The following is a 143,068-nucleotide window of genomic DNA, read 5'->3' as shown; positions in this document are numbered from 1 at the left end:
TGCTGGACGAAAACCTTCTCCAGAATGCTCAGGACCTCAGACTGGGCCGAAGATTCACCAAGACAATGACCCTAAGGACATAGCTAAAATAACGAATTAGTGGCTTCAGAACAACTCCGTGACTGTTCTTGAATGGCCCAGCCAGAGCCCTGACTTAAACCCAATTGAGCATCTCTGGAGAGACCTGAAAATGGCTGTCCACCAACCTAACAGAACTGGAGAGGTTCTGCAAAAAGGAATGGCAGAGGATCCCCAAATCCAAAACTTGTTGCATCATTCCCAAAAAGACTTATGGCTGTATTAGCTCAAAAGGGGGCTTCTACCAACTACTGAGCAAAGGGTCTGAATACTTATGGCTGTGTGATATTTAATTTTTCTTTTTTAATAAATCTGCAAAAATGTCAACAATTCAGTTTTTTTTCTGTCAATATGGGGTGCTGTGTGTACATTAATGAGGGGGGGAAATGAACTTAAATGATTTTAGCAAATGGCTGCAATATAACAATGAGTGAAAATTTTAAGGGGGTCTGAATATTTTCCGTACCCACTGTATCTAGAAACACAGGCTGTGATGATTAAAAAAAAAAATATATATATATATATATATATATATATATATTTAATTGTGGAACGGTTCGATATGATTCGGTTCAGTGTGGGAATGATATGATAAGATGCGGAAACAATGAGCTAGCTAACATTTGGTGATGTAGATGTTAATCATAAAGAACCTTGACTTGACTTAAAAGTGGAGTTTGCAGTTTAAAAAAAAAAAAAAAAAAAGTCTGTATGACCTGACAGTGGAATATTATTAAAATTATCTTTTGGAAAATTATCCATCTCTTGCCCCATTTTAAGCCTATAATTACTTATTATTTTGAAACCGACAAGAGCTAGCCAATCAGACTGTAGAGCTATAAGGTGTGACCAAAGAGATGTCAATCATTTGCCACACCCAGGCAAACAATGTAGCCCCCCCGCTTTTTCTTTGGCCGGGTTATTTACCTATGGTTAGCAACAAAAGTTAAATAGAAGGAATTGGACAGCTCTCGCAACAAAACGTTCGTACAATGTACGTCTCATTCACATTAGTGAGGCGCGTGGCTTTCATGAGAGACGCAAGGTGAGGGGGAATGAAGTGAGGCTACATTCAAAACTTCCAAGCAATTGGAAAACTCCAAACTCCACCTTCAACCCAATTCTATAGTGACATGCTTACAGTATTTTCAAATATGGAAAATAACATTTATCCCTGAGCATTGTTGCTTTATGGCACTGGACAAAAACAAAATATCGTATATAGTTTCAAATATCAAATGAATTATTGAATTAAACCACTATTTATTTTTGTAGAGAAACTAATCTGCACATTGCATTGTAAACCACTGCTTGCCGAGTACTGACTGACTTGTGTTCGCTTCGGGACATAACCTGGCTGTCCTTTTAATGGAAGCCTTGGACATTCACGGGAGTTTCTTTTTGCGGTCACACAGTACCAACACTGAAACGTATAAGTGGACTGTGAGGGCTCTATAAGAAGCATACATTTGCCGAAGTATAGCACATGGGAATTACTGAGATGTACACACTTCTGTCATTGTCTCCAGTTGTATGATTACACTCCGCTGTGTACAATTCGCAGGCCCTGGTGTTGACGACGGGCTTGAGAAAAAAAGCACAATGTGAGTCGCTAAACGTCTGAAAAGCTAATGTTGAAAACAGCGACACTACGGAGAAAGAGAGGTAAACTAGTCGTGTCGCCAATGTTAGTTAAAGCAAAACGTTATGTACGAAGCACAGCCTGAGAGAACTCGATCGGTCGTTTAAAGAGATAAAACTGTAAAGCAACCGATTCCTAGCCTTGCGACCGCCGCTCCACAAGTCTACCATCAATGCATCTATGAATTCACTTGCGGATTTTGTATTGATAGAGGAGTCTACTACAGATATGTCGTATCTCTTGCCTTTATGAACGGATAACCAGTCACAGTGGTTTCTTGTTTCCGACCTGCCATCTGGCTTCTCTGGATTTCTCTCCAAACCTTACAGTCTGTGCTCTCCCTCCGATTAGCTCATTTCTTGTCCCGTCTGTCTTCGTCACTCCCAAAGAGAATCTTAGCATCTTCACCTCTACCACCTTCAGCTCTGTTTCTTCTCTTCTGGTCATTGCTACCATCCCCAAAGCATACATTATAGCTTGGCTTGTCTCATTAAGTCCTGGAAACCATTTCCTCTTCACTCGAGGAAAACCCTTTACAAACTCTTCATAGGGGGTTATTGTATTGTTATTGTAAAGCGGTAACTAATAAAATCAAAGTTACATTTCCGTTTCCTTTTCTTACCTGTATCCCTTTCTTAAGAGAACTAGGTCGACAAACAAGCATTGGTCCAACCAGTCCAGAGTTGGTGTCTTTTACGGGGTCTACTCCTGAGTAGTACAGGTAGGTCAGACAGTCAGCCTCCCCTTGCACCGGTCCAGCACCAACAGGCACAAGCCACTCATATATGTGCGTCTTTCCAGGTGTGACCAGAGCAGTTGGAGGAGGTGTCACTGTCCCTGTTTATACACAAATGTAGTGTATCAATACGTTAGTTACAACTCCCAACAATGTAAACACGCAATGCCATTTTTAAGGGGAATACATCACTTACGTTGTTCATGTTTTAGTTCCCTTAGTTTTTTGGCAGTGTAGGACTCTAAATAAGAACAAATACCGTATAAACTAACATAAACAGAGGATGCTATTCATTTTCATTAAATAAAACGGATTGTCCACAATATAATAATAGTGTTTTAACCTTCTTGTTCATTGTAATAAAGCGTCCCATCTTGTTCGATACTGTACTGTACACCATGTGGCTGGAGAGAGTAAGGCCGACTGGCCTTGTTCTTGAAGACCACCTTGATGGTGTCTCTCTCTTCAGCTCGCAGCACGGGACCTGAAAGAGAATGTTTGATCTTTGTTTGAAATGGAATCAGGTCAAGGTGGTCTTTATTAAGGTGTATATTTACACACAGAAACAATTGTAACCTCAACAATGGACACAAAAGGAAATGCAGACACATGACAACTGGGAAAAGTAAAGTACAGCTTTAATAGTAGGTTTGTTTTCTTTGTTTGTAAAGTGCAAGGCCGAACAGTAGACATTCGCATCCAAACACTCTACGTATGTGACAATAAATGGCTCTTATTGTTTCATAATGTATTTAGGCAGTCAAGTTGTTTCTGGGCAGTCGAGATGATTCTATGAGTCTAGTGTCAAATTTGTTTGCTGTAGAAACTAATCATTTAGTTGGTATAAAACATGCATTCTTTGTTGTGGTCTGTCTGGTAATATTACAAACCAGCCAAGATTACCCAGAATTCCGAGGTGTCGCTCCTCTGTGCTGCGTAACATCTTGGTCAGAAAGGAGCTGTCAATGTATTCCACATAGCGAACCTTCTTGTAGCGACTTCCAATACGATTTGGACCTCTGGTCACGAACATGTCTGCCTCACTGCACAAAGACACACAAGCTTGAGCGCTCCCAACCATGTGCATGTGTGTATATAGTGATGAACCTGTCGGTTGGCAGTGTTGGAGCATAGTCCCAGACTTCTTCTTCCGCAGCAATGAAGAACTCTTTGAGCTGGCCATATGGCCGGGGCTTATGGACATTGGGAAAACACTTTCTGATCTCAAATATAGCCTGCATACCACCTTGATAAATGAAAACAACATGCAAAAGCAATAAAAGTGAGGTGAGTGGTATCATTTTCAAACTGATATAGTACAGTATATGTGAATGGATCTCCCAAACAATCAGGGGGAAAGATAGAGCCCACCCATCAGATGATCGTTAACAGTGCACGTCAGCAGCCAGTGTCCAGGGTTGTCTGCTACCATCTCAGCTGAGAGGCTCGAGCCAGGGAAAAGACTGACTGTGTCTGTGTGGTGATTTTCGCTCGTCAGGATCTGTCCGTGGAAATGAACTGAATGCATGTCCACCTGTCAGGGGGGCAAGGTGGGCATTTAAATATGTATTTGTTCCCGCTACAGTTGTAGGAGTATACTTAATACAGTTGCTCCTGATCCTGTGGGGAAATAATTGAATAGCATCATCATCTTACTTACTAAGCCATTATAAATACAAATTAACAGTGGTAACGTTTGTCATTTACAAGATTAACCTACAATAATCTGCCAGAAACCAAAGCGTAAATTAATTTCCGTGTAACACAAATTTGAATTTGTTTAAACATTTGCAGCAAGGTTTGCATGAGCACTGACCTCTGAACCATGATTAACACAGTACGAGATGTGTTTCGATCAGTCCACAAATACAGCAGCTCGGTAAGACAGGATATGAGACTCATTTTCCAATATATGTTGGAAGCCGTAATTTTAAGAATAGCTACAAGGTTGTTTCTCTAATTTTAAATCAACATTTTGACATATTTCGTCAACTCATCCTAAAACCACTGATGAGTTACCTCATTGCCTAAGCCGACCATATACCAGTGGATCTTGTTCCCTTGGCACATATTCAGTCCAGGTAGATTACCATACAGAAATCCGTTTATCCCTGTAACACAGTTAACAGTTAGTACCATTTATGAATATATACCGTAGGTGGAATCTGTAGAGAAATGAACCCTCTTTTCTCACCATGCATTTTGTTACTCTCGATGAAATCTTCATCCTCTTTCAGGCCTGCGGCAGGGTTTGTTATATGTGTCCTGATGTTGTCATCTAAATACCAGCTGAAGTTTTCATCTGACACCATGAATATCAGCGCATACGCGTAGTCTGCTGAACTGTCCCCATGTACGTCCAGAGTTCCTGCATGAGAGATGAATTAAATCATCTTTTCCCATGTTTTTTGCACATTGCACATTTGTGTTTTTGATCAACAATTGGGTTTCCAATTACACATACAATTGAAGTCTTAAAATACATGCAGGCTATGTCATCAGGATTTATTAGGGCACTCAGTGGGCACCGGTAGATTAGACAAATTACAATGTACAAAATGTGGAAAAATTTTGTATCTCACAAAACAGAGCAATTGGATATTTCACAGCTAGAGAGTTTCAAAAATTACAATTTGTAATGTGTGGTGAATCTCATTCGATGTACCACAACTTCAGTGAGATGCATATGTCACACTGCAATATTATAAAACACTATATAGTCTTGTTTGCAGCATATATTGGAATTTGTCTCTTATTTTTGTGAACACATTTTGCTATTTTGTAACTGTTTTTCTTGTTTGTTCGTTTGTTTTGTTCAGGGTTATACGAAAGCTGGAGCCCATCCCAGCTGACCTTTGACCTTGGAATGGTGACCTGTCAATCAGCAACTGGCACAGATACATACAACTGTTAAAGTAACAAAATTGAATACAGTATATTTAGATTATTCAGTTAAATATTTTACTAAATAAATTGGTACCGGGCGGCATGGTATACGACTGGTTAGCACATCTGCCTCACAGTTCTGGGGACCAGGGTTCAAATCCCGACCCCGCCTGTGTGGAGTTTGCATGTTCTCCCCGTGCCGTGTGGGTTTTCTCCGGGCACTCCGGTTTCCTCCCACATCCCAAAAACATGCGTGGTAGGTTGATTGACGACTCTAAGTGTGAGTGCGAATGGTTGTTTGTTTGTATGTGTCCTGCGATTGACTGGCGACCGGTTCGGGGTGTACCCCGCCTCTCGCCCGAAGATAGCTGGGATTGGCTCCAGCACGCCCGCAACCCTCCTCTGAGGATAAGCGGAAAGGGAGACGAATTAATAAATTAATGTTTGGACTTTGGCAGGAAACTAGTACCCAGGCAACTACTGAAAGAATCTGCAAATTCCACACAGAAAAGCCAGTTATTCAAAAAAATTAAAAAAAATAAAACATTTAATAAGGGTCCAGTACCTGTCTTACAGAGAATGAGAGGTCCTACCAATCCTGAGTTGATATCTTTTGGAGTCAACACATGGGAGTGGTAGAATCTGGTCAGACAGTTGCTTTCTGTTGGTTTTGGGCTCTGGGAATGCGGCAGGCTCCACTCGTAAGTTACTGTTGTACCAGGAGCCACTGAGTCATCTCCCTTCATGTCAGGTGAGGTACCATCTGGGTACAATGCCCCTAAGGAGAGAAAAACACAAAGACTAAAATATCTGACAGTCTCAACCAAGGGCGGGCTGGCGTACGGGGAGACCGGGGCTACACCTGCTTGGCCACAAGACGCAGAAGCAAATGAAACAGAAAGGGGGAGGAAAAACAGGGTGCGTACAGCTGCCCAGTCATTTGAGTCAGAAAAAAAAAAAAAAACATGATGAGGACTTGAAAGTAGACACACTCATCGTGGTCTCTAAACCAATCAGCCTCTGATTGGCCGTGTGCGTGTCCGTATGCGCATATGAAATGCGGGCGCTAGCGTACCCCAAGCTAAGTTTTCTGACACCGAGGTGGCACCTGCATTTACAGAAAATTGAGCGGCATAAATGGAATTAGTCCTGAAGCCTAACGCCACCGCGACAATGTGCGAACATTTTGGATTCAAGTCAGATGAACGCAGCCATCCCGCGAACACCAACGAGCTGGTTTGTCGAATCTGTATCAAGTCGCAACAAAGACAACACAACTTAAAACCTCAAAGTGACAAAATCCATTTTAAATCCAACCATCCCACCTAATTTCTTCAGCTGGGAACAGAAAACACAGTGGGACATTTGCCCTTTTCCCATCAGCTTCCAATTATGGAACCCTTTGCCCAACAATGCATATACAAACATGAATATGGTCATATTCTATACACTATAGCGTTAGTATTGTAAAGAGAACGCGGCGTTTCAAGAAAGGCTGCAAACCTTTCAAAAGTAGTACGCATCTTGAATCAGAACAGGTTGCTTTGATCTACTTGTGTTGTTATTAATGTTGATACTTGGCACTTTATTTAAAATGATATTTTATTTATTGTTCTAAATTACAATGTCAACGTTCAATATTCTTTGAGCAACAAAAGTGAATTGTTCTTAAAATGGATGTAATTGACTTATTATGCGAAGCAAGCACGTTGATATAGTGTAGGATTACTGTATCTGTATTCCGTGATGATAAATTGCAGTGACTTATCGTTCCCAGGTTGGGACTCATTGTTTCAATGAAATGTGCACCGGGACTCAGATACTGCAGTCTCAAGTGTAAAATGATCTATGGTTCTGACTGAGTTCCTTTTGTCTTTTTTTCAAGTTTTTGTTTTTTGAGGTTCTTAACTACTCCATAAATTATGGTCCAAAAGACAAGACAACAAGTCATTAATTCCTCACCCTCACTGCCTTTTCTGTAGTTCAATCCATGAGGATGGATGCTGTACGGTCTGGACGCCAAGTTCCTCAGGTGGACAATCAAAGTGTCTCCCTCCTCAGCCATCAACATGGGTCCCAGGTAGCCCAACCAGTCTTGTTTCATCACCTCTGTTCTATACGTTGCATCACTGTACTGCTTATAAACAGCCTTCTTGTAGATGGCGCCGATTCGCTGGGGGCCTTTCTTAAGAAAGACTGCAGCTTCTCTGACATTCAAGCACACAGAGAAAATTAGGTACATGCAATATGTTCAGTGTGCCCATTTCGTGGACTTGGCAGCAAAACGTGTAGTAACATGGCCTCCTTTAGCAGGTAAGAAAAATAATTTACAACATTGTAAACAAAAACAAATTTTTCTTATTAGGATTACTTATTATGACTAAATAGAGGTCATTGGTCTTTGTCAATTGCAAGTTAATTAGGTGCAGACTTTAGGATCCCTTCACCCATTTGCAATACCGCTTGGCTAATTAATGTTGTTGGTGAGCCGAATAGATTCCAGCTGACTTTGGTGGCCTACATTTTGGACTGGTTGCCAGCCAATCACAGGTCACACACAAACAATCTTCCACAAACATACATCTTTGCGGTATGTGGGAGCAAGCCTGAGTACTAAGAAAACCCACCCAAGCAGGGGAATACATACAAACTCCAAAGGGTAATGTTAACAAATCTTGTGGAAAGGCACAGGGCAGAGTGGCAGGTGCATTCATTAGACTGTATTTTGCACCTTCTGTTGTGTTGGTGGAGATTTGTGCTCGCCTTAGTACCATTCTACAACCCCAATTCCAATGAAGTTGAGACGTTGTGTTAAACATAAATAAAAACAGACAAATACAATGATTTGAAAATAATGTTCAACCTATATTTAATTGAATACACTAAAAAGACAAGATATTTACTGTTCAAACTGATAAACTTTATTGTTTTAGCAAATAATCATTAACTTAGAATTTTGTGGCTGCAACACGTTCCAAACAAGCTGGGACAGGGTCATGTTTACCATTGTGTTACATCACCTTTTCTTTTAACAACATTCAATAAACGTTTGGGAACTGAGGACGCTAATTGTTGAAGCTTTGTAGGTGGAATTCTTTCCCATTCTTGCTTGATGTACAGCTTCAGCTGTTCAACAGTCCGGGGTCTCCGTTGTCGTATTTTACGCTTCATAATGCGCCACACGTTTTCAATGGGAGACAGGTCTGGACTGCAGGCAGGCCAGTCTAGTACCCACACTCTTTTACTACAAAGCCACGCAGTTGTAACACGTGGAGAATGTGGTTTGGCATTGTCTTGCTGAAATAACCAGGGGCGACCATGGAAAAGACGTTGCTTGGATGACAGCATATGTTTCACCAAAACCTGTATGTACCTTTCAGTAATGGTGCCTTCACTGATGTGTAAGTTACCCATGCCATTGGCATTAACACAGCCCCATACTATCACAGATGCTGAACCTTGCGTCCATAATGGTTCTTTTCCTCTTTGGCCCGGAGGACACGACGTCCACAATTTCCAAAAACAATTTGAAATGTGGACTCGTCGAACCACAGAACACTTTTCCACTTTGCATCAGTCCATCTTAGATGAGCTCGGGCCCAGAGAAGCCGGCGGCGTTTCTGGGTGTTGTTCATAAATGGCTTTTGCTTTGCATAGTAGAGTTTCAAGTTGCACTTACGGATGTAGCGCCGAACTGTATTTACTGACATTGGTTTTCTGAAGCGTTCCTGAGCCCATGTGGTGATATCCTTTACACATTGATGTTGGTTTTTGATGCAGTGTCGCCCGAGGTATCGAAAGTCACGGGGATTCAATGTTGCTTTTCGGCCTTGCCGCTGACATGCAGTGATTTCTCCAGATTCTCTGAGCCTTTTGATGATATTACGGACCGTAGATGATGAAATGCCTAAATTCCTTGCAATTGTTCGTTGAGGAACATTGTCCATTGTTCGACTATTTTCTCACGCACTTGTCCACAAAGAGGTGAACCTCGTCCCATCTTTGCTTGTGAATGACTGAGAGATTCAGGGAAGCTCCTTTTATACACAATCATGGCACCCACCTGTTCCCAATTAGCCTGTTCACCTTTGGGATGTTCCAAACAAGTGTTTGATGAGCATTCCTCAACTTTCTCAGTCTTTTTTTGCCACCTGTCCCAGCTTATTTGGAAGGCGTTGCAGCCATAAAATTCTAAGTTAATGATTATTTGCTAAAAACAATCAAGTTTATCAGTTTGAACATTAAATATCTTGTCTTTTTATTCAATTAAATATAGGTTGAACATGATTTGCAAATCATTGTATTCTGTCTTTATTTGTTTAACACAACATCCCAACTTCGTTGGAATTGGGGTTGTAATCCAGTGTGGTAATATGCCTAGTGTACAGCTTTGCCAGTACATGTCAACAATCAGTATAGATACAGTGTATGCTCTTAAGGGAGAGATGAAAGAGTGCCATTCAATAATTTTCTGAAGGGCACATCGGCTGCCTTTTAGTGACAAGACGAATGCATTTTCTATCCGGTTCGCAATGGACATGGCTTCATCCATCCACACTGAGCTAGGTCCACAGTCAAAGCCCAGAAAGTTCAAAATGACTCAGCCACGACCACACCAGTGCTTACAGTTACAATAAATCATGCAAAAAGTGACTACTTACTCATCTTCCTGGATTGTGTTGTTCTGTATGAGGTTCATCCCACTTGGTGCATAGTTCCAATTAACTTCCTCTATCCTGAGGAAATATTCTCTCCTCATTCCAGAAATGCATACTGGTGCATAGCACAGCAGAAACAAAACCAACACTGACTGCAGCATTTGGACAGAATACTTCTGACTCTTTACAGTGTGTCTCAGCGACATTTGCTCCACTGTCTTTATACTTGCTCAACCGCTTGTCTGCTGGTAACAGTCAATAACGCTAAGAGGGTTCACTGACCAACCACCACCATGACCCGCTGCCCGACTTGCACAAGACCTGAGTAATGTTTAACGTGAAAATGTTGTTGTTTTTTTTCTTTGATTATACATAAAACGAATGTCATGATTTGTTTTTGCTGACCGTTGCATTGTTTTAATTAGGTTCAGTTTTGTTTCATGTTGTCTTGTTTTAATGCAACTCTTTTCTTCTCAGTAGGTTTTTGTCTCCACCTGTTCTTATCAGTCTTCTGTTCCTTGTGTCTACCAATCAGCTCCCTTCAGCCACTTGTCTTGTCCAGGTGTGCCCCAATGTCTCATCAATGTGTTTGTATTTAGTTACCTGGTTTCTTTCAACTTAATTTTGATTTCACAACAACTGCACCAAAGCACTGTCCACAAAACTTGAAATAATACAATCAATAATAACCAAACAAAATCTTCTTCTCCCTTCAAAATACACCATGGCTCCCTTTACATTGGCACTTTGTGTTCAAGAAGTGCAGTTTCATTCCCTCTTGTTGCACATCGCAGGCATCGGGCTGAAACCTCAAAATTTTGTCAATTTCATTTTACACAAATCAATACTATTGGTCAGTCCTCACGTGGTTATGTTTACAAAATCAGACCAAAATGGATTGCTTTCTTTCATGATACAATGTTAATGGGCGGCACGGTGCGCGACTGGTTAGAGCATGTGCCTTACAGGTCTGAGGACCGGGGTTCAATCCCCGGCCCCGCCTGTGTGGAGTTTGCATGTTCTCCCCGTGCCTGCGTGGGTTTTCTCCGGGCGCTCCGGTTTCCTCCCACATCCCAAAACATGCATGGTAGGTTAAATGACAACTCTAAATTGCCCGTAGGTGTGAATGTGAGTGCGAATGGTTGTTTGTTTGTATGTGCCCTGCGATTGGCTGGCGACCAGTTCAGGGTGTACCCCGCCTCCTGCCCGATGATAGCTGCGATAGGCTCCAGCACGCCCGCGACCCTAGTGAGGAGAAGCGGCTCAGAAAATGGATGGATGGATGTTTGAGATGAGAGGAAAAAGACTGAAATCTCCATAACACCATAACAGTATGAAGGTGCTTTCATCACAGAAAGAAGGGTGAAATCCACCATTTAGTCATTCTTACTTTTAATTTTGAATCTTTCTTTTTTTGGGCGAGCGGGGGACTTTGTTTTGGAGAAAGAACATTTTTTCTTTAGATTATTCCTTCTTCCTGCCTTGCCATTGCTGCTCCCCTTCATTTGGGACCACTCTTGCCTGTACATCACCTCCACCATGACAACCCCACATGCCTACTTTATCAGAAAGAACACACTCTCCAAGTACATTTAATAGAAGATGTGTGTCACTGTTATTTCTTTTTCAAGTAATGGTAATACTCGTGTTAATCTCTGCATATAGCATGACCCTCCTGTAAAAGGTTTACAAGGACAGTGAAAAGCAAATACTCTGCAGACAACAATGCTTAACGTCTCGCCTGCCACATCATTCTGTGACCCGCAGAAGCAAATCATGCACATCAACCGCATGTTTCTTGATAGAATATAGATATAGATATAGAAAAAACTGAAAATTGTCTTCACTGTTTAATTAATTAATGTTGAGGTATTGTTTTTTTTTTGGTGTGTTTTTACTAATCCCCTTTTAAAATTAACAAACCATTTTTTTACAGGCCTTCGAAAATTAATTGAATAATAGTTGAACAAACCATTTTTTTTTTTTTACTGGTCTCTGATTTCAAAACTAGTTGTCTATAAATTTGATGTTGTAAATTTGATGATGTGTATACTGTATGTAATAATATGTATAATAATATGAATCATACATTTATATGGGTTCACAGTCATAATAGCCCTCCAAGTGAAACCATCATCACAATGTGGCCTGCAACACAAATGAGTTTGACACCCCTGCTTAGATCACCTATCATTTGAAATTGTGGAAACCCCTCAACTCAAACTCTGACCCAGGGATTGATTACACAACACAGCTGTTGGTGCCCCACCACACATACACACTTGGAATAGAAATATTTTTTATTCAAGGCAGCAGAAACAAACATGATAAAAAATGTCACCAAAATATCGATATAAAACATATAGCATTGAACTATCATTTAAGAGCCAAACAGCCAAAGAAAAATGTACTGTACAACAAAATACTTAAAAAATAGGAGCAAATGTACACATAAACACATTTTGTAGTAGTGAACCAATGCTACAATACCAGATAGAACAAATACGTCCAAACACATCATAATAATCTTGTCACAAAAAAGGCATATTGACACTAAAAAATACACCATTACACACGCAAGAAAACATGTTGAAGGCATCTTAAGTTTATTTGTGAACTAGTAAGTGTTTAGTGATTGAATTGTGTCAATTTTCTCTCATCAGTTGCTACGAGTCTGTTCGAGTTAAGAGTTTATAAACAATGAATTCTACTATTATAATAACATAGAGAGAAGTAGCAGACCGAGTAGTCTCCTTAATCGAGGCCTTTGTGTTGCTACATTATTCACTAGATTTCACCAATCCTGTTTCATCACTTGGATTTCCTGGACTGCAAATATGTATTGTGTAATCTCAGTATTGATGCTGTGTGATTGTTTTTAAGCAAATACACTCATGGATCTGAACTGTGGACACCAGTGTTGACATGTGGCCTTCGGTATATAGTTGTTGCAAGACTGTATTTAGGCGTAAGTAAATGTTGGGTGCGAGTGTCTAAGCATTCAAACTATACTCCTGCTTATAGCAACAAGGCCGACAGACAGCGTTGACTAAACCGCTGCCCAGCTGTAAAAGGCACAGGATGAACTCTAGCGCAGCCAGGCCCAACAGAACACACAGAAGAGTCACGTTCCACTCGACAATGTGAAGTGGCTGGAGGCACACAGGCCACGTCTCCGATTGCAGCAGATACCTGAAAGGGAGAATTAGAAAAGAAAACCCATCAAAATGCAGAAACATAAACGGAAGATATACAATAGAGCGGCTCTATTTCAAATGGTAGAGGGTAAGTTAGCATTTTGTGACATGTTTTAAATGCGGGTAGCACCAGTGACCAGTGGCCAACACCTCTACCTCCCAGTTATGAGGTTCTGGATTCAAATATTGGCTCCTGCCTGCTTCATCAATTCATTTGATGCAATAACAATATATGAAACATCAAGAGATGAAATCCTACGCACAACTTCAACATTTATTGAGTAGATTTACTGAAAAATGTATCAATTTATTACAATGTTTCTTATTGTGGTTGCAATTTGTAATGCTATAGAAAACCACTGCAACTAACAAATATATGCTGCATTGTGATTATAATTATTGTAGTTATTAGTCCTGAGCGTCACATCAGTTAGATCTTATAGTAGTATCTTCCTACCGTCCTCCTTGATCTGCGAAGGGGTACGACCACCCAAGAGAAGTGAAGCACTGCGGACCCTGCATCAAGGCGAGGCCTGAAATAACGAAGCAGTAGCTTGCCCCGACCAGGCCCACCACCGCGGCCAACACTGACCCAGACATCTGGAGAGCAACATGAATACATCATTGCTTGAATACATTCAGTAAGTGCAGTATGGAAATATCAAACGTTACTTTAACGTTATGTTGTTCGCTTTCTAAACATCCATCCATCCATTTTCTGAGCCGCTTCTCCTCACTAGGGTCGCGGGCGTGCTGGAGCCAATCCCAGCTGTCATCGGGCAGGAGGCGGGGTACACCCTGAACCGGTCGCCAGCCAATCGCAGGGCACATAGACACAAACAACCATGTGCACTCACATTCACACCTACGGGCAATTTAGAGTCTCCAATTGATGCATGTTTTTGGGATGTGGGAGGAAACCGGAGTGCCCGGAGAAAACCCACGCAGGCACGGGGAGAACATGCAAACTCCACACAGGCGAGGCCGGGGATTGAACCCGGGTCCTCAGAACTGTGAGGCTAACGCTGTAACCAGTCGGTCACCGTGCCGCGCTTTCTAAACATGTGGGGGCTTAATATTGTTTCCTGAATATCTAATAAGATTTGTTCATTATGTTATAAAACAAGGAGAGGCAGCTGTCTTGACTCACTCCCACACACACACACACACACACACACACACACACACACACAGCAGCTGCGCATGTGGCTTCACTTGTGTGTGCCAAGCTTATTGTGTTGTGTGTAACCCAACAAAGGGACCCTTGTTTAATTATCATGGCTGGATTAGCATTAGCATACCACCTTCCAAAGGGCATAGTGTAATAGCTGAGACAACAGCATAACAGCACTCATTGTGTTTTGAGAAAAGAGGAACATGCAAAGCAAAACAAAACAAACAAAACATCAATTTCAACAATGCTGTGTAATAATAATTGTGATATGTTGTTTGGTGATTATCTTACCATCAAGCTCTCATTCCAGCAGCAACTACATTTTCCCAAAGTGATGAAGCTTATAGCAGGAACCAGCATCTAAAATATAATAAGAAAATAACATTGTCATACACCACAAATGCCATAGTAATTCCCTACTTTTATATATTTCAAATTACAGCACAAAATAAGGTGGGATACAGCGTTGATGAGGGAGACAGGTCGTGGTTATCTTCAATGACATTCCTCAATTGATGAGTAATTTCAAATTCCTTTTTAGTTTTTCCGTGCCCTCTCATCGCTCACAGGAAGTTCAATCACATCCTAAGAGAGGGAGGGAAGTTCCCAAGGTCTCTCTTTTCCCCCCAAGCACACGCGCGCGCACACGCGAGCACAATCACTTCACAGTCGCAGTTATAGAGAGTGAAAGAGAGCAGGGAAAAAAAGGATTGTAGGAGGAGAGAGGAAGAGTGCTAAAGATAGTTTCTCACAGAAAGATTCAGTTTTGTTCTTTGACTTTTAAGTGGGCTGAAATTTCCACAAAGAACATAAATACAATTAGAGGCTGATTAAATCTCTAACAAAGAGGGATAAAAAAAAAAATGGTACTGAATGAATACTGTAGATCAATGTACAGTATGATGGGACACAAACTATTGGCTGACTTTGTTTTGCTTGTTTCCTTGCCTTTAAAAACACCAACCAAACTTGGATTGACACATATTGATTAGGGAAGACCTAACTTTGCTTCGCCAGTCAACAATGTAAGTCTTGCGTGGGAAAATATCATCTCTCCTCTGTTTGTCCGTTTAAACCCAAACAAAGTGAACAGCTCCGTGGGAGCATAAACCCCACAGATCAGCCCCAAGGATTAACTGTTTATTCACACGGAGCATTTTGTTCTCAGGGGACAAAAGTAAACATGTGGACCAAAGATGGCAAAATAACTTTGCCATGTAAATAATATATTTTAATAAAGAAATACTGAAATTCAAAATTCTGCTTGGTTATGTATAGTCATTTTATGAACTAGTGTCTCTTCAAGTGGGTACAGAAAATGTACATGATGACTGCGTTGAACTAGTAAGTGAAATATGACTGATGAACATAAAGGATATTATTGTTCCCTCCCTGAAAATCCACATACAATAATGATCACATCATATACATTATGACTTAAGAAGAAGTCGAGTAAAAGTCTTTTTTTTACTTACCAGCAGTCCTCCACCACCTAAGCCACCAAAGTACCAGATGTAGCGGGCCAGGCGCCCCTCCTGGATGTATGTCATTTCTCCCATAGGAAACAAGAGGAGCATATTGGCCAGGATACAACAGAGGGCCAGAGGCAACAGAGCCAGGCCCAGAGACCTGGCGAAGCCCACTGAACAACACATCACTTGGACAAAAAAAAATAGAAGAAAAAAACAAAATCCCACAATTGCAAGGAGGACAGGACAAAATTGGAGTGGATGGGCAGGCCAGTGGAGAAAGACTGTGAGGAGTGGTCAGAGCAGCCGGCTGGGGAGCCAAGAAGCAAGCACGAGTGGTGAGAGCCTGTGTGTTGGACAGATAATCCTTCCCTTTAGAGGCACTTCTACTACTGAACAACACAGGCCAGGAAACACACACACAGGAAACAAGCTGACCAATGGCTGCATGGATTTTATAATCAGAAGTTTGAAAAACTCCATGAGACACAGAAACAGAGTGCAAGTGTGTGTTTGTGTGTATGTGGGCCTGTGTGTGTCTCCAGAACGTCCAATAATGGTCATCTGAAAACAGGTTAGCATAACTTAAAACAGAATAACTGGATGAGTTGGACAAAATTCCATTGCATTACATTAAACCTGTTTTGTGTTCTTATATCCCATCGAGTGCGTTATACCTGTCGCACACCGAGCCTCCATTCTAATGGAGTAAAAGTATCGTTCCTTCTTCACATAAGTACTCAAGTAAAAGTAAAAGGTACAGTGCATATCAAGTACTCTGACAAGGAGAGTTTATCGAAAGCGTTACTTGAGTAAATGTTCCGGAGTAAATGTTGCATGTTACTACCCACCTCTGGAGGTGCATCAGAATTAGTCATGCTTAATGTTAAACCTGAGTTTAATTAATGAACTAAAGATGACATTTCTACCAGATCTTTAGATAGGTTAATATTTTTCATTTTAAGTATCTTCTACGTGTATACTATTACTCTATCTGTGCCTTTCCCTCAAAGGCACCGTTACACAATTACTCAGTAGGTCTCTAGAGGGCAAAGGGGCACCCCATGACCTCTGCTATCACCATGTCAGAAAGCTGAAACACTCGTGAAGTGCAGTTGTGCTTTTCAGGGGTTGGAAGGGGCTGGTTACAGTTGCCTCATAATCCAAGTGGAATGCACCACATCCAGATAAACTCTGCATTGTAATATGGAACCCCTACAAGCTGCTGTAAGAAGCCCTGGTAATCAGGGTGATTATGGTGCAAAACACATGGCTCTTTATTAAAAACGTGCGTACCAACATGAGTTTGGAAATGCAAGTAGATCAACACAGAAGCAAAGTCCAAAGTCCAGATTTCTACATCAAGACATTTGATTGATGTGTCTGCAGAACAAGGAGCAGACAAACTGTTTCCCAATCACAAATGTTTTTTTCACACAACTGCAACTGCAGGTTGCATATAGGCAGATTTTGGAAACATGACACCTGTATGCATGTAGCCGATCATTTTTAACTGTGACAGTTTAAACATTTTGGGCCTGATTTCCTATGAGTTTGAGCTTGCACAAATAGACAAAAGCTTGATTGCTCAGGCAGACAAATGTCGAAGCTGAGCAACAAATCAGGCCCACCATGGATTGCGTTAACAAATTACTGCATGCTTCATTTTGCGCATTATGGGAAAAGTAGATGCAAAAAAATAAAGATTCATTAAGCACACGCAATTTATCAAAAGTGAACCTGAACAAGGAGTCATGCCATATCACCTATTGTATGATAAAACCCCTTGCAACTCTGCATTTCCTCATGTCTGGGTCATTTCGGTGCACAGTGGCAACTTGGTGCTGGCCTCCCCCAGAACAGTTTTTCTGGTGCGCTGTCCCAAGTTTTAAATGCCATGTTAAGCAGGATGGGCAGAAACATCCATCCATCCATCCATCCACCCATCCACCCATCCATCCATCCTCCGTACCGCTTATCCTCACTAGGGTCGCGGGCGTGCTGGAGCCTATCCCAGCTATCTTCGGGCGAGATGCGGGGTACACCCTGAACTGGTTGTCAGCCAATCGCAGGGCACATATAAACAAACAACCATTCACACTCACATTCACACCTACGGGCAATTTAGAGGCTTCACTCAACCTACCATGCATGTTCTTTGGATGTGGGAGGAAACCGGAGTACCCGGAGAAAACCCACGCAGTCATGGGGAGAACATGCAAACTTCCCACAGGCGGGGCCCGGATTTGAACCCCGGTCGTCAGAACTGTCAGGCAGATATGCTAACCAGTCGTCCACCGTGCCGCCTGGGCAGATACAGTACATCAAATTTCCATATATTCTGGGCAAGTTAAACAAACAAAACATGGCTTTTATGTGGTTGCTGGCTTCCCCAAAATTAGTAACACATTAGTATAAAAAAATAAAAAAATTCTGTAACTCAGTAATGTTTGTTTACCTCTTCCACTAACACTTCCAATTCCATCGCTATAAATTTAATTTTCACAAATCACAAATTTATTTGGGTGAAAACCACCAGAACTACCTTAAGTGGAAAAACCTTCTTTTGAATTAAGTGGTCTCCACCGCTTTTACACTTCTTGCCAAAAGCGTTAGACTGAGTGAACACACAATTTCGCAACCGGTATTTGGGATCTTATTAAATCCAGCCCTTAGGGTACAATGTGAGTAGATCAGGTGCAATACACCCACCAACAGTGCACGCAAACTGTTAGAGTGAACACACAATATTAGCACTTGGTATTTGGGATCTTAGTAAAGCAGGCCCTTTGTGTCAAAGATGGTCACTGTTGGTCCTATGTAACGCATTCAAATGTACTCTAAATTTCAGGCCTAATTCCCCATGCTAATCTCATAGTTTGAATGATAAAAAAAAAAATTCATGATGGTTGACAGAAACATCGTGAAAAAGAAAAATGTTACAGTAAATCATTTAAATGTGAACAAAGCTGGCGATTTGATCTGTCGGTGGTGCTACATTTTTAGGTTCTTTTCTGACCCTTTCAACACACCACAACCAGTCATAAAATCTGTCCACAACTACTGCACACATAAACATGAGATCAGATTAGTTTGAAACAAATGGACAACAGCATTACAACAAAGGTTTCCGCACGTCCGGGTGCTCACCTTTCACTTTAAATGGATTGCTTCTATTTCCTATTGCTTATCCAATGTAGAGTCAATGGAGCCCATCCCAGCTGACTAGCCAGTCAATCGCAGGGCATATACAGACAAACAACCATTCGCAACTGCATTAATGCCTATTTAGAGCCTTCAATTAACCTAACATGCATGTGTTCGGAATGTAAGAGGAAGCCAGGGACAACATGCAAACTCCACACAGGAAAGTCTGAGATGAGATTTGAACCCAGAACCTCTCGACTTTGAAGCACAAAGGCTAAACACATGCCGTCACAAACGCTCCAGATTAAATGTATGATTTATTATGTAGAGTCACTGATAATCACCAAGCCAGTCCAATCCAATCCACTTAATTTATATAGCACAATTTAAACAAACAAGGTTCTCAAAGTGTTCAATGCAATAAAAACATAGTAAAAATACAAAATAAGGATTAAAAACAATAAAAAAATAAAATAAAATGAGAGTAAAAACGGGCTCTGTTAGGAGCAGCTGGTCAGCTGACCTGAGAGAGCGGCTGGGAATGTAGGGGTGCAGCAGCTCAGAGAGGTACGATGGGGCAAGGCCAATCAATGCTTTAAAAGCAAATAAAAGAATTTTTAGATGAATCGTAAAACGAACAGGCCGCCAGTGGAGTGAAGCTAAAATAAGTGATATATGCTCATACTTTCTTGTACAAGTTAAAAGCCGAGCCGCAGCATTTTTAACCAGTTGCATACAAGCAATGGAGGACCCACTGACCCCCATATATATAGGGCATTGTAGTAATCCAGCACTGTGGTCACAAAGGCGTGGATTACTATTCCAAAGTGCTGTTTCTGAAGGACCGGTTTGAGTTTTGCTAGCTGCCTTAACTGGAAAAAGACAGATTTCACCATGCATCCAGGCCTGAATATCATGTAAGCACTCTAGCAATGGCTTAGCACAGTAAGAGTCTGACTTTTTAAGGGGGGCATAGATCTGACTGTCATCTGCATAGCAAGGAAAAGAAATAGGAGTATTGACCACAGGTATGAATGCGAGTGTGATGGGTTGTCTATGTCTATATGCTCTGTGATTGGAGACCAGGGTGTAGTCTGCTGTAGGTTTGAGATTTCCAGAGACGAGGATTAGCTCATGAATGGATGGTTTATTATCTCCACTGAACAAAATTCATTTACATGATGTGCACTAGTTCGCAATGAGAACTTTAATTTACAACAATACAACAGGTTTGGTGAAACATGTTAATGTTTATTGAATTGATTATTTCTGTACTACTTTTACATCACACACCGTAGCACTCAGTAGATGTACTCATCGGGGTACATGTATTTCTGAATATATTTTAAGACATAATTTTCTTTAAAAACAAATCTTTACTGCAATGTCGTCACACTGTGTGTAATCCTAAATTATCTGCATTCTGCCAATGGACATCATCAAATTGCACTTCATGGTTCCAATTCCCAGCTAGCAGCAAAGAGCATCTCTGATTTTTAATCAATATCCGCTTTTATACAGGCTATCTAAGAATTTTCACTGCTTTTTTCCATCTTGCTGTCTTGTAAGATACTGATGTGGGAAGTAGGGTTGAAGTAGACCTGGGAATTTGCTGGCTTTCAAAGTAGTATCAGAGGTGCACAGGGATGGAACAGGAAATGCAAAGTGATTAATACTGGCTCTCCTGTCAACTGCCTCTGATGCACCAGTTTACCCGGGATGCATGTGAAATTGGCATAAATTGAACTTAAATCTGAAAATCTAAATCTAAATTGAACTTAAATCTGTGGTTGAATGAATGAGGTCATTGTTTACTACAGTAACAAGTTACTTGAAGCAGTCTAGAATCCCATAGCACATCCATCTGATCGGGGGTCTGATCCTGCCCACAACACCCTGGTTGGTTGATCGCTGTGATTGGTAGATGGATTCCACCAATCCCCTATTGTGATGATCTGACCCCTCCCAAACTGAGACCTCTTGTGGCCTGGGTTAATGGACAAAAAAGATAGAGAAAACCAAAATTACGACAAAGCCCACCGCACACCAAGTTACGTGGCCAAATACGACTGAACTGTCAAGAAGTACAGTGTGCAGGATTCTGCAACTACTTTTCATGAGTGGCCGACTGTGAGCCGCTAGTTTTGCTGCGATTTGAAATTTGAATCGCAGGTAAATGGTGTCGCAAAGGAACGTTGTGTCCCTTGAGCTTTCACGACCAAAAATATGTTAATAATACATAAAGTAAGGAAAGTAAATAATACCTCACTATATTTATAGTTTCAGAAGCACCTTTGGCTAAAAAGCAAAGCGTGGAGTCTCTGTAGCCCATATACACAATTGCAGGCAATGAATGGCCGATCATTACCAAGAGCCTCTCAAATAGCCACACTCTAATTTACTGTATTTCCTGCCCGTTTCCTCTCTTTCTGTTATTATAATATACCGTAATTTCTCATGTATAATGTGCATTTCCCCCCCCCCAAAAAAAAATTGTCTAAAGTCAATAGTGCGCATTATACATAGGTATAGGGTTTAATGGCCCAAAAAAATCACATTTTATAAATGTATGCCACGATCTAGAGGTTATGAAAAAGCTGTACACTTTCATTCCAATATGCCATCGCCATCTAGAGGTTATGAGAAAGATGTAAACTTTCATTCCAATATGCCACCGCCACTTAGAGGTTATGAAAAAGGTACAGTCTACACGTTCATTCCAATATGACAGGAGTACGTATGACTGCATACATGTACAGTTGTGCTCATAAGTTTACATACCCTGGCAGAATTTGTGAAATATTGTTTTTTTTTTTTTTTTTTTTAAATACAACTGATGCCATCATTAATTTCTTTATGGTTATGTTTTGTTTAATGATAATGCTTTTCTGAAATGCTTGACAGTTTAATTTGAATCCATCCTTCCATCCATCTATTTTCTGAGCCGCCTATCCTTACAAGGGTCGCGGGAGGGCTGCAGCCTATCCCAGCTATCATCGGGCAGGAGGTGGGGTACACTCTGAACTGGTTGTCAGCCAATCGCAGGGCACATAGAAACAAACGACCATCCGCACTCACATTCACACCTACGGGCAATTTAGAGTCTTCAATTAACCTACCATGCATGTTTGTGGATGTGAGAGGAAACAAGAAACAAATAAGAGCAAGTAAATAGAAAGTATTACGGGTTCAAATAAAGTGTTTAACTTCAGAATAATTTGAAAAAAATAAAATACAGATAATACTTCATGTTTTGATCATATGGGTAGAAGCAAAATCATGCACTATAAAATTGCATTATACATAGGTAGTAGGGTTTTACAGATTTTTTAGGTCAACATTGGGGATGCGTATTATACATGGGTGTGCATTAAACACGAGAAATTACGGTAGCTACAGAGGCCAGGGCAATCCATTTTTTCCTTGACAAATCTTTCCATGCTGTTTGTGGCTCAATAAAATAATAATGATATGTGGTGTCTCATTGTTTTCTGACAAGAAAACCAGCAGTCACAGTTTTTTGGTTGCACCGAGCTGGTTATGAGTGTGAGGGTCAATCGCCTGGTGTGGGGGTGTGAGTCACCGACTGCATTTCCCCCCCGCAATTCTCCGGTTCAGTCACGTCCGTCCATGTTGCTCAGTCTGCAGCAGGCCTAAGCTTCAAGCTGAATTTGTAACTGTTTAAATTATTTTACCAACATACCGAGTTACTAAATTATACTCAACTAGCAATCAGTTGGATGTCTTTTCATTACAACAGCCTGCTAAGCAATTGTTTTTTTGACAGATCAACTGGACAATAATATTTCGTCGTACAGACCAAAAGAAGTGTTATTTTGCTGTCTGGGTTCCTGCCAAAAGGAGGAACATTTTGAGTGATGTACCAAACAAAATTATAATTAACATTTAGAAATTGTTTCACTTTCTCAGGTATTGTGAAAAATAGACTCATACTCTATTAGAAAACATACAGTTCAGTATTAAAAAAGAGACACAAAAGCAAAGTACATCATGAAAATCTTAATGACCATAATTCATTTGACCGCATTCCCTTACATGAAAAAACAGGAATCGAGGAAATTTTACCTGCACTGACCAGTGTGCAGATATTTTTTTTACTGTCACAATGGATGAACCTTTGGCTAAAAAGTTATTGAATCGATTTCCAGCCACTGAATCGTTTCGGATCATATCGTTTTAAATGAAGCAATATCGTCCTTGAATCGAAGCGGCAACCATGAATCGTGATACGAATTGAATCGTTACTAAAACGAATCGTTATATCCATAGAAAATACCCTACAATGTAACTTACCTTAAGATGGCAAATCAGCAGGAGCCACCCCACACAAAAATATGCACGCAACAAGATCAAGGTGAGGGTACTAAATTTTAAATGTATTACATGGGTACACCTCCTTCAAAAGAGATATTCTAAATTTTATCAAGCATTAAATGAAGAATAGCAGTTGTTCAGCCGATAGAGATTTATACCATCACCTGGGGTCCTTTTACTGCAGTTTCAAGTGGGTTTTATAAATGGATGGGGGGGAACCTAATATTAAATGGATCTGCAAAAATATACGAACACTATGTACACACAATAAATGACAAAAAGTACCTGTGACAGGCCAGTTGACTTTATGACCCCGACTTCTTAGATCCTCAGCCACCTCCTGCTCAATTCCCTCCTCCAAATTCACAGACCATTGATTTTCTGTGCAGAGAGACAACTAATGAGGGTATGAGCCAATAAATAATTAGAATGGGTGACAAAAAAGGTGTTCCAAACATTCAAATACTTAAGTATTACGATTAATGAGTGTGGGGACAGATGGTGCAGTGGTGCACTCGCCTGACTTTGGTGCGGGCAGCGTGGGATCAGTTCCCACTCAGTGACGATGTGAATGTGAGTGCGAATGGTGGTCCGTGTCTATATGTGCCCTGCGACTGACTGGCGACCAGTTTAGGGTGTAGTCCGCCTTTCGCCCGAAGTCAGCTGGGATAGGCTCCAGCGTCCCGGGACCCTAACCAGGATAAGCAGTGTTGACAATGGATGGATGGATGGAGTGTGGGGATGGTTCATCAGCGTGTAAAAATTAATCATATGGTTGCAGTTTATAGGATAGGCAGTTACTATTTGACGCAGAGGTGAGTTGAGACAGGAATTAGACCGACTGGAAGCCATGATAACTGATCTCACAGTGGTGAAATGCTTGTTGGTTTAGCAGTTATCCGCTTTACTTCATGAAAGGTGCCATTATTGTTATGGTAAATTTGGATTTATCCATGCATTCATTTTCTATATCCTGCTTGTCATTATGGGTAATGGGACACCTTGGAATGGTCCCCAGTGAATAACAGGACACATACAGACAACCATTAATCCTCACATTCACACCTATGGGCAATTTAGAGACCACCATACGGACTCTATGTGATTAATAATAAAAAAAAAAAAAAGTACTCCTGAATATATGACTATTTAAACAAAGCTAAGCTAGTGTTATCATATTTATAAAAGCAGGCAATACCTTTGAGGTCATATTCTACAAAGACCCTTGGTGAATCAAGAGCTTGCTGTGGATTCATCCCAAACTCCAACATGTTAAGCAACACCTAAACAGACAAAAACGTATGAGTTCTAAGTTTTGTTATACATTCCACTTCCACAATACTGAACCAATGTCCTAGTAGGATTTGCTAAAGTCGCACAATCAAATCGTCCTTTGCTTTAACACAAAAAAAATTGGAATTACAAAGAGTTATTGTTTTCAAATAATGTTACTGTTTAAGACAACCTCTCTCTTTGTCAATTTGGCTCTACTTATTGCAAGACCTTAATCGTATTCCACAAATCAACAGATTCTTTCCATGTATTCTTTCCATGACCATCAAGGTTTTTGTACATCTGATCTCAATAAGGAGTCATTACTCGTGATTTGGTGCTTTGATACTTTAATACCTGAACATGTCCTTGTGGTTGCATAAAAGCGCCCATTACCCCCAAGGACGCAAGGAGTTGCGGCTTTTGGGACTCAGTTGCACAGGTAGTAAGGAGTGCAGGTATTATGGTGTGGAAGGGCCGCTTCCCCCCAGCCACACAATTAACACTGTTGTGAAGAAGCGAGAAGCTGGCCCCACGATTCTGTGGAGGATGGGAGATTTCCCAAAATTATTAAACAAAAAAGAAATCAATACTTAATCATGAATTCAAGTTGATTATATGGACAAAAGCATTCAGACACCCTACAATAATCCTTACACCAATGTAAAATCGCGCAAAATTCTGAACAATTAGATTAACGTAATTTTTGGTCTATTGAGCGCACCAATGTGTAAGCCGTACTCACTAATTATTATTATTATTTTTTTAATCAGAACCATTTTCACACATAAGCCCCACATGTGACACATATTTTACGCTTCTGGTTTGCATGCCTTAGCCTGAGGGTGGCAATTGTGTGACACAGAAAGAATTTAGGTCAATCTCCAGCAGTTCTATTAGTTTACACAGAGCAGAGAGAAGTGCTGTGAGTATTGTTGGCTGTTGTACTTATATGAGTTACTGACAAATTTATGCTAAATTAACAGTTGTTTAATGGTTGAAAAAGACTGCAATAGCGATGCTCATTTTAGTTAGCTATTGTATGTTAGCTGGTGGAAGTGAAGCAAGAAATTTTCCAACTTTACTGTAAGAAATAAAGAAGTGGAAAGAGCATGCCCGCGACCCTACTGAGGATAAGTGCTACAGAAAATGGATGGACGGATGAAACAGCACAATGTAACACAGAAGAAAAAATATGGCTGGCTAAATATGAAAACAAAAATAAGTCATTTTAAACATAATGAGAGTATGCACTTTAGAAGCATACCAATTCTGAGTGTCAGTGTGTGCAGATTTAAAAATGTGACTATTTTGGTGAGAAAAGCTAAGAATAGATGTGAATGTGACACGCCTCAAATCGAGAAAATCCGCAAATAAGAGGCATCATTTTTCAAAAAGAAAGATTTAAAGAAAGATTTTAAAGATGGGTTGAAAATGTTGCGGTTTATAGTCCGAACTTCATAGTAGGTACTTTATAGTAGCTTTATGGTAGGTAGGTACAGTATGCCATCCATCCATCCATCCATCCATTTTCTACCGCTTATCCGAGGTCGGATCGCGGGGGCATTAGCTTTAGGAGGGACACCCAGACTTCCCTCTCCCCAGCAACTTCATCCAGCTTGTCCGGGGGGATCCTAAGGCGTTCCCAGGCCAGCCAAAAGATGTAGTCTCTCCAGCGTGTCCTGGGTCGTCCCCAGGGTCTCCTCCCGGTGGGACGTGCCCAGAACACCTAACCAGGAAGGCGTCCGGGAGGCATCCAAATCAGATATCCCAGCCACCTCATCTGGGTCCTCTCAATGTGGAGGAACAGCGACTCTGAGATCCTCCCGGATGACCGAGCTTCTCACCCTCTCTCTAAGGGAGAGCGCGGACACCCTGCGGAGGAAACCCATTTCAGCCACTTGTATCCGGGATCTCGTTTTGTATCGGGATCTCGCGGGTTCTGACCGGGGGGTCCGTTCCTCCCAATCACGCCCTCCCAGGTCTCACTGTCATTGCCCACGTGAGCATTGAAGTCCCACAGCAGAACGATTGCGTACCCAGCGCGAGCGCTCTCCAGGACCCTCTCTAAGGACTCCAAAAAGGGTAGGTACTCTGAACTGCTGTTTGGTGCATAGGCACAAACAACACTCAGGACCCATCACCCCACCCGAAGGCAGAGGGAGGCTACCCTCTCGTCCACCGGGGTGAAACCCAACGTACAGGCGCCAAGCCGGGGGGAAATAAGTATACCCACACCTACTCAGCGCCTCTCACCGTGGGCAACTCCAGAGTGGGAGAGAGTCCAACCCCTCTCAAGAGGAGTGGTACCAGAGCCCAAGCCCTGTGTGGAGACGAGCCCGACTATATCTAGTCGGAACTTCTCGACCTCACACACCAGCTCGAGCTCCTTCCTGCCAGAGAGGTGACATTCCACGTCCCTAGAACCAGCTTCTGTAGCTGGGGTTCGGATCACTAAGGTCCCTGCCTTCGGCCACCGCCCAACACGCACTGCATCCGACCCCTATGGCCCCTCCCACAAGTGGTGAGCCCATGGGAAGGGGGACCCACGTTACCCTTTCGGGCTGTGCCCGGCCGGGTCCCATGGGTGCAGGCCTGGCCACCAGGCGCTCGACTTCGAGCTCCACCTCCAAGCCTGGCTCCAGAGGGGGACCCTGGTGACCCGCGTCCAGGCAAGGGAAACCTCAATCCAGTTATATTTTTCATCATAGGAGTCTTTTAGCCGTGCTTTGTCTGGTCCCTCACCTAGGACCTGTTTGCCACGGGTGACCCTACCAGGGGGGTGAAGCCCCAGACAACTTAGCTCCTAGGGGACAGACAAACCCCTCCACCACGATAAGGTGTCGGCTTCCAGGAGGGGGGTACAGTATGTTGGTAGGTAAATTATAATTAAGTAGACGACTTTCAGTTGATGAAGAATCATCTTAGTTGCACACGTAACACACACAGAAACACAAACACACTATTGTGCTGCATCATCAGACCTGAAGAGAGAAACCACAGTCCTTTGGGACAAGCCCGGTCCCAAAGCCCATATACGTGCTGTTGACGAAAGAAGAGGCATTCCCCTGACTGTCAACCACACAGAAATAGACTGTGTCACTTTCTGTCATCAGGGCAGGCTCTACACTTTGCATGACCCTAGAACACACACAAACAAAAAACATAACTCTCGGGATAAAGTTATTTTTTCCACAACAACTGAGGTGAATGTGGTTATAATGTATGCTTTTTTACTGGCTACCTACTTCAATATACACAAAGAATCTCCTCACACATGAAACATCTGCTAGTGTTTGCCCACCTTTATTGAGCCAAGGCACATATTCAACATTTGAAAAATCTCACGGGACACCACCAAACAAAAATGCTACAAAAAGGATATACTGAAATAATGCTGATCTCGTCTCACTGTAGTCTACTCACAAATGTACTTACACAATTATGTGTTGAACACAATTAATAATTCTGATGGATGAATGTCAACAGGTGAATACACAGGTTAATTGTCCCTTCTACCATCTGGTGGAAGATTATTTAATTTATCGGCCTGTCCCTATACTGTACATTTCTGGCACAGGTATATGAACAGAGATACATTATTTCTAGTAACTAAATAATAATTTTTGAACCAAAAAGCAAAATTGGATCATTTACCGCTGCACACCGGATGATCTCAGGCTACATGTAATCAACAGAGGTTGGTAGTAACGCGCTACATTTACTCCGTTATATTTACTCAAGTAACATTTTAGATAAATTGTACTTGTCAGAGTAGTGTTAATGAAGCATACTTTTTACTTTTACTCGGGTATTTAAGTTAAGAAGAAACTGTACCTTTACTCCGTTACAGTAATCTACATGCCGCTCGCTACTTTCATCAATCAATAATTGTGTGCGCGATCTATTTTTAGACTTTCATTTTCGACTTCCGCATCGGCCGCCGTTGCTCCAATCGACCGTGATTACCACAGTGATGTTTGACTCAAGTTCACCAATTAAACAACACAAGAAAGTCATTTGTCCGCACACAAAGTCTTCTATTGGGCTTAGCGGACCAATCAAAATGAGTTGTGACAGCCACGCGCGATTCGTGTTTACATTCCAGACTATTAAAAAAAAAAAAAAAAAACAGCTTTAACACACAGCGTAGTTTTGTCACTGCCCAAACTTGGATATTTCAGCCCACTTCTAACTGAAGAAAACACCTTGCGGTAGGTTCCAGGTGTTTTTACTGCTGTGCATATGGCAACATTAGCACTATTTTATGGTCACAAGTCGGTCACTCTCTCTCTCGCTCTCTCTCTCTCTCTCACTCACACTCGCACACAAACACACTTTATCAATAAGTCTGATCAGCAAACAGCTTCATTCAGTTATTTTAGTGGATAAAGCAACACGTTTCTGTAAGGTTGTAATGTTTTTTTCCACGTAAAAATTTAAATGGTGGCAGGTGTGTGTGTGTGTGGACCCCCATTGAACATAAGTTTGACAGCCGCATGTCAGTTATAAGAGGGAGTGCATCCTTTTGCAACTAGATTTATTTATATTTATTTTATTTAAAATGTATTTAACCAGGTAAAAGACCAGTTAAAACAGAACATCTCTTTTGCAATGGTGACCTGTCCAAGAACGCAGCAAGTTAAACATCAAGTCCAAGTCAATCACATTCAAGTTTATTTCACTTGTTTAATTTCACCTCCCGTCTTAAAAAGAAAAATAAATCAGTTGAGTTGTACAAATTGTAGGTCACATTAATGGTGGAAAAAGTTTGAAAATGATTTATCTTCGTCAACATTTTTTTACAACACAAACACCTGGCATTATAACATGGGTGTTTATAATTTTGATATCCACTGTAGCCTTGTTCCTGTTTTTGTAATCTGCCTGGTGAGCCTACCATCTCTTGTAGCTGAATTTGCCTAAATTTGTTATTTTGTAAAGATTTTATGTTTTAGATTAAGTGATATTGTTCAGCAATATCTGAATTTGCACATTCATATGTTATTTAGTTATTTTTATTTTATTTGACATGCATGCTCATGTTATTCACTAGTTACTCAGTACCTCAGTAGTTTTTAACTGAATATGTTCTCACTCTTAAGTAATTATTTGGAGCATTACTTTTTAATTTTACTTGAGTCATATTATCTTAAAGTAACAGTACTCTTAATTGAGTACAATATGTGGCTATTCTACCCACCTCTGCTAATCACAGGGGTGTGACCCTAATCTGTGAATTTCGGTGTGATCTATTTAACAGGTTAATTATGTATCCTATCCGGGAACATGGGTGGCAGGGGTGATTTCAAGAATGCATGTGTGACTGTGTACATAGCCAAACAGTTGTTTAAAACTTATAGAGTCATCGTATGAATTTATATGATCATTTATTATGTCCATAAAAGTTGATGCACTGAAATCCAAAGTCTCCTGTAGTAAGCAGAAGTGCCCTTTCTAAAATACACACACACCAGACAGGCCAATAAAAAAGGCAGGGGGGGGTCAAAGCATCCCATGCACTCCAATCTAAAGTCAACAGAGTGTGACAGGCTCACACTGGTACGAACTAAAACAAACACTCGCACAAAGATGTACCTGTCCATGTTGATGAGGTGGGCTCGCTGGCTGCTGAACCTTTTGTCCAATAGGTTTCGTAGTGGAATGGTCACATGGTCTGGGTCGCCCACATAGCTTTTAGCATCTGTTAGTGCCAAGCGAAAAGCCTCCACCAAAATATGGATGTAGTCTGCACTATTATGACCTAAAGCTGGAAATAAAAATGGAGATGTAAATTCTCTACTTTCTTTCTTAAAATAAAACACATGATCCTGTCACAAACATTTTTCTTCTATCAACAGTATTGTAAAGTATATGTATATACTATATATCTATTTCATTTTCAGGGCAGTGAATCGATCGCAACTGGATACTATGTACAGTATACAGTATATCACGTCAGTTTGCATGGGCAGATATTAGTCACACTTTGTTAAATGTGGGGCTAGTTACGTTTTTGTAATATTTCAATATTATGTACTGTAAATTAGCTGCACTGTTACATCGCAGTCAGAACTGCTCGTTGGCAGATTTTGTGAAATAGGCAGCTCACTACAGATGTACTTGATTGTTTAATTTCACACTTGGTGGGTGGGCTTGGTGGGCACTTTGATGGTGTGAAGTAAAACTTGAAACCTACATTTACATTGTCAGACCAAGCTCTCAGTGCAGTGGGTTACCTTTGAGAGGGAAGTTGTCCAGGATGTTGAGCAACAGCAGGGCAGCCAACCCTTGACTGTTAGGAGGAGACTCCCATAGGCACACACCCTGGGCACACAATACAGTCATGTACTCTGCTGACCATGTTAGTCAGGAACCCAATAATCAAAATAAAGTTGAAAGTCACCTTGTATTTTGCGCTGATGGGAGTGACAACATCAGAGTCATGGCTGCTGAGGTCGTCCAAGGTCATGACTCCTCCATGTTGGATGATGATGTCAATGATGGCTTGGGCAACTCTGCCCTGGTAGAACGCTTCCTTTCCACGCTCCCCCAACTCCTACAGTATTTATACATCGGACCAAGTATGTGTGTCATAATCAGAAAACGGTTGGAGTCAACATTGTGGGAGGGAGCTGAATGTTGCTAAATGATTACATACAAAAGTAGTTTGGGTAAGGTTTAATCACTAGAAGTAATGAGATATGATCCCTAAAATGTCAGCTCCGACAAGAAACCTTAACAGATGCAACAAACTGGACCTGAATCCTTATATAAAGACACTTGTATACAAGTGTCATTTCATAAAGAGATGATTAACATTAACATTACAGGTTACTAATCATTTCCCTTCCCTGCCCATTTCCTTCTGACAGATTAAACATTGGGCCTTCCGGTCATTCATTCTTAACATTCTTAGCAACACCTCTATCAACTCGATCAATATATTTACCAGGATGGTGTGTGGGACTGGACAGTTACTACTTCAAAGAGCTAACACACACTCACCACTGAGGAATGGCCATAATGATACCATGGAAACTACCATCAATGAAAATTAGGTCACTGCTATTATTTCACTATGTTAGGCTGTGCTGAGCATGAGTGAGTGTATGTGCGTGCATGTAAATGGGTTGTCACAGGTCCCATATTATTACATGACTAATGACAGGCTTGTCTGATCTATAAATAAATTAATCATTACATGGCTCCTGCATACACCGGCAATTTCATACTTGAGAGGGAAACACACACACACCACAATAGCAATCACATCTCAGTCATGGAAACTGCAAAATAAGAGGTGACATATATTTAACAGTTCTCTCACATGCACACACAAAAGGGGGAGGCAACATGAAGTGGAAAGGGTAGTCTCAATGAAATACACTTCAAAATTATATGTAAACAGAATTACTTTTTTTCATTTTGTGCCATATATCAGATTTGCGGGTGTCAATCTGTTTTCAAAATAAAACAAACATGCTGTTGCAGATGTTTGGTTGTTGTTATTGTTGTTTCCAAATGTTATTTAGCCTGCTCTCAGTCTTATGGACAAACACATGCATGCCATTTTAGGTGCAGGTATAGACCTGCTACTTCATTAACATAACATCATGACGGCCATAAGCACTGCCATAAATCTTCCTCAAAGATGAACCTTAACAGGGATGTGCATGTGTCTTAGTATCCTGTAATTATTCTTAGATTTGTTTTTTAACTATAGTATTGTTTGTCATTAATTTTGGATGTCGAAAAAACAATTTTATATCCAGTATATCCAAGGTTTACCAACTGAAATATATAACGGTAAATTATCATTATCATTATCATTCATGTACGCCAGGGGTGTCCTTGGAGGACCACACATACGGGTGGCTGGCAGGGGCAAATGCGCTGCAAACGGCCATATGCTGCAAATGCAGTAATGACTCAAAACAAAAAACACACAAGCACATAAAACAACAGGAAAAGAAAAATGCTACAATTTAAAAATGCTGCGATCACAGAAAACAACAGCAAAAGTTGGGTGCCTTTGATACTAGATACGCCAGCCCCCTGTACCAGTCCAACTAACCAACGTGCCTACGTGGTGGCCATGTTGGGGAAGTCGTAGTCGCCATAGAAGGCAATGCTTGGACATTGAAATTAGTCGCAACTTGCTCATTTATCAACCGATTTTCATGAGGGTTGTTGTTTTCGTCAACACCAAAGCATTTGGTATCAATACGCAGCATTTGATTAAAAAAATAAATAAATAAATTACATGTGAAACAGACTCCCAGTTCCCTTGTCCTAATTGTACACCGTTCAACCGTATGCAGCACAATGTGCCGCCATCCTTGGGTCTTTTGGTTTTCTCGCCGTCCACACGTGGTTTGCGCTGACGACTTTGACCTCCCTAGTTTAGCGTCACCGTCAGCATGTAGCTCAAAATGGCCGTGTCGTATCTGCTAATACATACCTGTGGTGCCTCTGGTCTCACAGGACTGCTTGTCTGGGGATTTGTGTGTGTTTTGTGATGTTTGCATCATTTTTCTTTTGCAGTTGTTTTTGTGATTGCAGCATTTTTATCTTTCAGTATTTATTTTTTTTTGCAGTTTTAGTGATTGCAGCATTTTTATCTTTCAGTATTTTTCTTTTGCAGTTGTTTTCGTGATTGTAGCATTTTATATCCTGCAGCATTTTTCTTTTGCAGTTGTTTTATGTGCTTGTTTGTTTTTCTTCTTGCGTTATTCCTGTTATGCATCATATGGCTGTTCGCAGCGCATTTGCCCCTGTCGGCCATGGTACACATACAAAAAAAATTAAAGGATGCAAGGGCCACTTTGACATTTTTTGGCGATATTAAACACGCTAAAACTAATCTATCAAGCAATTATATATTATAGTTATTTTTGAGAAACTCCTACATCACATCTTTCTGTTTAAGGTAATAGGGCAAATAATTTGGGATTTTTCAAGATTTTGATTTGCTGTATCCCACTCGAACAGTTCCCCTGAGCAGACCTCCATATTAAGAACCAAAACAAGAGCAATCTGTAGTAAGATGACAATCTTTAAAGCACTGTTTATTCCCAAGGCATTATAAAGAGAAATGTTGTTACTATGTTAGTTGTAAATGTATCTACAAAAGCTCCATATAAAACCAATGTATTATTGTTAGGTGCAGTCGTTGTAGCAGTTGTCAGGTGCATCGCAGCCATGGGAGATGTGGGTGTGGCAACCCTTCACTTTTTCAACACCCACACCATTGTGGGTCGTGTCAAATGTTATTTTTTTGTATATGCTGCGCTCCACATAAAAATGGAGAGTGGGCCACAAATGGCCCCCGGGCCGTAGTTTGGACACCACTGATGTACGCATTTCAACAGTGAGAATTTATACAAACGTGATGGTGCTAACTTGCTATTTGTTGTTATTTTTTTTGGATATGACATTTGGTTTCATTGATGTACCGTCAGAGTTCGTGCTAGGGCCGGGTTACGGAATACTTGTCCATGTTTGGGAGGATGACCATCAATCAGCAGGTCTCCGCCAAGTTCCTTTCCAGCATCTCGCAGCTCAGACACCCAGTGTGACCAGAGGTGAGCTGTGACTTCGGCAACAGGAAACCCCACCTCAGCCAGTTGCACTGCCCCATTGAGCACCTCATGTAAGGACAGCTAGGGGAAGCAGCAGGCGGAAACACATGCATATTACCTCACTGGAAATGAAGCAGGAAGTATGAGTCATTGTTTTGAGAAGAAATATGGCATGGAGAGTTACAATGGAATCTTTTCAGCAGATAAGACTATTTTTGTGATATTCTTATAGTGTGTGAGTGGATTCCATGAGTCAAACTTTTGTGATTCATCACAAACATGGCACAACTTTGTTTGAATGGTCAAAGTGGACCCTAATCTACCCATGTGCCCCCCATATGCTTTCAGACTTTCCAAAAGAACTATATATCACTGTCATCCGAATTTGCAGCAAACCAAATAAAAGACAAAAAAAAAAAAAAACATACAACCATTTTGCTAAGATGTCTGTACAGAACATCAAGCGTCCTTGGTTGACACGCCTCTGCAACATCGCATGGACATCGGGGACAGTGCCTCTGGATTGGCAGACTGGGGTGGTGGTCCCCCTTTTTAAGAAGGGGGACCGGAGGGTGTGTTCCAACTACAGGGGGATCACACTGCTCAGCCTCCCTGGTAAGGTCTATTCAGGGGTGCTGGAGAGGAGGGTCCGTCGGGAAGTCGAATCTCAGATTCAGGAGGAGCAGTGTGGTTTTCGTCCTGGCCGTGGAACAGTGGACCAGCTCTACACCCTCAGCAGGGTCCTCGAGGGTGCATGGGAGTTCGCCCAACCAGTCTACATGTGTTTTGTGGACTTGGAGAAGGCGTTCGACCGTGTCCCTCGGGGAGTCCTGTGGAGGGTGCTTCGGGAGTATGGGGTACCAAACCCCCTGATACGGACTGTTCAGTCCCTGTACGACCGGAGTCAGAGTTTGGTCCGCATATCCGGCAGTAAGTTGAACTCGTTCCCGGTGCGGGTTGGACTCCGCCAAGGCTGCCCTTTGTCACCGATTCTGTTCATAACTTTTATGGACAGAATTTTTAGGCGCAGCCAAGGCGTAGAGGGGGTCCGGTTTGGTGGCCTCAGTATTGCATCTCTGCTTTTTGCTGATGATGTGGTTCTGTTGGCTTCATCAAGCCGTGAGCTCCAACTCTCACTGGAGCAGTTCGCAGCGGAGTGTGAAGCGGCTGGGATGAGAATCAGCACCTTCAAATCAGAGACCATGGTCCTCAGTCGGAAAAGGGTGGCATGCCCTCTCCAGGTCGGGGACGAGATCCTGCCCCAAGTGGAGGATTTCAACTATCTTGGGGTCTTGTTCACGAGTGAGGGAAGAATGGAACGGGGGATCAACAGGCAGATCGGTGCAGCGTCTGCAGTGATGCGGACTTTGTATCGGTCCGTTGTGGTAAAGAAGGAGCTAAGCCGAAAGGCGAAGCTCTCAATTTACCGGTCGATCTTTGTTCCTACCCTCACCTATGGTCATGAGCTGTGGGTCGTGACCGAAAGAACGCGATCCCGGATACAAGCGGCCGAAATGAGTTTCCTCCGCAGGATGTCCGGGCTCTCCCTTAGAGATAGGGTGAGAAGGTCGGTCATCCGGGAGGATCTCAGAGTAGAGCCGCTGCTCCTGCGCATTGAGAGGAGCCAGATGAGGTGGCTGGGGCATCTGATTCGGATGCCTCCCGGACACCTCCCTGGTGAGGTGTTCCGGGCACGTCCCACCGGGAGGAGACCGCGGGGACGACCCAGGACACGCTGGAGAGACTACGTCCTTCGGCTGGCCTGGGAACGCCTCGGGATCCCCCTGGAAGAGCTGGATGAAGTGGCTGGGGAGAGGGAAGTCTGGGCGTCCCTGCTAAAGCTACTGCCCCCGCGACCCGACCCGGATAAGCGGTAGAAGATGGATGGATGGATGGATGGATGGATGGAAATGGAGTGGATTCATGGCTCACTCACAGGCGATGCAATAGACAGACAGAAGCACACACAGTCAAACCTTGTGACTACCAAACATCTGTACGGTGTCGCACCAGCACGCAGGGGCCCCCGGCACAGTAACATTCAGGGCATCAAACACAGGAAGAGGGACCTCAGCGCTGTACTTGCGACCCATCAGGAATTCTAAAGTCAGACCTTTGGGAGAACGACCACTAGAAAACAAAAAAGAGGAGTGTAATACTTTCAGTCCATATGATGAAGAAAACGTAAAGCAAAGTGCCGACCTGCCGTTTATCGCGCTGATCTCGCCGGTGTTGCCGTTAAAGAACAGGCAGAAGGCATCGCCACCAACACCGGTACTGCATGGCTCTGTAACTGCCAGAGCTGCTGCTATGGCGACCGCAGCATCTGCAGCATTGCCACCACGCTTCAGAACATCTGGATAAATAGACAAGCCACTGCTTGGAGCTAAATTACTACACGCCTAGAAGTCTTTATCACTGGTATCATGTCAAATTCACAAACATAACTGTAAAGGTGACAATTAAGACAGATTTTTGTTTTTTTTGTGGAAGGTTGTAATTCAGGCCAGCCTTTACATAATACCCCTCAAATGAAATTAAAAATGAAAGCTGGCTCTTCAGTGGACATTTTGAAATAACAGTGGAAAACACAATTGTTTAGACAACCTTTCAAGTAAGATGACATTGTTTTTATTTTGTTTTGATTTGTTTGATGTGTTTCTTGTATTAACCATCAAGAAAAAGAAAAGAAAAATCAATCAAACTAAAAAATAGTAAGTACTTGCCTTCAACAAGTATTCTTACGCTCTTCGCCGTTCATAAGTCATAAAGTGTCCTAAGTTGCAACTGCCTTTAAAGGCTACATGCACTTTTTTTTTTTTTTTTTTTTTTACAGGAGAAGCAAACTGCCTTTCTATTCTGCGCCAATACAACATATACTGTACTAATTCCTAGGTATTTCTATCCTATTTTGATTTAAACCCAGCAGCACTATAATTTGAGAGATTACTTAATCATGATGTTTTGTTTTTTACTGTCCTTTTTAAATAAGATAGAAAAGAGTATAACCATAAAGTACTTTGTCGAAATGTAATATTTTAACAACAAAAGCACCCCTGTTTTAAACCAGGATATGTAAAGCAATGATTTACTTCTACCACTCAATACCAACACACTATTGTCATTTCTATGCCTCATTTTTGCTACATTTGATTGTAGGTCGCAGTGGTTAGGTAGGAGTCAGCTGGTGTTTTTAAAAAAGTGATATGCTTGGCTTTCATATATGTGGGAAAAAAAAAAAAAAAATGTCAATGTACAAAAAAAAGTGAAATTTCTCTGGCCTGCCGGGGAGCTCGGCACGTCGTCCGAAATTTTATGATCCTAATTCATGTTCTCATGGTTTTACTGTTTCTCGTGGTCTGTTGCTAGCCCTCTGTTGACAAATTCCCACTGCGATTCGTTTGCTAAATACTGAATTTTATTTTTTTCCAAAGTCAACTTTCCACACTCACCCAATCCTACAGCGGAAGCGAGGGGCTGGCTGGACGCCACGCAGCCGTGTAAACATAGCACAGGTGACCGACGAGAAGAGAAACTCAAGTCGGCGTCCATGCCTATTTGTCCTTTGACAACTTTGCACTAAAATCATGGCAAGCCGCAATGCAAAGGAACAGACACGACCGATCAATCGGTTTATCGGGGAGCGTTTGCTTTTTCCTCAGCCACAATGCAGTCGACTGTAGATCACATCGATTCAAGTTGGACACATCTAACCAATCACAATAGAGTAAAAAATGACGCCCGCCTTTGTGGTTTATTTCTGCCCAATTGTATTATTTGTTTAAATACTGTATATTTTTAATCGTAACCGTGCCTTTTGGGGGACTGATTTCAGAATGATAATTATACTCTACTCCAATCCTAATAGGAATACTGTATCATCAGAATCAGAATCAGAATCATAATCATCTTTATTTGCCAACTATGTCCAAAACACACAAGGAATTTGTCTCCGGTAGTTGGAGCCGCTCTAGTACAACAGTCAGTCAATTTACAGAACACTTTGGAGACAGAAAGACATTGACAAAAAACAATTGTGCAAAAAGATGCAGAGTCCTCCAGCACTTAGTATTATTTTATACAGTGATATTAATTACATCCAAGCGGCGCAGTGGGCTGCAAGTCGTTAGCATGTTCTCTCCTTGCTTGCTTGGGTTTTCTTCCAGGTTCTCCTGCCTCCTCCCACATTATCCTCCAGCTCCCTTGTGAAAATGTTGCTAGCTATAGAAAATTGATGAGTGACAATATGCTAACTGACAATATGCTAACTGTGTGGCTAATCCATAAAGACCAGAAAAAGTGACCAGAAGGCCATGGTTTGAGACTTGGTCTGAACTAAAGAGAAAGACCGATGGACAAGGCAAAATGATGACTGCTTGTATACTAATCAGCATACTAGCTTTTGAGAACCTAGTCAATAGCCTTGTCAATATTGGCAACCTTTGTATGCATGTATGTATGTACAGTATGTATGTATCCTTTGGTTAATATCACCATAAATTGGTTTTCTAAAAGGTGGGGGGGAGATTTGTTCAACATGACAAAATAAATAAATGTGGCCGCAGAGTTTCAGTTGTCCAACAGCCAAAAATATATATATATATATTTTTTTTTTACTTAGCATTTGAGTTGTGATCGCCACATAATCCGAACATGAAGGAATGTCTGTTATTCGGACTATAAATAGTTGCATAGAACTTTTGTTTGTGTTTTTGTGTTGTTTCTCATACACTGTGAGACATTACACCATGAGCCAGAATCCAATATAAAACAATTAATATAATTCTTGTTCATGGTTTACAGTCCTGATACTTTGCGTTAAAGTTCAATACAAGACCTGGACCTCTCACTTTAATCAATAGCTTTCAGATAATATTCATGCAGTATTAGATAAATAGGCATCACAGACCTCAAGTTGATCTACGGATTAGATCATTTCTAATAATGGATGTTTTTTTCTTTTGCTCACTATGCCTTTGGTAGACTCAGATCAACCATTAGAGCTGCGCTTTATCGAGCAAATGCCTTTCTCTTCCGAGCGTACACAAAACAAACGGCAGAACATTAACCACTGTATCGTCGCTTGGGTTTCTCTGTACACACCAATACGCCATCCAACATCAGGCTAGTGTGTGTTTGCATGAACCCACCACCAAGTGCATGTCTGTGTGTGTGTGATGGTGCATGTGTGACTCTACTTTATTGCGGTTTTAAAAGGGTGGCAGTGACATCACATGAAAAGTAAGGTGGGGGGGGCTATAAAGGCTGAAGTCCGGCATCAACCATCCTGTGTTGAAGTGGACAGGTGAGGAGGACAGGGTCACATGGTTGAGGAAATATTTGGTATGTGTTGATATTGTATTTAATTTGAAAAGCTACATGTTTAGATAATAGAGCAACTCTGCAATATATTACTAGCTTGTATTTTCTTTTCTTTTTTACCTTGTTCCTTGTTGCGCATAACATTGAACCTTTTCTTTTTTTTTAAGGTTCTTCCACCTAACAAATTTCAATTAGTGAGTTGTAAGACTACAACAATGTGCTCTGGGAGATTCGCTAAGTGTTTGGGGATCAGTCTGATGCCCCTGGCAATTGTGTGTGTGCTGTGCAACATCCTTCTCTTCTTTCCTGGTGGGAACACTGTGGAAAGTGAAAATATCACAGAGGAGGTGTGGTACGTTGGAGGAATTTTCGGCTCTGGAGTTTTGGTAAGTGTGTTTTATTTATGATGAATCACTGATGCCAATCTGCTTGCAATATTTATGTCAGAGGCATTACACTTCGAGGGGGGCGGGGGGTGGACAAACAAAAAACAGCCGCACCAGTGTGTTTACAGACAAACATCAGCTTTGTCATGCAGTTCTTAAATTATGACTGGCCAAACTTGGACATTTCAGCCCACTTCTAACTTGAGAAAACACCTTGCGGTAAGTTGCAGATGTTTCTTGTTGTTGTTTTGGCAGTGGATATGGCATCATTAGCACTATCCTTATAGTGTCGCAAATGCACACACAATCACTAAGTCTGATCAGCAAACAGCTTCTTCATGAAATCATTTAAGTGAATAAAGCAAATAATGTTTACGTCGGGCCCAATGCATGTGTTGTTGGTTTTTGGGCAGTTAAAGATTGAAATGGAGGCAGGTGTCGACTCCCATATATTATTATTTTTTCATTTTATTTGATACTCATGCTCTGGGTGGCACGTTGGCCGACTGGTTAGCACATCTGCTTCACAGTTCTGAGGACTGGGGATCAAATCCCAGCCCCACCTGTGTGGAGTTTGCATGTTCTCCCCGTGCCTGCGTGGGGTTTTTCCAGGTACTCCGGTTTCTTCCCACCAGTGACGTGCAGTGAGGTTCATGATTGGTGAGGCACTGACTACGTCACGTGACTGAAGCTCAACTCAACACTGCCACATCCTGGTTGTGGCACCGTACATACCAGATTCCACTGTGCACTTTTTGTGGCTTTTCTGGTCCATAAGAAAGACTAAATGTCACACAGTTTCATTAAATATATTCGACAGTCTGTTAAACGTCAGTAAGTGCAGTACATGTGTGATAAAACGTATATTATTGGCGATGTAATGAGGAAACACCAATGTCTCTTGTGTGAAGCCACAGACCAATCACAGCCTGTCTGAATGGATGTGTGCGTGGTCTCTTGAAGCATCATGCGAGCGGGGACTCAACATGACACATAGCTGCGCTTCCTATGGATTTGAACAGGAAATATGAAAATTCAGCTATTTTGATGATGAAATCATTGAAATTATTGGATTGAAAAAGAAAATCAATGTGAAGCACGAACCATAGAACTAAAATTGAACAATTTAATGTAATCATAAGGTTGGTTTTTTTTATATATTCACATGCAGTGGAAAGGAAAGACCACCAGGGGGCAGTGTAGCTCTGCCTCACTTGCCTACCCTGACAGCATGTCACTGCTTCCCACATCCCAAAAACATGCATGGTAGGTTGATTGAAGACTCTAAATTGCCCGTAGGTGCGAATGTGAGTGTGAATGGTTGTTTGTTTCTATGTGCCCTGCGATTGGCTGATGACCTTTTCAGGGTGTACCCTGCCTCTCGTCCGACGATAGCTGGGATAGGCTGCAGCATGCCCGCAATCCTAGTGAGGATAAGCAGTACAGAAAATGCATGGATGGATGGCATTACCCTTCTTGATAGCATTTTGTACCGATGGCTTTTTTCCCCCTTCAGCAGTCTTCATCACCAATAAACACATAATTGTCCATATTGCAGAGTTTTTCATTTTTATTTTTTTTTAAACTGGTGATCCAATTTTATTTTGACTTATGGAGTTGTACACCTGATGTATTATAACTTACTACTGTCTTTTGTGTGTGTTTAATTCTTTGATGTGTTTATCATGAAAATACATATTTCAGTCTTCTCTTTCAGTCATTACGGTTTATTTTATGCATTACTTGTGTATTGTACAAACACTCCGTTTATCATGGTGAATATACCTGTATGTTTGCTTGCGTGCGTGCGTGCGTGCGTGCGTGTGTGTGTGTGTGTTTATTAAGAATTCTATATCTAGAAGATTACTAACTACTAGTGAATTGTAAAAAAAAAAAAAAAAAATGTTTTTACTGATGGCAGATGATCTTCCCAGCCCTGGTCTTCCTGGGTCTGAAGAACAACGACTGTTGCGGTTGCTGTGGCAATGAAAGCTGCGGAAGGAGATTTGCGGTGAGGTGTTTCATGTTTCCGGTTCCATCCATAGAAATATTTGAAGAAGTGTCTCTGAAAAGACAACAGATTGTCTAAAAGACTGCAAAGCAGTGATTTTCAGAATTTCACGCAGGGCTTCACAAGGTTTTTTCCCCCATCTCATTAGACCCAAATTATACATTTCTCTCCTCTTCATAATCCACATCTACAACAATCACTGCCATATAAAAACAGCAGAAACTCTAAGATCGAATATAGTTCGCACAGGGATGTTGCACAACCTCAGATTTGTTCTTATTCTATTTGTATTATGTTACAGTATAATCAGACATACCACTGAAAATACTTTGATTAACTTTAAAGACAATACTTTAAGTGCTGTAACAGTTTAACATTATATGAAATAGAATAAAATCTAAACATCTATTTTCAACACTAGGTAATATGATAAGATGAACCAAAATTAAATAAAACTACTCCTACCTGCAGGTAGAAATGGGTGTCAAATTCTGAAAATACTGTATATAAGAAATATCCTTGCTTTTTACTTATTTGTTTTAGTATAGTTTTTATTCCATTTGAATGGATTTTCTTTGAACATATTTTTTACATTTCATTTAGGTCCTTTCCCCCCATCATTATTTTATTGATTGATTGATTGATTGATTTAGTTTAGTTTAATGACTGTAAAGAGATTCCAGTACGAGTAACTGCGCAATCCTTAATTTTCACTTCCCTCTCCTTTTAGATGCTGAGTTCCATACTGTTTGCAGCTGTGGGTCTTGTAGGAGCTGGTTACTCCGTCATAATTTCAGCTGTTGCCATAAACCACGGACCCCAATGTCTGGCTGAAGTAAACAGCACATTTGTGTGGACGTATCCCTTCACCAATGGGTACGAAGTTGCTATATGTAGGCCTATATGGCGATTAGTTATTTATCATGTACATATAGTTATTTAACCTCAGAATTCAGATATATAATATAATGAATGTTACAACGCATACTTGTTTGATCAATACATACTGTGAATTTCCAAGTTAATGTTCATTCACAGAAAGTTTTTATGCAGATGCTTCTACTTTGATCTGATGAGATTCTTCTATTCATTAACTACTTACCTCCACCACACCAGAAGAGATGTAATTTTATCCAAATTTAGCTTGTGCAAAAATGTGATGATCTGGATAAAAGTGCCTATAGCCAATCTATATTCTTGTACAGAAGAATTCTCAGCATTTGAGTCATGGTGGCAGCAACAAAATCATAACGGTATCGCTGCCTCTCTGTTTTACTAATATTTTGTCCCTGGCTGAGGTCTGTCCTCTAATGCGTGACATTCTCTTTCCATGTGGTCACAATCGCATTGACAAAACAAAACAAAACAAAACAAAACATTTAACACTGACTTAAGACTAACTGTATGTCAGGAAGTAGCATGTAAATCATTTCTTCTCTTTCATTCTCCCCATCTGCAGTGACTACCTGACTGACTCAACCATATGGTCAAAATGTATCGAGCCCACTGGTGTGGTGTCATGGCATCTCTCCCTGTTCTCTGTTCTGCTGGTCATGGGTTTATTGCAGATGGTGCTGTGTGCTGTGCAGGTGCTAAACGGGCTACTGGGAGCTCTGTGTGGGGACTGCTGTGGCTGTTGTGGCGGGGTTAGTATGTTTTCATAGACAGTTCATATCCATCCATCTGTAATTTATTCTAACGTATATTACTATTAAGGCCTTTGTATTGTATTAATATCCCTTATAGCCATAATTAAATGTGTTTTAATAATGGGTAACAGTTTGTGGATTTGGCTTTTAGGAAACATCTCTAGAGAACTTTAATCATGTTTCTCTTTCAGAATGATGGAGCTGTGTGAACAGGACTTGTGGCTGAGCTCAACGTTTGGCAGCATTTTCCTTTGTATTTATTTTACTTGTAGAGAGTAGGTTTTGGCAAAAGGAGCTACTTAATTACAGTGTAATGTATATGCTTCAACAACACTGTTGAAATGACAGCGCCCAGACTTAGACAATTTAAACAGCTGCAAATTCATTTTCTATATATTTTTTTAATTTTTAATTGCTTATTTGCAATGCATTGGTACAATTTCAATGTAATAAATATGTTTTTGAAACAATGGAAAATAAATAATATTTTCAGATGCATGAATCTCCCAGCCACAATCACAACCAGGCAGTGTACGTAGTATAGTAATTCTAAAGTTTATTGATTACTGGAGGAAACTTTGTAAGACTGTCCCCTTGTGTGCTCTTTTATTGTTGTTTCACTTGTGAGTGTTTTACATCCAATGGCAAACAATTAGTTGTGTCAAAGCACCTATAACTGCTTTCAATAAAATATTTTACCTCACGTTGGTTCATATTCAAATAAAAAAATATCAGTGATTCAGTGCAGTTACTCCCTTCTTTGTTTTTTAAATAAATACCTCTTTTGCATAGTCAATAAAAGTAATTAGCACGTTTATCAATGCAATTGGAAGAATAGTTTCATCCAGCTCTTATATTGAATCTAATTATATATATATTATGTTAATGGGATGTCAGTGCACATCGGCCTAGTATTGAATTGCTATTGTATAAACTGTTGCGAAACTATGTGACAGTTTAATTTTTTTTGTATTAGTTTAACTTGAGATGTGTTTTTGATGGGGGAAACGTTGTAGATCACACATTAAATATTTAAAATCAGTAAGCTGCCAAAGCTGTTTAATGGAAATAAAACTACTACTACTAAATAAGAATGTTTCTTTCCTTAAAAAAAAAATCTGGATACACCAACTAGTGTAGTGTCTCTTAGTTTTTACTTTGATTCCTACTTAGGTAAATATCGTAGTTGGCGTTCATTTTTGTTCGCTGTTGGTGGGAACATTGTTTTCGACAACTTGTTTGACACGGATGATTTTGACGTCGCAGCTATTTGTGTCCGCTACTGTGGGTCACCGAAAGCTGAGAAACTACACGATTAGTGGTTGTCATAATATGACGTTTTGGAGCTCATTCAGAGGTAATTTTCCATTTTCTAATTCATCAATACTGTCTAACTTTGCAATGACCAATATAAAACGGTTAAATCGTTTAGAAAACTCAGGGTATTTGATAATATCGAGTTGTTTATAATCTGTAAATGTTTTTATAAGCTATATATTTATATCCAATGAATAATTGGAAAATGCGAATATTTGAATATTTTTATTATGGATGTAAAATACTTGTCAGATGCATCCTACTTTTAATTTATTTGCTAACTTTTAATAAACGTCTTTATTTTTTTATTTGGAGATACCCAAAAAAGAAAAATGTTCATATGTGAGCTATATTGTGCATATTTGTGTGTATAACCTAATCGGTGATCCTTTTACATCTTTCTTTAGATGCTCTCTGTTGTATTTAAAAGAAAAAGCACCGTAGCTGCCCAGAAGGTAATACAACGTGTGGTGTCATATCTTTGTTTATTTTACTCATGAGTATAACACTCATGTAAGTAAAAATTTGACGTCCATATCTTTTCTCAGTTATTGCACTTGGCACGACACCCACCAAAATGTTGGCCATCGTCACTTCTCAGAGTAACTAATTGTGGATCAGACCCTCAACTGGTCAGCTGGGCCTCCTTGGCCAGGCCGTCAACAGAATGGCCTCAAGTTTCCTGGGAAAAGTATTCTCCTGTCGTCCTTGCTTGCATGGGGAGTGGCCTCTTTCCGAGGACCCCATTTAATTTGGCTTTTACAGCGAGGAATCAATATTTCCATTCTTCTGTCATAAGGCTAAAGAAGCGACTACAGCCCGAACCTCCTCCCAGAGAGCTGGACCTGCTACGCTATGACATGAAGGACTTGTGGAAGAGTCCCAAACCAGCTCTGTGGTTGGGGTTTGCCGGACTGATCCCCTTTGTTGCCCCCCCTCTCTTCATGGGCGTGACTGAAAGCTACCTTCCCGAGTTTGCCTACGCTCAGGTGGCCTACGCCGCCTCCATCGTTTCCTTCCTGGGCGGAGCTCGTTGGGGGTTCGCCCTCCCTGATAGCAGCCCGGCTAAACCTGACTGGATTAACCTGAGCAACAGTGTGATTCCTTCACTCTTAGCCTGGGTTACCATGCTAATGGCCGACAGCATTGTTCCTGCAGCAACCATGGTTATCATGGCATTGGGAATCTCACTTCACTATGATCTGTCACTGCTGCCCACTTACCCCAGCTGGTTTAAAGCCCTGCGTGCCATCTTGACCATGGTGGCATTTTTTTCCCTAGTTGGTACACTCATCGCACATGGAATTTACCCAGAGAAGAATTTGTTTTCAGAGTGAGAAAACATGCAGAGATTATAGACAGTCTTGTTGCATTCATGACAGCGTTCACGATAGATGTTTTGCAGAAAGGGGATAGCTGTCATTGTTTTATTTTGAGTGAACACAGAAATTACATTAAAAATGGTTTGAGATGGTTTTGGATGATGACAAATTAATTGCTCAGATATATGGTGGATTTGAAATTATTTATTCATTCATCTTCCGTTCCGCTTATCCTCACTAGGCTCACGGGCGAGCTGAGCCCATCCCAGCTAACATCGGGCGAGAGGCGGGGTACACCCTGAACTGGTTGCCAGCCAATCGCAGGGCACATTTGAAATTAAATCAATCCAATTAGTAAATCAACTATTATGATACAATATGAAACAAAATCACAGTGCTTGCAGAGTTTTCGATTAACATGTTTGAGGTCAGAGCAAATTGATATTGGACAGGTCCAACCATGTTTTTGTGGTCCACAGGGAAGAAAAGGGACCTTCCTTACACCATTCCCACAAAGTTGAATGCATAACATTGTCCAAAATGTCCTAATAAGATTTAAGATTCAGGGGGAACTTGGGAATCCAACCCAAATCCACACTTTAATTATATTGTGTATTTATCATATCCTCATACAGTTTACAACTTGGCAAATATAGTCAGTGTTACGTCTTCAAAGGCTGGATAAGACAACTTGGAAGCAGTGACACTGGTGAGGTAAAGTACATTATGTAAGGTGCCGTCTGAAGTAATCACTGCTTAAATTTAGCCTTTGGGCTCAAGTGCACCCAGTGACAAAAATCAGCTTGAGTGAAACCTTTTCAGTATTAATTCATAATCATGTTCAATTTATGGGTTCTGTGGTGACACAATGTCAATATTACAACATTTGGTACATCTGCGCAGGTTAATCAGATCCAGTAGAAGCGCAATGATCAATTCTGTCACTTGTATCGGTCAATTTTTATTAGATTGAACCAAACAGTCAGGTCCACAAGGTGTGTACATGAACAGAACGGAACATGGTGTGACTTTTTATGATTTTGATTTAACCACCCTAAAACTATATGCAATTGAAGTGTAGACTAGAAGTTTTGCTAAAATTTTACATTTTGGATTGACAGAATTTTTATGTAGAATAGATTACTGAGATGGCGGCACGGTGGACGACTGGTTAGAGCGTCAGCCTCACAGTTCTGAGGTGCAGGGTTCAATCCCCGTCCCCGCCTGTGTGGAGTTTGCATGTTCTCCCCGTGCCTGCGTGGGTTTTCTCCGGGCACTCCGGTTTCCTCCCACATCCCAAAAACAGGCATTAATTGGAGACTCTAAATTGCCCGAAGGCATGACTGTGAGTGCGAATGGTTGTTTGTTTCTATGTGCCCTGCGATTGGCTGGCAACCAGTTCAGGGTGTACCCCGCCTCCTGCCCGAAGATAGCTGGGATAGGCTCCAGCACGCCTGCGATCCCAGTGAGGAGAAGCGGCTCAGAAAATGGATGGATGGATTACTGAGACAACTCTGTCTCAAAATCATTTGTTGTACATATGACCCTAGTTTTTAATAGTTGGATGACACTCCCACGGATTTGATTTTCTACCCTGGTGATGCTTTGCTCAGCCTTCACAATTTTTTTTTTTTTTTTGTGGGATTATGTGAGCTTTGCACTTTCCTTTTTAGACTCGGTGCTCAACAAACAGCTCCGGCCCAAGTTGTTATGGTAACTAAAGCTTAACTTGCCGTTGGCCCCACAGTTGTGAGGGCAGGGGGAGGGGGGAGTGGCTTGTTTAAATGAGACTGACCCCTTTTGATGAAAGCATGTCACAGACATCTTATTAAGACAACTGGGTTCAGTTTCAAATTCTGGATAAAAATGCACAATGCAGTATTACTCCTTTAATTAAATCTAAAAGTACACTTCAATCACGATCATTTCAAATTGATATTAATGGATAAAAGGCAAAATGATAACTGTTACTGTCTAAATATTTCTGGACCTACTGTATAGGTCCATCTTTCCACTGTCTTGATGCACTGTGGTATAATGCAAAATACAACTACAATAATGGATATATCGTTAAATAAATCACTCTTCTCATCAAAATTAAGATCACTATCTTTGAAAAAGGCAACTTAGTTCTCCATAAATTGTGTGTATCTTATTAAATGTCAGCTAAGTATATAGACCTAAGTTATCCTGGTAGTACAGATCCCAATTTCCTTCTAAATGTTGACACACACCATCTGTACTTACTCAAGACAGGTAATTACAATACATTGAAATGACCACACGTTTGTACTGAAATGTTTTAATCAATGTAAACACAAACACCTAATTCATCAAATAATGGAGAGAGAGGCAAACGTGTAGAAAAAAAACCTAAGGCACATGGCTCAAGTATTTTCAAAGGAGCCCTCATAAAAGATGACAACACACAGTGAATAACAAATGTGTACAATTTAAAAAAAAAGAGGCTTGAATCTTAGGGTAAACAACATACTGTATATTTCAATTATTACATCTTAATGAAAGCTGACCTGTGCCTTGAGACTAATAATGGGCTAGAAATGTTTGCCAAAATGAATGGATTTCTTAAAGGGAACGTTGTTCATACTCATTCCAATTTTTGAAGGCCTATGCGTGAATAGGTTCTTGAAACCCACAGACTGTATAAAAAGAGGTGGGAATAGTTTTCAGAATGAAAGTGAAGTGCTCTAAGCCTGCATCGTTTTAGTAGCCATAGAGAAGCAGCGCTCTTTCAGTCAATTAATTCCAACGCCATCATTTGATTTACTCTTCAAATGGTTGTACATCTGTAATTAGAATATTGTCTCAAATGTTTCAAGTCAATGTAACAATGTTAATTTTGTAAAGGTCTGCCTCATTTAGTAGCCTCCATATGATGAATCAAACATTCAGACAACTGCTGAACTGCCTTGCTAAAAAAAACGTCCGTTTCTCAGCTAAATAATGTAACTTTCTGTGTTGAAGTGCAATCATTTATTAAAAACATTACATCATGGCTTTATTGTATATTAATTTTCACTTATGATTTAATTATGTATTGTATGTGTCCCCTTATTTTCTGAAGTTTCACGGTAAGCACACGTTCCTCTGGTGTTTGTGACGATTAATCAATTGAAAATACTGTATATGAATTTAGTGGATACAAAATCTTTGCGTTGGGATTAGCAAGTGTGCCTCACAGTTCTGAAGGGTTTGAATCTTGACTCCAGGCTTCCTGTGTGGAGTTTGCTTATACTCTTTTCAGAAACATGCACGTTACAGTGGATCCCCGCATCCTTGTGGTTCGGCAGCCGCGGATTCACCTGTTCGCTGTTTTGTTCCCCCGATTTCTTACCAATTTTTTTTTTTTCAAATCTTTCCCCCCAATTTAAACAAAAAACGTTTTTTTTTTTTTTGTTTTTTTTTTAGAGAGACCAACATCAAAACGCTTATGGACGGTTTATCCCTGCTTGTTAAAGAATTTTAAAAAACAAAAACGTTTTTTTTCTTTCAAGGCAATTATAATAAGCATCGCATCTCTTTGTTGTTGCTGTTCAATTTTAGTGAATATAAATCAAATGTTAATCAACTATGAATTTCGTAAATATAAAATGGCATTTTTAAACCAAAAGTGTACTGTCAGTAACAGCTGCACTATAGAAGGGATGCCATTTCAAGATTATATAGTGTTGGCTACGTCACCTCAGTTTACACAGTCTATTTTTGCATTTTATAGTTTCCCAATTTGTTGGAAGACAGACATGAAAATGACAGCAGGCTACATGTTTGTCCTACTTCTGTATACCCAAGCCTGACCGCATATATTCATACACCACATAGCTGATGCTGACGGCTGGCAGCACCTTCATGAAATTGGGCAAGATGCCACGGTAAAGTCCAAAGAATCCTTCTTTCTCTAGAATCTTCTTCACCATCTGCTTCATGTGCAATTGCTCCGCACCCTCGAGAGAAGCTGAGAGGAATAGACATCATCAGAATCAGAATCATCTACTTTTATCTCATGCAACCTACTTATTCTTTTAAGACCACTTTGAAATATATGCTTTATCATTTCTAATCTGACTGAATAGTGAATGGTATTTTGATGTTTGAACCTTGTGCCTGCATCCTGGTGCGGACCAGAGCCAAGGGGTAGCTGGCCAACTGGCCACAAGTACTAGAGATGGTACCACAGCCCAGCAGCACCAGCACACCCGGGTTGGCTGTGTCTTTGGCATAGCGGGACAACCACAAGTTCTTCAAGCTCTAGTGATGATTAAAAAGGTGCGTGTGAAAATAACGCAGACAAGCGTCATGATATTTAAAGAAAACACGGGCTGGTATGATGGCTCACCTCATAAACAGCCAGGTCTATCCCAGCATATGGAATGATTCCTAGAATATTAGGAACATAGCCCTTGTAGAATGCCTTAACGCCTTCCTTTTTCAGGATTTTCTTGGCACAGTCAAACATTCCCGAGTACTGCCCTGTCTTCCTCAGGGTTAGCCTGGTCTTCATCACCTATGTCGACAAAAGATTTCGTTAAAAGAAAGACACCTTTATGATCCGTGTATACATGATCTATACCAAATTCTTTTGTGACTGTGAGCAAACACAGCAAAGTAGAGACTGCGGAGTATAGCACGGCAGGATCCAGAGATAAGGCACAGAAACATGGCAAGCTAATTTTGGCATGGGTATTCATTTTTGTCAGTTATAGCTCTGTTGCCTCAAAAGTTACAACAATGAGGCAATGAGAGCAATTCTAGACCAGCAGTGGTTTATATCACTGGTATGAATATGTCATTGTTACATTTTTTATAAACTATTAAGAAACTAGTATTTTCTGTTCTGTTAGTCCAGCAGCAGCACATGCAAATAGATTGTTCCCATCACTAAGATGAACATGAAAGGAAGAAAGTCAGAAAAAAGAAAAAAAAAAAAAAAAAATCACTACTGTTTTGTTAGACCACTGTCAAATCCTGTTTTAACATCAAACAAAATCATACCTAGAGTATACCACTAACAATAGCCCATTTGTATTCAAATGCACAGACACATAATTGGTAGATTGGTATTATTATGAGAACATTGGAGAATAACTGGTACGTGTGTTTAAGAGCGCACCTCCATGGGGTAGATGGCTGTTTGCGCTGTTGCTCCAGCAAGCGATCCTGCAATGAACCTCTCATGTGTCTTGATCTTCCCTGGTTCGCTGGACAGCATCTTCTTATACTAGTGAGACAGAGAATTAGACAGTGAAAGGAAACTTCAACAAAATAAAAACCTGAAAAACAAAGAAAGTTGGAAAAAATAGACAAGCAGAGAGAGAAATAAATTCCACAAGAAATATTCATCCATCACAGAACAAGACATCATTAGTGCCCCAAATTCTAACAAAAAGGGTCTATGTTCTTTGTCCGACAGCCACGTGTCCAAGTTTGATACAGCCCCCACCTCTTTCATCTTGGTCTTGTGGATGGCCGGGTTTAAAATTTAGAATGAGAGGAGCTGCTTCCTAGGGAAAGTATCCACATTCCAGTAGCGGTAGCGGTGTCCTCCTTAAGAACATAACCCGTCTCCAGCACGAAGTGATCGAACAGTGTTTGTCCTGACAGAGCATCCAACTTGAGAAGGAACAAATATCGGTCGGAGACACCCTTAGCAGAACACAGCCGGTGTCCGTCCATGGCAGTCCCACGATGTGCAGAAGCTTCTGCTCCACTTGGAATCAGAAGGCTAAGAGGCGTGATGCGATGTCCATGAAATGAGACGCAGCTGCGACTGTGGGATGCAGTTTTTTAGCCAGAAGAAGTTAACAACCTCCTTCTGGATCCTCTTGATCAGGATGTTGACAATTAGGATGCTTCCCCTGTAGAAAGCTGAGGTAGCATCTATTTACCACTTGTGTAGACAATTTAGAATCTTCAGTTAATCTAAGAATTAGGTTTGTGGCAAAACTCATGTAGGCAAGGGAAGAACATCCAAACTCAGCTGCTGCTGAGATAATAAGTCTTTTCCGTTTGCTTTGCCTGGTGGAAACGGTTTCTGTGGCACCCTCCCAATATTTGTTTCAGTAATCTTTTGAACCAAAAAGGGGGGAGGGTGTCAAAAGGTGTCAACTGGTCAGTTCAGGAAGGAACTGTAGTCTGAAATGTCAACCATCAAGGAAATCTGATCATATACTACTTTTTGTAAAGTTGACACTTTTGAGAAATTCTTCAGTATCACTTTTTTTTTTTTCCCTTGCTACGGTCTGTACATCACAATTCTGCTTGTGTGGCAATGCCGAACAGAGAAAATTGCTCCAAGAACAACGATCACTACTCTTACAAACACTCAAACCCAATTGGAAAAACTATAAATTGATTAATTCATTACCTTCTCATAGGCCGTGAATTTAATGGCAGTCTCTGGGGCAATCTTCAGGACATTAATGCCATTTCCTCGCCACAAAGACGCCAAGCCTCCTTCTTTCAACATTTGCTTGAAACCACTGACCAAGTTGATTTGGTTGCTCTTGGAAGCGTGGACCTGTAAATTAAGAGTCACTTTGAATATTCATGCCGGGTGTGAAAAGATTACCTGAAAATAAAATGAATCCCAAGTTTGAACAACAAACGTGTAGGCACACCTGCATGAAGACCTTCATTCTGTCCAGTGGGGCAGTTCCTGTACGGGACACTGCCCCGGCCATGGCCCCCGCAGACAGCTGCTTCCACCACAAACCTGTGGTCTTCTCCTCTTCCGTAAACTCATCTGGGATGGTGAGGCTGTCACCAATGTCCAACACCTGGACACAATGCAATTGCATGTATAATTGAATTACAAAAACATATAATTTCCCTTTTTTAACGCAATAAGCAAACTTCATCATGGAAACTCAAGACAGTACATTTAAAGTGAAATATTTGATACACATTTCAGTTATAAGGGGACAAATTAACACGTTACTGTGGCGATAAAAATGTACTTACAACTACAAACTGGAATTCTCTTCATAAAGGTGCTCTTAAGACAGGCTTTCACTTTTTTTTTTTTTTTTTTTTTTTTTTAAATATACATTGAGCAACCACCACAATACAAACTCCAGGCCTGTCAATACAAGAGCTGTGTATGAATGACATCATTCTACAAAGAGAATAATGCTTGACATTGTCAGAGGGCCGTTCATTGAACAGTTTATTATTGTGGTTGGAGTTTACAGAGGCGTCGACTTTCCCAAGTTGTGCAGGTTTCTAATATGTTGACACCCTCATGTGGCAAAATGAGGGATCCAAAATAAGACAAGCATCTCTCAGTATGATGCAACACATACAACACTGCAAACTGTAACCACAATAAATCATAAAGATATTGTTAAATGAATGCACCTCTAACTTGCATCTTCCACATTTAATAAATATTAAATATCCCTTAAAGTCCGTAAGGATATATAAAATTAAAGCCGGAACACCTTCAATCGTCTTTAAGATGATCTATTTACTGACTCCTAATTGTTGATATTATTTTTATTATTACTGCGAGAGTCACTTTCCCTGGATGTTTGCAGTCTATGTTTTTAAAACAAGGGTGCATATTTTATGTATTTCACTTAATTGTAATGTTTCAAAACCCCTGTCACTAACAACTTCAACAGGACTAGCAAAATGTCTCCAAAAAGCCTTAACTTCATCTGAAAAAAGTTGCATAACTTTAAGAAAACTTCAGCTAAAGGACTCAACCTTTTTTCATTGTAATTAAGGAAATGACAAAGAATCCACATTCAGATTTCCGTCTGATCACACGGCAATGTGGTTTATGTTGTTAATGAACAAGTTTTTCTTGCACAAAGGACCTAAAACTCAAGGAAATGTGAATGAACACATTATTTATGCAATATTCAGTGAAAATTAGGAGTACCACCAACCACTTTAATAAATGGTATATACACATACCAGGAACACCAAACACCAAGACAAGTATGTCAAGTTCAAGAACCTACCATATCCACCTCCACCTCATAAACGGTCCCGTCATCATCAAAGTCTAGAAAAAAATGGTTCCTCTGTTGTGGCTGCTGCTGCTGGTGAGGCTGCAGCAGAGCCATTGTCATCCCAAATGTTATAATACACTACCGAGCCACAGTCCCTTCAAAAACTGGTCTGGATCCTTCACACTACTAAATTTAGGACCCTGGTCAGATAAAGTGCTTCCGAAAGAGAGGAATACCAATTCTCTTGCATGAATAGTGAAGGTGATTGCATGCTGTCGTGTCTGATGATGCCCCCAACTCTGCTTCAGTCTCAACACAATCACCCCTTGGCCTGTCCCGATCTAGACTCACTTCATCTCTGTTGTTCTGTCCCAATCCAACTGACAACCTAATCCCTCAGGTCAGATTTAAATTATCTTACCTCTGCCAAGTTTAGCAACCACGCTGTTATTTAAAGTTGTGCCATTGAGCAGTGGCAGCCAAACCGAGCGCTAAGCCATTGACAAGAATTGGCTACGTTTCAGGCATGCAACAGAGAAGTCAAGAGCTATTTATGAATATCCAAAAACCCAAATTATTTTTTCTGAGGGGTTTCAAATACTGTGTTCTTAATTTGAAAAGCGATTTTTGGGCCCTGTTGTTTTACTTATGAATGTTAGAACAATAACATACCCTAACCCCTGACTTGACCATTTTGAAATAATGCCAAATGTTTGCAATTCCACCATATTCATTGCATATCTGAGTATGTCTGCCATAATTTTGGAATGTGTTGCTGCGGGGCTCTTGTTTGACAATAATGTAGTCACAGTGCATAGTTTCCCATGTAATTCCCAACTAAATTTCTTGCGAGAACACCTCTCCTCTGAGAATGAGACTCTAGTCATATTCTGGTTATTGAAAAAAATTCAGCATTATACGACAATACATTAGATATTTAAGACTTTATATTATATTTCGCGATTTAAAGAGCACTGAATTAAGACGTGACTCTGTTTTACATTTTTTGGGCAAAATAAAATACATTACTAGTTCTTTGGGTGTGTAGACATCGTCATCAAGCTGGAATTGTGACTGGTGACAGGCTTCCGACATACCGTCGTGTGTTTCCAATATCGGACAATCTCCTCAAGGTTGGTAGCTGTGGTTAATAGGAAATGCTCCCTCCATTCATTCCAGTCCACAGTCATGGTGCCATCTCCATCAATACTGTACAAAAAGACAGAAACGATCGAGACTTATAGCTATAGTATGTAACTTTTGGCGACCCCCGCCCCCCCCCAAGCTCGAATTCCGCATGACAACAACAAAACAGAGCGTTTCGATATGATGTAGGCAATGCATGGTATGCCCCTTAAATGTGATTCTACAGCAATGTTACTATGTTTTGAAGGACATGCATCATTTGCAGAGCGCCACCAACTGGGCCAGCATGGGAAATGAATAGGGCATTCACTAGATATAAAAGATAAGATACCGACAAATACAGCAAGATATTAGAGGAGCTGAATGGCTTAATCACCATTGTGTCAACCTTCTCTAGTAGTGGCTTGGGTGAGAATGTCTTTTTTAAACAAAGAAAGTTGTGAATTATACCTTTTAACATTTGCGATTAAAATTAAATATGATGAATAGTAAAATGTGTTTAGTACCGCATGTGTAAAAGAAAAAAAGGTGGTCGTCAAACAATAGTGGTAAGTGATGTGGAAATCTCTTTTGTTCGTTTATATTAGTTAATATTGTGTGTGTGTGTGTTTCTTATTTGGTTCACTCGCCTGACTTGTGACAGTGTGAATGTGAGTGTGCATGGTTTGTCTCTATCAATATGGGATTGATTTGTTACCAGTCTGTACATAGTTTGTCTTTAGTCCAAAGTTACCTGGGATAGGCTACAGCTCCCTGCGACCCTGAACTGATAATTGGTACAAAGAAAATGAAGGGATTCATGTCTTTCATGTCTGGCTTTGAGGTTCCTTGTACGTCACGGCATGAGTGCCAGAACCTGTTTTCCATCAGCACTCATTATGGAAGGTAGGCATTCCAGGAAGTAGGTACTTACATGATCCAGTAGGAAAAGTTTGGAAAGTGATATCATACCATTAAACCAGACATGTCAAGCTCCCGGCCCGCGGGCCGCTTCCGGCCCACGCAGCAATTTCGTCCGGTCCGCAGGATAAATTTGAAGTCAGCATGACATTGACCCACACAACGGCATCAGCCAAACATTCCAACATTCCATGAGGAGCGTCTTCTTCTTTGTATGAACTACAGAGTACTCAGTGTTGGGGGTGTGATTTTACGAGAGTTGGTCAATCAGGTGTAACCAGTGACATTTTTCTGCTCGCTGTCAACCCCCCAAAGGGTGATCGATTCCACGCCGGCACTGTCTTGCATTGGGAGATGAGAACGCTGACCACTGAGCTAAAAGCTTCGTGAAGTTTCTTAATGGACTGTACATCCGCAAAGCCAAGCTTGTTCCCGTTATACGGATATCAGTTACAAAAGAGCCACATGGCTACTTATGCACCGTTCGTGCATTTTAAGTACTTCAGTACTAGCAATTGTTACTACTAATTTTAGAAGCTCTTTTTGTTGTCGATTGAATGAAGACGCCTTGCCAAAGAACTCGCGGTTGTGTCTATAATTGATATCGCCGGTTCTTCTTTGGCTTTTCTTCTTTCGTTTTTCTTTCTTCTTCGGGGTCAGCCAATTGTAGGCATTGATAGTGGGAACCATTTTTTTTTCAATTTGAACGATTCCAAGAGTACCGGAATTTTAGCCCCGGTTCCAATCAGTTCTCGATTCTCGATGCCCAAGTCTAACTGTACTTAACACTATCATGTTTTTGAAGTTGAAATGCTGTTTCTAACACCAACCAGATCTAAAACCATCTTTGTAGTCAGCTAATTTCCCAGTCAAATTAGTCATACCAGTCCCTTAGTTAAAAAGAGCCTCAGCATAAAAATCATTCATTAAAAGTAATTTATTTACACTGCAGGTCTCTGGAGCCCAATTCCAATATATATATATATATATATATATATATATATAAAAAATGTTGAATTTTTTTTATTGTCTATTTATGTCTACATTTCAAGTGGCACATATCTGATATGACTGCGTTTACATTCTCGGAACACATGGAACAACCTACATTTGCAGATGCCCAAATTGTATGTAACTAACTACACAAACATCAACACCAGGCTGTAACAACACGGAAGTAAACAATAAACAAAGATTGCAGCATATTTTTTTTCAATTTACACTTCCATGACACTATCTGAATTGTGCTACTTGAGAGCATAATTGTGACATTTGAACCATGCAATGTCCAGCATCACTGAGATTAATTGGGAACACTAAAAAATACCTCTGAAGGATCTTCTCTGCTTCCTTTTTGCCGATGTCCAGCCCAAGATCTGCAAGGGACTGCTTGATCTCCATGAAGTCTATTTGACCTGTTCAAAAGAAAAACAAACACAAATAATAAATATACAACCCCAATTCCAATGAAGTTGGGATGTTGTGTTAAACATAAATAAAAGCAGAATACAATAATTTGCAAATCATGTTCAACCTATATTTAATTGAATACACTACAAAGACAAGATATTTAATGTTCAAACTGATAAATTTATTGTTTTTAGCAAATAATCATTAACTTAGAAATGTATGGCTGCAACACGTTCCAAAAAACTGGGTTAATCCTCAATGTACAATTGCAAGGACTTTAGGGATTTCATCATCTACGGTCCATAATATTATCAAAAGGCTCAGAGAATCTGGAGAAATCACTGCATGTAAGCGGCAAGGCCGAAAACCAACATTGGATGCCCGTGACCTTCGATTCCCTCAGGTGGGACTGCATCAAAAACCGACATCAATGTGTAAAGGATATCGCCACATGGGCTCAGGAACACGTCAGAAAACCAACGTCAGTCAATACAGTTCGTCCGAACATCCGTAAGTGCCGCTTGAAACTCTACTATGCAAACCAAAAGCCATTTATCAACAACACCCAGAAACGCCGCCGGCTTCTCTGGGCCCGACCGAGCTCATCTAAGATGGACTGATGCAAAGTGGAAAAGTGTTCTGTGATCCGACGAGTCCACATTTCAAATTGTTTTTGGAAATTGTGGACGTCGTGTCCTCCGGGCCAAAGAGGAAAAGAACTATCCGGACTGTTATGGACGCAAAGTTCAAAATGCGGTATCTGTAATGGTATGGGGCTGTGTTAGTGGCAATGGCATGGGTAACTTACACATCAGTGATGGCACCATTACTGAAAAGTACATACAGGTTTTGGAGAAACATGTGCTGCCATCCAAGCAACGTCTTTTTCATGGACACTCCTATTTATTTCAGCAAGACAATGTCATACCACATTCTCCACGTGTTACAACTGCGTGACTTCGTAGTAAAAGAGTGCGGGTACTAGACTGGCCTGCCTGCAGTCCAGACCTGTCTCCCATTGAAAATGTGTGGCGCATTATGAAGCGTAAAATACGACAAGGGAAACCACGGATTTTTGAACAGCTGAAGCTGTACATCAAGCAAGTATGGGAAAGTATTCCACCTACAAAGCTTCAACAATTAGTGTCCTCAGTTCGCAAATGTTTATTGAATGTTGTTAAAAGAAAAGGTGATGTAACGCAGTGGTAAACATGACCCTGTCCCAGCTTTTTTGGAATGTGTTGCAGCCATAGAATTCTAAGTTAATGATTATTTGCTAAAAACAATAACGTTTATCAGTTTGAACATTAAATATCTTGTATATCTTGTAGTGTATTCAATTAAATATAGGTTTAACATGATTTGCACATCATTGTATTGTTTTAATTTATGTTTAACACAACGTCCCAACATCATTGGAATTGGGGTTGTAATTAAAAAAATAAATCCACCACCCAAATCATGGCATTTTTACTGATGCATGATAATCCTTGTTTGAAAACATTTACTTTACCATCATTGTTTTTGTCTAAGCTCTTGAAGGTCAGTTGTAACTTCTTCTCGTGTTCCTTCAGGTACTTGGAGAACTCGTTGAAGTCGAGCCCTTCATCTTGGTTCTGGTCTCCAGATGAAACAATTTTCTAAAGAAAACAGAAATTATTGTTGGAATAGGGCAGTACCGGTATTTATCGATTAGGTTTCAGTGTCATTGAACATGCTGACAAAACTTCAACTGCCAAAAAAATAACATCAAACACCGTTAAACTAAAAATAGATGATTTACTACAGCCTAAAATTGGAAATTACTCTAAATCTCAATCTCAAAGATACATCAACATATGATATCGATGGGATTGGGCATCCTTTGAATTTGAGCAATTCCTGTCCCGATACCGGTTCCTCATTTCGATTCCAGTTCCAAACAATTCTCGGTTCAGATTCTTTTAAGAGGTGGCAAAAAGGTCTGCATGGTTTAAATAAAGGATGTCCAAATTATGAACATCCATTTTCTTAGCAGCCCGCAATACAGACTAAAATGAACATGACTCTGGGTTCTTTATAGCCAGTATCAATATCAAACCTACGAACTAAAAGGCAATGTGTGTGGAACTAACCCAATTGACTTAATATTCATTAATTTAATGTTTCAGCTAAAGGTTAAATATAGCATTGTTAAAATAGTTATTTTGGGACTGTTTTATCACGTCAAATAGTTTGTATGTGCAAGCTTTAACTTGACTTCCTGTTTTAAGCTTGCAGCCTCAGACGCTACACATTGGGAAAATCTCCTTTGCACAATATAATCTTATTCCAAGTGTTGCACTGAGTCGACTGGTCATTCATTTTAACAAAGTTAAGACACACTTTTGTTCGCCGCCGCTGCCGTTGGGCACAAGCACAGCATCGTGCGCCTTCTTCTTCTTTGGTTTATGCCGCTTCTTCGTTGCTTTTCGCCACTTCTTCTTCGAGGCTGGAGGACTGGGCATCGAAACCGGGAGCCGAAATGTTTAAATTTGAACGGTTCCGGGAGAACCGGAATGTTAGTCCCGGTTCCATTCGGGTCTCAATTCTCGATGCCCATCCCGAGTGCCTACTGCCTACCTAAGCTTTAGATTATTAAACTCAATTAGCTTCACCTGTCACAAATGAATATGCTACCACACACACTAGATTTAATAACATGATTAAGAACTTGGTGAAACTTTGCTATTGGCCAAAGTATAGTCCTAGGAGGTGTACACATAGCTCCACTGCGCTGAAGTACAAATGGATACACTCGAAAAAATACATTTAAATCTCCGCATACAACAGGCACGCTCAAGGAACTGGAGGTGGCCCACCAGCCCCCCGCTGAATTTAACTGCACTGGAGGAAGAAGTATTTCTTCTTCTTTGGTTTATGCAGCTTCTTCTACTGGAGGGAACTGTATTTCTAATACAGTTCCCTTCTAATACAGTTCCCCTTCCCAGTCAGGAAAGCACGGTGGAACATGTTGTTAGTTCTGCCTCAGAGTCAAAAGTTTGAGTCTTGGCTCATATTTTCCCCTATGTCCATTATGGCTCCATAATTTAATTGAAAACTCAATGAACCCATAAAAATGGCCCTGGGAACAAAGAAAGAGTTCATCTCTGTATAAATTGACGCTCAAAGGAAACTTGTGATGAAAACTTGCATGATTATTAAACAAAGGTCTCAGCAAAAAGACACAAGACACACACACACTCCTCCATATAGCTGAGCAAAGTTAGCTTGTGTCTGTGCCCAGAACATTCTAATATTTGTCAAATTGCTAGCATGTTGTGCAACCTCAAATAAGAGGATCCAATGATCCTCTTATTTGAGGTTGTCTTTGTTTACATCCTGACATATTGAGGAACACAAACGGAATACGTCGTCACGTCCGCGGCACAAGAAGGCATGCTCAGTGACCACCACACTTACTTTTAACAATTGGATTGTTTATATTTATGGCATGGAAGTCTTTTTCATAGAAATACCCAGTTAGTTCGATAATACTGCGCATTCGGACTTTTGTGAAAACTCCGTGTGGCACAGTGTGTGGCCAACTGTTTAACACGTCGGCCTCACAGTTATGAGGTTATGAGGAGTTTGCGTGTCCTCCCTGCGGGCCACATCGTAGTCACGGTTTCCCTCAGAGCGCCGTTGACTGTGAAACCATATAACTGTTTAGGTGCCTCGTAATACTATTACATACACACAACAAATTGATGGATACCTAGTTTTGAAATCAGAATTCAAGGGTAATAGTTTATTCAACTCAGTTACTGTGAACAGAAAATGCTTGCAATAGCTCAACAATACTATTTATTGTATATGAGAATTTGAGCAAGAATCATCTGTGTCAACCTCCAAAGTTGACACAGAAGATTTGCTTTCGCGGGCCACATAAAATGAGTTGGCGGGCCAGAGTTGGCCCCCGGGCCTTGAGGTTCCGAATGGCATGCAATGAACAAATTAGTTACGACAGTGGCATAAGAATATGTCTTCACTTGGCATAAGATGGCAGGCTAAAGTACCGTAATTAGTATGTTTCATTTGACTACTGACTATATCATATTCTTTTATTGCATACTAATGTAGTTGTGTAGGTTAGGAAGAGACTTGCGTACAAATCAGCGTAGGAACTCTTATCAGTACATGTACACTCTGCATAAGGAAACTGCAAGAGAACACGACATTTGTCCTTCTTCTAAGAGATTACAGAGAGAGTACGTGGGTGGGCCCTCGTTTTCATTGCGTCCACACAATATCGAATGACAGCGACTGCACCCGAGGCCGGTACTCAACAGTATGTCATATTGTGCAGCGTTTATGGCAGGTTATTGGTTACCCGAGCCGCTCCTTTCCGGGTCCGGATGCCCATGGCAGCCAGGCCTGCCTTCAGCTCCGACACATCCACTTTCCCATCCTTGTTCGTGTCGAGTTTGGCGAACAGCTCCTCGTAACTTTTGGAAGCATCCGATGCGCACCGGCAGTCGGTAAAAAACAGATTTCGAACCATTTGGTACATGGTGGAAGAAAATGCACTCCTGGGCTCGCCGCTGCTGGTTTCGGCTCCGTGGGATTTCCGCAATGTCGCAGCGAAGACAACACACGTCGACCGGGGAGACGCTTGCATGAAGTAGATCATCAAATCGCTTTTCTTTGGGAAGGAGCGCGTGGCTGACTTTGCCTGAGAGACCGCCTCCCTTCTTTTTTTTTTTTGTGCTCGTCCACGCACATGAGCCAGACACACCCTTCATCATAAACAACACTGCCGTCTTACTGCTTCGAGGCTTCTTTATATTCAATTAGAAACCCTTCATTGCATTTTTTTAAAATTTTTGTTTTTATTTTTTTTATGTTTTTTTAAATGACTTACTATCGCACTTTTAGTCATCGACGGCGCCAAAATGTGATAGAGGGACCTAAGTTCTACCGTAGCGTGGCACAAAATGCGATGCACAACTGCTGTTGAGTCCAGCTGTTTTGACTTTGTCTTGAGGGCAGCTGTTGCTCTCACGAACCCACCAGAGAGACAGAGGGAAGTGGCCGACTGCTCATATCAAGTTTAGGGACACCAGGCTGCACATCCGTTGAGTCGGTCACATCCAAAATAAAGGCTAAGGCGGCGTTAACGTTCAACTTTTTTTTTTTTTTTTTTTTTTTAAATGCACACAATATGTACTTGTGCCATTTATATATACAAAGCATACTCGTTCCATTGTAGTAGGCTATAGTTTGAGAAATCCCAATTTATTATCTGTAATTTCTCTGTACTGGCTGATTGAACATTGTTGATTTTATTGTCTTAATAAAGTTCTGTCTCCCTATATTAGCAGTTTTCATTTCATTTATTTTACATTTGCTGTGTATTGTGCATAGTAGTTCAGGCGTTTTATTTCTATATGTTCATTATAATTCTTTGCATTGTATATTGTGACGCACAAACTAAACATCAACATTAAAAAAAGCGTTTCCTGTCAGGGTTCGCCACAGCGAGCCACTCACGATTGTTTGGCAGTTATTAGGCCGGATGCCCATCCTGACGTGATATATACGGAAGCATATTGCATTCACTTGGGGGGGGAAACAACTCCTGCTTTTCTGAGTAATTTTTTGGAGGGCTTTGTTTTTTTGTATATATTTTTCTGTTTTTCTGAGTATTTTTTTTGTTTGTTTCACTGTCTAATTCCCCCCCCCCCCTGTTTTTCTGAGTAATTTGGTATTGTTATTAGTCACTGAAAAAAAAATTAGTCAGAAAAACGTAAAAAATAGTCATAAAAAAAGGGGGGGGGGGAATAGTCATAAAACAGGGGCTTAGACATACAAAACTGAGAAAAATAATTAGTCAGAAAAACAGAAAAAAAATATGCAAAAAAACAAAGCCCTCAAAAACACTACTCAGAAAAACAGGAGTTTTTTTTTTTTTAAATCCACGTGAATGCAATACGCTTCCGTAGATATACTACAACTGTATAAAAAAATATTTTACAGTAAAGTAAATAACGACCGATCCTGAGTGACACTGACGGGAGGTTCAGTATTCATTTCAAAGTATGTTATTCCAGTAAGCATTTTATTTTGAAAAATCAATTGGAAGTGCTTTGTGTGCAACTTGTAGGCCGCTGACGAGCGTTCGTGAGCGCTGAGAAGCTTCCCCATCCTCCTCCCACAACACATCACTGTGTCGGTGGCTACGGATGCCCAATGGACGCTCGACGACATTGAACGTCCATCTCAAGACTGCCGAAGCCGTTTATGGATTTAATGATGATGAAAAAGAAGAAATTCAAATTCAAAGTGGATTTTGAGCTGGACGAGCTCTCGTCGGTTCCATTTGTCAATGGGGTCCTCTTCTGTAAAGTCAGACTCTTGGACGGCGGATTCTCCGAGGAGTCTTCTCGGTGAGCTGTTTAACGAAATTCGGCTTGACCCACAGTACTGAATTGACCTGTTATTAGTTACCACCGCAGAATCGTCCCGTTTAGCTCAAACGTTAACGAAACGAACTCGTTCGCCAGTCTCGACCAAACGGTTTCCTCACGACATGCACCTTAAGCCGTGAGGCTTAAATGTGAGTAAGCGACCGAGATGTCGGTAAGTGTTATGCAAGTGCTATATGGAAGATGCTGGGGCAACCCTCTCCTGGCTGCCACACAGCAGCAAAGCTAAACCTAGCCAAAAAAAAATCATGCTCGAATAGTCATTTCATTTTTAAGATCATATGAACAGTGGCCTTTTTCGTTATTGCGTATAGGAGATATTCATTCATTTCGACTCCATGCCAAACGATATTAAAAGCTCATTGGTTTCATTGTTCATATTATTTAGTGAATCCTAACGGTCAATCACTAAAATTAATATTACGTTATACAACAACATAAACAAGAAATGCTGACTTTTTTTTTTATGGTGTGTGATTGCCTTGCCATGTACATTATACACGGATTTGGAGAAAGAAACAAAAAAAAAAACATGCAACTTGTGCAGGACTGATGAACTATGTAGTTGCTATCCAAATTCTTACTGTTTCTGACTGAAGTACACAGAAATCTCCAAATTTGATCAGGGGTACACCATGGAGAATTAGCCCGTTTCACACTACATGCCACAAGCCGGCTGGTTTCCATGTCGGGGATGATGAATTTTACCCAGGGATTTTCTGCAATGAGGATTGAGGCTGACCTTTACATTTAACACCCAACACTTCACTTCTACCAATTGCGTTGAAAGCAATTGTCACAGTCCAACAAGTATTGTCTACTTTGCTGCTTCTGCCCTCTTTAGACATCTAATGAACCGGTTGTGTTATGCTGTACACAGTTGCGCAATATCTTGATTTGCTTGTTTCTGTAGGCGAAGGCAGATCAATTCCGAATGTTCAGTTATCGCTCTGATGTGTCAATTTTGCAGTGTGAATTTGTCTGTGTGAAACAGCCTACTGGGACATGCTGGAGTCTCGCAATGTCAGTCTGTGACTTCAGATGTTTATATTTCTTCTTTACACATGATTATGGTTTAACCACCGGGTTTTGTGCCATATATTTGTCCGAAAACATAGGTGGAATTCTTACTCTTTGACCATCGAAGCGTTCGACTTTTGAGCTACCATTTTACAATGGTGTAAAAAAATGTTTGTCCCCCTTCCTGATTTCTTCTTCTTTTTTTTTTTTTTTTTTTGCATGTTTGTCACACTTAAATGTTTCCCATCATCAAACAAATGTCAATATTATTCAAAGACGACACAAGTAAACACAAAATGCAGTTTTTAAATAAAGGTTTTTATGATTAAGGGAAAAATAAATTTGCAGCGGGACAATGATCCAAAAAATTCCAAAAAGTCCGCCTCTGAATGACTGAAAAAACCCAAAATGAAGACTTTGGATTGGCCGAGTCAAAGTCCTGACCTAAACCCTATTGAGATGTTGTGGCATGACCTTAAAAAAGGCGGTTCATGCTTGAAAACTATCCAATGTGGCTGATTTACAACAATTCTGCAAAGATGAGTGGGCCAAAATTCCTCCACAAGCTCTGTAAGTGACTCATTGCAAGTTATTGCAAACGCTTGATTGCAGTTGTTGCTCCTAAGGATGGCTCAACCAGTTATTAGATTTAGGGGGGCAAGCACCTTTTCACACAGGGCCATGTAGGTTTGAATTTTTTCTTCTTCCTTAATAATAAAAACCTTTCATTTAAAAACTGCATTTTGTGTTTACTTATGTTGTGTGACTTATATTTGTTTGATGATAGGAAACATTTATGTGTAAAAAAAAACATGCTCAGAAATCAGAAAGGGAGCAAACACTTTATCCCACCACTGTATTTAACTTTCTGCCTTTTTTTCTGCCTTTTTACTGTGAAGTTGCTGTTCGCTGCCGCGCCATCGTCGTCGTTGCATCTAATTATCTCAACGCACAGAGTTGTAACAGCTTTGTGAATGACCACTTCAAACAAAGCCAGTTTGAAAGCTGCTATTGTCAATAAACAAGGTTATCATGGCACCACTAGATGATCATGACACTTATTAGGCATCAAATCAGATTGCGCTGACATAATTTCTTGCATGGTGGCTGGAAATTGCTCTGATGTCAAGTCCTCAATTCATTTTCGTGGCACTACATCTTAGTGACAGCATTTTTCAGCATTCACACACGATCTGGGGGAAGAACACATTTTATAACATAAAATATAGTTTTAGGGTGTTCTTTTATGAACACAATACGATGGAAAGAGCGAAATATAATCCTTGTCTCACAGCAGTGGGATTGCCAATGATTAAAAATAAGAACAACTGTGGGTCCAGTATCTTCCGAGTGTAGTATTTGTATTGTATGGTATTTGTACAGGATTTATGGGGACGTCTGAGAGCTGTTCTAGTTGGCCTCTCTTACGCTGACCCTCATTTCTGGCGCCCTGTTACCCATAATGAGAGAAATACATAGACATAAAAAGACAGGCTGATGGGACTTCAAGGTTATTGCTTTTGCTAAATTCGCATACTGGCAGAAATGGGTCAGACGATTTGTGGATTTTGATGACTCATTTCATGTCAGCCTGCTGTTTAACAATATCGAAACAGTCATCCATAAATAAACAAGGACAAACAAATAAAGTTTATTTCTGCAATTGTTTATGTAGTTCCTCTTCTGACAACTTAACTTTGGGTCTGAGCATTAGACCATAATGCATTTAGTAGGTCTGACCTCAATTCCATCCATCCATTTTCTATACCGCTTGTCCTCACGAGGGTCTTGATCAAGCTGGAACCTATCCCAGCTGACTTTGAGTGAGAGGTGGGGTACACCTGAACTAATGCCATAGAAAACAAAATCTGGACACTTTTGGATCTCACTGCACTGCTCTGCCGTTGGTTGAATTCACGTCACATGGTTTATGCCATGTTGTCAACCAAGGGTCATCATTCCCAGCATTGCCATGCTTTCGATTTAGTCAGTTTTGGGCCTTTATTAAGTGGATTTTTTTGAGGTTTTTCTCAAAATTGCTTGTTGTGTGCTGAAGGCTGTTCCACTCATCCTGGGCAAGACGTGCGGATGCATTGTTTGCTGCAAATCCCCAAAAGATGACTACTGTGTTAGGCCAACCCTATATTATCCATCCATCCATCCATTTTCTGAGTCGCTTCTCCTCACTAGGGTTGCGGGCATGCTGGAGCCTATCCCAGCTATCATTGGGCAGGAGGCGGGGTACACCATGAACTGGTTGTCAGCCAATCACAGGGCACATACAAACAAACAACCACTCGCACTCATATTCACACCTACGGGCAATTTAGAGTTGTCAATTAACCTACCATGCATGTTTTTGGGATGTGGGAGGACCAAACACCAAACAAATGAATGTGTCAAAAGCAATTTTTTTATTTTGTTATTTTTTTTTTTTTTTTAAAAGGGGTGGGTGCGATTGCAGATGCATGCCCCGCCAACCCTCTGACGGCCTTGGTTAAAAAGTGTTTGTTGTCTTGATAATCATAGCCTATTTATGTTACAATTAACTAAATGGCCATGATAACAATCTGTGATTAAGATGAATAAATATATAAATATATTGTGAGGTTTCAGTTCTGAGGACCGGGGTTCAATCCCCAGCCCCGCCTGTGTGTTTGCATGTGCCTGCGTGGGTTTTCTCCCACGCAGCTCAGACAATGGATTGTGAGGTTTCTGTGGAAAATATCACTCACATATGGCAAATCTTGGAAAAAGTCAATTGCTTTACATTATGTCAAGCTGACTGACAATATGGCACCATTGCATGCCACTGTCCAGACTTTATTCTCTACGAGTTTGCCCTGAACTGGTCGCCAGACAATTAAAGGGACATGTAGACAAACAACCATTCACACTCACACCTATGTACAATTTAGAGTCTTCGGTTAACCTGGGAAATATGTTTTTATAATGTGGGAGGACGCTGGAGTACCTAGAAAAAAGCTATGCAAGCATAGGGAGAACAAGCAAACTGCACACAGGGAGCCCGGATTCAAATCCACAACCTCTGAACTGTGAGGCGGACGTGCTTACCATGAATTACCCTGCTGCTTCTGGTGATTTTCATCAATATTTTGTTCCAGATTTCTTGTGAATTCTATTGAAATTGTGAGGGGAAAAACACTGTGCATCACCAGAAGAGCACCCAAGTCGTAGTGAATGGTCGTGGCGACATCATGCTTTGTGATTGTTTTTCTTCAGCTGGAATTCCTAATTGGCAGATTTGATTTATTTTTATATTTGACTTAATGTAAAGGGCTTTGTGTTGCATTTTTTGTGTATGAAAAGCGCTTACAAATAAAGTTTGATTGATTGATCATTTCCTTCAGTGTTTTGGCTTTCGGTTTTCAGCACTGCGTTCCTCAGTTGCGGTTTTCGGTTTCGGTCAAGAATTTTAATTTCGGTGCATCACTAATTTAAACGGGTTTGTAGACTTTTTCTATCCGCTGCAGCTTCCTTACACATCCTTTATAAATATTGAATTATTGACTTTGTTGATTGTGTTAATGGGTGCCCTTTTTTTGGTTTTCAGCACCTGCCCCAAAAACTGACGTGACTGATAGAGTACACCGTGTGCAGAATTATTAGGCAAGTCTCATTTTTGAGGATTATTTTTATAGTCACCAACAACAGTGCTTTAGGTTATTCCAAAATGTTAATAAACCTAAAACAAGAATGTTTAAGAAAGTAAAAGTGAGTTTTAGGCTTTCTTAGGAGAGTATCAACATGTGGACAATTATAACTGTTGGTGTGCAGAGTTATAAAAAAAATTAAAAACACATTTTCCCATCTCACTTTTTTCTTTTCATTTGTTTGAGAATTATAAGAAAACAACTCAAAACCTTCCAATAGAAATGGATAGAAACTGATGGATATATTTGAAATCAGTGACCAATATAGCCAGCCGTCTGTTCAATAACGGTGATAAGCCATGGATTCTGGGCCCATCCATCTGGTCTGTAAAGAGTCACTCTCATTTCATAAAACCTTTGAGAAATCTTGATCCAGTCGAGATGCTTCAGTTTATGTCTTGTTCAGTGGTGGTCTTTTTTCCGCTTTTCTTACCTTGGCCATGTCTCTGAACACTAAACGTATTGTACTTTGGGGTATTACAGGTCGGTTGCCGTTCTGAAATACGACAGGACATGAAGACGACGGGTTCCTGGTAGCTTCATACCTGATTCTTCTCAAATCTTTGGCAGTTAGACTTTTTTCTCGCAAAAGGTTTCTTGCGACCCTGTTGAATATACGCAACAAACCGTTGATGGTTCTGTGATCATGCCCCAATATGTTAGATATCTCGAGTACTACCCTTTGAGAAACTTTTGATAATTTTTTTTACTTTTTCAGTCAGTTAAATCTTTTCTTTTGGCCCATTTTGCCTAAAGAAAAGTAGCTGCCTAATAATTACGCACACCTTTATATAAGGTGTTGATCCCCTTAGGCCACACCCACATTCATTACACAAATAAACAACATTTCACCAGTTTTTTTTTTATTATTATTATTTTTTTTTCCTGTTCGCCTTTAGGTCAAGCAGAAAGGAATATCTTTATCCCTTTTAAGCAGGCATAGTTTTTGTGTCACAGTAGGAGTTTTGGTAAGTACGTGAGAGGATTTATGGTGTGCGAGAGAAGCCTTTTTGTTGTGAGCGAGAGGTACTGTAAATAGTTATGTGGACTATACGAGTGGAGTGGAGCACCTGCTACGCTTAAATCCATTAAGCATTCATGTTTATCCAGCTCCTAATATGGTCAAAATACTTGCCTAATATTTCTGCACACTGTGTATATACTGTTTTCTGTAGCAGTCTGATATGCCTGATCATCAAACCAAAATTCTTCACAAATTTCGTTGAGTCATCCAAACTGTGAGTTTAAGGGAAGTTCAGCATGTCCTTTTATGAGCTTTTAGTTTCTTTTGGTGTGGTTTGTCATCGAGAAACTGCTCTTCAGCTCTCCCCTAAACAGTGTTGACGCGTACCAAGTGTTCATCTTTGAAAGGTTATATCTACCGATGAAATCCCTGTCCAGTTTGTAGATTTAGTATTTCCTTTTAATTGACAAAGCCTCAAATACAAAAAGAGAAACAAAGCGAATTGAAAAAAAACCCCCATTTGTCTATAGAGAGAGCTTGGCCTAGCTTCATGTTGGTGCTTTAAACTGAGCTTACTCACAATGACTAATAAGATTCCAGTGTGCCAAGAAGTGTTGTGAGCTGCAGTACATGTTAGCAAGCCTGAATTCCCCAAGAAAGGTGTCCAGCTGGCTGGGAGTTCCCTCTGTAACTCTTGTCACATTTATCATCCTCAGGATAAAGTCAGCACTCATATCTGCTGCTTTTGTTATTTCAAGTGAAGGCAGGCTTCCAGTTTCCAACATGAGCTTGTATGTTTGCTCTTAATAACTAAGCTGACACTGCACCGTCTTCGCTGTTATAACAGTACGTACTTTCTGTACGTACTCAACATCATGCTCATTACATGTCTGCAATTGTAAGACACATTCATGCTCCTGTCAGTGTAATGACCATTAGTTTATGTAAACGTATGTCGCAGTTCCACCATTTACTGTAAATCATCAACACTATACAGTTAGTCTAAAATGAATCAATCTGAATAAGTTGACAGAAGGGATTCAGTGCGGTGCGTGGGTGAGTATGCTAGTGAGAGAAGCCATGCTGGGTATCAGCGCGCTGCCCACCCCATGCAAACCATTTTCTCTTTTAACTCAGGTTTTCTCTTTCTCATCAAGTGACAGATCGTCGACTATACATTGCTTTCTTCTTAACCCCCGGTCACTGGTTGAGAATGCAATCAACTTAATAAATATTGAAATTTAATTAACTAGGCTAATCCATATAGTGCCCACACAACAGTGATCAAGCACAAGAGCATGTTAGCCTGATCCAGTCATTTTTGTCTGTGAGTCCAGTGATCTTATGTCAATGCAATTGTTGAAAATCTTTGTTTTTTAACATAGTGTGGATACTTTTGGTTGGTGTCTCTCGTTCTTAATTGAGACATCAATCAATTTTCTTTTATTTTATCCTGCTAAACAATGCACTACTGTACATCGTGCCCAATTGGAATATGTGATAATAATAATAGTTGTGGATAAAGTGGGAATATTTAATGTACAGTAGTCACAGCCAGGGTGTATTTTCGTTATCCTCTGTTTGTAATTAGTAGGGTTAATAAAACACGAATAAAACTTTGCGAAGGAGTTATTGCATAGGCAAAATAAAAAGCCCTTAATATTTGGATGTATTTATTTATTTATTTTAATTAACATCGTCCCCCTCCGGTTTGGGGATGATGCCCCAAGTGGAGGAATTCAACGACAATATCTTGGGGTCTTGTTCACGAGTGAGGGAAGAAAGGAGTGGGAGATCTACAGACGGATTAGCGTAGGGTCTGCACTAATGAGGACTCTGCATCAATCTATCGTGGTGAAGAACGAGCTAAACCGAAAAGCAAAGCTCTCAATTGACTGATCAGTCTATGTACCCAGCCTTACCTATGGTCACGAGCTGCGGGTGGTGACTGAAAGAACAAGATCACAGATACGAGCGGCTGAAATGAGTTTCCTCCTTAGCGATAGGGTGAGAAATTCAGTCTTCCGAGAAGGGCTCAGAGTAGAGTTGCAGCATTTCCACATTGAGTGGAGCCAGATGAGGTGGCTCGGACACCTGGTTGGGATACCTCCTGGCTACCTCCTTGGTGAGGTGTCCCGGGAACGTCCCACTGCGTGGAGGCCCTGGGAAAGATCCTGGGCCTTGGAAAAGCTGGACGAAGTGGCTAGGTAGAAGGAAGCCCGTGACCCAACGCTGGATAAGCAGAAGAATGGATGGATGGATGGATATTAACATAGTAAGAGAGAGCATTTTACATACTGTCTCATTTAATCAATCATGAATATTAATTACAAACGCACAGGGAACTAGTGGTTAGCATGCCTACCTCACATTTCTGTGGTTCTGGGTTCCAATCTCAGCTGTGGCCTTCATGATTTTGCATGTTCTCCCCTTGTATATGAAATCTAGTCATAGAATATGGACTATTCAAGTATAATGATATGCAAACAGCACACACTTCACATTTGACTCAATGGTTTACATCGTTTTCCTTTTCTCACCCAGGGAGGCAGTCCAGGCCAACTGTGTGCGGTGGAGGAAAAGGTTCTCTTTCCCCTGTAAGATGAGTGCCAATGCTGGCACTGGTGTACTGGACCCCTGCGTGTGTCGCGTATCAGTCAGAAAGGTACACCATTTATGGGGGCAGAGCTGCTCTCTTAACTGTCTCATTTTTTGTCTCCTATGTGATAACATTATAGTACACATTACGCAGTGATTTTTGTATTTTTTATTTTTAATAGGTTTTTACTTTTTTCCCCAATTCATACTTTAATCCCTCAATGGTACATCTGTGTAAGGTTACAGCAGACAGAGTAAGACTTGTATGTAGAATTAGTGCTGATGGTTTGAGGGAATGGGCTAAAATGACAATTAATCGATTTATTGATCACAAGAAGTCGGTTGATTGTGTATAAGGGATTTTGATTAATCCTTTAAGTGATTGAGGCTCCATGAGTGCACTACTTGGTGGCAACTAGCAGTGTTGTATATTTCACACAACTATTTACAGTACCTCTCGCACACAACAAAAAAAGCTCCTCACACATACCAAAAATCCTCTCATGTACATCCCCCAAAAACTTCTTGCGTTATTTTATTTACCGTCTGACTAAAGCAAAAAACCTCACAGAGAGAGAAAAAAAAAAGATTACAAGACAATCATTTTTTTTCTATGTCAGACCTCTAGGTGAGAATTTAAAAAATGTGTGTGAGAAAGGAAGCTTATTACTGAAAACTGAAGCCATCCCAAATACTGAGTGGCTCTGCCATGCAACAAATCCCTCCCTCGGGCTGTTGCCGGTGTTATGTTTCAACTGGCTCTTAGATTAACTGGCTCCCGATTCCAAAGGACAAACGTGCTTGAAGCATTATTGTAATTGGTTTCATGTATTTCGTCTGACACAGATGTGCTTTCACCGGTGTTTGTCTGTCTGATCGCAATATTTTCAACTGATTTATGTCCACATGGAACATGACATCTGGGCTTGTACACTGTGGAGCAAATCCGTAGATTGTTGCACAATTTTCTCAATTGTTATGTAATTACGTTACCTGATAGCAGCCACAGAGACTTCTAGTTTTAATGGTCACCTGTGTGATGTAAACAAACAGATGTATTATTATTTTATTTCTTTTGCCACAGTAATTGTACATTGCTATGATTCATCATGTCCTTTTTTTTTTTTTTTTTATATATATAACCTTTGCTTATTGTGTCGCCACCGGCTGATCAGCAGAGTAGCATGAAGGGTAGTCTGCAGACGACTACAATGAGCTCAATTGTGTGGAAAAACATTTCTCCGTAGTGGGACTAAAGTGCAACTCAATCAATAACACGATTCGGGCCACATGTTCTCTCACTAAGTGTACTTTGCAGGACCTGTTGTAAGAGCAGTTATATATATTTTGTTTATAAGAAATATCATATAGGGATCATAGACCATTTTACACTTGAGACTGGACGGGCTTTCCCAGTGCAGGAACTTCCCTAGCTACCCTGGTAGCTTGCGTTCCCCCAGTGTCCCCACCGAAAAAAAATACCCTCTGGATTATTTTGTTCCTCCTAGCGGATAGGGTCTTCCGAGAGCTACCAGGGACTCTTTGAGGGGGTGGTCTGTGCTGACCAGTGTTGCCAGAGGTACCTTGAAAATGTAACTTAGTTACTTTACTGATTACTTGATTTCAAAAGTAACTACGTTAAAAAAAAGTAACTATTTAGTTACTTTCAGCAGCTGCCAAGTGGCAGCAATATCACTTACCCAGAGTACAAAAAAAAGCATTAACTTAACCGTGCCCATTACTTGCTAATATACGCCACACAAGTTACAGAATTATGTCATTAACATGAACTAATAACTTAAATATTAGTGTAGTTGTAGCCACATTAAATCAGCAACTTAGTGCAGACTTGACATGCCAACACAGTACAGTAAGTACCCAAACGTAAACAAGCACACCATTCTTGGTACACTTCTCTAAAGACTCTTAACTGATATTCTTAATGTGTAAATAAAAAAGTAACAACAATCAAATACACTTTTCACTAAGGAAAATAACAAAAATAGTGTGGCGACAGTGAAATCATTTCTTTCCACTTTTATGGTAGTGCACCATCACTGGGCATTGTGCAATAAGCAATCACTTCCCAATCGCTTTCTTCTATTTGTTGAAAAAAATAGCGGTCTTAGTTAAATGCTTCCGCAAAGTTGGACTGTCTCTTTATCAAATCACCAGCTACAAATTAGTATTTGGTGAGAGCCATTGATGATGCTAAAGAAACTATTGTTGATTTAACTGTAGTCTAATTACTTTCCCGGAAAAAGTAATGTTACTTTGCAAAATGGCGGATTTTTGGTACTTTGTAACGTGTTACCGGCCTTACTGGTGCTGACGAATGTTGATTGGTTGACAGACTTCTGTAGGCGTTTACCTTTTCTTTCACAGAGCCTCCATTATGCGGCGTTACGCAAGGCTCGAAATAAGAGGATTAAAATACATTGAAAAGCAAAACTTCCAATCACCGATCGAGCATGTTGGTGGCAGACCTCGCCATGGGTTTAGCGGCGGGAACCGCTGCCACCTCGGCGCCAAGGTACGCGGGGAAGGGGGGGCAACTGACCAAGAGCTGTCCAAGAAGTCATGTTTTATTTATTTATTTATTTTTAAATTATTGAACCTTATCCAGGTCAGGTATTTGCAATGCCAACCAGTTCTTCCCAGCTGCAGGCAGATGAGTAGAACAAAGCAAAATGGAAGTACATATACAAACTGTACAATGTGATACAGTAAAAAGTTAAGTATTAAATTATAGCACATGATGAATAAAAGCTCCATAAAAGGCATGTGAGCGGATGTTCTCTGAAGCTGGAGAACTTGTATGTACATGAAGAAAAATGTAATCGCCTGAATGCCAAGAAAAACTTGTCCTTTTGAATAAATAAATGTGGCGGCACGGTGAACGACTGGTTAGCACATCTGCCTCACTGTTCTGAGGACCGGGGTTCAAATCCCGGCCCCTCCTGTGTGCAGTTTGCATGCTCTCCCCGTGCCTGTGTGGGTTTTCTCCGGGCACTCTGGTTTCCTCCCATATTGCAAAAAAAAACATGCATGGTAGGTTAATTGACAACTCTAAATTGCCCGTAGGTGTGAATGTGTGCGCGGATGATTATATGTGCCCTGCGATTGGCTGGCGACCATTATTATTGCGATTGGCTGGCGACCAGTTCAGGGTGTACCCCGCCTCTCACCCGAAGATAGCTGGGATAGGCTCCGGCACGCCCGCGACCTTAGTGAGGAGAAGCGGCTCATCAAATGGATGGAGGGATATTCTAATTTATTGAAATGTACCTGTATATAATAAAACTCCCTTCCTCAAAGACTGTCTAACCAGGTTGGCATTGCAAATGAGAATCAGTTCTAATTGCCTCACCTTGAATAAAGGGTTAGGTTTTAAAGGCATCAGAAATATTAGAAATTTAGATTAAGCTATACAATCCGACATTGAAAGCTTTAAATACCAGCATTTTTTTTAAATCCAGTAGCTGTCAGTAATGAGCAACATCAGCCTCATTTGCTTAAGCTACCCTGAACTAATAAGTGCGATGGAAACACAAACCACATGGGCCACAGGAACCTTTTGCTACCAGGTACTCCTGCTACCAAGAACTTAAAGTTCTTGGGCTGGTTGGTGGAAAAGCCCCATATGTAAATCCTAGCAGGCACATGTGTGAAAACAATGAGTCCCAGCCCTGGAACAATGAGTCCCTGCAACTTATCATCGCGAAATACAGATACAGTAATGCTCCGCTATATCATGGTTCTTGCTTCGCGGTCCCGCTATAGTACAGTTTTTACTACGGTTGTTACTCTGTTTTTTATACTGTTTGTAGAATAGTTATTATCCATTGCAAATGGTTTCGGACACGGACGCTAAGTGAATTACAAGTCAAGGAGCATCAAAGCTGAGATAAAGACCATCTGGTTTCGCACCAAAACGCTAAATGAATTAACTTCCACCACCAGCCAGCCTGGAGAAACTCAACAATAAAGACTTCTCCTTCTTGCTGTGTTCCGTGACACCTGCGCATCTGGGCTGGGACAATGGACGATACACGAGCGACCCCCACAGGTGGCGGAAAGCCACTGCAAACCCGGATTAGCTAATCAAGCTTCACATTTTAATTCATATTTCACGTTTACTTAGGCACCATAGAGACAATATTACATCCCAAATACTACAAAAAGTTGGTTTGGCAAAACAAGTCCCCTTTAAGCCATGTGCAGATTGAAGTCCCTTCTCATGCATCCCTGTTAATGTTTGTGAGTCTCAGGCACAGTCCGCACATCAAACGGGATCCCTGTGACTAGGGCGAGCTCCTCACACTTGATCACAGATTACCATGCCCATTAAATACACTGTAAAGTATTGGTGACTACATTGAACATTTTGTGAGGCACCAGCTGCGTCTGTGTTTACACGACATGAACGTGGGTGCTCTTGTCCAACTTAAAAATGAAAAAAAAAAAAAAAAAAAAAAAGTTGAAATGTTGTAGTCACGTTTTGTAATGTGTTTCTGTTTGTATAGGAGCTGAAGGGGGGGAAAGCATATGCAAAGGTAAACTAATACTTATTTTGCTTTAATTACATCATTTAGTGTTTTTGTGACAGACTATCAGCATGGCACTTCTTGAATTGGCAACATGCGTCTGCTCTTCCTTGAAAAAGCCAACATCATAAAATAAGGCAACCTCTGGAATGGATTTAACATTATGCTTTGGGTTGCTGGCATGCTAAAAGTTTCATAAGAAAAAAAAAAACAAAGCTTTGTGCTGTTGTTAGATGAGTGTTTTTTTTATCTGCTCAGGTGAATTGTACAAGTACATTTGCACATTGAATGTCTGATATCCGCAAAAAAATTATATTTGTCCCAAAAAAATGGTATGTGTAAATGTTTTAACATTTTATGTAAAGACGGTGCGGTAACTACCTATATGATCACAACGTGAAGGCAAATAACAAAGCATACAAGCGGTATTGGAGGTGGGTTGGCACACATCTTTCTGTGTCGGTAAAAGCATATAAACTTTTTTAGGTCCTCTGCTCTTTTTTTTTGACTTTTTCCTTTCATAGCCATATTATCACGAAAAAGAATCTTGTCATGATTTTTCCTACAGCTTGGTTTTGCAGATCTGAATTTATCAGAGTTTGCTGGTTCAGGAAGTACAACCCGAAGATGTCTGCTGGAGGGTTACGATACCAAAAATACTCGCCAGGATAACTCCATTCTTAAGGTAACTTTGGAACTCCACAGCTCTCATGTCGGACTGCAACAGGACGATGCCTCATTGTTTTCAAAATGGCAGTCTGTCTTGCCACATTTGTTATTGCGCGTCACAAGGACGTAATTTGGGACAAAAAGGCTTGACAGCGATGCGTTCCAAATGGTACATTTGGAGTTATCAGGACGTGCAGACGGTCCATGTTTACATCATAGGTCAAAGCACCCAAGCATTCCTTGCTTGTGCTGATGCTGTTGTATGTTGGAGTACATCCAAGGCAAGTCACGCCTGACAAATGTAATCTTTTTTGGTTTATAGGTCATCATCACTACTCAGCTAATGTCTGGAGATCCCTGTTTTAAAACGTAAGTATAAATAACTTTTTGCCAGTTGTCAATGTACTAAACTGAGAGAACTATATACTGTTAAAAGTATTTTCTTGTCCACTCTAGCACATCGCATAAAATACCCTACTGATTTCATGAAATGTGTTTGAGCATGAGCCAAGAAAGAGCAAATTAAATGTTGAAGTGTAGGAGCAGGTCAATTTAACAGAGTGAAAAGGAGCATTTTATTACATTGACGTTGGCAAAGATCTGACATGCTCTGAATCCTATAAAGGGGAGATGAGTGTGTAAATGTCCTTTTGGAAACCAAACTTAACTCATGTCTTTGAATGCAGCATAGAGCCCCGTATAATAGGAATTCATACTAAAATAGTGGTATGAAATCAGGCCTCTATATCTGTATGTAACAAAGGCACCTGTTTAGTCTCATTTTGATATACAGTGAAAAAGTATTGCCCCCCCCCCACTATCAAATTCATATATTTTTGCATGGTTTCCCCACTTTAATGTTTATCAAACAAATGTAAATATCAGAGAAACATAACCCAAGTAAACTTGGCTGGCCACTACTTGGAAGGTTCCATGTGAGGATAGTGGTTCTCCCTGTTTTTCTGGAATCCTAAAGCTTTAGAATTAGCTTTTGTAACCCTTTCCAGACAGACAGATGTCAATTACATTATTTCTCGACTTTGGATCGTGTCATTTTGTTGCAGCTTTTTTAGATCTTTAGACTGACCTGATTCTGTTTCAGTGATTTCTTGATTGAACAAGTCTGGAGGTAATCAGGCTGGCGTGTGATCAGTGAAGATTAACCAAAAAATTGTCATTAGCCACAATTAATTCTTGATTTAACAAGGGGGTAATTACTTTTTCACACAGGGCCAGGTAACAGAATATTTTTTTTCCTTAAATGAAATTACAATTTTAAAACAGCCTTTTAACTTGGGTTAACTTGGGTCTGATATTTATATTTGTTTGATCATCTTAAATATTAAAGTGGGGAAACCGTGCAAAAACATAAGCATTTGAGAAGGGGGCCAATACTTTTTCAAGGCACCGTTGCACACTTTTGGCCGTCCTATTTTCTTCCTTCCATTGAGTCTGCAAATTTGGCAGCACAGAGAAACAAATGCGGATCAACCCGGGGGAAAGTATTGACCTCGAAGAAAATCGAAGAAAGTCTTTTTTTTTGCCAACGATATATTATTCATGATGTGTATCTGGTATATACAGTATATTCATTTTCAACCTTGGTCTTTTCCCCAAATTGTAATTTGTTTCACACTACTGCTGTCTTTATTTGGATACATTTCCTGACAAGCTGTGTCATCACCAGGCCACCTTCTACCGCGACAGTGATTGGGATCCAAAGTGATGGAGAAAGCCTGCTTGAGGAGCGAAGGGGAGGTGACTCGCAAAAAGCCTCCTGTGGTGAGCCAAGTCACTCCTACATTCCATTCCCAAGCCCCGTTTAGTCATCCCACTCATTTACATGCAACACACTTCAGGCCTTCTACGTTGTCTTGAGTTGGTAGTAGTTTTTGCATTGTTCTTCAATGCACCTGTGCCTGGTACAGTAAGGAATATGTGTGCAAGATTTAGAGCTATCAGAATAGTGACAATCATAACACACCCTGTTTGGTGGGGGTGTAAATGGAAAATATCTGTTTTGGGTAATTTTCTGTGAGCAAGGTGTCAGCCCGCAGCATGCTTTGCAATGCTTCATGAAGTGCAATTTCAGCACGTCATTTAACTGTAGTGGGAAGGATGCAGGACTGCACCTGGGTATCAACTTACTGTACTCACTCACAAACGTTCCAGCTTTTTGTGCCCTCTGTTGAAGTTCATTGGTGACCTTTGTAAAAATGGAATGGACTCAATTGGCACATTATGCACACCTAAGAACTATCAGGGACCATTGGATCTCCAGTGCAACTCATTAGCCATGTTAAACTACTCATCAGAATCAGAATCATCTTTATTTGCCAAGTATGTCCAAAACACACAAGGAATTTGTCTCCGGTAGTTGGAGCCGCTCTAGTACAACAGAGAGTCAATTTACAGAACACTTTGGGGATATAAAGACATTGACAAAAAACAATTGTGCAAAAAGATGCAGAGTCCTCCAGCACTTAGAGCAGTTCGAATGACTAATATTGCAATAGTCCGGTGCAATAACCATTGTGCAAAGGGCGCTGAGACTTCAAGGAGTGTATACGGTTTAAAGTGACGAGTAGTGCGATCATCTGGGACAATGTTGGTTGTGCAAATGTTACAGATACTCCTCAATCAGTGTGCAAATGGAGCAGATGCTACTCTGGCATGAGTGGCCAGTATATGCAAATAGTGCAGCACGTATATGCAAATAGTATATGCAAATAGTGCAGCAGTATATGCAAATAGTGAAGCATGGCGAGACAACTACAGTGAGTGCACGAGTAATACATAATTGGTGTGATTGAAATTCCCCTAGAAGTTGTGTGTGTGTGTGTGTGTGTGTGTGTATATCTTCTACTAAAGCTGTAAACTAAATAACTGAATTTAATGTATGTTGCCCAGTATACAAATTCATGTTACTGTTGACTATGTGTAGTAGTGGGTTCAGAAAATGGATGGATAGATATTACTAGTTTTTTACTTACCCAATTCTTGCATACATACATCTGTTTATGTATGTTAGCCAGGCTTGTCAAAGTACTCCTCTCTGCTTAATTTCTCTTTTCGTTTCCTTTATCAGTGTGTGTTTTAGGAAAGAGTGAAGTGCAGCTCTTTTATGTATAATTTAAACACACTCACTTTTGGATGAGTTACAATATGCTCTGACCCTGTAGGCTCTTACATGGCTAAAAATAGAACTGTGTGAGCATGTTCATGTGAGTTGTGTGTGTTTGCTTACATGTGTGTTACAATTTGTTTGCTGGATAGATGATGCTCTTTACCAATCATATTAAAATGTTCATTAATTGCATAGAATGTTTGCACTGTGTTTTTGTCAGAATAGTAGTCCGTTTTGGAAAAGAAAATGTTATTTGACAGCGGACAACTACTTTTTATCACATTCATGTGCTGAAGGAAAGTGTGTATCGTCATTCCTGACAAATGAGTGTGGCTTGGATATTTTGCCTTTAAAATGGGGGAATACGCATGCGTGATGAAGCTATACTGTAGTCGCATAATGAATAGATGGGATGTATTACAGACAGCTTTTTATGGTTAGCTCTGGTTAAACGATTCACATAGTGATTTCAGATCCTAATTTGTTTCATAACGTTGCAGAGAGTCGAGAAGTCAAGTGTCCTGTGGTGTCTGATGATCTTGGCGGCTGTGGACACTCGCGGACTTCCAGCTATGCCAGCCAACAGTCCAAACTCTCAGGTAAGCCCATTCTTCTATGAAGAAAATGCTAAACTCTGGTTGGATTTATAACGTGATGTTTTGCACTTGAGAAAATTAGTTGTGAAATTTTCCAGTAACTTGGTTAGACGGGAGGATCAGGTTTTCATTTGATCCTCGGTTTTCAAGTTGAGACCACATTCAAAGATGAGAGGAGGTGGAGACGGAGTCACTGCAGCTCTAATAGCCCAATAATTCAAGACATTGAAGCCGTATTTCCTGCCACGTTATTCTTGATCGACCACTATGAATCTCCATGTCACGAGTGGCACGTTTTCACGACTGATGTTGCTGTAACATATGCCCTTTAAAGGGTAAGGTTCATAGCTTCCTGTCCCCACTACTTCGGGATGAGGGGTAGGTTATACCATGTACCATGATTTATCATCAGTCAGTCACAGGACTGACAGCTACTCTCACATTCACATGTGGCTGATTTATAGTTTCCAAAGAACCTAACATCAATGTTTTCGGAACAAGGGAGAATGTCACAGTACCTGGGAAGAACCCACAAAAACATTGTTTCTCAAACAGATGAAAGCATTGTCAAATCCAGTTTATTTCTATTGCCCTTAATCACAAAAGAGCCTCAAAGGGCTTCACAGGTCCACAGATGACAAAGACTGACAACATCTAAACCCCCCAATAGGGCAAAGGGAAACAGACACAAAAAAACATTTGGGGGGAAAATACATTTTAATGACCTGATTTCAGGCCTCTCTGGAACTTCTGGAACTCAGTAATGCGTGGATGATTTTAATTCATATTTCACGTTTACTGGGGCACCAATAGGGCCAATATTACATCCCAAATACTAGAAAAAGTTGGTTTGGTAATATACGACACCTTTACTATCAATATTTGAATTAGCTGATTGGCTGTAAGATATTGGTTTTGCATAGTAAAATGAGCTGTGTCAATGGAAAAGCAGAGATGATTGTTCTGCCTCCATCACTACAGTGTCTTATTTCCATTCCAGGCTACAGTACAGGCCACTCCCGCTCGTCCAGCATGTCAGACTTTAGTCATCGTAGGAACCATTCTGTGGGAAGCGCCTCAACGGGCATCGGCAGCATCCCAGAACCAAGTGAGGATAGAGACAGAGAGTCCAGACCGTGTCCTGCCCTACCCGAACATCCACTTTCCACCACCAACTCAACCTACTCTGTGGGTTCACCGGTCCGAAACGCCTCATCCTGTGAGCGACTTAACAGGTGAGCTTTCATCATACAATAATTAGTCATATTTCAATAAGTAGTGTACTTGGAAGAAAACTATTAAAGTAAAGGTGTTTTTCTCTCATGCCCTGTGAATGAAAGTTGTTTGTGATTACTGTAATGCTTACACATGTATAATATCCATCCATTTACCAACACCGCTTATCCTGTTTACTGTCGCGGGGCGCTGGAGCCTATCCCAGCTGACTTCGGGCAAAGGCGGACTACACCCTGAACTGGTCACCAGTCAGTCGCAGGGCATGTATAGACACAGAACCATTCACACTCACATTCACACCATCACTGAGTGGGTACTGAACCCACGCTACTCGCACCAAAGTCAGGCGAGTGTACCACTACACCATCAGTGACTTCCATGTATAATACGCACCCCCAAAGTTGACCTCAAAATTATGGAAAACCCTTCTACCTATGTATAATGCATTTTTACAATTTATGATTTTGCTTCTACCCATATGATCAAAACGAAGTTGCTGAAAATGAGTTCGGTGAAGTCAACTACTACCTGAATATTGATGTGTGCTGCTGTGGTTATGGTTTGTAAACGGTTAACTTTTTAATATGTGTGTGTATTATGTGGGGAACACACACACACAACTCCGAGTGCTGATGTTTTAATGATGTCGCCGTGGTCAAGTGAACCAGCCCTTAGCTCGCTAGCTTGCAGGCCAGTGAATGTAATAAACAGTTAACTTTCCCTTGGTCCCAGTTGTGTGGATCTACGACGCAAACACCGTTCTGCCAGCGGCTTGCTGTGTTGTGAGCGACACGGGGGGTGTTACCACAACAATAAAAATTATTCATTGTATGGAACGATAACCTGCCCTACTCATCCTCTGATTGGCTAGCTCCAAGACAGGATTCATACTTTAGATTCGCTGCGTGTGGAAGCTCTTCCCCAACACACACACACTACACCATCAGTGACTTCCATGTATAATATGCACCCCCAAAGTTGACCTCAAAATTATGGAAAACCCTTCTACCTGTGTATAATGCATTTTTACAATTTATGATTTTGCTTCTACCCATATGATCAAAATGAAGTATTATTTGTATTTTGTTATTCTTAAGTTTATTTGAACAGGTAATACTTTTTATTTACTTGCTCTTATTTTGAATTTCATAGCCCTATTTTTATTTTTTTTGTAAATAAGAAAACACACAGTTGTGCTCATATCTTTCATTACCCAGGCAGAGTTTGTGAGGTGGGTACAATTATTTAAAGAAAACAAAGGGCAAGGTGAAACACATTTTATTTTAATGGGATTCAAATTAAACTGTAAACCATTTCAGAAAAGCATTCTCATTAAACAAAACATAACCATAAAGAAATTAATGATGGTTGCTGTTCAGTTCGTCGTATTTATTTAAGAAAATAAATAAATCACAAATTCTGCCAGGGTATGTAAACTTATGAGCACAACTGTACATATGCAGTCATACGTACCCTTGTCATATTTGAAAGAAAGTGTAGACCACACCTTTTTCATAACCTCTAAGTGGCGGTGGCATAGTAGAATGAAAGTGTACAGCTTTCTCATAACCTCTCAGTGGCGGTGGCATATTGGAATGTATGTGTACAGCGTTTTCATAACCTCTACATTTATAAAATGTGTTTTTTTCCATTTTCCCCTATACATATGTATAATGCGCAAGGGTGGCAATTTAGTTTGAAGGGGGGTGGGAAATGCGCATTATACACGAGAAATTGCAGTAAGTATTTTTGGTTCAATTTGCGTCGTGTCCTCCAGGCCAAGGAGAAAAAGAACCATCCGGACTGTTATGGACGCAAAGTTCAAAAGCCAGCATCTGTGATGGCATGGGTAACTTACACATCTGTGAAGGCACCATTAATGCTGAAAGGTACATACAGATTTTGGAGAAACATATGCTGCCATCCAAGCAACGTCTTTTTCATGGACGCCCCTTGCGTATTTCAGCAAGACAGTGCCAAACCACATTCTGCACGTGTTACAACAGCATGGCTTTGTAGTAAAAGAGTGCGGGTACAAGACTGGCATGCCTGCAGTCCAGACCTGTCTCCCATTGAAAATGTGTGGCGCATTATGAAGCGTAAAATACGACAACGGAGACCCCGGACTGTTGAACGGCTGAAGCTGTACATCAAGCAAGAATGGGAAAGAATTCCACCTACAAAGCTTCAACAATTAGTGTCCTCAATTCCCAAACGTTTGTTGAATGTTGTTAAACGAAAAGGTGATGTGTAACACATTGGGAAACATGACCCTGTCCCAGCTTTTTTGGTACGTGTTACAGCCATAAAATTCTAAGTTAACGAATATTTGCTAAAAACAATAAAGTTTATCAGTTTGAACATTAAATACATTGTCTTTGTAGTGTATTCAATTAAATATAGGTTGAACATGATTTGCAAATCATTGTATTCTGTTTTTATTTATGTTTAACACAACGTCCCAAATTCATTGGAATTGGGGTTGTATTTTATACTTGGATATCGGTCATTATCCAGTGTTACAGCTTTTGTACAATGCAGAAATATCCTGGGAAGCTGTAAGAAACTATGTGAATTCAGTGTTTGAATCAGATCTCTTCCTTTTGAAAAAGCAACCCTCAGTCATAAAATAAGCGTGCAACCCTAAATATGTGCAGACATGACGTGCCGGAACTGGTGTGAGAATACAAATAGAATTAGGGATCAAAGTGGGTATACTATATAGAGTCATATACTGCAAACACTGACCTTAGATTAAGGTCATATGATAAATCATATATACTGTACTGCCATCTTCGCAATGTCCTTTCTGCCCATCTGCAATAAACTGAAGAAAGCCTACTACCAGGATGTATTTTACTCTCGTTATATGATGTCTGAGCAACACCATTTCATGCTAAAAATAGCTTTGACTGCCAAACAAATGAAGACACAATGGCAGCTTAGTGGTATGTTTTATTAGAAGAATAAAAATAGATATATATGTGGCAGCAACTGTCAAATGCAATGCATGTGATTAAGGGGCAGCACAAAATGACTCCCACATATCCTGTTCTCAGGCATCCAGTGAAGCAGGACTCTATAGAGTCTCAGCTAAAGAGAATGGATGATACTCGAGTGGATGCTGACGATGTAGTGGAAAAAATCCTCCAAAGCCAAGACTTCACACCCAGCCTTCTAGACTCTAGTGCAGAGGGTAAAGCACACATGAACGCACGCACGTACATGCACAGAGAGTATTGCATTCTTGGGGTTCTTTGTCTTTTGTGTATTACACTGTCCTAATCTGAAGTTTGCATTAATACACGTATCAACCACAAACTCACACTTGCAAAATACAGTATATGGCTTTTTTTAGAACTATATATTTAAAAACTGGATATTTATTCAGTAATAATTTGCAGCATTTTGTCAGAGCTGCCAAATGTTATAGATCGTCAGTATTTTGTTACAGAAGTCACTGAACGCTGACTAGTTATGGCCGTAACACTGATTGTTCTGGATGTTGTGTACCGGCCAGTACGCCGCTGTGTCTGATCACCGTTACGAAAATTTCATAAATCAATTAGAGGAAATAAACACGAGAGGGGGGGGGAAGCTGCTTGGAGGCACGCTATTTTATTAGGTCCCTCCGCTGCCAAACCGCAGAGGCAAAAGTTCTCCTTGTGTTCGGTGTCAATGCATTGGTAGTCATCATTCATCAATATTCTATCATCATCTCATCATTTCCCGCATGGCAGCGAATAAACTACACTTCTTACCATGGTTCTTACACGTATCGCTTACGTTATCACGAAGGGAGGGTGAGGAGTGGGTAGGAAAAGATGGAAAATCATGATACTAATTGCTAAGCTATCTTGACATAAAGTTGCAAAACACCAAAATAAGTAATTTGGTGATACAGTCCACTTGTCACATAGGTCTGGCTGGAACCGCGTTATAGCAGAACGTAACCAAGTTTGAACAACAAAATAACAAGCCATATAATACGTTTCTGGAGATAAATTTAAAATAATTCACAGCCTCACAAGATTACTTCTGAACCGGACACTGGAGATGTCATCTGAGAACTGGATCAGGTTTGAAGTGTATTAGTATTGAAAATAAAGATTTGGACTATAAGATAACCTTTATTAGTTATGAGGACATTTCAATTTCAGTAGAAATAGTGGATGTAGGAAATATAAATGTATAACATAAATATCATGCAAGACATCTACCGTAATTTCTCGTGCATAATGTGCATTTCGACCCCCCCCCCCCTCAAAATCTTCAAAACTCCATAGTGCGCAGTATACATAAGCATAGTAAAAGTTAGGAAATTCCTTCATGGTGAAATGAGGTATATTGAGTAGATGTGTTTTAGAAAAGCCATCAATTAGTTTGAAATCTTGTGATTTCAAAGTTTACATCATCATCATATTTAGGCTCACATTTAAACTGTTATAATTCATTGACTGCTTTGTATGTAAGTATTGAGGCTGTGACGCACCCTAGTGTAGAGTTTGGAGACTGCAGTATTATTCTCAAGTTTTACCAGTTCTTTAGCAACGTATTACTGTGGCCCGCCCTAGTGTTTTGTTTTAACACTGCGTCTTTACAGAGGTATTTTCCATCTCCAACGTGACCAATCCATCCAATCCGTTGCAGAATGACATGATTTTGTCTTTTTCAGAGGAGGGCTTACGCCTGTTCGTTGGGCCTGGCGGAAGTACAGCTCTAGGAAGCCATCATCTACCTGCCAGGTCAGACTTGAAATATTCTTTGGCTGCTCATTTAATAATGTTTATGAATTACAATTTACTCTGTATGTATATAAAAATACAGTGGAACTTCAGAGGGCATTCTAAATAGTTGGCTTTACAAACCTCAATTAAGTGCCTCCCTCCATCCATTTTGATTGGCAATTGTCCCTGTTTAGCCTCACAGGAAAGCGAGAGCCTATCCCAGATGACTGTGGGCAAAAGGCAGATTACATACTCAGGGCACACTACTACAGACTAACAACCATTCACTCATCCACACCTACAGTGTAACGGGATTCCCAAATTGGCTGCATGAAAGTCAGACGTGTGAACTCCGACGCCACCAGTGACTCATCTTTATTAACTGTACAGACAATGGCTACGTTCGGAATCATTCACTCGTTCCCTACTCCCCAATCACTATACTCTTTGGGGATTTTTGGATAGTTCACCCATAAATCATATAAACAAATAGTTTTTGAACACTACTCTGGCACCCCATTAATTACGTCAATTACAATTACAACATGCCGGATCGACGTAAGCTGGTGTTCCTTCCGTAACAAAATATTGACCAAATAAGTGAACTACAATATTGTTCTAAGATGCATTTATTTTACAGAAATTATTACAGTACATTAAAGCACTTTATGAACATTCATATGATAGTGCCCCTAATCCATCTGTCTGCAATTTTTCCTGTATCAGCGAATACATCATTGTATACTGTACATCAGTTCTTCACAACTTTTCAAGATGCATTGTGGGATACATTAAGGGCACCATACACATTACACATTGAAACAGCACTACAGACTGGTGAACTTAATCTATAGGGCAGTAAAACAGTCCAAACTAGAAATGGAGTGTTTCAAAACATCACACACAATTCATACATCTCTCCTCGATAACAAAGGGGTAGCAAACGTCCGTCTCATGCAGCTACACAGCGGAAAGCTGAGGCTCTTGCGCAGTGATGTGACATCACTGAAAAGCTTTAGTTTAGCTGGTTTGGATTTTGCAGCACATGATGCAGTTAACGTGTAATCATTATGCTAACGTGAAGTACTGAGAAGAGCAGCCTCCAGTTGCATGCCAACTCACGAGAGAGTGACTTATGGGACACATCGTGATCATATTGGTTTTTATTCGCCCAAAGTTGATGAGTTATTCACTCAGATGGTTTCTAGATTAGAAAAGTGGTTCCAATAAATAGTTAAGCCCTTTTTTGTAATGATAGGGCCCTTTATTGTATGTTTCCCAAAATACATTCAGGCTTCGCAGAGCTCAGGGAGTGGAGAGACAACAAAAAGTACAAAATAATTGCCAAAAGAGGCTGATGACATTCTGTTGCCCTGCTATCAGACATGTTGTGGCTTTACTGTTACTGTTACTTACGACAGAACTAATCTGTGTATGCGTCTCACTGCACTTCAGAGTTCCACAAAACAAAAACCAAAAGTCTCATAACGTCTTTTTCTGTCATAACATTGCAGGGTCGGTGCTGGAGCATACGAGCAAGTGGTGATAAAGCGTTGAAGTGGATTATGGCCTGAGGGCGTGCACCCAACCCCCCCAAGAAAAAAAACAAAAAAAAATGGAAGTAGGCTTGTGACCATTTGTCTTCGTTCTGCTACATAACACATTAGTGATCCAAAGTCTTACAATTGGTGCCCAGTGAGTGGCAGATGTCGCAATAGCGCCTCTATATGTTCTTACCGACAACTGAACACTTTCGTAATGTGTCGTTGTCCAGTGGTATCACATTCAAATGTGTGGCAAAAAAAGTTATTTTTATTCTCTTTTGTTATTAAGGGCTGCCTATGTTGATGCCATCCGCACATTTGCACAGTGATCACCTAATTTTCTAATCAAACTCCTTGAACGAATGTGAACTAAAAAAGAAAAAAAGACTAGAGAATAGATTGCATGAGGAAGAAAACGCCATGCAATTTCAATACATTCCTTTTTTGTTCTGCAGTGTTTTGTGTTGTTTTTTTACTTCCCTTTAATGTTCTACTTAATATTTTTTGCATAGAAGCTGTTGTTGTAAACACCTTGAAAGAGGACAGAATAATAATTTACTATCAAGAACAGATGTCAGGCTTGAGCTTTAAAATGTATCTACATTCATCCTGTCATCCAGCGCTGAACTTATTAGGCTACAAGAAGATAAACCCTGAACCAACATGCGGTCTGGGAACGTGCAGGTGTGTCCCCAGGCTGCAAAGACTCTACTTTGGTCAGTTTCAAAGTACACTGTAGAGAACATGCTAACATTTTTCCGGAGGAGACAGATAACAGAGTGCGTCAGTGGCTAAAACAAGCACTTTGATGGACTTCCTTCAAAACGGCACCAAACCAGTGTTACTTTTGACTAGTTATAGTACAGTACTTAGCAGGCACGTTTCCAGTCATAGTGTTCTCGCTGTGCTGCACAGTTATTTTGTTGTTGTTGTCTGCATTGACCCTTTAGACCTAAACAGAGGCCAATATACAAGTATCAATGATCATTTGGGAGATAAATTACATCTGAGGTACTGATGTCACCGCCCATGCATTATATATTGGGTTTACAGCAGTGGACTAACGAGAACACCCTGAAATACATGAACAATATTCATTCATTCATCTTCCGTGCCGCTTATCATCACGCGGGTCACGGGCATGCTGGAGCGTATCCCACATGACTCTGAGCGAGAGGCGAGGTACACCCTGAACTGGTCGCCAGCCAATCGCAGGGCACATATAAACAAACAACCATTCGCACTCATATTCAAACCTACGGGCAATTTAGAGTCCTCAATTAATCTAACGTACATGTTTTGGGGATGTGGGAGGAAACCCACGCAGGCAGGGGGAGAACATACAAACTCCACACAGGCCGGATTTGAACGCGGGTCCTCAGAACTGCGAGTCAGACGTGCTAACCACCGTGCCGCCTGCATAAACAATAGGATTAACAAATTGTAGAACTATAGGACTGTACAGTGTTGTGACGCCTAATAATTGATTGACAAGGCCCCGACTATACTCATTGAAGCATTTTTAGATTTCAAGATTAAATCAGATATAGTGCATACAAAAACACATTTAAAAATTAGAAGCCTGCCAGGTTTTTTTTTTGTCAACTTTGAAACCACATATCCTTCACTTTTACACATCTGATTTGGGAAAATCATATACTGTATTTACAATACTAAAAGCGTGTCAAATAAAGGATTTATCTATTCGGCTTTTTTTTTTTTAAATATTTACTGGTAGATGCATCTTAAAGCAAAGGCTCCACTCCACAATGAAGAAGGTATCAATTCAAGTCATGTACAGTAATTATTGAAAGCGTAAGCCTCTTCAAAAATAAATAAAACGCTGGACGCTTCCATATTAGCAAGCTATAGACCCATCTGAAATCACCCTTTCATAGCAAAGGTTGTTGAAAAAGTTGTTTTAAATCAACTCAGCAATTTCTTGAACTTAAATGGACTTTCTGACAAATTTCAGATCACAGTACAGAATCTGAACAGATTTGAAAGTTCTGCTACTGGTCTATAAATCACTAAATGGTTTAGGTCCTGAATACATGGCAGAAATGCTAATGGCATATAAACCCAGAAGGGCTCTGAGATCGACAGACTCAGGTCAAATAGTGGAGCACAGAGTCCAAAGCAAACCTGGTGAAGCAGCATTTAGCCATTACGCTGCACACAAATGGACTAAGTTGCCTACAGAAGTGACGTCAGCCCCAAGTGTGAATGTTTTCCAGTCCAGGTTCAAATCTCTACTTTTTTCTCCCCTCATGCGTTTTAGAGCACTTCCACTTTTAAATATTTCTTGCACGGTACGCCGTTTTAATTGTACACATTTTATCCTCTTTGTTTTTAATGTTTCTAAGGTGTTTCTCTGTTTTGAAATGCTTTTACTCATGTAAAGCACATTGAGTTACCTTGTGTATGAAATGCGCTATATAAATACATTTGCTTTACCATTAATTAGGGCTGCACGAACCTGAGAATCAAAATCAACCTCAACTACCTAAAATGTGCTGTTTGTTGCAGCTAATTACTCATACTCTAAACTTTGCTCCTGTTGCCAGCAATAAATAAAAAGTGGGATTCACTTCCATGTAATCCATGTAAAAAGAAATCAAATCCAAGTATGGCGTTTATACAGTATGTCCATCTATTGAGCATTCATGATTTGCACGCATATCCTTTCGTCATTTATTTGCACAAAGTTTGTTCTTTTCTAATTTGATTTTGTGTAACATTTTATTCAGAATATCACTGCACTGAAGGACCGGTTTAGAGGAGACCTTTGCACAAAATCATGTATATTTGAATTAGTATTTTGTGTGTGTGTGTGTGTGTTTCGGTGTTCAGCATGATTTAAATGTCATGTTGGAAATGCCAAGATATCACTGTGTTTGATATATCCATCATTGATATTGTGCCATTTTTCCTATGTTGTATTGTTTACAAAATCTTGACGGTGTTGAATCTGATTTTAGTGCTGCCAAATATCTGTTGAAAGTCAGTTTATTATTTTTTGGGATACTTGTTTTACCTGTGTGACACAGGTAAATTCATGTGGGTAACTAACATGTTGTTACAAACATGGTTGCTTCCTCTCTTCTGTGAAGCTGTTGTCTATGTAAAAGTGCTACTTGTATGTTTCTGTAAAGTGATGTACTGCGCTGTTCAAGCACACCCTACAGTGGTTCCCATTTACCTCCAGATAAATTTTTGGTTGCTTAAACTGTGTTGGATGCCGATAACGTGTACCTGACACTGTTGAATAAAGGTGAATCACGTTAGTCACACATGTGCTCTATACTTTTTTTATTGTCCGACTTCCTTTTAGACAAGCAGTCTACCTCATCCCAAATGTAATCCATAGATCACCCCACTTGTCCGGAAACCAGTTTTACTTTCCGACTGAGTGGACACCTAATCCTCCATCACTCAGTGTTCCTCTTCCACATGGCTTCTCTCTGCATAGCCACTGTCCGTCAGATCATTCGGATCTTCATCTCCGGGGTCTACGAACACAGGTCAATGCGAGCGTGACCACCACATGTACCATTGGCTTTCAGGTGCAGATGAAACAAAATGTAAACTCATCTTTAGCTTGAAAGGTCGACGTGTTAATTGCAATTCAAAGCTGCAGACAGAGGGCAATGGTACCTTGTTCCTGACTGCAGAGAATTACAGCAGAGCGCTGCCGATTCATTTTAATTTGGGGATCATCTACAATTAGTTGTCTCAGATTGCTCAGACTTCCACTCAGCTCCCTTAATTTGGGGCAGCAAGTCCACAGCAATTGCAGGGGAACGGACACATGCCTGAGGCAGAAATAACACGCAGCAATGTGTCAAGTCAAGTGTATAGACGGTATACACTGGCATCATCTAGCAGTTTAAATTTCAAAAGAGAATGCCGGTTTTGAGTTGCAAATGTTTGACAATATTAAATACAGTAGAATCACTTTGTAAGACAACTCTGATGTAGGCTCAAAATGTGTCCATTCCCAAGTCTATAATTAGGATACACACCTGTGTAATGTGTGACACTGTGGTACTGGACTATTTGTCCAAAAGATGTCTCCATACTCTCCTACTCGCTCATCTTTGTCCACAGGATTTGCCTCTTCTAGTTTATCTAGGGGGTGGATTAGTTTAAAATATATAAGTAAAGAGAAATACTCAATATATCCTGGTAGCACAATCGCTATTAGCCACCTCGTCCCATAAAACAAAAATTACAAGCACAAACACAAGCTTTGAATAATTTGTGAACAAATCTGAAAGTCAGGTCAAAGGAAAAACAAACAAACAAAACACTGAAGAACATGGTTGGGACTTTAACCTGTACACATGTCTGTCCTCCACCCAACACAATTTAAAAAGGTGACTCTTACCGGTTCGCTTTTCCAGCCATTCTTTTTTTAGCTTTTCTGCCCAACACAGCAACTCACTGACCAGGATCTTCCGCAGGATGTTGTCGTCACGTAGGCTGGGATAGGTTACACTATAAAGCTAATCAGGAAACACATTCACAATAGTTGCACAGTTCATTCACATTGTGTTCTGCAACTAAAAACACTAAACAAAAGTTTACTATGACTAAAGAGCTGCTGCCTTGTAAAATCTACTGTACTTACCAGAGTGTATGGATAATTATCTTCTGCATTGTCACCAAACATGTGACCATCTCTGACCACCATGAGCCTGTGAAACACACCAATCTGGGTGCAGAAGCCAATCCTCTGCTCTTGGCCTGGGGGAGCTCGTCCCACGCCAGTGAATTCTGCCTTATAACCAAACTCTGAACCAACATTCAGGGCCCTGGAAACAAACACTAATTGGCTAGTGATCTCAAGACGTCTAAATTAGTAGCGGTGTATGTTGTCCACTCGAAGTCAACACCCTGCCCAATTAGACTCCGCCCCTCTGTTTCTCATCAGGGAAAAAAAAAAAAGGCAGGTGACTGTAATGATCTCATTTCTCAGACACCATCGTTCACACGTGGACCCGTCGACCCCATTTGTGCTCCAGCACTCACTCAGCACCACCACAGCACGTTAAGTATTCTCTCGAATTCATTTAATTGTGGAGCCTGCACGTCTGTTGTAAATGAGTTCCCTGTTCAGTATAAAAAAACGCTCTCCTATTATGTGGAGGCCAGCAATGGTAAGCATTCCAGGGAAGACGGCAACATACTATGATGTTTCCTGCACTGTACGCTGCTTTAATTGTATTTTTAGTTTTCTCTCCGTTTAAAATGTTAAGCTGTTTTTTCCTTTGTTTTGAAATGCTTTTAATCATGTAAAGCACATTGGCGCACCTCGTGTATGAAATGCGCTATATACTGTAAATAAATTTGCTTTGCCCTTGTTTTAAACTCACATTTCGGTTGAAGAAAAACTGTTGTTTAATATTATTTTTTTACAAAGCGCATTAATGGGATTAGAGCATTTTGAGAACCAAAAAAGATACAAAACTAATTTATACATTAAAAACTACATAATTTACAAGTCTGGGTTAATATTTTTGTCAGAATAAACAAAATTGATTTAATTTTTAGCACTACTCATTTCAGATTTTAAGGCAGCACAGTGGTCAAGTGGTTAGAACATACAGTAAATTTCAGAGGTTTAGGGCTCCAGCGTTAGTAATTGTTTGCACGTTCTCCCAATCCTTTTCTCCAGGTACTTTGGCTTCTCCCCACTTTCCAAAATCATGCATGCCAGGTTTATTTTCGACTAAATGATCTAAAAGGTATGACTGTAACTGTGAATGGTTCGTATATGTGTATAAGTGCCCTGCGATTGTCTGGCGATCAGTCCAGGATTTATCCTGAAGTTTTACCCAGAAGAAGACATGCATTATAAAAAAAATTGAAATATGAGATGCATTTGTACAAAAAAAAAAGTTAATAGACACATCCCTCCCATCTGCAGTTGAGTAAGTAAACAACCGCGGCCAAGATTTGCATTGTTGTTGCATTTATTTTTTTTACATTTTTTGATTTGCATTGTTGTTGCATTTATCCTCAAATCCATCCATCCATCCATTTTCTTATCCTCACTAGGGTCGCGAACGTGCTGAAGACGGGATACACCCTGAACCGGTCGCCAGCCAATCGCAGGGCACACAAAGACAAACAACCATTTGCACTCACATTCACACCTACGGGCAATTTTGAGTCTTCAATTAACCTACCGTGCATGTTTTGGGGTGTGGGAGGAAACCGGCGCGCGTGGAGAAAACCCACGCAGGCACGAGGAGAGCGTGCAAACTCCACACAGGCGGGGCCGGGGATTGAAACCCAGTCCTCAGAACTGTGAGGTTGACGCTCTAAAAAGTCGTCCACCGTGCCGCCTTTATCCTCAAATTCTGCCTAGGTATGGAGTAAACATATGGATGGACATAAGTGTATAAAAAAATAAACACACACCAGGATTGAAACTCCACTCTGGTCCACTCAAACTTGTGGTCACTGTGCCTGAAACCAGACAGTCCAGGGAAAAGTGGGTTGAACTCAGAATTTGGGGTACTGATGATCACAGTTTGTGGAGCCATGTATCCAAAGACCACATTAGAAAATGGTTCCAAATCATCAAGGGGGAGGTGCTCTATGCTGCAGTCATCGGCGTTGGGGGGGGATGAAGAGGACAGTTGGATTATTGTATTAAAACACACACACAAACATACACACACGAGATGGATGCCAATGACATAAAAACTTACAGCTCTATACTGGTCACCAAGTCAAATCCTCTGAAGCGGGCATCTTTTTGTGTGACAGAGCCCTGGTACAGCTGTACACACAGTTGATCAAAGGTTGGCTGCAGATAGTCAGTAGATAAAGGCGCTAGTCCGTGCCTGGGGGAGGGCACATCATTGGCATCACAACACAGGGCAACCAGTTTGAATTTGGAAAGAAGTGTTCATATTGACACTAGGTGACTACTAGTGACACTGTCTCTCTTTCTGCCATTGCCAAACTTTATTGAAAAAGTCTTCAATATTCTATACACAGTTGTGAACACATGGTCATTGGCCAAGAGCTGTACAATCATTTAACATCCATCCATCTTCTACTTTCCCGTGATGTCAGGCACCTCTGGACACACCTGCATTCGCCATGTTGGAGGTCGACGAATTGTTTTGTTCCAGTTCGTATTGAGCGTTTGAATACATAAATTTGATAGTCAATTACGGTGTGGTTTTTGGCTGCAGCAATAAGGGTGGGAAGGACAAAGTCCCGGTTCACTCTTTACCAGAACCAATTTAAACCAAAACCAATTTTAGTTCAGTACTTTTAATCTAACAGATATACAGTATATCTTGCATTGGATATTAGTCAATTGTTGCCAAGATTATTATGTTAAACGGATAAACATATGTCAGAAATGTAGGGGTTGGTCGACTGCCGGAACGTTGAGTAAACGGAACGCAAAGCTAGCTGTCAACCATTAAGTTTCACTAAAAGTGAAACAGTTTCAGTTTTAGTTCCGCGTGTCTTCACGCACAGTTCAGCAGTAAGAGATGATTTAATTTTATACCTTTTGATCGTGTTGCGACTTTGCTACTGCATCCAAAGTTTCTCAACTCAACTTTTTAGCCCTCATCTGAGCACATCTACGAAGGAGAGTTTAAAAAAGGTATAAAGGGTTATAGAGAAGAAGAAAAAAACAAACGCATGAACTTGTTTTTCCATTTCAATATTAGCTTATCTTCAGGAACTCCACCTCCAACATGGCGGCCAAACATACTAATCACGTGATTGAAAACTCTCTTCTGTATACCGGAAGTCGTTATTAGGGTCGCAGGTGCAGTGTAGATCAAAAGTACATCAAAATACATGACAAAGGCATGTATTAAGACACATATTGTTAAATTCCCTGACGTAGACATTCGTTAGTATTTATTTTGTCGGCACACTTACATCTTTTTCCTCAGCTTGGCGCCATTTTGGTCAACTCCAACCAACAACTTAATTTGACGATGAAACCTGAGCTTGCCAAGTAGGCTGCACTCGCCGCAGCCCAAGTCCGCCACCTCAAGACAAAATATTAAATGACTTTAAGATTCGCTAAAGTAGGGGGACTCAGCTTGTTATTGTGGCGAAATAAAATAAAATCAATAATTTTTTTTTTTTTTTTTTTTTTTTAAGTTCATCACGCACAGGTCAAGAGGCCAAACAAGGACATGGTACCTTTTGGGGGTTATTCCTCCTGACAAAGTCAACGACAAAGTCATGTCTCTGAGTGTGAAGCGACGGTTTGAACAGCTGCGACATTTTGTAGTTTGACTCGCAGCTGCTTACTCAAAACTTGTTAGAAAGGGCTATTGAAACTTCTAACACTAGATGGCAATGTTGACTCGAGATCAACTTTTTTTTTTTTTTTTTTTTTTTTTTTTTTGTCGTCTACTATGAACGAAAACCATCAATAGAGGACGTTTTTCGTGTGGGAAATGAAAGTCTTCCAGAAAATGCATTTTGTCTTCCTTCAACTCACACGTTGACCATAAAAACTAGGTACATTTCTTTATTCGTCTATCCAACCATCAGATATGACCCACTCCATTCTTTTATCCGGCCTGCCAAACATTTACATTATCAAACTCCTGTAATATTTGTTGGACTAATTTACATTTTTGATGAAATCTTTTTTTTTTTTGTATTATTATTCATTGATCTCATAAATGATTTGTTAACTCATTTACTGTACATAAAAGTATTGGTAAAATAAGCAATATTTCAGGTACTACAGTATATATGCTTGAAAATAATTGGTCAATTAATTATCATGAAATGTATTATAATACAATAGAAATGAGATTGTATTTTTGTATTATTAAAATTCTATGTATTTTACTTTATTTTACATATTTACAAATTTTAACGTTTTTCTTTTGTTTTTACTTGACCGGGCCCATCTGTGCCATTCATTCTCATTCATCTTCCGTTCCACTTCTCCTCACAAGCGTCGCAGGCGTGCTGGAGCCTATCCCACCTATCTCCGGGCGAGAGGCGGGGTACACCCTGAACTGGTCGCCAGCCAATCACAGGGCACATAACAACAAACAACCATTTGCACTCACAATCACACCTATGGGCAATTTAGAGTTTTTATTTAACCTAGCACGCAGGTTTTGGGGATGTGGGAGGAAAACCCACGCAGACACGGGGAGAACATGCAAAATCCACACAGGCGGGGTTGGGATTTGAACCCCGATCCGCATAACTGTGAGGCAGATGTGCTAACCAGTCGTCCACCGTGCCGCCCATCTGTCCCATTTAATAATCAAATGTGGAACCTGAGCACAAAAGGTAGAACCACATTCACACCCGTGGAAAATGTGTCATCCACCAAGCAAATTGAATTTGAAATCAGCAGCACGGTGGGCGACTTGTTAGCACATCCACCTCACAGTTCAGATGTTGTGGGTTCAAAACCAGGCTCTGGCCTTCCTGTGTGGAGTTTGCATCTCGTCCGTTGCATGCGTGGGTTTTCTCCGGGTATTCCGATTTCCTTCCGCATTTCAAACATGCATGGTAGGACAGGTTAACTGAAGACTCTAAATTGTCCGTCGGTGTTGGTGTGAATGCTTGTCTGTCTATATGTGCCCGGCAATTGGCTGGCGACCATTTCAAGGTGTACCCTCCCGCCAGGAGACCCGTGACCCTTGTGAGCATAAGAAGTACAGAGAATGGATGGATGGATGAATTTAAAAACAAAGTTGTGGAAGAATAGACTGCAGGCAGGCCATTCTAGCACCTGCACTCTTTTACTACGAAGCCACGCTGTTGTAACACGTGGAGAATGTGGTATGACATTGTCTTGCTGAAATAAGCAGGGGCGTCCATGAAAAAGACGTTACTTGGATGGCAGCGTATGTTTCTCCAAAACCTGTATGTACCTTACAGCATTAATGGTGCCTACACAGATGTCTAAGTTACCCATGCCATTGGCATTAACACAGCCCCATACCATCACAGATGCTGGCTTTTGAACTTTGCATCCATAAAAGTCCGCATGGTTCTTTTCCTCTTTGGCCCGGAGGACACGAGGTCCACAATTTCCAAAAACAATTTGAAATGTGGACTCTTTCGACCACAGAACCCTTTTCCACTTTGCATCAGTCCATCTTAGATGTGCTCGGGCCCAGAGAAGCCGGCGGCGTTTCTGGGTGTTGGTGATAAATGGCTTTTGCTTTGCATAGTAGAGTTTCAAGTTGTACTTACGGATGTAGCACCGAACTGTATTTACTGACATTGGTTTTCTGAAGTGTTCCTGAGCCCATGCGGTGATATCCTTTACACATTGATGTCGGTTTTTGATGCAGTGCCGCCTGAGGGATCGAAGTTCACGGGCATTCGATGTTGGTTTTCGGTCTTGCCGCTTACATGCAGTGATTTCTCCAGATTCTCTGAACCTTTTGATGATATTATGGACCGTAGATGATGAAATTCCTAAATTCCTTGCAATTGTACGTTGATGAACATTGTCCTTAAACTGTTGGACTATTTGCTCACAGACTTGTTCACGAAGAGGTGAACCTCGCCCCATCTTTGCTTGCGAATGACTGAGCAATTCAGGGAAGCTCCTTTTATACCCAATCATGGCACCCAGCTGTTCCCAATTAGCCTGTTCACCTGTGGGATGTTCCAAACAGGTGTTTGATGAGCATTACTCAACTTTCTCAGTCTTTTTTGCCACCCGTCCCAGGTTTTTTGGAACGTGTTGCAGCCATAAAATTCTAAGTTAAGGATTATTTGCTAAAAACAATAAAGTGTATCAGTTTGAACATTACATATATTGTCTTTTTAGTGTATTCAATTAAATATAGGTTGAACATGATTTGCAAATCGTTGTATTTTTTTTTTAATTTATGTTTAACACAACGTCCCAACTTCATTGGAATTGGGGTTGGAAAATGTTCTGGAGTTGTTCAGTAAGTGATATCATTGTGTTCCTGTTGTACATTAATCAGAAAATATACTGTATGGTCGTACATAATATAGCCTGCAATTTACTCCAGTACAGGAACAAGTTAGTAATCAGATGAAGGACGACGCACTATCTGCAAAAAGAAAAGTAACAACACAATTTATGATGAATACAGTACAGTGATTCCACATTCAAGCAACAATAATGAGAATGTACATAGGCTACCAGAAATAGTTATAGGTACAACTAAATAATTTAAAAGTGCACTTGAAAAAAGTTTTCCCTGCAGGTTTGATCCAAATTTTATTTGTGAACAAAACATCTATCAAACATGATGGTATTTCTGTGCAATCCAATGTTCATATTAAGAGGGTGTGTTTCATTTGGAGGCACCGGTGGTTCTGCACTTTGGCCTGCTGTAGTTGCTTTGGCTGATGGGGGTTCTGGCTGCCAGTCTGATGCAATAGGTGGTGCTGGGCTTGAGGTCAGTCTCAGTGTAAAAACTTCCTTCCACAATTCTTACTCGGGGTTGATAATGTTGCTCTCTCTGTTCCTCCACCATGATGAGTGTATACTCAGTTGCATCTTTGACTGGTGTCCACCTCACATGTATCGACACTCCATTTAATGCTACATTTAGAATGTTTGGGATTCCCAGAGCTGAGAGTAGAGAGGAATAAAGATGAGTGAGAATTGTGTTTTAATTATTCACTTAAAAAGAACACTACCAATGACAGGTTTTTATTTATTTTATTATCATAAAACAGCATTAACCTTTGTCGATGTTGGCATGGATCATTGAAGCCCGCAAATGTCTTTTCCTGCGAGTTCCTACTGGACCTGGGAATCAAAGGAGCACGTTTTAGATTTCTGAGGGACAACGTTTGAATTAATGTATCATATTTTTGTTAAATGATTAAAAATCCCTTCCACCTGCAAAATCTATTTTACCTCTGAAGAGAACTCTAATTGTTCCCCTTCTTTAAGCATACTGTAATAGGTGACAAATTGACATGAAGCTGATTCAGAGCAGGGAAATATAGTTTTGATTTTGGTCAGGACTGGTCGGCATCGTAGTGTTTACCCATAGAAATGTGATAATCAATTGTCCTGTCTTGATACCAGTGCATATACTGTGTGTAACACAAACATAGATACATTTATATCATCCATATTTTGTTATTATTTAAGTGTTTTATAGGTATTTCCGGTTGGAGAAAGTATTTGGACAACGTTTTAGTTCAAGTAAATAAAACTCGATTTATTGTTTCATTAAAACATTATGTAACCTGTCATATTGCTACTCGGAAGGCTCTCTCCAACAGCATTGCTGGCTGTCACTGCAATGGAACCAGGACTGAAGTTGGTCAACTGGCAAGAGAGGCCGGCGGTGGTGCAAAGCACTACGATCCCTTCCCCTGAGACATCGTAGACGCTGTAGCTTGTGGCCAGCACTGACGCCTCCCAGGAAAGCACAGCAGACTGACTGCTGCCACTGTATTGTACATTCATTGGAGCACACGGCACTAGAAAACAAAGAATAACATGCTGTTGACAAGACATCTAAGTCTCACCTCTCTAAGACACTCTATTTGTGTGTCAAATTGTATACTTTTTCTTCGGTGAGTAGAACATTTTATCTCAATAATACAAAAATTGTGAAGATTTCATTTTAGACCAGAGAGTTATGGTTCTACTGCCCATTGTAAACACACAAAAAAGGCCCCAGAGGTGATTTTTGTTGTGATTTAGCACTATATACTGTAAATACAACTGTCTTACACAGTTAAATAAACAGTTGAGCAGATGTACAATATATCTTTTAATAAAGTATCCACAATGGCACTAAATGTGTCTCCAGTGTACTGTCTTACCTGTGACTCCAGTAAAGGCACGAGAAGGCTTACTGGTTCCAGCTGAGTTTCTTGAGCGAACCGTGAGGTTGTACGTTGTGCCGCAAGGCATCAGGGTCTCAAAGTATGGCACGGATAGCCAGTAAGAAGAGAGACTCATCAGGGCTTGGGAGTTGTCTTGGATCCGGCCAAATATCTCCACTAAGTACTCGACACCTGAACAGTTGACTGTTTCCCATGAGCTCATGAGCCAGTCATTTTGGTCTATTTTCTGCATTCTAACATCAAGAGCAGTGGGAGCGCATGGAGCTGAAGAAGGAAGTACAAATGAATTCATTCGTCATTGTCATCGTGGTTAAAATGTAAAAGTGCATTAAGGAATTGGTTTCGGCATCATTTATGCATCTACTGTACGTGTAGGTATTACCTGCTCCTTTCTCTACAGGCGCACTTAACGAACTGTTGCAGAAGCTGTCAGAGGCTTCAACTGAGAAATTGTACATGCCACCACATTGCAGTCCTTTGATAGTGCAGGAATTATCGGCACTGTCACAGGAAAGAATTTCTCCTTCCATAGTCTGGGCACGCCCATAATACTTCACAGCGCCTTCAGCAGAGGTCCATGTAAGGATGGCAGCAATGTCCTCACATTCAAAATCCACTGTAAGGGTCGAAGGTGGACAAGGGACTGCAAAGGAAAAGGACCCATGCATTAAATGCTTTACAAGTATTTGGTGAAACTGGGAAAAAAAAAACTACTGTGTAAAAAATAATGATTAACGGCGCAGAAAATCATATATATCCATCTATTTTATATTCTCTGCACCTATCTTGTTTTCTGACAGTTTGAGCATGGGGAGAAAGGGGTATTTTTAATAGACCCATTTGCACTAAACATTCAGGAAGTCCGTTTCCATATTTTCTTATTTGACTATATATGTCACAGTGAACCAATTTTCTTAAGCTTCAAACTGTCAGTAGAAATGAAAGATTTGCCTGTTTTGTTCACCTGTTGTGAAAGATGCAGCGCTAGGTTCACTGGTGCAGTTATCTCCCCTAGCAGTGACGCTCAGGTTGTATGGCTGGCCGCAGTGTAGATCAGCGAGGGTGCAATTATTCACGGAGGTGTTGCAGTTCTCCGTGTGTCCATCTTTACCTACGGCTGTCATCAGGTATGATGTGGCCACAGGGGAGTGGGCCCATGTCGCCATGGGTCCATTGTCCTCGCAAGTGGACATCACAGTCAGATTGTTTGGGGTGCAGGGAACTAAATAAAACGACCAAATAACAATGACGTCAACTGCAGTATCACTGAAAAAAGAATACATACCCCTAAAAATATTTGTTTCTGTATGAGGAAAAAGGATCATACTGGTGAAGATTAAATACTGTACCTGTTTTGATCCTTGTGGGTGGACTTCTCAGGCTGCTGCACTTATCAGAGGAAGCCGATACAGTGATGCTGTAGTGCATGTCACAGCGAACATCCTGGAGTTCACAAGAACTAGAAGTGCTGTTGCAGGAAATCATGGGTTGGCCGTGGCCCTCAGCGGTGACTATGTAAAATGACGTCTCGTTTGACATCTCCCATTCGACAAGGATGCTGTCACTGTTGCATTGTGTCACTGTGTTGATTGATGTGAGGGCACAAGGACCTGCAGGACACCACACATAAGATATGTTCGAAACGTTTGCAGTTGGATAGTTCAAGTATTCCCAGAGACTGACTGGCGACCAGTTCAGGGTGTCGTCTGCCTTATGCCCGAAGTCCGCTGGGTTACGCTCCGGCACCCCTCAACCCTGAACAGGACAAGCAGTATTGATAATGGATGGATGGATGGATGGATGGATAGTTCAAGTAATTTGGGCTCAATAATACAGTTGATTCATGCTTTGAAAAGGTGCGACTTTACAAAATGTTATCCCTGCAATTCAACATCGTATCAGTCAAGGAACTTCTTTGCACAAGAATAGTAACTGAAGAGGCAAGCCGCATCAATATCGAGTGCTTTGGGAAGATCTGGTTCTGCTCGCTTCATCAGCTGTATTCTTCGACTCTGAGTGGAGCCGATCGCAGCTGAGTCTAAAGCATGAGAATCAGCACCTCCAAAAGTGAGATCGTGGTCCTCAGTCGGAGGGGAAGAGTCCTCTCCAGGTTGGGATGAGATCCTGAGTATATGGCCAGCGCACAAGTAAGCTATCGAATGAATACTCTAACGGCTTGGCCATGAAGATTTTGGACAGGATCTCATCTCTCTCCACTTTTTTTCCCATCAAAGACTACACGGACAATTCAGCGCACTTATAGGATATCGAATTCATGTTTAAAAGGCTTTCCATAGATGTTGAGGTCTTGCTCACAAGTTGGGGAAGGACGGAAAGGGAGATCGACAGATGGATCTGTGTACATCTGCAATGATGCGGACTCGGCATCAGTCTGTTGTGGTGAAGAAGGAGCCGAGCTGGGTAGCAAAGCTCTCGATGTAACCTTACTCTGATATTAGTACAATTTGCGAGTCAACTTCAATCCCCCATCCCGTCTTAGTATCTTACACACGGGATAGTGAGTCAGGCAAAAGCCGGTTGAAATGGCCAGTGAGAAAGCAGCTTCTATGCGTTTATCTTCGGACTAGTCTGGGGACGGGATTCCCTCCAGAAGAGCAGGATGATGTGGCCAGGGAGAGCGAGGTATGGGCTCATCTGCGTAGGCTGCTGCCCCCGCAACCTGTTCTCATGTAAGCGGAAGAAGATGGATGAATGGATTTTTTTCCACAAAAATCAAACAAATAATAGTGTCCTATTATGATGTCCATCTATCCATTTCCTATGGCGCTTGTCCTCATTAGTGTAGCTGACATTGGGCTTACACCTTGCAGTGGTATTCAATGATGAATATGTGTGTGTGTTTCTATGGAATGTATGTAAAATTACAGTATATAGAGTATATTTATAACATACAGTATACAGTCATGAAAAAAAAAAATATTACACCTTGTTTCTTCGATTTCTTCTTCATTATAATACCTGGTACCACCAAAGGCATTTTGCCTGAAAAATACAAAAGCTTAATTGATTTATTAAATATAATTTTGGTTATTATCAAGAAAAGCATGGAAAATGACCAGCGCTAGATATCAGCTCTTATATTCAACTATTATAAGCTAGTTTCGTTGTCATCATTATATTTGTCCAAACAAAGGTACCTTTTAGTTGCACTTGGCATTAGAAATGAACAAGTGAAGAAACAAGGGGTCTAACATTTTATCAATGACAACATTATTTCTATTTCTAAATTTAGACGTACTTTACTCATACTTAACACTGTGTAGTTCAATCGTTATGTTCAAGCTTTTAGTGTGCAATAGTCTTGGATTTGACTGCATCTGATTGAGTGCAGTGCTGTTTTTCATAGTGTACGGCGCCATGACGCTCAAAAAAGTGGACCTTTTTTGCTCCACTTGGACAATAAGTAGGGCAATGAAATGCATGAATTAAATGTTATTTCGTACTGTGACATGAACTTTGAATTATTCCACTGTTGAAGGGTACAGGTCCAGCAACTCAAATAATAGTATGTTTAGATTATGAGCAAAACAATTTAAGTTTATGAGTAAAAAAAATAAAATAAAAATCTATAAATGATAATGGTACAGAAATACATATACAGGCGAATAGCCCACTGCAAAAGAAACAAATTATTGTTGTGTTGTCATGTGTGCTCTGCTACGTTTTCCCAATTTAATTCGAATGTGCAACTGTGCGTTTTGTACGGCCTATAAGCATCTAAGCATGGCCTTTTAAATAAGTGAATGTTCCATAAAAAAAGCTAAACATGAAACTCTTAAACATGAAACTCTTCGAAAGTGTATCTATGAGTCGAACCTTTTCAAACTCTCAGACAAACTAATAGATTTCACCACAAGGTTGCACTTGAGAGCCAATCATAAGCGTCGGCTTTTGAAGGAGGAAGTGACATTAAAAGAAATCTGAGCATTTGAGCATTTACTTCTAATGTAACAAAAATTGTAATCATGGAAATAATCGAAATGCAACTGTAATTTGATTGCACAGTTTCTCTCAATTATTTAATAGATTACAATTACATACATTATGTAATCAAATTATATAATTGTGTTACATGTAACGGGCGGCACGGTGGCCGACTGGTTAGAGCGTCAGCCTCACAGTTCTGAGGACCTGGGTTCAATCCCCGGCCCCGCCTGTGTGGAGTTTGCATGTTCTCCCCGTGCCTGCGTGGGTTTTCTCCGGGCACTCCGGTTTCCTCCCACATCCCAAAAAAAATGCATTCATTGGAGACTCTAAATTGCCCGTAGGTGTGACTGTGAGTGCGAATGGTTGTCTGTTTGTATGTGCCCTGCGATTGGCTGGCAACCAGTTCAGGGTGTACCCCGCCTCCTGCCCGATGACAGCTGGGATAGGCTCCAGCACACCTGCGACCCTAGTGAGGAAAAGCGGCTCAGAAAATGGATGGATGTTACATGTAACGCACTCAGTGGATATGGCAAACGTGCAGTATGTCATAAACACATTGAGATAAACTGTTGGAAATTACCTGAATGTATCTCGACTGCAGGACTGGGCTCGCTCTCGCAGTCATTTCTTACAGACACGAGTGTAACGTTGTAGCTGTCTCCACATGGTAGATTCTCAAAAGTGCAGACTGTACCACTCGAGTTGCAGTACAGTCTCGCTCCATTGTGGCTTGCTGCCACGACATGGAAGTAATGGGCATCAGGGTTGTGGGACCAAGACACAGACATGGCACCCTCATCACAAACTGCATCAACAATCACGCCCTGAGGTGGACAAGGAGCTGCAGGGTAACGAGCAAGAGATAACCAAAAGCGGATGCATGTAAATATAGTACCATTGAATTTATAGAGCTACAGTACTGATGGAATCATGCACTCTAGTAGAAGAACTCTGCCCTTGCTTTTTTTCACGGTACCTGTCTGCACAAAAATTGTTTCGCTCTCCACACTGGAGCAGGACTCATCTTGGCCAAATACGCTCACATTATAGGTCTGTCCACACTGAAGCTCGCTCATTTTGCAAGAGGTCATAGTGTTGTTACATTCAGTCTGGTGGGTTCCATCTGAAGTGACACCCACTGCATGGTAGGAGACTGCTCCACTCGCCGCCTTCCATGTAACAGCAACAGAGTTTGAGTGACACTGCAGAGAAGCCTTAACATCGGTTGGCCTGCAAGGTACTAGAAGAGAGAGGAGGTGATATGATTGAACACATATCAACTATTGTAATTGTGCAACTTTTAAAAACGTCATCATTTCGTCGACAGTTACCGGACTGCAAGTTCAGGTAGCTTTGACTGTTATCGCAGCGTCCATCCAGAGCTGTCACTGTAAGGTTGTACAGCTGGCCACAGCGCATGTGGGGTAGCTGACAACTGGACTTCGTGTTGTTACATTCAATCTGATGACCACTGGGCCCAAACGCTTGCAGCATGTAGGAGGACACACCCTCACCTTCTTCCCAAGACACAACTCCCATGTTGTCACTGCACAGCATCTCTGCTGTTACCATCTGTGGCACGCAGGGCACTGCAAAGAAACGCGTGGGAATGAAGGATGAAGAATTAATATTAGATCAGCATCAGCCTGTCTAAATATGACACTGAATATTGGGCAACATTCAACATTTCTCATATGTAACATTGTGCCTAACTTCATACTGTATGAACTTTTAATTTGGTTGGCTGGTTTGTTATAGTAAATCAGATCAGCGCTTATGCATAAAATACACAACTGAGCCGAAAACAAAACATTTTGGAGTGGCCAAGAAATAACCTATTTAATCTACTATTTTGTTCGTTGTTTTGTTAGCAGTTCAGCCAGTCATCATCTATCAGAGATGGTTCTGTAACTTTCCTGGTAAGATGTTGGTGCCCCGCTATATTTTCAACTACAAACGCCACATAAATGAAGCATTTCTGCCATGATTAGGATGATTATCTGTTCATTAATCAGTCTGAACATTACCTACCTGTAGCGACTTGCTCTATCGGGCTGTGGGAACTGTTGCAGGCGTCAACTTGGCTCACAACTGTCACACTGTAGGTGAGCCCACACTGCATGCCCTGCACTATGCAGTGATGCATGTCCGTTATACACATGCTGACATCACCTTTGCTGCTCGCCACAGAAGCGTGGAAGTGTGGAGCATAACCTGTTGACTGCCAGGTAATGTTGAGGACACCGGACAGACAGTCAAGGTCATTCTGGATGTTCCATGGCACACATGGTGCTGTGGGAGGAAAGAGAGGACAGACAGTAGTTAGTGAGAGTACATTGCATGCTTATATTCTAATAAGGATGTACTGTACTGTAATGTATCCCACCTGTTGTAATTTCTTCGATGTTACTTTTGTCTCCAATACATTTTTCATCTACACCCACAACATAGACTTGGTACTGCTGTCCACATTGAAGACCAGCTATGGAACAGGAAGTGCTACTGGTGTTGCACAGCCATCGCTGGCCCTGTTCATTCTCTGCTACGACCATGTAGCTCACTGAGCCATGTGAGGCCTGCCATGACACCGAGATGTTGTTTGAGTCGCAGGATGAGTCAACATGTAGCTGGGTGGGAGGGCAAGGTGCTACGGGGGATGAGACCAAAACAGGTTAGTAAGATTGTCAGCGCATCACCAGATGTAATACGTGTTTGTTTTTTGTGTTTTTAATTAAATTCCTCTAACATTACTTGAAAAAGCTCTAATATGATGAAAACAGAATACAATGATTTGCAAATACTTTTCAACATATATTCAACTGAATACACTACAAAGACAAGATCCATCCATCCATCCATCCATTTTCTGAGCCGCTTCTCCTCACTAGGGTCAGCGGGCGTGCTGGAGCCTATCCCGGCTATCTTCGGGGGATAGGCGGGGTACACCCTGAACTGGTTGCCAGCCCATCACAGTGCACATATCAACAAACAACCATTTGCACTCACATTCACACCTAGGGGCAATTTAGAGTTTTCAATTAACCTACCATGCATGTTTTGGGGATGTGTGAGGAAAAAAAAAATTTGAATTTTCAAGACAGCTGCTGTCCTGGGATGTACTTTTAAGTCTGTTAATTATATTATGCTGAAGATTAATTATTGGCGAGAATTTCAAAGTGCTCCTTCAAAAAGTACATTTTTACAATATACAGTTCTTCTTACCTGACTGGAACAACAAAGGGAGGCTTGGTTTGCTCCAGCATCCTCTGCCAACAGTCACAACTGAGATGACGGCTGTCTCACCACAGTTTAGGCCTGTGAGTATGCAGTACGTATCGCTAGAGTTACAGCCGTGGTGGTCAGCCATAGAGGTCACTGCTGTAGCTTCATAGTAGTCTGCTCGCCTTGCAGCGTTCCAAGTCACATGGACCACACTCCCATTGCACTGCAGAGACCCCTGCACATTGGTGGGAGGACAGGGACCTAAGGGAAAATAAGCAAAAGAGGAGGATCAATCAGCATTAAGGAGGTAAAGTGAGGAAAATGTGGCTAAGTTTGTTACAGTATTTGTATTCCTCAGATTTTACACTTTATTAGGTACAAATGCACATTTTATTGCTGATCCAAAAGCTTTATCAACAATGTTACTGTGGTTTTGGTTTGCAGTCATGCAAAACGACACTAAGAACGAAAGGGGCCAAAACATTTGTGCCTCTCGTGAAGCGAAATAAGGTAACACAACATTTACAGACCTACAATGTTGTGGATTTCAACTACAGCCACAATAATAAATAGAGATATTATGACAGTCTAAATCAAAACGGAGTATTATAATTATCTTTGCAAAAAAAAAAAAAACACCTTTTAATGGTCCTCATTTGATTGTGCAGGTGCACCCAATGTCGTTGATGTGTCAATAGGATCACAAAATGAACATCAATTAATTATTCATCACAATAAGCAAGTTTCTTTTTTTTTTTTTATTATTATTATTTAAATGTATCAAAATTTCCACCTGTAGGGTAGTTTACAAAGGACATTAAAAGTATCATATTTACACAGCGACATCCCCCTCTGGTTTGTAGTCATGTGCCCAACTCAATTCAAATAACAAAATGATTGTTAACTAATCATTATTTGATAGAAGTAGACTCCTCTTTTTCTCTCTGTTGAGGTTTACTTGCAGCACATACAATATACTTTATAATTTTGTCACTGGAGTAGCACAATGCAGTTTATGCTGCTATTGCGAGCACAGACAAACTGTACTAAATCACTAGACATACAAACTTATTACATACTAAGAAATTTGAAAAGTAAGTGTGTCGAGTAATGTGGCACCTTTACCTGCAATATAGGTGTAAGGGTCACTGCCCAAGCCATGGCAGAGGTCAGACAAAGGGGTGACAATGATGTCGTACGTATGATCACAGTTTATTCCAGGCAAGTGACAACTTGTGTCATTTGTGCTGCACTGTTTTATGTCACCACTCGTGCTGTGTGCTGTCACATTGTACCACGTGGCACCACTACTCGGCTGCCAGCTCACTGCTGCTGTGTTGTCATCGCAAAGCAGAGCGGCTTGGACGTCCGTGGGAGCACAAGGTGCTGATGGAGGGGGAAAAAAGATCAACTATCGAGTTATCGTACATATAATTCATTCAATATTAAGCCATTTTCATTCACTGGCACTTTCAACTCTTTTAGGAATATGTCAAAAAGATGAGGGGGTCCTAACTTTGAGAGCCACTTTGTACAAAATATATGAAAGCGGTACTGGTTGCTGTAGAGACACCCTTTTGATTCCTGAGCACTGGTCAGGTACCAGTGAGTAGAACCCCCACTGAACCACCAAGTAAAACATCATCACACACAGTCATCTCAATATGAAATCCCACCTAATACTGTAGCGGAAAAAATAAAAATAAAATAATAATTAAAAAAAATAATAATAATAAATTATTATTAATTATTCCCCACCCAAAATATTTGAACAGGAAGGCTAATTCCTTAATTTTTGCTATAGAAGAAAACATTTTCATTTGAGTCAAGAGAGCAACACTGCAGTTTTCAGTTGTTCAGTCGAACATTTTGTTTGAACCAGCCCATTTGAGCAAAAGTATTGGAACACGTGACTGACAAGTGTGTTTTGTTGCCCATGTGTGTCTGACTCCATTAATTATTTAAACAGTGAACAGCTTTGAATGTCTATGCTCAGCCACCAATTTGGGTTTTGCCAATGAAGATATAGGTAAAAAAATAAAATAAAAAAATAAAAAACACGCAATTGTGAAACTGAAAGATGGGCAATCAATCAGAGCCATCGCACAAACATTGGCTCTAGTCAATGCAAATGCCCAGAGGAATCAAGAAGGCACTTGTGTACTAAGTGACAGACGTCAACTGAAGTGTAAAGAAAGACCCTAAAACAACTTTTTGTGACATCAGCAGAAAACTGCACAGGGCAGGGATGAAAGTCATGAACATGAACTAAGGTACAGAGGCTACACAAGAAGATGCAAACCACTCTTTAGCAAGAACAATGGAAAGGCCAGGCCGGGATTTGCCAAGTACAGAGTTTTTTGTACAAGTAATTTTTCTTTGTTTACCTATCTCTGCCAGTAACAAATAAATGCTATTCCACCAAATGCCAGGATGTAAAATTAACCTGTGTATCCACCTTTTGCCATTCATTCAACAAAAATAATAGCTTTGTGGGCACAGATTTTACATGGAATCTCTACATTGGTGAGTACATTGAGACAAGATCATCATTATTTCATTATAAGCTTTTTATCACACGTTTGGTTGTTGATGTGAGATTTTTCTGTTGAAAAATGTGTTTTGGTTCAAAGACATTTGGGAAAACACTGATCTAATGAGAACCCTAGAGTGTTCCATATAGCATAGAAATACATTCATAAGTCAATAAATCATCACTATGACTAAACTGTAGAGTACAAAGTACACAGATACTACTGTATATCCTGTATTTCTCCATCACTCCTCCCTTACCTGTCAGTATCTGTGTTACGCTTGACATGCTGCTGTTACAGTGGTCCCTCACTGCCATGACAGTCACGTTGTACATGGTACCACAGCTCAGTGAGGGTAGGGAGCAATCCGTCTGTGTGGAGCTGCAGGATGTCATGTGGTTTGGAGAATAGGCATTGGCGTAGAAATTGTTGCTGCCCAAAGTGTTATCCCAGCTTAGGGTGGCTAAGCCTGTCGTGCAGGAATACGTGTGGACCATATTTGTAGGAGTACAGGGAGCTGCAACGAGAGGAGCAGATTTTACGTCTGAGCTCTTATTCATACTGTAAAATAACTTCAAACAACAGTAAGGATGTTTCACAAGCAGCAAACAAACCTGGCACAATTTCAAATGTAGAGCTGGGATTGCTTGAACACTGAGTTCCTTGTGCAGCAGCATGAAATGTGTAGCTGTGTCCACAGAGAAGGCCACTCAGTGTACAACTGAGGTCGGTGGTGGAATCACAGGAAGTAGAATGTCCCACGCTGGAGGTTGCGCTGACTGTCACGTTTATGGCATCTTCATCTTGAAGCCAGGACACCGACACTTGGTTGGTGGCACAATCCAGTGAATGTGCTTGAATTCTCGGAGGACAGGGTGCTGGGCAGGGAACAAACATACCATACAGTACATTATCGGTGCTACCTAATGCTGTTTGAAATTTTCAAGATGATTGTATCAAAGTATGTATCACAGCATTGTTGGGTTGCATGTATCATTATACTGCCGATTCATTATCTTTGCAGTATGTCTATCTGTACCTGTTGTCACATTAGTTTGAGCATGGCTGGTACTGGTGCAGACCCCATTCTCTGCCAGTACTGTAACAGTGTAGTTTTCCCCACACAGCAACTGGCTCAGCTCACAATAATTCATGGTGGAATTACATGTGTCATTATGCCCAATGGCCTCCGCCAGGACTGTGTAATATTGAGATCCAGAGCTGTGTTCCCACATAACTTTTGCCACGCCAGAAATGCAGTCGAAGGAAACGCCAACACTCGCAGGTTCACAGGGTGCTGGAAATTAAATTGCCGATATCAATGATTCTACTTTATGATATATATATTTTTAATAGCTCATAAAAAAAAAAACAATAACATTCACCAGTTGTCACAGTGATCTCAGTGCTCTCAGAGCTGTTGCACTGGTTGTTCTGAGCCGCTACACTAAGCATGTATGCATGAGCACACCGTAGGCCTGGGAATTGGCAACTTTGCTCCGATGTAGAACAGGAAGAAGTGTATCCTCCCACTCCGGTCAGGGCGGAAATATACCACAGTGCACCAGGAGCTGGATCCCATGAGCTATACACTGTGTTAGAGTAACACTCTACAATGCTTTGGACATTAACAGGAACACAAGGACCTGAGAGAACAGAGAAGGGGAAACAATTACTACAAATTGATACTTTCGAACCTGAAGACCAAAACACCTAATTGAGTCAGTAAAATAATCAGTCTCACCGGAATTAATCGTCTCGGGAAGACTCCTTGGTCCTTCACAGGTGCCGGTAACTGCAGTGACTGTCAGGTCGTATTGCGTCCCGCACTCTAAGTTAGCCATTGTGCACGTGGAAGTCTCTGTGATGCATTTTAGTTCCGTGCCATCTCCGGCCAGGATACTCACACTGTAGTTTATAGGCATTATCCCGGGTACCCAGCTGATGGTCAGCATGTTGGTGCTGCAGTCCAAGACCTTGACAATATTCTGCACAATGCATGGGGCTGACACAAGCAAAGAGTTCAAAACATTTTTGCAAATGTAAGAGAATGACCAGTTTTTTTGTTTTTTCCCCGCAGTGTACTTAATGAAACATATAGTACATACAAGTGACAGCAAGAAAATTATGAACAGAAAATTATTTAGGTACATTTTATTAAATTGATTATCATTGTATGACATATAAGTAGTGTCAGAAACATTTATTGATTAATCTGGCTTGCAATCTGAGGTAAAAGAACATTTGTTTATGAATAAATGGGATATACAGTATTTGGATAAACATTATTATTGATTTAGAAAATGCAAATCCACTCAACAGATGCTTGGTGTTTTTAGAATTTTGGTGTGGAGAAAAAAAATGCAAATAGTCCCTGACTTGTGTCAAGGTGCCCTTGATTAAGGCACTGGAAAATATGGGAGAAATTTGACACCAGAAGAAACCAGGAGAGAGCGGTAGAATTTCAGTCACCTGGGAAATACAGGAAAGTGGACAAGCATGTGTACAATTTCACTCTCAAATAAAATGAAAATATGTTATACATGTCAACTTTGTGGCGGCATGGTGGACGACTGGTTAGCACATGTGCCTCACAGTTCTGAGGACCGGGGTTCAAATCCCGGCCCCGTCTGTGTGGAGTTTGCATGTCCCCCCCCCCCCCGTGCCTGGGTGGGTTTTCTCCGGGCACTCCGGTTTCCTCCCACATCCCAAAAACATGCATGCAAGGTTAATTAACGACTCTAAATTGCCCGTAGGCGTGAATGTGAGTGCAATTGGTTGTTTGTTTGTATGTGCCCGACGATTGGCAGGCAACCAGTTCAGGGTGTACCCCGCCTCCTGCCCGATGTTCGCTGGAATAGGCTCCAGCGCGCCCGCGACCCTAGTGAGGATAAGCGGAACGGAAGATGAATGAATGAATGAATGTCAACTTGTTATGGCTAACATCTACGATGCCGAGCGTGAGTAAAATATTTTACGGAGAATAGCTTAATACAGGACTGATGAAAGAGAACCAGGTCCAGTCCCACGGGTTCCGGGTCGTGCTGTATATTCAGTACTCACCTCAAACTTTTTCTCACTGTGCCAAAGTCAAGGAATAGCAAGTTAAGAAGAGACACCCACCAGTTTCATGGATGACCGGCTTGCTCTCAGGACTTTGGCAGTCGCCATTTGTGGCTGACACAGTGAAGCTGTACTCCTTGCCACAGTGCAAATATTCTAAATGACAAACAAGGTTTGTCGCTGCTGCACAAGTCACAGTGTGTCCATCTGCGCTCACGGCCTTGCTGGTGTAGGACACTGCATTAGGGCTGCTGTTCCAGCTTAAAGTGGCAATGTTGCTGGTACAATTGACTGAAACGTTCAGCTGGGAAGGGGGGCACAGTGCTGCAGGTACATTTAAAAATACAGTTAGTATGTAAGCAGACGAACCAATATACACAGTATATTTCCGCATGACTTTACCTGTTAGCACCAGCACCTTGGCGCTCTCATTGCTAAAGCAGTTGTCGTTGCCAGCAGACACGGCAATGTGGTAAACCTGACTACACATCAGACCCTCCATCCTGCAGCTCGTTGCATTGGAAGCACACGACAGCTGATGGCCATCTTGGTGTGTTGCAGCCGCCTCGTAGTGCAGACCACCACGACTTGCTTGCCACGACACCTCAACAAAACTCTGGCCACAGTTTGTCCTAGCCACCACATTGGTGGGCACACATGGTGCTGTAGAAAAGGGAACCATAATTAACACACAAGTGTATGACGAAAAGTGTTCACATTTACAGTGATCCCCTGTTCATCCGTAGGAGTTACGTACTCAAAGTTGAAATTTTACGATACAGAGAGACCATATGATTTTTTTTAAATTGCCCTCCAACGCGCTTTTAACAGATTTAAACTTTTCAACCCACACTTTCTAAACCCATCGTAAACGTATCTGACCCAAAAAAAACTGCAAGCATAAAATGGATGGAAAATAGAAAAAATTGAATAAAAAATGCAAACATTTATTTGATAGTTTTAAGCCTTAAAATACCCTACCACATGTTGTAATTACATTGAAACGTATTTCAACACACCTTTTAAACACATTGTAAATGTATTTTAACATTAAAAAATGATATGTTTCACTGAAAAATCTCCAGTTTAGCAGGACCGTGACAGGTGAACAGCGAGAGTAGCAGGGGATTATTGTAAACATTTAAACGATACTGACTGCCATATTGTAGGATTAGAAAGAACTTAATTTATGAAGGTCTATTACTCTTACTTACGTATAATGATTTATCGTGATGATTAAATGCTTTCTTATATCAATACACATTATAAAATACCTAATTTATCCTTTTCCAATATTACCTGTATTTCGGGGATTTTACCTTGTCAGTCTAACGGAAAAACGAAAGAAAAAAAAGTTGCATTCTCGCTTACCTTTCTAGACAAGTGTACTCAATTTTGCCTCATTCACTTCAAAAGACTTGATTAATTAACAATTCTACACAAGCAACCAATTTAACAACTGATTAATTTAATATCGTCCCCCTCCCAGTCTACATATGTCCATATCTCCAAGTGAAACCCCATGTGAGGTGAGGAGAAAAAAAAATGTTTTTCACAACCACATGTACTCAAACGGTGGACAGACAATGCAGCTAAGGGAGGAGAGAAAGAAACAAGATATGGAAAGGACTCAAGGACGTATAGTGTTTTTTTTTTTAATCTAGCAATATTGAACATTTATCACTGTTTGATAATGTATCAAATAGTCACCATAGTTCCACCGAGGTCAAATTTAGCATTGATAACACAACAAGAGCAACATGGGGTTTAGTATCAGTTCCCCGAATAATCCTATACCGACTAAAAGAACTATTATTTCTGTTTATAGTTCTAGATAAAAAAAATAAAAAAAAAGCTATATATTCACAAATGGTGCTGTGTACTGTCAAATGAAATCTCACCAGATTCCATGTAGATGGGTTGAGAAGGCATGATTGGGCAGATACTGTCATGGTGGAAGACGGTGACAGTGTAGAGTTGGCCACATTTCAGGGTTGGTACCCCGCAGGTGGTTTCAGTTGAGCTGCAGCTCAGAAGTCGGTCATATTTATCCACTATGGTGACGGTGTAAGAGTTAATTTCGGGCTGGCCATGCCAGGAGATGAGAGCCTCATTGGCTTCACAATTCAAAGAGGCAGTGACATTATTTGGGGGGCAAGCCGCTGAAATAACAAAAGTTATAGAGTTTTCCTTTAATGAATATGCAAAAGCATATGAATTCATTTGTGTTGTCATAATATTGCATGATAATTACAGTTTATAGAACTTTTCTAAGACACTTTACAATTGCACACATTATTCATTCACTCCAATATCCCACCCTGGTGGTGGTAAGCTACTTGTGTAGCCACAGCTGCCCTGGGGCAGTCTGACAGAAGCATGGCTGCCACTCTGCGCCTATGGCCCCTCCGACCACCGCCAAACATCTCACCACATTCATTTGTAGGGAATGTGTGTTAAGTGTCCTTGCCCAGGGACATAACAACGACATGTGCTCGTGCGGGGATACAAACCGGTGACCCTCCAGTTACGGGGTGTCCGGTCACTCTCTGTCCATTGGAAATAGATACACAAGTAAAAAAATGGTTTTAAAAAAAATGACCTGTCTCTGTGGTGACCGCCTCGCTCTGCGTGCTGTTGCACTTGAAGTTGGAGCCAATGACGTATGTAGTATAACTCGTGCTGCACTTCAAGCCAGCAATCGTACAGGTCAAGTCCATTGTGTTACAGCTGTGAACGATGCCGCTGCTGTCCATCGCCATGGCAACATAGAAAAGAGTACTGCCTGACACTGCCCAGGTCACTGTGATGGAGTCTGCACCACATTCCTTGACTGCTGTCACATTATGAGGTGTGCATGGGACTAGAGGACAGAGGGTGACAAAATATTTGAATCAAATCTTATTTGTACTTAGTCACAATCAAATCACATTGAATTGTCAAAATTCCCATTACTTTTTAGTTCATAAAGCTCCATCAACAGAGTAAAAGTATAAGTAGGTTATCTAAGATAAATACTGCATTTACAGAAAGTATAGCTAATAGGTATGCATTACTTAATCTTGACTGTATACTTGTTAGTGTAAACAAGTTTCCTTTAGTATGTCTTTCATCAGTGTATAGACGTTAACTACTGTTGCCTATTTTTAAATGGAAGTCTCATTTTACATTTAAATAAGGTAAACTCTCAGTACACTTAAATAGACATTTATTTTAAATTAATTATTACTTTAAAATATTATAATATATAGTATTATTATAGTATATCATAAGTATAATATTTTACTACATTTACCAAGAACAAACTGCACAAAGTGACAGTTTCTGTTTTGATCATTGTTGGTTGGTTGGTTGGTTGGTTGGTTGGTTGGTTGGTTGGTTGGTTGGTTTGCTACATAATACTACATAGCCAATTTTCTAATGAGATCTTTGTAAAAGTGTGGTACATGTGCCGAGGAAGAAACCATAACATTTTGGTGCAGATACTGTATAATAATATGGGTGTATTTGCAGTTTGTTGGCATTGGAGTCAATCTGGGCAGTGTCCTGCCAAATGCAACAGATGACGCTATGATGAATAAACATTTAAGATATGTGTTCTGCCATTCTCTTTTATCATGGAATCTTGCCCAATGAATGGCTACTATGTCACGTTCCTTTGATATAATTGGCTCATAACGAAGGTGACAAACAAATGACCTGACCTGTCTCAGCAACAGGTCCCAGCCTCCTCGGGCTAGCGCATTCATCATCAAAAGCCGTGATAAAGATGGTCAAGTATTCTCCACAGGGGATACTCTCTATTACACAGCTGTCGGAATGTGTGCTGCAGTTGTAATGGCTGTGTCCCTTATTGCCAAAAGCCTCCACTGTGTAACGCAATGCACCCTCAGCCAGGTCCCACTTGCTGACCAGAAGGTTTGAGTTGCAGTCGGCCGAGGTTTGCAGATTTTGGGGTATGCAGGGTGCTGGAGGCAAGCAAGTAAGTTCAACGATGATATTATTATTACATTAAATTACTTTATTACCCATTAAATAGGGTTTCATTTGCATTTTAGCATAATTATACCTGTGCGAATATCAACTGTTGAGCTTGTCTGGCTCTTGCACTGTCCTGAAGTTGAGTAGACTGTGAAGTAGTACTGTCTCCCACACATAGTATTTGTGAAATAACATGAGTTGTCCACTGTAAGGCATTCTTGAACCACTCCCTGGGAAGAGACACACCATCAAAATTCGTAATGAGTTGGGTACGATGTGAAAACCTTCACGTACCTTAGAGTCGACGCCTCTGGCCATGTAATGGTCTGTCTTGTTTGTATGTTCCCAGGAAAAGATTATAACTTCACTGGAACAATGTCGCAACAACTCCAGGTTCTTGGGAGGACAGGGAACTTAAAAGAGAGAAATTACAAATATACACTTTAATTAGTTGAACTGTTTTTATGCCTAGTTAATAATCACAACAGTAGGTTGTTGAGAATTGCAGCTCATCCCACCAGGACTTGCCACAGCGAGTTGAACGCATTATTTTTTTTACCCGTTTTTACACCCGATGCCCTTCCTGATGTAACCCACCCGTTTTTTGTTTTGTTTTGTTTTTTATCTGTCATCAATCACAACAATAGGTATTGAAGAAAAAATTAACATGAAAGCACCTCTAGTCCCTTTTTAAGTAGAAAAAAAACAATCCTGATGCCGAGGATTGCACTACACTGTTGCTTTTGTTCTTCTGTATGGGGTTTCAGGTTTTACAAAACCACAGTCATTCTAAGCAGGAAGTACAGAACACAATGTGACAAAGGTGGTGAAAGTCAATGGGAGAGCTAGTTTTCAGAGGAGACACCTACCGACGCATACAAATCAATGTGATGACTTAAACAAGTATTCCCAAAGGAGCGACTGTATCTCACAGACCAAAAATATACAAAGTGAATGATTTATGTCAAGAACAATCCATTCGCGCAATGTTTATCGTGCCTTTGTGTGTTGTCCTATTTGTGTAATTCTAATAATGTATTTCAAATCTTTTAAGGACTCATAACTCACCTCTGATGGGGTAACAACTGTTGAATTATTATTATTTTTTGTAGAATAGTTGCATTTAATCAGAACTATATAACTGACCCAACATGTTTATATTTCCTTTTTGCTTTGTAAACAGTTTAAATTTACCATGCTGAAGTTTAAAAAAAAAAAAATGTTAACGTTACATTCTCAAACAATATGAATGGAAAAGATTTGGCAGTACAGCAGGATTGAAAGCCACAATTGTCTCTCAAAACAAAAGTGACATGTGATATGAGGATTTATGATGCCAGGGTGGAACTTTTTGTTGGCGTGACCACATTGTGAAAGCCCATAATAGAGAATAGCTTGTTAAGATGGCAAAATGAAAAGGAATAACCAGGCCCATGCCATTCATATAACTCTTTCATAGTGTGTCGCTACACTCGGTAGATGGATCATCTTCAGTTCTACACAATCCTCAAAATGTCAAGCTATTTTCTTCTTTGTGTTCCACATAAAAGGGGGCGCGGCAATTCAACTTTTTCAATACAATACTGAATGTTGACAGTTTTTTCTATAACTTAGTCATAGGTTTTTGGCTTACATGGGCTTACATGGAAAAGGATGACGTGCTTACATGGAAAAGGATGACGGCTTGTCCCGTTAATTAACCTTGCATGCAAGCCGAAAGGAAAAGAAGAAGTCATAGGTTTTTGGAAATAAGGCCCAGTCAAGCAGCGCAGTGAAATAGTGGTTTAACTATCATTATCTGTTGATGTAAATTGACTACATGTACAGTAAATGTTGTCACTGTTCAGTGCAAGGACTGATGATGGTTATGTGGTGATAATGTAAAAGAGCCCAAATCAGTTACTACGTAACTCATAATAGTGTACTGTTCATAGATTCAGTAAATCGTTACAAAATAGTCAAATTAAGTCATAAAATTAATTTAACTAATCTATTTCTACACTTTTTACAGCTGATCATAGATTCAGAATCCATCATTAAGATGTTTTTATAACTTTTTATAAATGTCTCTCCCTTGATTATATAAATTACATGAATTAAGAACAACATCACATTTTGATAACAATGATGGTACCTTGTTTGCCAAAATAACAATTCATCAATTCGGTGCATACAGTATAGGTTTACATAATGTTAGTATTATGTCGTGTTTTCAAAGTGAATAAGCAAGTACTTTTGATAATTATTAATTATGGCATACAGGCAAGTGGGTGAAAACTCAACCACCTGAAGTTGAATTAACTGAGACTCATGTGGTTGAATCAGAATATACTTTGGCTCGTTGAATTTGTTCCTGGTAAATGGCTGCACCCAGTGACCCCCAAAGATGGAAAATGGACAATATAATATACTAATATACTTAGCACAGGCCACAACAAAGGTAACGTTCACACTTCTGGTCCGTTAGGTTTTTGGTTTTTTTTTGCCCAATGGGACATATATCTGATTTTTTTATGTCAATGTGGACAGTACATGCCTCTTTTGTATGTGGATATAAATCCGATGAATCCGACGCGAGTGCAGTATGGAAGCTCACTTCACGCATCCGACATGTGCGTCATCAAAAGGCGACAAACGTTCAATTGTTCGACAAAACAGACACGCCGGAAAAAGGCAACAGCGGACGAAGCAACAGAAAACAGTCAGTGGTGAAAATAATGTGCTTTAGAACTGATAAGTATACGAAAATGTTGGCTTCGGTTGCACAAAATCCTTGAAATCACCACAAGTACGTCACGACGAGACCTCTTCAAGGGGCCGCGTTTACTTCCGTAACATGCCGCCAGTTGTGCGCATGCGCAATGTGACATTCGGTTTGTGCGCAGGCGTGTGGCGTCACACACGTATTCCGTCCACAATAGTAGCCGAATTTGTCAATGTTATAATAACCCATTGTTCTGCATATGTATATGTTAATAACCATGCCCTGCAGTGGGAACGTAACCAAAGTGAGGGATAAATCAATATGTGTCATGTCCGTGAAAGCAGTCTACGTGGACCACAAGAGGCTACACCCCATGTTAGCCTACTGGCTGTTTCCTTTGGCGAGTGACCTCACAATCCCTATAATGATTGGTGGAAGAAATTGTTCCAATATCCATGTTTCAAGCAGAGTAGCCCCTAGCAGTTGTAGGTGAGCATAAAAAACAAATTCCCAAAAAAATGTCTACTCAAAAGATGTCTGCTAGCAACGATATTCCAATAAATATCACTGCTAAAACGCTGCTATAGTGCAACCAATTTAGCATTACACAATAAGAATACTAAATGGTTAAAAATGGGGAGAAAGCACTTAAAGGAACTGCTGTAACAAGCTGCTCAATAAAATAAAATGAAAAAATTAGGCAGCACGGTTGATGACTGGGTAGAGTGTCTGCCTCAAAGTTCTGGTGCACAACTGGTTAGCACGTCTGGGTCACAGTTCTGAGGACTCAGGTTCAAATCCTGGCCCCGCCTGTGTGGAGTTTGCATGTTCTCCCCATGCCTGTGTGGGTTTTCTCCGGGCACTCTGGTTTCCTCCCACATCCCAAAAACATGCATGCTAGGTTAAATGAAGACTATAAATTGCCCGTAGGTGTGAATGTGAGTGTGAATGGTTGTTTGTTTATGTGTACCCTAAATAATAAAAGTGTTTGTTATATTTTACGTTTTTACTTCAATTTTAACACTTTCCAATATCAGGATGTACAGCATATCTCATACTATTCAGTCAAGAAATATTTGTATGTTATTATTATTGTTTGTATCATTATTATGCTAAGTATTTGACTTTTAGGCCATATCCCCCAACCTTAGTGTTTATGTTTCTGTGTGCATGAATAGATAAGTGTATATGTCTGCTAAATATACCTGAAAGTTAATTGCACTATATAATGCATTGTCTCACCAGTCTGAAAGGTAGCCCAGGTGGTGTTGATCATGTTCTTACAGTTTTCAGACATGGGTGTGACGTGTACCATGAAAGTCTGGCCACAGCTCAGTCCGCTGATGTGACACTTTGTGCCCTGGCTGGTACATGTCAGCAGTGTGCCATCCTGGCCCATCGCTGTGGCTTTGTAAGAGTCTGCTCCAAAGACTGCCGTCCAGCGCACCATGACAGACTGAGAGGCGCAGCTGTAGTCCACTGATACTGCAGGAACTGGAGTCAACTCTGCAAGTCAAGCAGTACAGGATTGCATTTACACTTTGACTTTATATTCAACATCAATGAGACATGAAACAAGCAGCACGGTAGCCGACTGGACAGTTCTGAAGACAGGGGTTCAATCCCCGGCCCCGCCTGTGTGGAGTTTGGATGTCCTCCCCGTGCCTGCGTGGGTTTTCTCCGGGCACTCCGGTTTCCTCCCACATCCCAAAAACATGCATGAATTGGAGACTAAATTGTCCGTAGGTTTGACTGTGAGTGTTCATCCAAAGAATTCCATACCGGATCGGTCGTGGCCTGGGTTAACAATGTCAACAATTAACAACAATTCAGCTACTGTGGGTCGAAGTCGAAGAAGAACAAGAGGTGGAAAGTGGGTTCTTTGGCAGAAAGAGAAGAGGAAAGCACAGAGCCTAGAACTGAATGTGGCAACTTTGAATGTCGGGACTATGACAGGAAAATCTTGGGAGTTGGTTGACATGATGATTAGGAGAAAGGTTGATATATTGTGTGTCCTGGAGACCAGGTGGAAAGGCAGTAAGGCTCAAAGTTTAGGGGCAGGGTTTAAAATATTTTACCATGGTGTATATGGGAAGAGAAATGGAGTCGGCGTTATTTTAAAAGAAGAGTTGGCTAAGAATGTCTTGGAGGTGAAAAGAGTATCAGATCGAGTGATGAGGCTGAAACTTGAAATCGAGGGTGTTATGTATAATGCAATTAGTGGCTATGCCCCACAGGTAGGATGTCACCTAGAGGTGAAAGAGAAATTCTGGAAGGAGCTACACGAAGTAGTTCTGAGCATCCCAGACAGAGAGAGAGTCCTGATCGGTGCAGATTGTAATGGACATGTTGGTTAAGGAAATAGGGGTGATGAAGAAGTGATGGGTAAGTACGGCATCCAGGAAAATAACTTAGAAGGGACAGATGGTGGTAGACTTTGCAAAAAAGGATGCAAACGGCTGTAGTGAACACTTTTTTTCCAGAAGAGGCAGGGACATAGGGTGACCTACAAGAGCGGAGGTAGAAGCACGCAGGCGGATTACATCTTGTTCAGATCATGTAATCTGAAGGAGGTTACCAACTGTAAGGTAGTGGTAGGGGAGAGCGTGGCTGGACAGCATAGAATGGTGGTGTGTAAAATGACTCTGGTGGTGGGGAGGAAGATTAGGAAGAAAAAGGCAGAGCAGAGAACCATGTGGTGGAGGCTGATACAGGGCGAGTGTTGTGCAGCTTTTCGGGAAGAGGTGAGACAGGCTCTCGGTAGACAGGAGGAGCGTCCAGAAGACTAGACCACTGCATCCAAGGTGATCAGAAAAGCAGACAGGAGAGTACTTGGTGTATCTTTTGGCAGGAAAGGAGAGAATGAAACTTGGTGGTGGAAAAGTCACAGTCCAGGAAAACCATACAAGGAAAAAGGTTAGCTACGAAGAAGTGGGACACTGAAAGAGGACCGAGGAGAAAGGAATACATTGAAATGCGACATAGGGCAAAAGTAGAGGTGGCAAAGGCCAAACAACAGGCATATGATGACATGTATGCCAGGTTGGACACTAAAGAAGGAGAAAAGGGTCTATACCGGCTGGCCAGACAGAGGGATAGAGATGGGAAGGATGTGCAGCAGGTTCGGGTGATTAAGGATAGAGATGGAAATAGTGTGCTAGATAGATGGAAAGAACACTTCGAGGAGTTGATGAATGAGGAAAATGAGAGAGAAGGGAGAGTTGAAGAGGCAAGTGTGGTGGACCAGGAAGTGGCAATGATGAGTGAGGGGGAAGTTAGAAAGGCATTAAAGAGGATGACAAATGGAAAGGCAGTTGGTCCTGATGACATTCCTGTGAAGGTATGGAAGCCTCTAGGAGAGGTGGCTGTGGAGTTTTTGACCAGCTTGTTCAATAGAATTCTAGTGTGTGAGAAGATGCCTGAGGAATGGAGGAAAACTGTGCTGGTGCCCATTTTTAAGAACAAGGGTGATGTGCAGAGCTGTGGGAACTATAGAGGAATAAAGTTGATGAGCCACACATTAAAGTTATGGGAAAGAGTAGTGGAGGCTAAACTCCAATTGGTGGTTACTGAGCAAAGAAAAGAGTTACTCATAATAAAACATCATTGTTTGACATACTGTATTTATAATTAAAGTGTAAAAACGGCAAACCATTACATTTAAGCTTTTATTTATTTTTTTTACTCAGACTTTTGTTTATCTGACCTCAACAAGTAGGTTAGCATGACTTCTGAATGCATCCAAGTGCTGTATCATATTATGTGGATCATATTGTGTATGTCTAAAAGTAAACCTTGGGAACGACTAGCTGACCTAGATTCCAATCACAAGATGAATGATAATGACTTGGCTCTGCCTACTCACTGTTAGTAGTGTATGTGTAGAGCGTGGGCTCGCTCGGCATCAGGAACCAGCTGAATGAGGATACTGATATTGTATACGTGGAACATGGCAGGATGGTATCCAGATCCACGCTGGTGTCGGAAACTTTGTACACAGTTGGTTCATTGTTGGGTTCATCAATGTTCTGGACCTCTACGTGGTACAACAGAACATCCTCTACTGGCAGCCACATCACCTTCGCTGTTTCGCGGCCTTGTTTGTGTCACCGTGACGCCCACAGGAGGCTGCGTCACTACAAGCAGACAATAAGAGAGGAACGTCTATACATATCTTGCAACCTTCCTATATTATTCCAAAGGTAACAGTACTGTATAATCATAGAAAAGGTACTTTGGTTACTACAGTAAATACAGGTATGTGACAGTTTGAACAAACTAGTGTCCACACTTGCAGTGACGGGGGTATTACAGGTGATATTTTAAATGAAACTTCCCACTTTTCATATGTATTTTAATAATTGGCGAAGGGAAACACTGCACAAGAATAAATGCTTTCAAACTAAAAAGTACATTTCTTCAGTTCATACCCACGATGGTGGTGCTCGTAACTTTGGGGTATTGAAAACCCTGGGCGCTATATGTACAGTAAGTCGCTCTTTGCTCAAGTGTGTGATTGCTGTATTCATTACTGTGATAAGTCAAAAACAGGTGTTGTAATATTATGAATATGCATATAAAAATATCACATTATAAGAATTATTTTTGTTCTTCTTCTTCAAGTTGTTCCAAAATGAGTTTAGCTCGGGGATATCATTAAATGTACAAGAAAACTGGCTTTATCATAATAGCAAATACTGTAAAGCAGTAATTAAATTATCTAAAAACTATTTATCCCTGAGAGAAATTAGGGGAAATAATCTGTAAATAAAGGCCCAAAGAACTATTAAAGCTAAAATACATGTAAATTATTCAAATTATATATTTAGTAGGTCAATTATACTTTTCATTGGTGAAAAGTTGCCAAAGGTGGTGCCATCGAGGTCATATTTGGAAAAAATACATCATGTTTGGGACGACAACAGAATGGCACGACCAGAGAGAGCCAATCACATTTAGAAGGAGGACGTGATATAAAAAAAATATTTAAAAATGGAACTTTTGCAACTATTTTTCAAATGTAACTACAATTTTAATTGTGGAAATTTCCAAAAGCAACTGTAATGTATTTACACATTTTCTCCCAGTAATATAATGGTTTACAATTACATACATTTTGGAATTGTGCAATCCAGTTACATGTAATTATTCACTCCCCGACATTTATAAATATATGTACATATTACGGCGGCACGGTGAACAACTGGTTAGAGCGTCTGCCTCACAGTTCTGAGGACTGGGGTTCAATCCCCGACCCCGCCTGTGTGGAGTTTGCATGTTCTCCCCGTGCCTGTGTGGGTTTTCTCCAGGCCCTCCGGTTTCCTCCCACATCCCAAAAACATGCATGGTAGGTTGATTGAAGTCTTTAAATTGCCCGTAGGTGTGAATGTGTGCGCGAATGGTTGTTTGTTTTTATGTGCCCTGCGATTGGCTGGCAACCAGTTCAGTGTGTACGCCGCCTCTTGCCCAAAGATAGCTGTGATAGGCTCTAGCACTCCCGCAACCGTTGTGAGGATAAGCGGCTCAGAAAATGGATGGATGGATGTCCATATTACAATAAAAACACTTTGTGAAATGAGGCTAGCTACAGCTGAGCATAATTATTAATAATAATAAGGCAGATTTGTGATGCAGCTTCTTTTTTTTATTATTATTGCTGAATAAATATGTTGAGTATAAAAGATTTAGACTTACATGTGGTGACGGTCCTCACTTTGCTTCTGCTGCCCATTCCTGCATGGTTTATAGTGTAGACGAAGCAGTCGTAGTTGGTGGAAGGGGTCAAGTTTCCCACCACGGTTGAAAGCTCAGTGATGGTCAGGTTGAAGATTTGGCTTTTGTCCTCAGATCTCACCTGCAGGAGGTATTGCTCCGCGGACGGAACCTCAGACCATTTTACCACAATTGAAGTACTTGACAGTGCTTTACCATCTATGATCTGTGAGGTGTCAGGGACTGGGGTGGCAAATGTATAAAAAGGAATCAACATCACCATGAACATATTTTACTAGATATAAGGCAGATTGAAATGTTAATAATCAGCTGATTCCACCTATAAAAGAAAGTTTTTGCTGTAAAAAGAAATTGGTTGCGTTTACCTGTCGATGCTTCACTCCTGTCTACACACACTACAAAGTAGAACTGAAAGACTTTCAGTGTCACACTATAGTTAGTTCCAGGTTGCAGCCCTCGGACAATTTTTTCTGTCTGGGTGGCTGGAAGAGTCACCACCACAGGTGCAATATTTGTAATGTTTTTCACCCGAAGGTCCAAAAAATAGTTTGTTGCCCCAGTATATTGCTTCCATTTGACTAGAATAGATGAAGGACCGGAAGGTGCTGCTGTTAAGATTTGGCACCCTGAAAGAAATATACAGTATACGGACAAGAATGGTGTGAGAAAAAAAAAATACAGCTATTCCTCATTTTTTTTAATCCATTTTGACAACTTAAATTGTTTACTCACCTTCTGCATTATAAGATATCTGCAAATAGCAAAATTTGTGTAGTAAATACCTTATCCTATGTGTTTAGATTGTAAGTTAGACAAATATATATTATATTTAATATCACAAAATATTTACCTGTGTTAGAGTTAGTAATGCAAAACAAAATCCAATGGCTCCCAACCATCCCATCTTTGACATTGAGTGGAGGATTAGTTTAGTGTTTTAGGGAGTCAAATAGCAAAGAGAGTCTGTATTGGAGGTTGAGGTTGAACCTAGTGTCTTTGGGAACCAATCAGTATTCCCCGAATGGGAACAGGCTGACCCACCAACAGCCTCGGGCTGGCAAAGCTGCCCTTAGAACACAGCAGGATGGGCGGAATGCAATGTTTTACCAAATCTTTTTCTAATAGAAAAAGTGAGGAAGCAATCATGTCTTTGTGGGGGTTTATTACAAAAAGAAAGACAAGTCTTTGTCAAGAGAGAAAAAGGTACAAGTCTTGCAAGTTGTCACCCCTTACTGAAGCCCAGACAAAAATCCCCTTTGTTATATCGAAGTGAGAGAGACAGAGAAAGAAAACAAAAAAAAATTATCTTTGTGCAGCTGCACTCAACTTATCTTTAGCGAAAAACAGCTAGTAGTCACAACATAGCTAGGAACAATTAGTAAGCACAGTATGGCTGGGAAAGAGCTAGTAGTCCAAATGTAACAATAAAGCATGTGAAGGTTGTATAAAACTATTAGAAGTAATATTTGGTATATATAAAACATACATTGTCCAACACAGCAAACATGGAGGAGAGTGGGTGGATCCACCTGTAGACCCAGATGCTGCACTTTTCTTCTTCATCGATTTACACAGATCAGTTTGCATAACCTCCATTAAGGAAAATGTTTTGCTTTCCATATGTCGTCTTGCTTTTTAGAGCATTTCCACTTGCGCTGTACGCACACCACCACCCTTGCAAGTTAGCATGTTAGATCTGACTGACAGCAGTCTAAAGTTGTTAGGTAATACATTTGAACACAAACAGTAGATTTCCTGGTTGATAGGTTGCATACTAAAAGGGATCTTTCATTACGTGAAGAATGACGCGCCAACACGTACCTTTTGACATTCAAGATGTACAGATTTTGAAAAAGGGAAGTCAACATGAAAACTCATACCACCCGATACAATGCATGTTTTGTTACCCCTGCTCAATGACTGATTAATCATATACATTGATTCATATATACTGCACTGTATACACACACACACATTTATATATATATATATATAACATTTACAACATTTTCACATACCGGTATATTACCAAAAAATCCTGTTTAAAGTAATAAAATCTTTCTTTAACTGTCTCTTAAATATTAAACGTCATGTCTTGTCGTTGCTCTTGTTGTCGATGATGATGACGACGATGATGATGATGTTGATAGGAATTAGGAGCGAAGGTCTTTCTGTACGCTATCCAGGTTGATTACAACATTACGTTTGACTTGCTTCTGTGACAACAATGTTCATTCCAGTACACACATCAAGGTCAAGTGTTGAAAAAAAAATTATCATCGTGTAATGCAACATATCAGTCAATTACAGGAAATGTTATGCAAGTAACCCCATGATTGTTTAGAAGAAACACATGCCTCATAATAAGTCTAATTTGCTTTAGTGATGAATGGCAGGTATTCCCCATAGAAGCACAGCATTGTCATCATATTAATGACTTTAATAATACCAATATCAATTACAGTTCATGCACATTAAGGGGAAGAATGCCCTTATGTGTTCCAGTGCAGGGTGGAAAAGGTATGTGGTCCTTTGGATTTAAGCACCTTTTGAGCAGATAGTTGCAGATCAGACTTGCACAACAATCAGGAGGAATTTTGGAACATTCCTCTATTCAAAACTGTTTCAATTCAGCAATATTCTGGGGATGGCGTAAATCGCTCTCTTGAGGTCATGCCACAGTATCTCAATCGATTTATAGTCAGAACCCTGACTGGGTCACACCAAATGGCATAATTTCTTTAGTTGAAACCATTCAGTTGTGGATTTACTTCTGTCCTTTGGGTCATTGTCCTGTTGCGTCATTCATCTTCTGTTAAGCTTCACTTGGCAGACAGAAAGACTTAAGTTCTCCTGCAAAATTTCTGCCACCTCCATGTGACAACTTTTGACAACAGTTTTCTTTGACCTCTTTTGTGCGAGGCATGATTCAAATCGTATATATATATATATATCCATTATCTACACCGCTTATCGTCACTAGGGTCGCGGGTATGCTGGAGCCTATTCCAGCTAACTGCGGGCAGGAGGCGGGGTACATCTGAACTGCTTGCCAGCCAATATAAACAAACAAGCATTTGCACTCACATTCATACCTACGGACAATTTAGGGTCTTCAATTAACTTACCGTGCATGTTTGTGGGATGTGGGAGGAAACTGGAGTACCCGGAGAAAACCCACACAGGCACGGGGAGAACATGCGAACCTCCACACAGGCGGGGCCGGGATTTGAACTGTGAGGCAGATGTGCTAACCAGTTGTCCACCATGCCACCATGCCACCTATAAGCTTCACCAGTTTGCCAACTTCTAGCGCCAATTCATCCGAGACTACAGTACAGTGGACAGCCCCCTCACCAGCCTATCCTCAACCAACTACCCGTTTCGTTGGACACCTGCTGCTTCCCTAGCCTTCGAATGCCTGAAGGAACTCTTCACCAATGCCCCTATACTACGGCACCCTGACCCCTCCCTTCAGTTCGTGGTAGAGGTTGATGCCTCGAACACTGGAGCTGGAGCCATCCTCTCCCAGCGGGACCCCGAAACCCAGAAACTCCACCCCTGTACCTTCTTCTCTCGCTGCCTGTTACTCTCTGAACGGAACTACAATGTAGGAAACCGTGAGCTCTTGGCAGTGGTGTAGGCCTTGCAGGAGTGGAGGAATCCGAAACCCTCTTCATCATGTGGACGGACCACAAGAACCTCGCCTACCGCCGCACTGCAAAGCGGCTGAACCCTCGTCAAGCTCATGGGTCATTGTTAATCAGCCGCTTTAATATCAGCCTCTTCTCTCGGCCTGGGTCTCGCAACACCAAGGCAGATGCCCTCTCTCGCCTCCATTTACCCCCCTCCAGCTCTGTGGAGTCTGAACCCATCCTTCCCTCCTCCTCTTTTGTCAGGGCCACCAAGTGGGAGATCAAACGAGTGGTTAAGGCAGCTCAGAGGGACCAACCAGACCCCAAGACTGGACTTCCAAAGCATCTCTTCGTGCCCGATTCTGCCCACTCTCAAGTGCTTAAGTGGGGTCACAGCTCTAAGATCACCTGCCATCCTGGAATCACCGAAACCCTCCAATTCCTCAAACAGCACTTCTGGTGGGAGCTGGTCTACTGCGTCCCTTACCCATCCCGAGGTGCCCCTGGTCTCGCATCGCCCTGGACTCATTACCGGCCTTCCCTCCTCTGATGGTAACACCGTCATTCTCACTATCATTGACCGTTTCTCATAGTGTGTCCGCTACGTGCCCCTTACCAAGGTACCCTCGGCTCTTAACCGCTGACATTTTTGTCCTCCACGTGTTCAGGCTTCACGGAATACCCATTGACATTGTCTCTGACCGAGGGCCCCAGTTCTCTTCCCAGGTTTGGAAGGAGTTTTGCAAGGCGGTGGGCGCAGCAGCCAGTCTGTCTTCAGGTTACCATCCACAGACGAATGGCCAGACAGAGGGGACAAATCAAGATCTGGAGTTGGTTCTCCGCTGTGTTGCCACACGGAATCCCATCTCCTGGAGTACCTTTCTCCCGTGGATTGAGTATGCCGACAACTCCCTCACCAGCTCCACCACAGGTATGTCTTCCTTTGTGGTATGTTACGCCTTCCAACCCCCTCTGTTTACAGAGCAAGAGGATCCAGTGGCGGTTCCCTCGGTGAGGGAGCGCCTGTGGCAGATCCGAACGATTTGGAAGGACGTCAGGGCAGCTCTCACTCATTCGGCTGAAAAGAACAAGCAGTTGGCTGATCTCCATCGTTCCCCTACACCTGTATACAACGTGGGTAAGATGGCGTGGCTTCCCTCCCATGACCTCCCTCTCCAAACTGAGTCACGTAAGCCCACGCCACGCTTCATTGGACCGTTCCCGGTCACCAAACTCATCAACCCCACCTCTGTACAGTTAAAGTTACCCCAGTCCCGCAGGATCCATCCCATGTTTCATGTATCTCTGCGCAAGCCTGTCTCCACCAGTGCTCTTACCCCTTTGACCCCCCCCCCCCGTGTTATCGACAACCATCCTCCCTTCACAGTATCACGCATCCTGGATTTGGGGCCCCGGGGAAGGGGGTTTCAATTCCTCGTGGACTGGGAGGGTTATGGTACGGAGGAGCGTTCCTGGATCTCTTGGAAGTTCATCCTGGATGATTCGCTTATAAGAGACTTTTATGCGGCTCACCCTGGTAGGATGCCAGGGGACGTCCGTTGAGGGGGAGGTACAGTGGAGATCTGTACCCTGTGCCCCCCCCCCCCCCTGCGCAGCATGGGCGATGAGCATCTGGTTTCAATCAGCACTCATCACAGCCTGCACTTAAGACTGCCAGTTCCAGTGTTCCAGCGACATAGTATTCTCGCAACTATGTGGTACATTGGCCTACTCGTCGCCTGTACTTTGCATTTGAAGAAGGTTCCTTGATTGCCTGTGCTTACACTTACCCTCCTGTGTTCTTCTTCTCCTCCAGTGCTTTCCTGTGTCTCCTGTGACGTCGTTCACCCCGAACACACTGCTAGGCTCACTCACCTGCTCACCCTTCAGCCTACCGCATTCTCCTGCCCTCAAGCCCCCCCCCTACGCCCCTACGGTTCGGGAGTTAGCACCATCCACAATAACCCCCCCCCCATCAACTGCTTCTTCTGTCTCTTTTGGGTCCAGTTTAACAGTAAATAATAATTTATTTCATTACATTCTTCAGAAAGTTTGTTTCTGTGGGAAAAAAAACATATAAAACAAAATAATGGGGAATTCTTTTATTCACAGAATTGTGCATTTGGGTGTGCCAAACCCAAGTGACACATTTCAAAGATTTAAATTCATCCTGAGAAAGAGAGTGTCCAATCAGGTGATGTTGACAAAGGTACTTGTTGACGTTCACGTTCAATCTGAGGAGGCTTCCTACTTGGGATAATTCCTATAAAAAATTGTTTGGATGGGTCAATTGTCAAAATGATATATATATATTTTTTATTTCAAATGTATAAAATTACCATATTGGTGCAGCTTTTAGTCGTCACGTGGACTAGCCTTCTTAAGTGGTTATCATTGAGGCTTCAGACATGGGCACCCTAAGGTGGCGATTGAACCCCGGTCCTCAGAACTGTGAGGCTGACACTCTAACCAGTCGTCCACCGTCCCGCCGACTTTTAAGCAGTAGATCTCAATTCATACAATACAGGCCTACAGTATGTGACTATTTTTAAAATGAGGCTATCATATTGCAGGTAGTTGAGCATCAATCCATATTTTCACAACCCTCTAAGCTATTGTAACCAGTGCAGGTCAACTGTACCCATTTGTGCTTCATAATTAAATCCTTGACTGAACGTGAGTGCTGGATGATTGGTTATGTTAGAATAGTTTAATGTGAGGGTTACAAGATACACAATCAGCATGACACATCCGATCAGGAAGATTAACAACTACCATTTCTACTGGGGACAAATGATAAGGTGCCTTTACAATTGGCGGATATTATTTTCATCCAAAGGAGGAGGGATGATGCAGGAGGGGGACAAGTCTGATGACGATGAATTACAATGAGCTAGTTACATCATATGACAGCAAGCTGTGGATAAAAAAAAAATAGATGCAGTTACACCAACACCATTTTAGACATCAATTCCGCATGAGCTGATGTTTTTGTTTGAACATTACAAATAATAATAAAAATTTAACGGGCAATATATTTATAGTACTTACCATCGAGTCATCTACACTTCTCTTGCCTCTGTAATTCACTGCAAGAAAGTAGATTTGTTGAGTTAGAAAATGTTAAAAACGTGATGGTACACTTATAATTTTGTAAGACAAAAACGTATTTTAAAAAAATAGCAAAACCAAGATTATAATTAATTATTAAATTTTATATTATTATATTATAATTTATTATTATTATTATTATTGTATTTCTTTGTAATATTTGATGACATTACAAAATACACTCACCTGTACCAACATCACTTCCTGAGCAAGTGACTGAAAGAGGCAAAATAAAGGAAAATCAGCCAAAATGTTTAATCTCTTTTAGTTACAATGCTATAAATTAAGGTATCAATGACTTTCATGAGACCGTCAGTGCTTTGCCACCATACCTGAGTAAACTCTCTGAGCACAAAATGAGACTTTGCTGTTCTCTGGTGTCAATGGAGCCACCACTACAAGATAAATGTCCCCACATTGGACGTTTTCAATATTGCAGCTGCTCTCTCCTGCAGATGTAGTACAGTTGTAGTAGTTGCTGCTGCCCATCATTTCAGCTACGTAACGGTGGTTGCTGCTAGCGGTGCGCCAGAGTAGCCGCAAAGAGTTTCCAGCCATCTTGTACACCCTGACACCTGATGGACAACATGCACCTGCAAGACAGAGACAATGAGGCATTCAATTGTGGCTGTCATATTTAATGGCATGATCATAATTAAAGAAAAATTAAAAAAATAGTACTGAGAAATAGATTTGTAATACAGTATATACTGTATGGAGGCATGTGCACACATAGACCCCCAGAATTACTCACTGGATGAGAAGCCCTGATAGGTGCAGTTGGCACTGCGTCCGCTGTGGCTGAAAGCCTCCATGGTGACTGTGTAGTTTGTGCCACAAGTGATGCATCCCATAAGGCAGTGTAAGTCCTGGGTGTGGCAGCTTGCGTGACCATGCGGGGATGTCAAGGAGCTGATAAATGAATAAGCACCTTTAGCGTGAGACCAGGAGACATTGGTCATCGCCTGAGTGACCTGGTGCACGGTGGGACTGGCTGGACAACAGGGCTCTGGAGAGGAAAAAGATGTGTGCAGTCACAGATAAAATGACAAATTTATTTGCTACTTCTATTTATATAGTCCTTTATAGTAGATGACAGTGGTCAATCACAATAATGCCCAATAAAATACTGCAGCTGTATCAAAAATTTGAATTTTACAAATATAATCATAGGCGGCACGGTGCACAACTGGTTAGCACGTCTGGGTCACAGTTCTGAGAACTCGGGTTCAAATCTGGCCTCCTCTGTGTGGAGTCTGGATGTTCTCCCCATGCCTGCGTGGGTTTCCTCCGGGTACTCCGGTTTCCTCCCACGTCCCAAAAACATGCATGGTAGGTTAATTGAAGACTCTAAATTGCCCGTCGGTGTGAATGTGAGTGTGAATGGTAGTTTGTTTATTTGTGCCCTGGTGACCAGTTCAGGGTGTACCCTGCCTCTCGCGCAAAGATAGCTGGCATAGGCTCCAGCTCGCTCACGACCCTAGTGAGGATAAGCGGTACGGACGATGCATGAATGAATGAAAATAATCACGTTCAGTTTCATTGTGGCTTTCAAAGTGGTATTTGTTTCACATTATGTTTCTTATTTACTGCTGTTGATGATTTACATTGGCGTGGAACTGTTCTGCATCATATTTAGTTATTCTTTTTATAGCTGCACGATACTGGAAAAACGTGATATGCATGTTCAATATTGCGATATCGACATTCAACATACCTGTAAAGAAGAATACAGAAGAATTAATTTTTAATATGGCAATATAAGCACGCGATATGTATTATCCCTTATTTCAGATGTGTTATTCATTTTAGGCACAAGTCGTTTAGTTGTTTTCGTCCTTGTTCATTATGTCCCACTGCTGCTGAGAGTCCTACTGTACGCCTATGGGTCCGCTCTAACCAAGAGGAGACCAGTATCTAGGGGCACTGGGGCATGGATAGCGATGTGCATTTAAGGTCGCATCGGATTGGTCAAACTCAGATAAACGCCACGCGTGTCCACCAAAGCACACAATACTGTACACGTATTAATTTTATTGCACGTCTTTGCGATACACATATTGCACGTGTCATTATCGCGATGATTTTTTCGATATATTCTGCAGCCCTAATTCTTTTCAATCCCCAGTATAGAGAAGCATTCATTCTGTTGCAAAGCTTGGATTCTTTACCTGTTTCTAGTGTTTCAGAGTAGCTGGGTAAACTCTGTCCAGCAACGCTTGTTGCTATGATGGTGACCTCATAGATGGATCCACACGGCAGATCTGTGAGCTCACAGCTACTTCCACTAGAGATGCAGGTGTGTGTGCCATCTTCTCCCATTGCACTCACACTGTAATTGGCAGCACGGTTGCTTGCTCTCCAGCTCACGCTGACACAGGATGAGTTTTTGGGATCAAGCTGGATATACATGGGCATGCATGGAGCTGTCCAGGAAGAAGCAATACAGAAAGATTAAGGGTGATAGATACCAGGATATATAAAATGGTTATTTGATATTTAACCCTATGATGTCAAACGTATCATATTAAATACTTGAGGTTTTTTTTTTAATTTTGCTTTGTTGTTTCAGTGATTCTCTAGAGTGTGGTACGAGTACCACTCGTGGTCCACGGGCTCCCTCTAGTGTTATGTGAAGAATCACTGAATTAAATGTTCAAATTTTTTCTAAAGGATTAATAAGGGCTCCAGTTTCAAAGAATTACAATATATGTAGATTATTTAATGGTTCTATCTTTTTTCGGGTAAAATTGTGGGGGAATATCAAATTATGAAATGAGGAAATTATGGTTTCATCAAACCTTCATCACTCACATACTTATGGTCAACATACACAACAATCTTAGTTGGAGTTGGCCTTAGTTGGAGACCCTACAGGAGGAGTTCCTTAAACTAACAACCATTCAAAACTTATCCACTAGTAATCAGAAAATGGGTACTAGTTCATTAACTTTTAGCATTGTTTTTTGCTATGATTCATATTAGTCTGTATGCTCTCTACCTGTGTCTTTTGTGTGAGCATTGCATGCAAAATTACAGCCGCTCATGTCATTGCAGGGTGTCACAACCACACTGTAGGCGCTATCACAGCTGAGGTCGGAGAGGGCGCACACCGGTGCAGTGTCATTGCACAGGATGACTTCTGAAATATCCGCTACTCGAGTCTCATACAGATCTGCCCCCCGAGATGCTGCCCATGTGATCTCAAGAGTTTCCGTGCTCACCAGGGAGACGGACACATCCTCTGGACAACAGGGCACTGATGAAGACATGGTACACACAGGTTAACATACAGGCAGATAAGGTTCACAGAAAGAGGAACAGAGGAATACTTCTCATGTCATGCCTGAGCTTTGACTTACATGAGGTATAGTTGACAACAGGTCCTTGAGGACTGGAGCCGGCATGGTTGTAGGCGAACACATACATATGGAACATATAGCCACATTGGCAGTGGTAGGTGCAGTTGTTGTTAGTAGTGTTGCATGTCTCCTCACTTCCATCCCCTTTCTTGATGTAGGCCATGTAGCTATCCGCATAGGGCTCTGTATCCCAGGACAGAGTGCAGTTTCCTTCCATTGACTCCACCAAAGCTAAAGATTCAGGTGTGCAGGGGACTGAGAGGGACAAACAGCAACAATTACACATGGTTTAAAAAAAAATAATTGTCATAATACTCAGCATTTAGTGTCAAAACTTGTCTCTTAGCATTTAGTCTTTATGGTTTTAAGTCTTTATGGTTCTCAGGGGACAAGTGTTAAGAAAAAGTCCTTTAGGAATGCAGGTTTTCATACTCACAGGTGATGAACTCAACAGGGCTTGATGGGTAGCTGGGCCCTGCGTCATTGGAGGCGATAACCTGGATAGTATGCACCTCACCACAGCCAACTGGTGAGAGGCGGCAGGGGCTGGATGTGGTGTTACAAGTGAGGTTCTGATCACTCATCACATAGTACTCTATGTTGCCATAAACCTCCTGATTTGATTCGCAGGACACAGACAGTACAGCTTGATCAGCACTCATCACCACTGAGACATCAACGGAAGCCGGCATTGGAGGTCCTAACAATAAACAAGGATGAAACATAGGGACACATCCAATGATAAGCCAGTTACACAGTATGTGTATAACTGTCCTTCGGACTTCAATTGCCAATAAACATACTGAATGACATACATTAGTTGTCATGGTTTCCTCCTGAATTCACCACTGACAAAGAATCAGACCTGACTGACATTACACCGTAAAGGGGTTTTCCCATTTATTGAAACTGTATCCGATTAGAAACCTGTGCAACCTATATCTCTTTTAGGAAGACTCTTAAAGCGAACATAAAATGTCAAAGTGCTTCCTTACGTGTTGTCTGGTTGATGTACAAACTTCCCTCTCCCTTTCTCTCTTCAGCATCCCAGCCATATCCCATTATCATGAAGAGTGAGCCAGCATCCAGTCCAGAGAATGTCAAACTGGTGCTGGATGTGTTCTGTTTAATGGTTGTGTTGGAGAAAACCTCGTACATGACCACAGTGTACTGGACAGCACTGTCAATGGGGTCCCAGGATATAACAATGCTGTCATTACTGGGAGAAGAAGCGGAGAGCTGAAGAGGAGGTAAAACTGTGAAGGAGAGGAAACATGGATGAGATTAATTGGATCTTCAAAGAGGTTTTGAGCTCTGGAGTTTATAGGTTGAGCTGGAATGGTTCAATCTAAATGTTCAGTCTCAAACCAAGCTCAATTTATGCCCAGACTTTGTCACAAGAAAAAAATAAATCATAATTTATAATGCCCCTGGAGAAAGTCAATAGAAAATGTATGTGTGTAAAAATATAATATGTATACAGTACTGTATATTAATCTTTGATTTCTGATGTGAGCTGTATTTTCACCCCAAATGCAAGAACCTTTATCCAAATCTCTTTCAACTTCAAGTTTTGCTTACATTTGCAAAATTTTGCCATTTTCAATACCACTCTGTATATTTAGCTCAACAATAGTAAAATAAAAAAAGATACACAATACTGTAACATAGTTTCACCATTAATGCAATCTGCAAAAACAAGAGGGGAAAATACTAGTTGTTTTTTTCCGCTCATGGATTTGAGTGGGTGAGGGTGGAGGTGAGAAGCCATAGATATGTGCTGAATATGAGGTCAACTCTTTGTGTTTTACATAGAGTGCTCAGGTAAAGTTACCACCGATAAAGGACAAGCCCGGGAGGCTGTTGTCATATTTCTCGTATGATGAAAACCTAGACTGTCTCAAACATTATCAAGAGAGTGTGACTGTATAAGAGCCTGTCCTATGAGACAATAAAAAAGATTCAATGTCCTCTTCAGGGAATGGGGTGTTATGTGACTCATTTTTTTAATACTGTATAATGTACTGGTAGGTTTTCTGTTATTCCCCTTGCACCGAACTGATAATATTTCCCAGACATTAAGATGGGAAAACTGTACCTGTTTTTCCCGTCACAGAGGGAGACGGCTGATTGCGGCCTCCGCTATTCCCTGCCATGATGCTCAATGTATACTCAGTGTACGGCATGAGGGATTTGATCTCGGCTGGGGATGAATAAACTCTTTCCTCTCTATAAGACCTATCAGAACTTTGGACCCGTACAATGTAATGAGTTGCTCCAGTGACCAAGTTAAATTCAACTATTAAGGTTTGGCTGTCCTTTGGCTTGACTTTCTGGATGGGAGCCATCAACTCAGGTGCTGAAATAGTAGAAACAGGACATTTAGGAAGGGGAAACACTTTCTTACATTGAAAGTCAAATGCAAATACAGTATGTCTTATTAATACAGTTTTCATCAACTTAAAAATATTTTAACCTCATCACATTTAAGAATTACAGTAAAAGTGGATGTATAACAGCAAATCCAAAATAATTCATTTTAATTCATTTTGAAGAAGAATACATATAATATGACTGATCTGTTTTACCGCTTAAATGTCTGCTTACACACACCCCAAAAAAACACCCAAAAAACCGATGCATAAATCTCACCTGTTAATAACTGAACAGTTGTCATGTCCTGTGGGATTTGGTTAATATCCAGAGGTTGAACCGTGAAGACATATAAGGTGTTCGGGGAGAGAGAGTTGACAGTGCCCATGACTGTATTTTCACCAAATTGGGTGAAAGCAATGATGTCTTGCGTGCCTTCTCGGGACACGGTGATCAGGTATGAGCTGGCTCCAGCATACCTGTTCCATCGGAGAGTTGCACTCCTGGATGTTTTTGTGAACACTGATGCTGTAAATGCTGATAGACAAGAAACAAGAAACAAGTTTGTCACACAACATAATGTTTTTTTGTTGTAAAAGACATTTTTCTTTTTGGTTGTGTGTTGTGTTAGATATCATTAGTAATATAATAGGTTACACCAATATCAATAGAAAATTTTGAAAATTACAATACCGGTTTGAGCTGAAGCCTGTAAATTCCAATGAAAAAAAATGATTAATACATTTGCATTTAAACAATTCATGTTAACATTTATAAGTACATAACTACTTTATCTTTATTTGTTGTCCTTTTATCAAGATTTTAAGTAAATAAACAGAAAATTTCTTACCTCTGTGCATATACACAGCAAGACCAAAGTACTGGTAACCAAACCCTTCAATGCACCCATTCTTCACAACTCACTTTTTGTTGTTTTGTCTTGTTACCACTCTCTCAGCTATGATTCGACTCAAAACTCGGTCTCACTCTGAACTGTTTCACCTTTTTTTTAAATGTATCTGGTATCCGTGTTGGTTGTAATACCTATACGAAGACACGCCTTTTTAACACGAGTATCCAATCATAGCATGCAGACCATGCACTTTGAGGGATCACATGAGAAGCAGCTACAGTATAAACTGGACAATATATTGTGCAATATGGATGAGCCGATGAAATTTGGCAAATAAACTGCATTTTTCTTGGCTTGAACCCATGTAATAATAATAATAATAATAATAATAACCCTTGAGCCATCACCTTATTGTGGTGGAGGTGATTGTGTGTCCCAATGATACGATGCACTAAGTTGTCTGGGGCTTTATGCCCCTGGCAGGGTCACCCATGGCAAATAGGTCCTAGGCGAGGGACCAGACAAAGTACGGCTCCAAAGACCCCTATGGTGAGTAAAATTGGGAGCTAATTGAGATCCTGTCGATTCTAAACTTTGCCACCAAGCCGTTAAGGTGGATGCGATTACTGGATTCTTGAAACATTTATGGTGTTTAAGACTAGTAGAAATAAATGGGAGTTTTGGTAGTTTGATGTGGTTGCAGTCTGTTTGTTCCAATTCTAGCCAAGAACCACACTCATTGTGGTGCAACCATTTGATGAGGTATTGTAATTGGTCAGCTAAATAATAGTGTTTAAAGTTGGGAGCATTTAGGCCTCCCTCCTGTTTACTTTTCTGAAGAGTGGATAGACTGATTCTATTTTTCTTATTTTTTGAATAAAGATTTATTACAGCAGAATCTAAGGTTTGAAACCATTTAAATGTGGTCTTAAATGGAATCATTGAAAATAAATAATTTATTTGAGGTCAGGTTTAGATTTTTATTGTAGCTATTCTTCCCAGTAATGAAATAGGCAAGTTATTCCAGCGTCTTAAATCTGATGAGATTTGAGAAGTGGTGTGTAATTTAGATTGGTTAGCTCTGTGAGTTTTGACGAAATATTGATACCTAAATACTTAATGTTTCCTAGGGTAATCTGGGATTTGATCTGCAGGAGTCCATGAGTTTGCTGTTATTGGGAGTTTTGTTGATTTTGTCCAGTTAATAGAGTCGTCTGATATTTGTGAAAATGTTTTAATGAGATTGAAGACTGCCTGAAGAGAATACTTGGGTTCCTGTAAGTAAAGAAGAATATTATCAGCATATAGATTGATTTTGTGTTCTGTCACTAGTGAGCAGATACCTTTAATATTAGCATTCTGACATATAGCGGCAGCAAGAGGTTCGATAAATATTGCAAATAGAATTGGTGAGAGTGGACATCCTTGTCTGGTTCCTCTTTGTAATGTAAAACTTTGTGAAGTGAACCTATTTGTGATGACTGTCACTTTCGGCGAATTGTATAATGTTGCTATCCAATGTATAATTGAATCTCCAAAGCCACATTTGCAAAGTACTGCAAACAGGAAAGCCCAGTTAACTTTATCGAAAGCTTTCTCTGCGTCGAGTGATTGCGTTTAGATTTTCACGCTGTGACATGCTTATTAAATTCAACAGACGTCTGACATTATTTGTGGAACTTCTACCTTTAATGAAGACTGTCTGGTCATAGTGGATTATCGACGGAAGTACCTTGTCAAGTCTCGCTGCGAGGGCTTTTGAGATAATCTTGATATCTGCATTAATCAGTGATAAGGGCCGATAATTCGCCGGGAGAGTGGGGTCTTTACCTGGCTTTAGTAATAAGTTAATTGAAGCTGTGTTCATGTGGCTACTAATTCTACCCTTATCGCTTATCTCATTGATTGTTCTGAAAAATAGAGGCGCTAGTGTTGGCCAAAAATGTTTAATGAATTCAACAGGGATTCCGTCCGGGCCAGGCGTCTGTCCCGGTTGCATATTTTTAATGTGTTATGTAATTCTGTGATGGTTAAAGGAAAATCAAAGCTTTCTTTAATTTGTGTATTTAATTGAGGGATGTCAACTGATCACCATCTGGTGGTGAGTTGGCTCCGATGGTGTGGGAAGATGTCGATCCGACCTGGCAGGCCCAAACGTATTGTGAGGGTCTGCTGGGAACATCAGAATCAGAATCAGAATCATCTTTATTTGCCAAGTATGTCCAGAAAACACACAAGGAATTTGTCTCCGGTAGTTGGAGCCGCTCTAGTACGACAACAGACAGTCAATTTGCAGAACACTTTGGAGACAGAAAGACATTGACAAAAAAAAAAAAAAAACAGTCACTGAGCAGTAAAGGGTTGCTAGTTATCTGGTAATGCCGGTAAATTTTTTTATTTTATTTTTTTGACAATTGTGCAAAAAGATGCAGAGTCCTCTAGCACTTAGAGTAGTTCGAATGACTAATATTGCAATAGTCCGGTGCAATGACCATTGTGCAAAGGGCGCCGAGACTTCAAGGAGTGTCTGCGGTTTAAAGTGACGAGTAGGAACATCACCCACGTCTCGGGGGAGGCGGGGGACATTGAGTCCGAGTGGACCATATTCCTCGCCTCCATTGCCGAGTCGGCCGATCAGAGCTGTGGCCGTAAGGTGGTCGGTGCCTGTCGTGGTGGAAATCCCCAAAACCGATGGTGGACACCAGCGGTGAAGGATGCCTTCAAGTTGAAGAAGGTGTCCCATTGGGCCTTTTTGGCTTGTGGGAGTCCAGAGGCAGCTGATGGGTACCGGTTGGCCAAGCGGTATGCTGGTCGATGTGCCAAAAACCTGGGCGTGGAAGGAGTTCGGTGAGGCCATGGAGAACGACTTCCGGACGTCTTTGAGGAAATTCCGGTCCGCCATCAGGCATCTCAGGAGGGGGAATCAGTGTGCCATCAACACTGTGTATAGTGG

General features: G+C 40.9%; 10 protein-coding genes across 14 annotated transcripts in view; 3 read left to right on the top strand and 7 right to left on the bottom strand.

Moving 5' to 3' along the window:
* cp (ceruloplasmin) overlaps window positions 1-10,161 on the bottom strand; it is a 22,634-nt gene extending 12,473 nt beyond the window's left edge. Inside the window, exons 1-11 of the mRNA XM_061684166.1 lie at window positions 10,004-10,161; window positions 7,305-7,549; window positions 5,908-6,120; window positions 4,651-4,824; window positions 4,476-4,567; window positions 3,828-3,990; window positions 3,564-3,702; window positions 3,360-3,499; window positions 2,800-2,940; window positions 2,653-2,697; window positions 2,343-2,557 (exon numbers count right to left, since the gene is read on the bottom strand). Coding sequence (XP_061540150.1) covers window positions 2,343-2,557; window positions 2,653-2,697; window positions 2,800-2,940; window positions 3,360-3,499; window positions 3,564-3,702; window positions 3,828-3,990; window positions 4,476-4,567; window positions 4,651-4,824; window positions 5,908-6,120; window positions 7,305-7,549; window positions 10,004-10,161 — 1,725 coding nt within the window. The remainder of the gene's footprint in view (window positions 1-2,342; window positions 2,558-2,652; window positions 2,698-2,799; window positions 2,941-3,359; window positions 3,500-3,563; window positions 3,703-3,827; window positions 3,991-4,475; window positions 4,568-4,650; window positions 4,825-5,907; window positions 6,121-7,304; window positions 7,550-10,003) is intronic.
* Window positions 10,162-12,286: 2,125 nt separating this feature from the next.
* On the bottom strand, window positions 12,287-37,806 carry tm4sf18 (transmembrane 4 L six family member 18). 4 transcript variants are annotated; one of them, XM_061684092.1, is made up of 13 exons: window positions 37,631-37,806; window positions 36,381-36,534; window positions 36,155-36,308; window positions 34,053-34,259; window positions 31,001-31,153; window positions 30,834-30,921; window positions 30,193-30,364; window positions 27,579-27,735; window positions 24,952-25,134; window positions 24,521-24,605; window positions 23,608-23,703; window positions 14,663-14,731; window positions 13,707-13,797 (listed from the first exon to the last, which is right to left on the bottom strand). In XM_061684092.1, exons 1-12 carry the CDS (start codon window positions 37,728-37,730, stop codon window positions 14,688-14,690), a joined length of 1,593 nt encoding a protein of 530 aa, XP_061540076.1. In that variant the 5' UTR covers window positions 37,731-37,806; the 3' UTR covers window positions 13,707-13,797; window positions 14,663-14,687. The 4 variants fall into 4 exon arrangements, with proteins under 4 accessions (XP_061540078.1, XP_061540076.1, XP_061540075.1 ...); XM_061684091.1 differs by lacking the exons at window positions 13,707-13,797; window positions 14,663-14,731 and adding an exon at window positions 19,580-20,974; XM_061684093.1 differs by lacking the exons at window positions 13,707-13,797; window positions 14,663-14,731; window positions 23,608-23,703 and adding an exon at window positions 23,717-24,013.
* Window positions 37,807-39,493: 1,687 nt separating this feature from the next.
* Window positions 39,494-43,755, top strand: tm4sf4 (transmembrane 4 L six family member 4). Its single transcript, XM_061684082.1, has 6 exons — window positions 39,494-39,521; window positions 39,668-39,886; window positions 41,808-41,897; window positions 42,628-42,773; window positions 43,357-43,543; window positions 43,738-43,755. The coding sequence occupies exons 2-6, from the start codon at window positions 39,716-39,718 to the stop codon at window positions 43,753-43,755; spliced, it is 612 nt and encodes a 203-aa protein (XP_061540066.1). The 5' UTR covers window positions 39,494-39,521; window positions 39,668-39,715.
* Window positions 43,756-44,811: 1,056 nt separating this feature from the next.
* LOC133406417 (transmembrane protein 69-like) lies at window positions 44,812-47,556 on the top strand. Of its 2 annotated transcripts, XM_061684022.1 has the most exons (4): window positions 44,812-44,903; window positions 45,271-45,318; window positions 45,412-45,554; window positions 45,663-47,556. In XM_061684022.1, exons 2-4 carry the CDS (start codon window positions 45,271-45,273, stop codon window positions 46,198-46,200), a joined length of 729 nt encoding a protein of 242 aa, XP_061540006.1. In that variant the 5' UTR covers window positions 44,812-44,903; the 3' UTR covers window positions 46,201-47,556. The 2 variants fall into 2 exon arrangements, with proteins under 2 accessions (XP_061540006.1, XP_061540005.1); XM_061684021.1 differs by having other exon boundaries at window positions 45,412-47,556.
* Window positions 47,557-48,477: 921 nt separating this feature from the next.
* Window positions 48,478-62,623, bottom strand: LOC133406416 (mitochondrial adenyl nucleotide antiporter SLC25A24-like). The gene is made up of 10 exons (XM_061684020.1): window positions 61,969-62,623; window positions 59,131-59,257; window positions 57,535-57,622; window positions 55,259-55,370; window positions 52,821-52,979; window positions 52,568-52,720; window positions 51,314-51,421; window positions 50,540-50,707; window positions 50,301-50,451; window positions 48,478-50,158 (listed from the first exon to the last, which is right to left on the bottom strand). Exons 1-10 carry the CDS (start codon window positions 62,266-62,268, stop codon window positions 49,977-49,979), a joined length of 1,548 nt encoding a protein of 515 aa, XP_061540004.1. The 5' UTR covers window positions 62,269-62,623; the 3' UTR covers window positions 48,478-49,976.
* Window positions 62,624-63,791: 1,168 nt separating this feature from the next.
* fam102bb (family with sequence similarity 102 member Bb) lies at window positions 63,792-92,071 on the top strand. The gene is made up of 11 exons (XM_061683875.1): window positions 63,792-64,024; window positions 72,266-72,386; window positions 76,846-76,875; window positions 77,435-77,551; window positions 77,858-77,904; window positions 79,223-79,317; window positions 81,163-81,261; window positions 82,259-82,493; window positions 85,554-85,690; window positions 87,170-87,239; window positions 88,736-92,071. Exons 1-11 carry the CDS (start codon window positions 63,879-63,881, stop codon window positions 88,776-88,778), a joined length of 1,140 nt encoding a protein of 379 aa, XP_061539859.1. The 5' UTR covers window positions 63,792-63,878; the 3' UTR covers window positions 88,779-92,071.
* Window positions 92,072-92,200: 129 nt separating this feature from the next.
* henmt1 (HEN methyltransferase 1) lies at window positions 92,201-97,042 on the bottom strand. Its single transcript, XM_061683874.1, has 9 exons — window positions 96,959-97,042; window positions 96,689-96,801; window positions 95,488-95,622; window positions 95,195-95,377; window positions 93,399-93,582; window positions 93,156-93,273; window positions 92,791-92,896; window positions 92,423-92,580; window positions 92,201-92,277 (listed from the first exon to the last, which is right to left on the bottom strand). The coding sequence occupies exons 1-9, from the start codon at window positions 97,040-97,042 to the stop codon at window positions 92,201-92,203; spliced, it is 1,158 nt and encodes a 385-aa protein (XP_061539858.1).
* Window positions 97,043-100,051: 3,009 nt separating this feature from the next.
* LOC133406505 (fibronectin type III domain-containing protein 7-like) lies at window positions 100,052-108,911 on the bottom strand. Its single transcript, XM_061684165.1, has 13 exons — window positions 108,767-108,911; window positions 107,931-108,191; window positions 107,576-107,836; window positions 106,876-107,133; window positions 106,521-106,784; window positions 106,125-106,385; window positions 102,946-103,206; window positions 102,561-102,818; window positions 101,979-102,239; window positions 101,573-101,860; window positions 100,988-101,224; window positions 100,473-100,538; window positions 100,052-100,358 (listed from the first exon to the last, which is right to left on the bottom strand). The coding sequence occupies exons 1-13, from the start codon at window positions 108,909-108,911 to the stop codon at window positions 100,078-100,080; spliced, it is 3,102 nt and encodes a 1,033-aa protein (XP_061540149.1). The 3' UTR covers window positions 100,052-100,077.
* A 3,999-nt stretch (window positions 108,912-112,910) lies between these two features.
* LOC133406502 (fibronectin type III domain-containing protein 7-like) lies at window positions 112,911-127,037 on the bottom strand. Its single transcript, XM_061684163.1, has 12 exons — window positions 126,743-127,037; window positions 125,128-125,184; window positions 124,914-125,084; window positions 122,291-122,554; window positions 118,068-118,331; window positions 116,966-117,226; window positions 116,265-116,480; window positions 114,766-115,026; window positions 114,581-114,687; window positions 113,045-113,288; window positions 112,990-112,997; window positions 112,911-112,946 (listed from the first exon to the last, which is right to left on the bottom strand). Exons 1-12 carry the CDS (start codon window positions 127,035-127,037, stop codon window positions 112,911-112,913), a joined length of 2,184 nt encoding a protein of 727 aa, XP_061540147.1.
* A 5,422-nt stretch (window positions 127,038-132,459) lies between these two features.
* Window positions 132,460-140,122, bottom strand: LOC133406499 (fibronectin type III domain-containing protein 7-like). Its single transcript, XM_061684160.1, has 13 exons — window positions 140,113-140,122; window positions 139,542-139,799; window positions 138,988-139,248; window positions 137,885-138,145; window positions 137,326-137,589; window positions 136,890-137,144; window positions 136,529-136,786; window positions 135,699-135,953; window positions 134,282-134,536; window positions 133,860-134,120; window positions 133,714-133,743; window positions 133,468-133,505; window positions 132,460-132,474 (listed from the first exon to the last, which is right to left on the bottom strand). Exons 1-13 carry the CDS (start codon window positions 140,120-140,122, stop codon window positions 132,460-132,462), a joined length of 2,421 nt encoding a protein of 806 aa, XP_061540144.1.
* Between the last annotated feature and the right edge of the window lie 2,946 nt (window positions 140,123-143,068).

The sequence above is a fragment of the Phycodurus eques genome, chromosome 8 (assembly GCF_024500275.1).
Source record: "Phycodurus eques isolate BA_2022a chromosome 8, UOR_Pequ_1.1, whole genome shotgun sequence".
NCBI lineage: Eukaryota > Metazoa > Chordata > Actinopteri > Syngnathiformes > Syngnathidae > Phycodurus > Phycodurus eques.
The sequence above is the reverse complement of the archived record's forward strand: the minus strand, read 5'-3'. Positions and strand labels throughout refer to the sequence as shown.

Excerpts from the sequence above, each read along its gene's own strand:
- tm4sf18 (XM_061684091.1), bottom strand. The coding sequence starts at position 37,730 with ATGGACGCCGACTTGAGTTTCTCTTCTCGTCGGTCACCTGTGCTATGT. Across the intron at positions 34,260-36,154 it reads AGATGTTTGGTAGTCACAAG|CTGTCCTTACATGAGGTGCT; the intron begins GTTTGACTGTGT and ends TGCTTCCCCTAG. Across the intron at positions 24,606-24,951 it reads AACCACAAGGACATGTTCAG|GTGTTGCTTAACATGTTGGA; the intron begins GTATTAAAGTAT and ends TTGTCTGTTTAG.
- tm4sf4 (XM_061684082.1), top strand. The coding sequence starts at position 39,716 with ATGTGCTCTGGGAGATTCGCTAAGTGTTTGGGGATCAGTCTGATGCCC. Across the intron at positions 41,898-42,627 it reads GCTGCGGAAGGAGATTTGCG|ATGCTGAGTTCCATACTGTT; the intron begins GTGAGGTGTTTC and ends CTCTCCTTTTAG. Across the intron at positions 42,774-43,356 it reads ACGTATCCCTTCACCAATGG|TGACTACCTGACTGACTCAA; the intron begins GTACGAAGTTGC and ends CCCCATCTGCAG.
- LOC133406417 (XM_061684021.1), top strand. The coding sequence starts at position 45,271 with ATGCTCTCTGTTGTATTTAAAAGAAAAAGCACCGTAGCTGCCCAGAAG. Across the intron at positions 45,319-45,411 it reads GCACCGTAGCTGCCCAGAAG|TTATTGCACTTGGCACGACA; the intron begins GTAATACAACGT and ends ATCTTTTCTCAG.
- LOC133406416 (XM_061684020.1), bottom strand. The coding sequence starts at position 62,268 with ATGATCTACTTCATGCAAGCGTCTCCCCGGTCGACGTGTGTTGTCTTC. Across the intron at positions 55,371-57,534 it reads GCAGAGAAGATCCTTCAGAG|TATTGATGGAGATGGCACCA; the intron begins GTATTTTTTAGT and ends CTTTTTGTACAG. Across the intron at positions 50,159-50,300 it reads CACCAGGATGCAGGCACAAG|CTTCTCTCGAGGGTGCGGAG; the intron begins GTTCAAACATCA and ends TATTCCTCTCAG.
- fam102bb (XM_061683875.1), top strand. The coding sequence starts at position 63,879 with ATGGATTTAATGATGATGAAAAAGAAGAAATTCAAATTCAAAGTGGAT. Across the intron at positions 72,387-76,845 it reads GTCGCGTATCAGTCAGAAAG|GAGCTGAAGGGGGGGAAAGC; the intron begins GTACACCATTTA and ends CTGTTTGTATAG. Across the intron at positions 85,691-87,169 it reads TCTAGACTCTAGTGCAGAGG|AGGAGGGCTTACGCCTGTTC; the intron begins GTAAAGCACACA and ends TGTCTTTTTCAG.
- henmt1 (XM_061683874.1), bottom strand. The coding sequence starts at position 97,042 with ATGTCGCAGCTGTTCAAACCGTCGCTTCACACTCAGAGACATGACTTT. Across the intron at positions 92,581-92,790 it reads CAGTGTCACACATTACACAG|GCATGTGTCCGTTCCCCTGC; the intron begins GTGTGTATCCTA and ends TTTCTGCCTCAG. Across the intron at positions 92,278-92,422 it reads TCTCTGCAGTCAGGAACAAG|ACCCCGGAGATGAAGATCCG; the intron begins GTACCATTGCCC and ends CTGTGTTCGTAG.
- LOC133406505 (XM_061684165.1), bottom strand. The coding sequence starts at position 108,911 with ATGGCTGACCACCACGGCTGTAACTCTAGCGATACGTACTGCATACTC. Across the intron at positions 103,207-106,124 it reads TGCAGTCGAGATACATTCAG|GTCCTTGTGCCCTCACATCA; the intron begins GTAATTTCCAAC and ends GGTGTCCTGCAG. Across the intron at positions 100,359-100,472 it reads CCATGCCAACATCGACAAAG|CTCTGGGAATCCCAAACATT; the intron begins GTTAATGCTGTT and ends CTCTACTCTCAG.
- LOC133406502 (XM_061684163.1), bottom strand. The coding sequence starts at position 127,037 with ATGTTGATTCCTTTTTATACATTTGCCACCCCAGTCCCTGACACCTCA. Across the intron at positions 125,085-125,127 it reads AAGGCCGCGAAACAGCGAAG|AGGTCCAGAACATTGATGAA; the intron begins GTGATGTGGCTG and ends TGTACCACGTAG. Across the intron at positions 114,688-114,765 it reads CAAGGTGCTGGTGCTAACAG|CACTGTGCCCCCCTTCCCAG; the intron begins GTAAAGTCATGC and ends ATGTACCTGCAG.
- LOC133406499 (XM_061684160.1), bottom strand. Across the intron at positions 137,590-137,884 it reads GTACATCAACCAGACAACAC|GACCTCCAATGCCGGCTTCC; the intron begins GTAAGGAAGCAC and ends GTTTATTGTTAG. Across the intron at positions 134,537-135,698 it reads CTCTGAAACACTAGAAACAG|AGCCCTGTTGTCCAGCCAGT; the intron begins GTAAAGAATCCA and ends TTTCCTCTCCAG.